The 144,179-nt window shown below is 35.9% G+C and overlaps 5 protein-coding genes and 2 long non-coding RNA genes across 11 annotated transcripts; 4 read left to right on the forward strand and 3 right to left on the reverse strand.

Moving 5' to 3' along the window:
* The first annotated feature begins 28,663 nt into the window (after positions 1–28,663).
* On the forward strand, positions 28,664–29,769 carry LOC308707090 (protein C19orf12 homolog). Of its 2 annotated transcripts, XM_081393208.1 has the most exons (3): positions 28,664–28,780; positions 29,011–29,179; positions 29,283–29,769. In XM_081393208.1, exons 2-3 carry the CDS (start codon positions 29,020–29,022, stop codon positions 29,546–29,548), a joined length of 426 nt encoding a protein of 141 aa, XP_081249334.1. In that variant the 5' UTR covers positions 28,664–28,780; positions 29,011–29,019; the 3' UTR covers positions 29,549–29,769. The 2 variants fall into 2 exon arrangements, with proteins under 2 accessions (XP_081249334.1, XP_081249335.1); XM_081393209.1 differs by having other exon boundaries at positions 28,742–29,179.
* A 1,342-nt stretch (positions 29,770–31,111) lies between these two features.
* LOC308707803 (protein C19orf12 homolog) lies at positions 31,112–32,955 on the forward strand. Its single transcript, XM_081394471.1, has 3 exons — positions 31,112–31,232; positions 31,513–31,695; positions 32,558–32,955. The coding sequence occupies exons 2-3, from the start codon at positions 31,536–31,538 to the stop codon at positions 32,824–32,826; spliced, it is 429 nt and encodes a 142-aa protein (XP_081250597.1). The 5' UTR covers positions 31,112–31,232; positions 31,513–31,535; the 3' UTR covers positions 32,827–32,955.
* A 5,938-nt stretch (positions 32,956–38,893) lies between these two features.
* On the forward strand, positions 38,894–41,054 carry LOC308682873. The gene is made up of 4 exons (XR_014029203.1): positions 38,894–38,950; positions 39,397–39,453; positions 39,971–40,045; positions 40,136–41,054. It is a non-coding gene; the product is annotated as an uncharacterized lncRNA (long non-coding RNA).
* A 1,790-nt stretch (positions 41,055–42,844) lies between these two features.
* Positions 42,845–44,971, reverse strand: LOC308682515. Its single transcript, XR_014029158.1, has 4 exons — positions 44,892–44,971; positions 44,369–44,425; positions 43,830–43,904; positions 42,845–43,739 (listed from the first exon to the last, which is right to left on the reverse strand). It is a non-coding gene; the product is annotated as an uncharacterized lncRNA (long non-coding RNA).
* A 10,278-nt stretch (positions 44,972–55,249) lies between these two features.
* Positions 55,250–56,764, reverse strand: plekhf1 (pleckstrin homology domain containing, family F (with FYVE domain) member 1). Of its 2 annotated transcripts, none has more exons than XM_081354837.1 (2): positions 56,587–56,764; positions 55,250–56,370 (listed from the first exon to the last, which is right to left on the reverse strand). In XM_081354837.1, exon 2 carries the CDS (start codon positions 56,359–56,361, stop codon positions 55,489–55,491), a length of 873 nt encoding a protein of 290 aa, XP_081210963.1. In that variant the 5' UTR covers positions 56,362–56,370; positions 56,587–56,764; the 3' UTR covers positions 55,250–55,488. The 2 variants fall into 2 exon arrangements, with proteins under 2 accessions (XP_081210963.1, XP_081210964.1); XM_081354838.1 differs by having other exon boundaries at positions 55,250–56,334; positions 56,587–56,715.
* A 694-nt stretch (positions 56,765–57,458) lies between these two features.
* On the reverse strand, positions 57,459–62,999 carry pop4 (POP4 homolog, ribonuclease P/MRP subunit). Of its 3 annotated transcripts, none has more exons than XM_081354860.1 (7): positions 62,857–62,999; positions 62,650–62,702; positions 62,189–62,409; positions 61,999–62,076; positions 61,835–61,896; positions 61,543–61,644; positions 57,459–59,899 (listed from the first exon to the last, which is right to left on the reverse strand). In XM_081354860.1, the coding sequence occupies exons 1-7, from the start codon at positions 62,861–62,863 to the stop codon at positions 59,763–59,765; spliced, it is 660 nt and encodes a 219-aa protein (XP_081210986.1). In that variant the 5' UTR covers positions 62,864–62,999; the 3' UTR covers positions 57,459–59,762. The 3 variants fall into 3 exon arrangements, with proteins under 3 accessions (XP_081210986.1, XP_081210988.1, XP_081210987.1); XM_081354862.1 differs by having other exon boundaries at positions 57,468–59,899; positions 62,846–62,863; XM_081354861.1 differs by having other exon boundaries at positions 57,468–59,899; positions 62,775–62,863.
* A 5,092-nt stretch (positions 63,000–68,091) lies between these two features.
* Positions 68,092–84,672, forward strand: shcbp1 (SHC SH2-domain binding protein 1). Its single transcript, XM_081349659.1, has 13 exons — positions 68,092–68,457; positions 68,666–68,851; positions 68,935–69,050; positions 69,181–69,389; positions 70,971–71,066; positions 71,563–71,793; positions 72,146–72,323; positions 73,180–73,300; positions 76,371–76,502; positions 77,549–77,667; positions 77,919–78,005; positions 78,690–78,831; positions 83,863–84,672. Exons 1-13 carry the CDS (start codon positions 68,262–68,264, stop codon positions 84,207–84,209), a joined length of 2,160 nt encoding a protein of 719 aa, XP_081205785.1. The 5' UTR covers positions 68,092–68,261; the 3' UTR covers positions 84,210–84,672.
* The last annotated feature ends 59,507 nt before the right edge of the window (positions 84,673–144,179 follow it).

A 144,179-nucleotide genomic window follows, 5' to 3' on the forward strand; every position in this document is an offset into this window, starting at 1 on the left:
AACACAATGTATTATTACATTGTAATAAATGTATAATTTCACAATGTATTATGGCACTGTAATAAAGGTATAATAACACAATGTATTATGGCACTGTAATAAAGGTATAATAACACAATGTATTATTACATTGTAATAAATTTATAATAACACAATGTATTATTACACTGTAATAAATGTATAATAAGACAATGTATCATTACACTGTAAAAAAGGTATAATAGCACAATGTATTATTATACTGTAATAAAGGTATAAGACAATGTATTATTACACTGTAATAAAGGTATAATTACACAATGTATTATTAAATTGTAATAATGTATAATAACCAATGTATTATTACACTGTAATAAAGGTATAATAGCACAATGTGTTATTACACTGTAATAAAGGTATTATAGCACAATGTGTTATTACACTGTAAAAAAGTAGAATCACACAATGTATTATGGGACTGTAATAAATGTATAATAAGAATGTATTATTACACTGTAATAAAGGTATAATAACACAATGTATTATTACACTTAATAAATGTATAATTTCACAATGTATTATGGCACTGTAATAAAGGTATAATAACACAATGTATTATTACATTGTAATAAATGTATAATAACACAATGTATTATTACATTGTAATAAATGTATAATTTCACAATGTATTATGGCACTGTAATAAAGGTATAATAACACAATGTATTATTACATTGTAATAAATTTATAATAACACAATGTATTATTACACTGTAATAAATGTATAATAAGACAATGTATCATTACACTGTAAAAAAGGTATAATAGCACAATGTATTATTATACTGTAATAAAGGTATAAGACAATGTATTATTATACTGTAATAAAGGTATAATTACACAATGTATTATTAAATTGTAACAATGTATAATAACCAATGTATTATTACACTGTAATAAAGTAGAATCACACAATGTATTATGGGACTGTAATAAATGTATAATAAGAATGTATTATTACATTGTAATAAATGTATAATAACACAATGTATTATTACATTGTAATAAATGTATAATAAGACAATGTATCATTACACTGTAATAAAGGTATAATAACACAATGTATTATTAAATTGTAATAAATGTATAATAACACAATGTATCATTACACTGTAATAAAGGTATAATACCAAAATATGTTATTACACTGTAATAAAGGTATAATTACACAATGTATTATGGCACTGTAAAAAAGTAGAATCACACAATGTATTTTGGGACTGTAATAAATGTATAATAAGAATGTATTATTACACTGTAATAAAAGTATAATAACACAATGTATTATTACATTGTGATAAATGTATAATAACACAATGTATTATTACATTTTAATAAATGTATAAAAACACAATGTATTTTTACACTGTAATAAAAGTATAATAACACAATGTATTATTACACTGTAATAAATGTATAATAACACAATGTATTATTACACTGTAATAAATGTATAATAACACAATGTATTATTACATTGTAATAAATGTATAATAACACAATGTATTATTACACTGTAATAAAGGTATTATAAGACAATGTATCATTACACTGTAATAAAGGTATAATAACACAGTGTATTATTACACTGTAATAAAGGTATAATAACACAATGTATTATTACATTGTAATAAATGTATAATAACACAACATATTATTACAGTGTTATAAATGTATAATAACAAAATGTATTATTACACTGAAATAAATGTATAATAACACAATGTATCATTACATTGTAATAAATATATAATAACACAATGTATTATTACACTGTAATGTATAATAACACAGTGTATTATTACACTGTAATAAAGGTATAATACCACAATGTGTTATTACACTGTAATAAAGGTATAATTACACAAGATATTATGGCACTGTAATGAAAATATAATTACACAATGTATTATTACACTGTGATAAATGTATAATAACACAATGTATTATTACACTGTAATAAAGGTATTATAAGACAATGTATTATTACACTGTAATAAAGGTATAATAAGACAATGTATCATTACACTGTAATAAAGGTATAATAACACAATGTATTATTACATTGTAATAAAGGTATAATTTCACAATGTATTATTATACTGTAATAAAGGTATAATAACAAAATGTATTATTACATTGTAATAAATGTATAATAACAGAATGTATTATTACACTGTAATAAAGGTATTATAAGACAATGAATTATTACACTGTAATAAAGGTATAATAACATCGTGTATTATTACACTGTAATAAAGGTATAATACCACAATGTATTATTACACTGTAATAAAGGTAGAATTTCACAATGTATTATGGGACTGTAATAAATGTATAATAAGAATGTATTATTACACTGTAATAAAGGTATAATAACATAGTGTATTATTACACTGTAATAAAGGTATAATTACACAATGTATTATTACACTGTGATAGTATTTCATTGTCATAAAGGTATAATAGCACAATGTATTATTACATTGTAATAAAGGTATAATAACACAGTTTATTGTTACACTGTAATAAAGGTATAATAAGACAATGTATCATTACACTGTAATAAAGGTATAAGACAATGTATCATTACACTGTAATAAAGGTATAATAACACAGTGTATTATTACACTGTAATAAAGGTATAATTACACAATGTATTATTACACTGTGATAGTATTTCATTGTCATAAAGGTATAATAGCACAATGTATTATTACATTGTCATAAAGGTATAATTTCACAATGTATTATTACATTGTAATAAAGGTATAATAACACAGTTTATTGTTACACTGTAATAAAGGTATAATAAGACAATGTATCATTACACTGTAATAAAGGTATAATACCACAATGTGTTATTACACTGTAATAAAGGTATAATAGCACAGTGTATTATTACACTGTAATAAAGGTATAATTTCACAATGTATTATGGCACTGTAATAAATGTATAATAAGAATGTATTACACTGTAATAAAGGTATAATAACACAATGTATTATTACATTGTAATAAATGTATAATAACACAATGTATTATTACACTGTAATAAAGGTATTATAAGACAATGTATTATTACACTGTAATAAAGGTATAATAACACAGTGTATTATTACACTGTAATAAAGGTATAATTACACAATGTATTTTTACACTCTGATAGTGTTTCATTGTCATAAAGGTATAATAGCACAATGTATTATTACATTGTAATAAATCTATAATTACACAATGTATTATTACACTGTAATAAAGGTATAATACCACAATGTGTTATTACACGGTAATAAAGGTATAATAGCACAGTGTATTATTACACTGTAATAAAGGTATAATTTCACAATGTATTATGGCACTGTAATAAATGTATAATAAGAATGTATTACACTGTAATAAAGGTATAATAACACAATGTATTATTACATTGTAATAAATGTATAATAACACAATGTATTATTACATTGTAATAAATGTATAACAACACAATGTATTATTACACTGTAATAAAGGTATAATAACACAATGTATTATTACACTGTAATAAAGGTATAATAACACAATGTATTATTACACTGTAATAAAGGTATAATAGCACAGTGTATTATTACACTGTAATAAAGGTATAATAGCACAGTGTATTATTACACTGTAATAAAGGTATAATTTCACAATGTATTATGGCACTGTAATAAATGTATAATAAGAATGTATTACACTGTAATAAAGGTATAATAACACAATGTATTATTACATTGTAATAAATGTATAATAACACAATGTATTATTACATTGTAATAAATGTATAACAACACAATGTATTATTACACTGTAATAAAGGTATAATTACACAATGTATTATTACATTGTAATAAAGGTATAATAACACAGTGTATTATTACACTGTAATAAAGGTATAATTACACAATGTATTATTACACTCTGATAGTGTTTCATTGTCATAAAGGTATAATAGCACAATGTATTATTACATTGTAATAAATGTATAATTACACAATGTATTATTATACTGTAATAAAGGTATAATAACACAGTTTATTGTTACACTGTAATAAAGGTATAATAACACAGTGTATTATTACACTGTAATAAAGGTATAATACCACAATGTGTTATTACACTGTAATAAAGGTATAATAGCACAGTGTATTATTACACTGTAATAAAGGTAGAATTTCACCATGTATTATGGGACTGTAATAAATGTATAATAAGAATGTATTATTACACTGTAATAAAGGTATAAGACAATGTATCATTACACTGTAATAAAGGTATAATAACACAGTGTATTATTACACTGTAATAAAGGTATAATTACACAATGTATTATTACACTGTGATAGTATTTCATTGTCATAAAGGTATAATAGCACAATGTATTATTAAATTGTCATAAAGGTATAATTTCACAATGTATTATTACATTGTAATAAAGGTATAATACCACAATGTGTTATTACACTGTAATAAAGGTATAATACCACAATGTGTTATTACACTGTAATAAAGGTACAATACCATAATGTATTGTTACATTGTAATAAAGGTATAATAAGACAATGTATCATTACACTGTAATAAATGTATAATACCACAATGTGTTATTACACTGTAATAAAGGTACAATACCACAATGTATTATTACATTGTAATAAAGGTATAATAAGACAATGTATCATTACACTGTAATAAATGTATAATACCACAATGTGTTATTACACTGTAATAAAGGTATAATAGCACAGTGTATTATTACACTGTAATAAAGGTATAATTTCACAATGTATTATGGCACTGTAATAAATGTATAATAAGAATGTATTATTACATTGTAATAAATGTATAATAACACAATGTATTATTACACTGTAATAAAGGTATAATAACACAATGTATTATTACATTGTAATAAATGTATAATAACACAATGTATTATTACACTGTAATAAAGGTATAATAACACAGTGTATTATTACACTGTAATAAAGGTATAATTACACAATGTATTATTACACTCTGATAGTGTTTCATTGTCATAAAGGTATAATAGCACAATGTATTATTACATTGTAATAAAGGTATAATTTCACAATGTATTATTATACTGTATTAAAGGTATAATACCACAATGTGTTATTACACTGTAATAAAGGTATAATAGCACAATGTATTATTGCACTGTAATAAAGGTATAATTTCACAATGTATTATGGCACTGTAATAAATGTATAATAAGAATGTATTACACTGTAATAAAGGTATAATAACACAATGTATTATTACATTGTAATAAATGTATAATAACACAATGTATTATTACATTGTAATAAATGTATAATAACACAATGTATTATTACACTGTAATAAAGGTATAATAACACAATGTATTATTACACTGTAATAAAGGTATAATAACACAATGTATTATTACACTGTAATAAAGGTATAATTTCACAATGTATTATGGCACTGTAAAAAAAGTAGAATCACACAATGTATTATGGGACTGTAATAAATGTATAATAAGAATGTATTACACTGTAATAAAGGTATAATAACACAATGTATTATTACATTGTAATAAATGTATAATAACACAATGTATTATTACACTGTAATAAAGGTATAATAACACAATGTATTATTACATTGTAATAAATGTATAATAACACAATGTATTATTACACTGTAATAAATGTATAATAAGACAATGTATCATTACACTGTAATAAAGGTATAATAACACAATGTATTATTACATTGTAATAAATGTATAATACCACAATGTATTATTACACTGTAAAAAAGGTATAATAACACAATGTATTATTACACTGTAATAAATGTATAATAAGAATGTATTACACTGTAATAAAGGTATAATAACACAATGTATTATTACATTGTAATAAAGGTATTATAAGACAATGTATTATTACACTGTAATAAAGGTATAATACCACAATGTGTTATTACACTATAATAAAGGTATAATAGCACAATGTATTATGGGACTGTAATAAATGTATAATAAGAATGTATTATTACACTGTAATAAGGTATAAGACAATGTATCATTACACTGTAATAAAGGTACAATAACACAGTGTATTATTACACTGTAATAAAGGTATAATTACACAATGTATTATTACACTGTGATAGTATTTCATTGTTATTAAGGTATAATAGCACAATGTATTATTACATTGTCATAAAGGTATAATTTCACAATGTATTATTACATTGTAATAAAGGTATAATAAGACAATGTATCATTACACTGTAATAAAGGTATAAAACCACAATGTGTTATTACACTGTAATAAAGGTACAATACCACAATGTATTATTACATTGTAATAAAGGTATAATAAGACAATGTATCATTACACTGTAATAAAGGTATAATTTCACAATGTATTATGGCATTGTAATAAATGTATAATAAGAATGTATTACACTGTAATAAAGGTATAATAACAGAATGTATTATTACATTGTAATAAATGTATAATAACACAATGTATTATTACACTGTAATAAAGGTATAATAACACAATGTATTATTACATTGTAATAAATGTATAATAACACAATGTATTATTACACTGTAATAAAGGTATAATAACACAGTGTATTATTACACTGTAATAAAGGTATAATTACACAATGTATTATTACACTCTGATAGTGTTTCATTGTCATAAAGGTATAATAGCACAATGTATTATTACATTGTAATAAATGTATAATTACACAATGTATTATTACATTGTCATAAAGGTATAATTTCACAATGTATTATTATACTGTAATAAAGGTATAATAGCACAGTGTATTATTACACTGTAATAAAGGTATGATTTCACAATGTATTATGGCACTGTAATAAATGTATAATAAGAATGTATTACACTGTAATAAAGGTATAATAACACAATGTATTATTACATTGTAATAAATGTATAATAACACAATGTATTATTACATTGTAATAAATGTATAATAACACAATGTATTATTACACTGTAATAAAGTTATAATAACACAATGTATTATTACACTGTAATAAAGGTATAATTACACAATATATTATTACATTGTAATAAATGTATAATTACACAATGTATTATTACATTGTCATAAAGGTATAATTTCACAATGTATTATTATACTGTAATAAAGGTATAATAACACAATGTATTATTACATTGTAATAAAGGTATAATAACACAGTTTATTGTTACACTGTAATAAAGGTACAATACCACAATGTATTATTACATTGTAATAAAGGTATAATAAGACAATGTATCATTACACTGTAATAAAGGTATAATAACACAGTTTATTGTTACATTGTAATAAAGGTAAAATAAGACAATGTAGCATTACACTGTAATAAAGGTATAATTACAGAATGTATTATTACATTGTAATAAAGGTATAATTTCACAATGTATTATTATACTGTAATAAAGGTATAATAACACAATGTATTTTTACATTGTAATAAATGTATAATAACACAATGTATTATTACATTGTAATAAAGGTATAATTTCACAATGTATTATTATACTGTAATAAAGGTATAATAACACAATGTATTATTACATTGTAATAAAGGTATAATAACACAGTTTATTGTTACACTGTAATAAAGGTACAATACCACAATGTATTATTACATTGTAATAAAGGTATAATAAGACAATGTATCATTACACTGTAATAAAGGTATAATAACACAGTTTATTGTTACATTGTAATAAAGGTAAAATAAGACAATGTAGCATTACACTGTAATAAAGGTATAATTTCACAATGTATTATTATACTGTAATAAAGGTATAATAACACAATGTATTTTTACACTGTAATAAAGGTACAATACCACAATGTATTATTACATTGTAATAAAGGTATAATAAGACAATGTATCATTACACTGTAATAAATGTATAATACCACAATGTGTTATTACACTGTAATAAAGGTATAATAGCACAGTGTATTATGGCACTGTAATAAATGTATAATAAGAATGTATTATTACATTGTAATAAATGTATAATAACACAATGTATTATTACACTGTAATAAAGGTATAATAACACAATGTATTATTACATTGTAATAAATGTATAATAACACAATGTATTATTACACTGTAATAAAGGTATAATAACACAGTGTATTATTACACTGTAATAAAGGTATAATTACACAATGTATTATTACACTCTGATAGTGTTTCATTGTCATAAAGGTATAATAGCACAATGTATTATTACATTGTAATAAATGTATAATTACACAATGTATTATTACATTGTCATAAAGGTATAATTTCACAATGTATTATTATACTGTATTAAAGGTATAATACCACAATGTGTTATTACACTGTAATAAAGGTATAATAGCACAATGTATTATTACACTGTAATAAAGGTATAATTTCACAATGTATTATGGCACTGTAATAAATGTATAATAAGAATGTATTACACTGTAATAAAGGTATAATAACACAATGTATTATTACATTGTAATAAAGGTATAATAAGACAATGTATCATTACACTGTAATAAAGGTATAATAACACAGTTTATTGTTACATTGTAATAAAGGTAAAATAAGACAATGTAGCATTACACTGTAATAAAGGTATAATTACAGAATGTATTATTACATTGTAATAAAGGTATAATTTCACAATGTATTATTATACTGTAATAAAGGTATAATAACACAATGTATTATTACACTGTAATAAAGGTATAATAACACAGTTTATTGTTACACTGTAATAAAGGTACAATACCACAATGTATTATTACATTGTAATAAAGGTATAATAAGACAATGTATCATTACACTGTAATAAAGGTATAATAACACAGTTTATTGTTACATTGTAATAAAGGTAAAATAAGACAATGTAGCATTACACTGTAATAAAGGTATAATTTCACAATGTATTATTATACTGTAATAAAGGTATAATAACACAATGTATTTTTACACTGTAATAAAGGTACAATACCACAATGTATTATTACATTGTAATAAAGGTATAATAAGACAATGTATCATTACACTGTAATAAATGTATAATACCACAATGTGTTATTACACTGTAATAAAGGTATAATAGCACAGTGTATTATGGCACTGTAATAAATGTATAATAAGAATGTATTATTACATTGTAATAAATGTATAATAACACAATGTATTATTACACTGTAATAAAGGTATAATAACACAATGTATTATTACATTGTAATAAATGTATAATAACACAATGTATTATTACACTGTAATAAAGGTATAATAACACAGTGTATTATTACACTGTAATAAAGGTATAATTACACAATGTATTATTACACTCTGATAGTGTTTCATTGTCATAAAGGTATAATAGCACAATGTATTATTACATTGTAATAAATGTATAATTACACAATGTATTATTACATTGTCATAAAGGTATAATTTCACAATGTATTATTATACTGTATTAAAGGTATAATACCACAATGTGTTATTACACTGTAATAAAGGTATAATAGCACAATGTATTATTACACTGTAATAAAGGTATAATTTCACAATGTATTATGGCACTGTAATAAATGTATAATAAGAATGTATTACACTGTAATAAAGGTATAATAACACAATGTATTATTACATTGTAATAAAGGTATAATAAGACAATGTATCATTACACTGTAATAAAGGTATAATAACACAGTTTATTGTTACATTGTAATAAAGGTAAAATAAGACAATGTAGCATTACACTGTAATAAAGGTATAATTACAGAATTGTAGCCACAACGACATCTGCTTTTCGCATTAAGTAGATCATGTGATGGCAAAACACATGGTCTTTGTGTTTGCTGGTTAATAATTGCCCCACGAGGACCAATTTGCCAGCGCCAGTTTGGCTGGTACACCCATGTGACTCGTATCCCCCGACTTTACAACCTCATGACCCACGCACACACACACACTCACCCCCACACACACAAAACCTCCTTGAGTACAATTTCAGGTAGAGATATGGCTCTTGAGTGTATACCTGCTGATATGTATTTGTGATTAACTTTGAGTAATAATAGAAGTGTGGTTTGCTAGAATATAGGTTGGAATCCTATAGACTTATGTTCCTTGAAAGGAATTCCTCAGTCATGTCCTGTTGTAATCCTCCCCCAGACCATAAAACTTTATGACCCAGAGCTGCATCTCATCCAGTTCCTGCAAGCCCACATTCCATACACTTCCACATAGTACATTACCAAAATGTTGATATGTATTCCTATGTTTCTCAAGTGTCTTCACATGCCGTAACGGAAACACTGACAATTTTATTGTATGTTTAATCGAGCTTTATTTGTGTGTAATGATGCATATGAACGTAACGTTATGTGTGTCCAAAGTCTACCTGTAATTCTTGGTATCTGTCTGACCGTCCTGTTTTAATTCAATCAGTCCCACCTAAGTTATATAAGTAACATCTTTAGTTCAGTATGTATAATCCTAAGATGAAATATGAATTATTTCGTTCAGGAGACATATGGTGAAAGTAGGCGTTTTCTCCTTCACACAAAGAGAATTCTCCCGCCTCAGAAAAGACAATCTGATTCGCTGTCGTTCCAAGAGAAGGCGTAAACAGATGTTTGCTTAAAAGGAAGAAACCCCCTCATCACACTCTCTTCCTGCCTCTTCCTGCCTCTTTCCGGATCTCTCTTCATCCTCTTCTCCACGGCTCCAAGAAACATCTGAAAGGCTCCGGCCTTCTCCTCGCTCGAACACATGTTCGAGCCATAGCAGCCGTTCTTTGCAACTAAGTTATATCTTGCCTCTTCCTTCACGGAAGACGAAGACGAACTTTCTCGGTAACGTTACATTTCAGTGAGCCTTTTCAAGCTTCGCGCGACACCGGAAGACGCAGCAGAACAGGACACGCGCGCCCCCTCTTCTTCAGCCAGACCAGAAAGAGCACAGAAACTTGCAAGTAGGCTACATTGTCTGATAAAAGCTGTTTTCCCGGTGTCTCGTGAACCTAGGTTTCTGTATGTAATAATTACTAGCTTTTCCCTTCTCTATATTTCTTTCTTGCTTTCTTTATTTCATTGCATTCTGATCACTTATGTTCTTGTTTGTTTAAATGTTTGTTTGTTTGTTTATTGTTTGCATTTTTACGTACGTTTTATATTCGTAGCTCATAATCTCTAGTTTTGCATTTATTAAAATTCATAAATACTTTTCACTGCCTCTGTGTTTGAAGAATCCACTTTTTATGAAGTCAATGAAATCAAAGATCTTATTTAAGCTACCAGCTCGATATTGGACTACATTCAGTAGTTTTAATTTATAAACTCAGAAAGTTGGGTGTCCGTGGCCAGGACATGAAACTCTCTTGAAGTTTGTGAATAAGTTACCTCTTCTTGACTGTAATGATTTTACATTTGTTTCGCTGGACGAATTAAATGTTGGTCAGATAGTTATAGAACAAGGTAAGCTCGATAATTGATAAAATAAATGTACATGCGACTTATGAATTATGACCATGAGTCATAAATATTAATATTCACAAGATTCCCCATATTCTTGAGCTAATTCATATTTACCCCGAGTCGTACGTTACATGTTTTGGTGGAGTTATTTTAGGCAGTTTCAAACTTTATTTGGTGGGAACAAATTCAGTTTCAGTGAATGTGTATTATTGGTATTAATAATTGTAACGTTACACGCGCGTTTTGAATTGTGAGGTAAAGTCTAAGCATTTTTAATCACTGTTAAGAGCTAAAACTGCAGTTCATGACATTACATTGTGTCTCTGTAAAGACGAAGCAAAACTCTTTACAGTTAGTACATGTAATATGATTTAAACCGACTAAATGAAGACGAAGGATCTCTTTTAGGACGAAGACGTAAATCTGATAGTTTTTCAGTCGTAATAGGCCTTATTATATATAATACGTTAACGATAAACTCCTGGTCAGAAATTGGCGTCGCGATCCAATTTCGTAAACCTACGCAAAAATCATAAAAGTGCTATTTTTGATTTAATGCTTATGGGAGAGGAGCAGATGCAATAATTCCTGTTCCTGTAATGAACAGAAGATAATACCTGTTCAGAGCTGTAGTAATAAAACAGAAGATAATGCCTGTTTGCTCACAGTTTCTAATTAATTAAAACAAGAAGTTTTAATACCTGTTTTTATTGTAAACCATTTCATATATAATGTGTAATTGGAGACCAGTTTTATGAATTAAAACAGATGATAATCCCTGTTATTATTCTAAACCGTCTCAATGTGTAATGTAAAATGTGTAATTTAATAGATGTGTAATTCCTATTAGTCACATGTTATGAAACTCGTGTAATTTTCCGCATGCAACAGAGCGCGAAATACTCGTGATCCCACAGAAAAAAATCTGCTGAATCACGCCACTGACCGACACTAGAGGGCAGCCTCTAGGTGTGTGGCAGTTCTCAAATCACGCGCCCCACACCGACGTCATCCTGCGTAAGCGTCGCTTCCCCCTGACGTCAGCCTGCACGAGCGCAACTACGCCATCTCGTGGCGTTCTAAGATAATACCTGCTTTCAATTTCTTTTTCTCTCTGCATTCATTTTCTCTCTCAAATACTTAACTGCATTCAAAGCTTAGCTTATGCTGATATTATTTGGAGTTAGACAATTCCTTTTTCTGTTTTTGACTGTCACACTTTAAGTGAAGTTCTAAAAAACTTTTTGAGTTAAAGCTTAGACAGTCTCAGTCTGCATTGGTGTCTCATTGCTACCCTCTTCGTTTGATTATTTTTATAAGCAATACTAATAACTTCAGTGTTATTGTAAGGATTATAGGAAGTCATTCTGAATTTCAGTTTTAATTATTTTAGTATTGATACATCACTGTATCATTCTAATTTTCTTTCCTTCCTTATTATTATTACTTTGGACATCTCCTTGCATGCTTAGTTGAATTTCAATCTAAACTAGTTTGAATTTGAATTTAAAATTTTGTTTACTCAACCAGGTAGACCACTGAGAGGACATACGCCCCTCACCTTTGTGGCACAAACCCACTGCCGGGGCCTATCCCTCTGCCTGCGTCTCAAGCCTGTGTTGTTTATTCAAAATTTATTTCATTGATAATTATTTTTTTTTTCTCTTCTCCAGTCTCTCCAAGGGGGGGTAGGTTATTCTGATAAATCACTATCAGTTATCATAATTTCCCTTTTTGTTGTATCACTATTTTATTTTTATTTTATTTTTTTTTTCTTTGTAAAGCCTTTACCTCTGACTCCTGCATACATAGTTACTCAATTTGATGAAACCAGAAAGCCTTAATTTACATTGAGTCTAACCTCGTAATCCCTTATTGTGTATCTATTGGCAGGACTCAGTCAGTGTTTATAGGCTTAGGCCTCTTTATTTTTATTTTATAACACTCCCCGTGTTATTGTTTGTGACATTTCATTGCAGACCAATTCACTTCCTTGTGTTGTGTTTCCCTTTTCTTCCCTACCTCTAACTTTGCCTTTCTCCATTCTGTTGTGATTTGTTTCTCTCATTTCACTCACAGACAGAACCTAAGAGAGACCCCAGGAAAGCGAATAGAGTAACGATCAGAGCCGGCGTCATTAGACGACCCCCAGGCTACCGCCTGTCAAAATCTCTATTGTGGGTTTATCCATACCCACAAAATTGGCTCCGCTAACTGTCGGCATCAGTTAGCCCCGAAATTCTCATAGACGGCATAGCCGTATGAGTATAGCTCATTTGACCCTAAAACAAACTTGCATTTTGTCTCTTTTTTTTTGTGTGCTGTGCTTCTCTCACCACAGTAAGCAGAGATGTCGAGCTCACCCAGTTCCACAGAAGACCTGGAGGACCGAGCACACACACAGAACCGTCTAGACCAGCTACTCTTCCTGACCGAGGAAGAGGACGAGACGGACACGACGCTGCAACAGGAAGTTGAAAGACTTCAAAATGCCCTAGATGATCTTCATCGGCACACAGAACAAAGGCAGCAGTCGGAGGAACTCACCCGGAAGGAACTCAACGAAAGGCTCCAACAGGCTGAAGCTCTCCTTGAGAGAGCAGAGACTAAAATCCATCAGCTCACTCAGCAGAGACACGAGCTCCAAGATGAACTTGACACTGTTCATGCAGAACTAAAACATGCTTACAGACTGCAGAGTGTCTGGAACGGAGAAACACACATCACAGAGTTTCTCCCGGTCAGCCAAACACCAAAAGCTGAGGGGGGCGGAGCTGTAAAGGGTCAGAATCCTCTCCAGACGGATTGGGCCCCCAGCAACAGCTCTCCTCCCAAAAGCCTTGATAAACTAGCCCGCAACATCCCTACGTTTGCCGGAGACCACAGTGTCAATTCGTACCTTCAAGACATTGACTTTCACCTGCAAACTGTCGCCAACCTGACAGCTTGGGACAAATTCTACCTGTTACGAATCACCGCAAGTAGAGATGTGCGTAGTTTTCTGGACCGCCAACCACAGGCGGTCAAAGCAGATTACAAGCAACTGCGACAAGCTTTGATCCGCAAATTCTCTGATCCAGAGGCAGACCAAGGGTTTATCGCGGCCTTTGACGTAAAGCAGGGCCGACTTGAGCCCCCACACTCCTATTATGACCGACTCCGACAAACGTTCTTCGGAGCAACCAACTCCCCAGGTATGGAAGAGGATGTGAATTTCAGAACATTGTTTCTGCGAAATCTACATAGCAGCGTGAGTGGACATCTTGACGTGCTTGTCTGCCCACGAACAATGTCCACTCGAAAACTCAGAGACTTAGTCCACAAGGCTTACACCAAGCAAAGGGCTATGGATGAAAAGACTGTAAAAACACACACAATCTACTCCGTCTCTGAACACTGCTCCGAGCCAGACAGCAGGTGGCAGCACGACTGTGACGGTACTCGTCCAAAGCGTCGGACCCAGCGCTCCGAAAGATTCTGGAACCAGCATCACCCGCCGTCCAGAACTCCAAGCCCTGACCGTCAAACCTGTAGCCACTCTCTCCAGAACCCTGATGAGCCTGAGTCGTCTTACACAACAGATGAAGACAGTGCAGCCACGTCTGACACCGACACAGAAAACGAACACTGACCCCTACTGCTTCGAGGTCATCTCTGACCTGCAGTGAGTAACCAGACTGATGTCTGCGCCACATACATACCACCATCACGATTGCAGTGATTACACAGCACGAACAAACTTTACCAACTACACTGCACGCCTCAGAGCCGCTTACGACACCTCAGCTGTGTACAAAGAAGGTCATGCGGGCCTCTGATGAACAGACCTTTCCTATGCCAACAATGATGCCCCAACGCCACTCGTGAGACATCGAAGCATGTGGCATACCAACCTCAGCGAAGCAACAAGACTGTCCTAGTCAACCAAGGACATCCATCGCTGAAATTTTTCCTCCCTTTCTCTCTCTCTCTCTTTTTCCTCCAACAGGATGCTGTGGTGGTTCGTGAGGAAGCAGCCACAATCGGACATCACCAGGCCCGGCATCCGGCATCGCATTAAGAGAGAACACCCCCGGCTCCTGATCCCCAAGGCAGGACTCACAGTCAGGAAGTCTAACACTGTGATGGGCATCTCCACGGTCATCGACCACCTCAACCTCACTTGAGCTGAGTCATCAGCCTAACAACCACCTGCTAGTTTTCCATCATGATCCACCTGCCATCCATTGTGCCTATTTGTTGTTCAACGAATTCCATCCTGAATTTCTTTTAACAAAAAGGGGGACTGTAGCCACAACGACATCTGCTTTTCGCATTAAGTAGATCATGTGATGGCAAAACACATGGTCTTTGTGTTTGCTGGTTAATAATTGCCCCACGAGGACCAATTTGCCAGCGCCAGTTTGGCTGGTACACCCATGTGACTCGTATCCCCCGACTTTACAACCTCATGACCCACGCACACACACACACTCACCCCCACACACACAAAACCTCCTTGAGTACAATTTCAGGTAGAGATATGGCTCTTGAGTGTATACCTGCTGATATGTATTTGTGATTAACTTTGAGTAATAATAGAAGTGTGGTTTGCTAGAATATAGGTTGGAATCCTATAGACTTATGTTCCTTGAAAGGAATTCCTCAGTCATGTCCTGTTGTAATCCTCCCCCAGACCATAAAACTTTATGACCCAGAGCTGCATCTCATCCAGTTCCTGCAAGCCCACATTCCATACACTTCCACATAGTACATTACCAAAATGTTGATATGTATTCCTATGTTTCTCAAGTGTCTTCACATGCCGTAACGGAAACACTGACAATTTTATTGTATGTTTAATCGAGCTTTATTTGTGTGTAATGATGCATATGAACGTAACGTTATGTGTGTCCAAAGTCTACCTGTAATTCTTGGTATCTGTCTGACCGTCCTGTTTTAATTCAATCAGTCCCACCTAAGTTATATAAGTAACATCTTTAGTTCAGTATGTATAATCCTAAGATGAAATATGAATTATTTCGTTCAGGAGACATATGGTGAAAGTAGGCGTTTTCTCCTTCACACAAAGAGAATTCTCCCGCCTCAGAAAAGACAATCTGATTCGCTGTCGTTCCAAGAGAAGGCGTAAACAGATGTTTGCTTAAAAGGAAGAAACCCCCTCATCACACTCTCTTCCTGCCTCTTCCTGCCTCTTCCTGCCTCTTTCCGGATCTCTCTTCATCCTCTTCTCCACGGCTCCAAGAAACATCTGAAAGGCTCCGGCCTTCTCCTCGCTCGAACACATGTTCGAGCCATAGCAGCCGTTCTTTGCAACTAAGTTATATCTTGCCTCTTCCTTCACGGAAGACGAAGACGAACTTTCTCGGTAACGTTACATTTCAGTGAGCCTTTTCAAGCTTCGCGCGACACCGGAAGACGCAGCAGAACAGGACACGCGCGCCCCCTCTTCTTCAGCCAGACCAGAAAGAGCACAGAAACTTGCAAGTAGGCTACATTGTCTGATAAAAGCTGTTTTCCCGGTGTCTCGTGAACCTAGGTTTCTGTATGTAATAATTACTAGCTTTTCCCTTCTCTATATTTCTTTCTTGCTTTCTTTATTTCATTGCATTCTGATCACTTATGTTCTTGTTTGTTTAAATGTTTGTTTGTTTGTTTATTGTTTGCATTTTTACGTACGTTTTATATTCGTAGCTCATAATCTCTAGTTTTGCATTTATTAAAATTCATAAATACTTTTCACTGCCTCTGTGTTTGAAGAATCCACTTTTTATGAAGTCAATGAAATCAAAGATCTTATTTAAGCTACCAGCTCGATATTGGACTACATTCAGTAGTTTTAATTTATAAACTCAGAAAGTTGGGTGTCCGTGGCCAGGACATGAAACTCTCTTGAAGTTTGTGAATAAGTTACCTCTTCTTGACTGTAATGATTTTACATTTGTTTCGCTGGACGAATTAAATGTTGGTCAGATAGTTATAGAACAAGGTAAGCTCGATAATTGATAAAATAAATGTACATGCGACTTATGAATTATGACCATGAGTCATAAATATTAATATTCACAAGATTCCCCATATTCTTGAGCTAATTCATATTTACCCCGAGTCGTACGTTACAGAATGTATTATTACATTGTAATAAAGGTATAATTTCACAATGTATTATTATACTGTAATAAAGGTATAATAACACAATGTATTTTTACATTGTAATAAATGTATAATAACACAATGTATTATTACACTGTAATAAAGGTATTATAAGACAATGTATTATTACACTGTAATAAAGGTATAATAACACAATGTATTATTATACTGTGATAAATGTATAATTTCACAATGTATTACATTGACATAAAGGTATAATTTCACAATGTATTATTACATTGTAAAAAGGTATAATAGCACAATGTATTATTACACTGTAATAAAGGTATAATTTCACAAAGAATTATATTTTAATAAAAGTATAATTTCACAATGTATTACATTGTCATAAAGGTATAATTTCACAATGTATTATTACATTGTAATAAATGTATAATACCACAATGTATTATTATTACACTGTAATGAAGGTATAATACCACAATGTGTTATTACACTGTAATAAAGTTATAATAGCACAGTGTATTATTACACTGTAATAGAGGTATAATTTCACAATGAATTATTATATTTTAATAAAAGTATAATAACACAGTGTATTATTACACTGTAATAAAGGTATAATAAGACAATGTATCATTACACTATAATAAAGGTAGAATTACACAATGTATTATGGGACTGTAATACATGTATAATAAAAATGTATTATTACACTGTAATAAAGGTATAATAACACAATGTATTATTACACTATATTAAAGGTATGATAAGACAATGTGTTATTACACTGTAATAAAGGTATAATTACACAATGTATTATTATACTGTCATAAAGTTATACTACACAATTTATTATTACATTGTAATAAATGTATAATAACACAATGTATTATTAAACTGTAATAAAGGTATTATAAAACAATGCATTACTACACTGTAATAAAGGTATAATAGCACAGTGTATTATTACACTGTAATGAAGGTATAATTACACAATGTATTATTACACTGTGATAAATGTATAATAGCACAATGTATTTCATTATCATAAAGGTATAATAGCACAATGTATTATTACATTGTCATAAAGGTAGAATTTGACAATGTATTATTACACTGTAATAAAGGTATAATACCAAAATGTGTTATTACACTGTAATAAAGGTATAATAGCACAGTGTATTATTACTCTTTAATAAAGGTATAATTTCACAATGTATTATGGCACTGTAAAAAAGTAGAATCACACAATGTATTAAGGGACTGTAATAAATGTATAATAAGAATGTATTATTACACTGTAATAAATGTATAATTACACAATGTATTATTACATTGTAATAAAGGTATAATTTCACAAAATTATTATTATACTGTAATAAAGGTATAATAACACAATGTATTATTACATTGTAATAAATGTATAATAACACAGTGTATTATTACACTGTAATAAAGGTACACTGTAAAAAGTCGTTCAGTGCTATCGTCCATATGACTTCATTTTAAAAACTATATTTATTCCAATAAATTAATTTATTTTTCTTTCTTTGTTTTTTTGAGTTATCAATAAGTAAAAAGTGTGAATATTTTCGTAACTTAATATTTTCTATAATAAAATTAATTTCATTGGACTTCACCATAAATTGATTTTACAAAACTCATTTTAAAAGTTTATACCAGACGTAAAAAGACACGACCCGCCCACCCGCAGCAACGGAAGAACAAGCCCGGGCAAATTGTTCACTCTCGTCTGTTCCAGGAGTTTATTCGACCAGGGTTTTTCCACGGAGCCGGATCATTTATAGCCTACTTCACGTACCCCATGTAAGTAACTCTTTGTATTGTTAAAAGTTTGATTTTACCCTAATTAACGTGTTTGTGTTGTGCAATCTGCAAAAGCATAACGTTACGTTAGCTCTGTTTCCTACAAACTTTTGCGACCCGCCAAATTTGAATGTGCTCTATCCATAGACTGTAAAAAATAGGCTCTATCTCAAACAGCTCGTTAACTTGAGCCACATACTGTATACATCTACATGTGTGTGCAATGTATAAGTTATGTTGTCTTTGAGTGATGGTTTAATGTTTCAGAGGTGTTTCTAACTTCAAAAACATTGTCGTTGCTTCGACATAGTTTAGGAGTGGACGTAAGTTACAGACACACACGAAGCCACAGCTAACTTAACGTTAGCTGAGTGATTATCAATTAGTCCAAAGCTGTTTAATTATGGTAAAGCATAGTTGAGGCAAATATACGGCAGTTCATCTTTCACAAATGTGTACGCTCACAATGTACTCTATGCATAGGCCTAACTCATTACCCAAATTTCATATTTCTATTGCTCTGTAATTATTGGGTGCAGATGTCTAACTCCTGCCTCTTGATATATTTATATTTTGCTGATGCATTTTAAAACCATTTGTTTAAGTGAAAATATTTTTTTTGACTAATTTATTTGTATTAACATCCCTCCTCCCAATATTGTAATTAGTTATGCCTGTAGGTGCTGTATGATGATATTATTACAAAAATTCAGTGGGGTTTTTACACGAGGTTTCAGATTATTTTCTAAGATAAGTTCTGCGATGAACTAAAGTTAATCATTCTTGTTTTGTTCAGCAGGATAATCTTCACTTGTATTTTAAGTGTATTTTTTAAAGGGCTTTCATCACACTTGTATTCAAAAGGCTAACTAACTTTTTTTTTCTCTCCCCAGATGGGATGGCCCTGTAAATTGTGCAGCACTGTGGTACAAGGAAAGAGTGACATTTTAAAGCATTGTATACTGCATCAGGGGACCTTTGGACACGGCCATGCCTTGCCTTGTATTCATATAGATTGCCCATGTTCTTTTAAATCCTGGAGTACCTTCCACTCTCGCCTCTCAAGATACCACCCAGAAGCTAAATCCCTTAATTCACCACAGGTAAGTCTTTCATTTACCTGCATTTTGTGTCAAAACCCTGGATTTTACAATGAAGAGGATTTTTTTGAACACATTTGTTTTCCATCAACAAATGAGATTGTTTGTCTTAAATACTTCATTTTTATCTCAAAGGGGGCTGCAGAGACCACTGTTCATGAGGACCTGAAAAAGAAAGATATGAGCATCTATGTCTGCCGTGAGCCAGATGCAGTAGGAATCATCATTGAGGGAATACCAGTCCTTACCAATCTTGGAAATCTGGCCAAAGCATGCTGCTTGGGTTGACATATGCACTTAATCTCGAGTATCCATCCAAGGTTTCAAAAACATTTGAGGTGTTTCAAAAACTTTTCATGGGACTTGACACACTGTGCCCAAAACCAAGCCCCAAGTTCATGACTCTGAAAAACAAGCTCCTTGCCTAGGCACTCAGACATGACAGACTGTCACTCTGCACTTGTGAACATCTGGTTTCTTTGTCTGTTCAACATCATTATACATTGGACATAACATTGAATTTTTCAGGATGTTATAATGGTTTGTCCTTGTCATGTTTTATACTATGCTGCAGGTCATACTTTCTGGTGTGAAAAAGTTTATATTTTATACACACAAAATAGCCCTGCTGTGAAGCTGCACTTTAAAAACTGGTCAGTTAGTGGGATCAGTGAGATGTTTAACTAAAGATGTTTAAAAATATTTACACACGCTGTAAAGGTATTATGCTAAGCTGTACATTTTAAGTTGAGGAGATGATCATGCTTGTGAACTGTAATGTAAGTGTTAAAATGTTTCAATATTATGTACACACTGTACTGTAAATGTATTTTACTAACCAGCAGTTTATAAGCTGCAATGATTTAATAAATGTTGGAAATTGACATAGTAGCACCTAATTATTTGAAGCCGTTCCAAAACAAAGAAAGGGCAAATTGGTCAAAATTAATAAATCAGAAGACATTAACTAGTATTTTTCCATTTAAATGTTACCTATTTTAATTAAGTCTAATGTGTATAATATGCTGATATTTTTTACATTGATTGTACTCAATTTATTGGCTTTTTCTGAAAATGCTACTTAATATTTTTGCATACATTGAAATGTACATTATTAAGTTGTCCTTACTCAAAATATCAGTTAGTTCACTAAACTTGCAAAAAGTAGTTGGAAAATGTTGCCTTAATATTTTTGAGTTGAATCTAAGTAACAGTTTTTACAGTGTATAATAAGACAATGTATTATTACACTGTAATAAAGGTATAAGACAATGTATCATTACACTGTAATAAAGGTATAATTAGACAATGTATTAATACACTGTGATAAATGTATAATAGCACAATGTATTTCATTGTCATAAAGGTATAATAGCACAATGTATTATTAAATTGTAATAAAGGTATAATAACACAATGTATTATTACATTGTAATAAAGGTATAATAACACAGTTTATTGTTACACTGTAATAAAAGTATAATAAGACAATGTACCATTACACTGTAATAAAGGTATAATACCACAATGTGTTATTACACTGTGATAAGTGTATAATAACACAATGTATTATTACACTGTAATAAAGGTATAATAACACAATGTATTATTACATTGTAATAAATGTATAATAAGACAATGTATTATTACACTGTAATAAATGTATAATAACACAATGTATTATTACACTGTAATAAAGGTATAATTACACAATGTATTATGGCACTGTAATGAAGGTATAATTACACAACGTATTATTACACTGTGATAAATGTATAATAGCACAATGTATTTCATTGTCATAAAGGTATAATAGCACAATGTATTATTACATTGTAATAAATGTATAATTACACATTGTATTATTACATTGTAATAAAGGTATAATTTCGCAATGTATTATTAAATTGTAATAAATGTATAATAACACAATGTATTATTACACTGTAATAAAGGTATTATAAGACAATGTATTATTACACTGTAATAAAGGTATAATAAGACAATGTATCATTACACTGTAATAAAGGTATAATAACACAATGTATTATTACATTGTAATAAATGTATAATAACACAATGTATTATTACACTGTAATAAAGGTATTATAAGACAATGTGTCATTACACTGTAATAAAGGTATAATACCCAAATGTGTTATGACACTGTAATAAAGGTATAATAACACAGTGTATTATTACACTGTAATAAAGGTATAATAAGACAATGTGTTATTACACTGTAATAAAGGTATAATACTACATTGTGTTATTACACTGTAATAAAGGTATAATAAAACAATGTATTATTACACTGTAATGAAGGTGTAATACAATGTATCATTACACTGTAATAAAGGTATAATACCACAATGTATTATTACACTGTAATAAAGGTATAATTACACAATGTATTATGGCACTGTAATGAAGGTATAATTACACAACGTATTATTACACTGTGATAAATGTATAATAGCACAATGTATTTCATTGTCATAAAGTTATAATAGCACAATGTATTATTACATTGTAATAAATGTATAATTACACATTGTATTATTACATTGTAATAAAGGTATAATTTCGCAATGTATTATTACATTGTAATAAATGTATAATAACACAATGTATTATTACACTGTAATAAAGGTATTATAAGACAATGTAATATTACACTGTAATAAAGGTGTAATAAGACAATGTATCATTACACTGGAATAAAGGTATAATAACACAATGTATTATTACATTGTAATAAATGTATAATAACACAATGTATTATTACACTGTAATAAAGTTATTATAAGACAATGTGTCATTACACTGTAATAAGGGCATAATACCCAAATGTGTTATGACACTGTAATAAAGGTATAATAACACAATGTGTTATTACACTGTAATAAAGGTATAATACTACATTGTGTTATTACACTGTAATAAAGGTATTAAAAGACAATGAATTATTACACTGTAATAAAGGTATAATACCACAATGTGTTATTACACTGTAATAAAGGTATAATACTACATTGTGTTATTACACTGTAATAAAGGTATTAAAAGACAATGAATTATTACACTGTAATAAAGGTATAATAGCACAATGTGTTATTACACTGTAATAAAGGTATAATACTACATTGTGCTATTACACTGTAATAAAGGTATTATAAAACAATGTATTATTACACTGTAATAAAGGTATAATTACACAATGTATTATGGCACTGTAATGAAGGTATAATTACACAACGTATTATTACACTGTGATAAATGTATAATAGCACAATGTATTTCATTGTCATAAAGGTATAATAGCACAATGTATTATTACATTGTAATAAATGTATAATTACACATTGTATTATTACATTGTAATAAAGGTATAATTTCGCAATGTATTATTACATTGTAATAAATGTATAATAACACAATGTATTATTACACTGTAATAAATGTATAATAACACAATGTATTATTACATAGTAATAAATGTATAATAACACAATGTGTTATTACACTGTAATAAAGGTATAATAACACAATGTATAATTACACTATATTAAAGGTATAATAACACAATGTATTATTACACTGTAATAAAGGTATAATAACACATTGTATAATTACACTATATTAAAGGTATAATAACACAATGTATCATTACACTGTAATAAAGGTATAATAACACAATGTATTATTACATTGTAATAAAGGTATAATTTCACAATGTATTATTATACTGTAATAAAGGTATAATGACACAATGTATTATTACATTGTATTAAAAGTATAATAACACAGTTTATTATTACACTCTAATAAAGGTATAATAAGACAATGTATTATGGCAATGTAAAAAAGTAGAATCACACAATGTATTATGGGACTGTAATAAATGTATAATAAGAATGTATTATTACACTGTAATAAAGGTATAATAACACAATGTGTTCTTACACTGTAATAATGGAATAATAGCACAGTGTATTATTACACTGTAATGAAAATATAATTACACAATGTATTATTACACTGTAATGAAAATATAATTACACAATGTATTATGGCACTGTAATTAAGGTATAATTACACAATGTATTATTACACTGTAATAAAGGTATAATACCACAATGTGTTATTACACTGTAATAAAGGTATAATAGCACAATGTATTATTACACTGTGATAAAGGTATTATAAGACAATGTATTATTACAACTCTAATAAAGGTATTTTAAGACAATGTGTTATTACACTGTAATAAAGGTATAATAACACAGTGTATTATTACACTGTAATAAAGGTATAATAGCACAGTGTATTATTACACTGTAATAAAGGTATAATAACACAATGTATTATTACACTGTAATAAAGGCATAATGACACTGTAATAAAGGCATAATGACACAATGTATTATTACTCTGTAATAAAGGTATAAATACACTCTAATCAGAGGTAAAATTAGGCCAGGTCCACATGTCCACAACACACCCTGCTGGAGCTCAGCTCCATCTCATTCAACACCAAATATTTTTATTCCACTTGAATTATTTTTCATCTCATGGCAACTACATGGCATGATATTGAATAATTAGCAAGACTACACAGAGACAGCCAGGCTACATGGAATTATCAGACGTATAATGCATAATGCATCAATCTCTGCGTTCCTTGGTTCAGCACCCCGCCCACAGTCATTAAGGGAAAACTGTCACAATTCTAAGCGTAACAGCGACGTTACGCAAACAGCTAGAGCGATCGAGTTGCTACCACTGAAGTCACTGTTTACTGTTCACTGTTTAAAGTCACTGAGTTGCTACCATGTTTACAGTCTTGAATCTTTGATTTTTTTTTTTTTGTTGCCAAATCAAATGTTTTATGGTCAAGATTCATCTCGTAGCTGGCTGCCTTGGTTTCAGACATAAAACTCTTTATATCAGCACTTTAATGAAACGTCAATGGAGATATTTAATGGGGAAAACACTTCGGAAAAAAGAGCCGTTAAAAAATGGTGATCTGTTGAAATCTAGGTCAAATGAAAGCGAAGCTCGTTCTTCTTTGAAGTCTGCATCTACTGGACAGATGGCGCCTCCCCATTGCTCCGGTAAGTGATAACAATAAAAGGAAACAATAAAGTCAAATAATAAAAATAGGTAAAAAAAGAAATGTTAGCTGTCTGTATGTTTAACCATTCAATTGAGCTAACGTTAATGTTAGCGAGCTCAGTAACATAAGCTAAGTTAGTTGACATTGCTCAGGCCCAATTTAAACTCTGATTACAGTTTATACCTTAATTACAGAGTAATAATACATTGTGTAATTATACATTTATTAAAATGTAACAATAAATGTTTAATTATAACTTTATTACAGCGTGATAATACATTGTGTAATTATACCTTTATTACAGTCTAATAATAAAGTTATTACAGTGTAATAATAAATGTGTAATTATAACTTTATTACAGTGTAATTATACATGTATTACATTCACTGATCTATATATTGACTGGATAGCTCAAGACGTTGTAATCTGCCACTAGGCAGTGAAGCCACCGGAAGTGTTCGAGCGGCCATCTTACGATTACCTACCAGCAGAGGGCTCCAATGCCCGTTATACAGAGATTGGCAGCTCCGACGGTACTTTTAAGATGACCTGCTGTGCAGCATACAAGTGTAAAACGACGTTCACAAAAGGATGTAAAAATTGCCCACAGGTTGTAATTCAAGCCCTATAAGTAGTAATTTATATGCAAAATTGTCGCTATGCCCGTGTTGTTTTCTCCGAGGCAAGAGCTGCCGCTTCTTAAAAAAAACTACGATAAAACAGTCGACAGTAGCCTATAAGAAACCTCAGAGCAGCAATAATCACAAGTGTCTAACAGCGAAACCATTTGACAGCTTCAAAAGAGCTTCGTAGAGAGTCCGTTTACCGTTACATTAACCCATACAATTTGTACTATGCATTTCTTGAACATGTTTGCTAATCAAACACTTTATACGAACAAACTACTAATCTATTAAACACAATCGGTCTACCAACCTTTTACTGTATTGTCAATTGATGTTGATATGCGCGAGGGAGAGAGAGCAATACAGCGCTCGTGTTGTTTGAAGGCGATGAGAGTGCGCGCGCGCGACCGGGGCTCTCGCTCTCTGCTTGTTCTTATGCGCCCTGTCCACTGATCTAAATAATTCGTTGTTGCGACAACTTGAACGATGAACTAATTCCCTCCCTCATTTTGATTTAACGAATTACAAAGTGGCTACAATATAATAAAACGAGGGAACAAATTAGTATAACGTGCTGAGGTAGGCTATTATTATTATTAATTCGTGGCTACGAAACAATATTCACCTGAATATTCACCAATTCACAAAAATATAGGTCTGTACCTTTCACTATTTAATTAATAGTATCAAACTGTTTTTCTTACCTGTGAAGATAGTTTTTCAGTGAAGGCCGACTAGTGTTCTCGTACAGCTTATTATTCCTTTTGCAAAAAAATTGCCATTTTTTAATAAGCAGGATGTTTGCATTGTTAAAATGTACAGGGATATTTTAGATTTAAAAACTGTGTATCTTTAGGCAATGTTTTTTCAGTCAAATCATAAAATTTCCTATTGATTCAATAGTGAGCTCACTAGGGAATACCAATATGGCGGCGCGGTGGCTTCACTGTTTATGACGTCATGAGCTATCCAGTCATTCTATATAGATCAGTGATTATTGCTATTATATCTTTATTACAGTGTAATAATACATTGTGTAACAATGCCTTTATTATGATGTAATAATGAATGTGTAATTATACCTTTATTACAATTTTATAATAAATGTCTAATTATACTTTTATTACAGTGTAATAATACATTGTGTAATTATACGTTTATTACAGTGTAATAATAAATGTGTAATTATACCTTTATTGCAATGTAATTATACATTGTTTAAATATACCTTTAATATGTCCTTCGGATGAGATGTTAAACCGAGGTCCTGACTCTCTGTGGTCATTAAAAATACCATGATGTCCTTCGAAAAAAAGTAGGGGTGTAACCCCGGCATCCTGGCCAAATTTGCCTCTTTGCCTCTGTCCATCATGGCCTCCTAATCATCCCCATACTGTATACTGATTGGCTTTATCACTGTCTCCTCTCTACCAGTAAGCTGGTGTGTGGTGGGCGTTCTGGCACAATATGCCTGCTGTCACATCATCCAGGTGGATGCTGCACATTGGTGGTGGTTGAGGAGATTCCCCCTTCCATGAAAAAGCACTTTTGAGTACCTAGAAAAGCGCTATACAAATGTAACAAATGATTATTATTATTATTATTATTATTATTATTATTATGAGCTTTTTATAAATGAGCTTTCATTTGACCCAGATATCAACAGTGACATCCATTTTTTAACGGCTCTGTTTCCGAAGTGATTTCCCCCGTTCAATATCTCTGTTGACGTTTCATTAAACCACTGATATAAAGAGTTTTAAGTCTGGAACCAAGGCAGCCGCTACGAGATGAATCGTAACCATAAAACATTTGATTCGGACAAAAAAAAAAAAAAAAAAACTTTTGATAACGGCAAAAAAAATAAATAATTCAAGACTGTAAACAGAGGACTTCAGTGATAGCTGCTCGGCCGCTCTAGCTGTTTGCGGGTTTCAATGGTAATGTCGCTGTTACGTGACAGTTTTCATTTGATGGCTGTGGGCGGGGTGCTGAACCAGAGAACGCAGAGATTAATGCATTATGATGTCTGATAATTCCATGTAGCCTGGTTGTCTCTGTGTAGTCTTGCTAATTATGCAGTCTCATATATACCATGTATTTGCCAGGAGATGAAAAATAATTCAAGTGGAAAAACTATTTGGTGCTGAAGGAGACGGAGCTGAGCTCTGTCAGGGTGTGTTGTGGACCTGACGAGGCGGAGCTGCGCTCCGGTGCGCTCCTGCCCAATTTAACCTCTGACTACAACTACAGTCAAATGTAAAGCGCCGAGACTATAGCTCTACTATATAAGCTGAGCAGAGCGCGGAAGTGCACGTATGAATGTGATAGCGAAAGTAACTTTACCATTAAAACCTGCTCGAGTTGAAAGAAAGACACAAAGGTAGGCTAAGAATTGCAAAGCCTTGTTAAGTAAAAACAGAGATGTAGTTTATCAAGTATCTAGAGAGTAGACTTTTTTTTTTAAAAATTGCTGTGCGTCGATCCTATTTTCTCAAACATGAAAAGTAGCGAGGCCTCAAAAATACCCGAAATGATTAAGGGTTGTGTGTCGTTTGCCATTTTTCCTCTTCCTTTATGCATGTGTGCATCGTTGTTTATTGATATTTTCAGCACGTCAAAATGGCAAATCGAAAAGATGATATTATGAAACTCTGCTGTGAAATCTCCGCAAATAAGAAGATAAAAGCAGCAGTTCAGAGCTCAGCGAAAGGAGCCGCAGTGGCTGGTGGAGGTGCTTTTGTAGGAGGTCTGATCGGAGGTCCAGCTGGTATAGCTGTTGGTAATGTCTATCCGTGATTTATTGCTGCCCTCAAACGTCTAGGTCACTTATTAACCACAAGATGGTGCTATAGATTGTTTTTATTTATGTATATTGCTTACAGGTGCTGCTTTGGGAGGTGCGCTGGGAGGATGGATGACCAGTGGCCAGTTCAAGCCACTTCCTGAGATCCTCATGGAGTTGGCTCCTACACAGCAGGATAAACTGTACTCTGATATCATGGCAGTAATGGGTACACTGAAATGGACTGACCTCCCTCAGTTAATAGCTCTAGTTAATGGGAATACCGCTCTACATGAGCAGGTTCTGTCTGCTATACTCAATTACACTAAAACTCAGCTCAAAGCTGATGTGAAGTTTGAAGATTGAACACTGAGGGTGAATGTCACATGCACAATTTTAACCCTCATCCTTCCCTCTGGTCATTTTGACCAAAAATTATTATATATAGCCTATATATTTTTTAATTAAACATTGAGTGTTCGTCGTAGTGGTCCATGACCTTAGGACCTTACTTGAACTTGGAATAGCCTAACATTTACTGGATTCAAGGAGTTTGTGTGATCTAAATAAAAAAATGAACAATTATCCTTCCTTTGTGGGTCAATTTGACCTCCATTAGAATTAATGGAATGTGAGGATTATTTTTTTTTATTTAGATTTTTTGATTTTTCAAAAGAAATATAAAGAATCTGGCAAAATCCAGAATAAACATACACACAAATTAAGGCATGACACACGCGCACACACACACACACACACACACACACACACACACACACACACACACACACACACACCTAGGAATTCTTCTAGGAATTTTTCTTCAATTTTTTCAAATATAAATCAATCAGTCACAATGCAGACTGCTCGATATGAAGTTGTTAGATTTAAAAGTAGAACTTGCAATAGGCCTATGTAGGCCTATCAGACAGTTTACATTTTTGACAAATGTCAAATGGGCAACTAAAACATGTAATAATACACAATCATGTAAATACACACATGCCCATGTAAATCATTTATTAAAGTTGTCACAATGCAAAATGTGTAATTTAGGTGTCACTGCTGAATGGACATACATGCATGAAATACACAATGTCGATTGTGTAAATGCGAGTATCTTTTTATCCTAAGCCAGACAGATGCAAAATATGGAAAAATAAAAAGGTAATATTCCATCAAAATAAAATAAAAAACCCTGATATTTGTTTCTTTTGGCTCAATCAGAGTCAGGTTGAGGGTTTGAATCTCAATACGGGCAGGGAGTGACTGAGGTGCCCTTGAGCAAGGCACCTAACCCCCAATTGCTCCCGGGCTGCCCAATGCTCTGGGTGTGTTTATTCACTAACTTGGATTAAATGCAGAGGACAAATTCCAAGTATGGAGTACCATACTTGGCCTTCAAATGTCACCTTCACTTTCGTAATATAGACTATAACCGTGGAAAACCAATGTATTCAAAATCAGGATCTCTTAGACTGATATTTGTAATAGGTGGATGTCCCTAACTATTTGTTAAAATGCCTACAAAACAACATAGAATCACCAGCCAAAGTGCCACAATATCTAAAATAATCTTGGGCAAAAATAATTCTAAACGAAAACAAAGGCTGTTATTTTTCGTTTGTTTATTTATTTTTTTAGATGAAGTCTAACATTTGGTCAATCTGTCATTTTTTATATAAATGCTAAATGTCTTTACCTGTGACCAAGCGGTTTGGGGAATGGATGGATTGATGGATGGATAGATGTCTTTCAATGGCTGACTAAACCTCTATGAACACACACACACACACACACACACACACACACACACACACACACACACACACACACACACACACACACACACCTTTTGTTCGCTGTAATTTCTACTATGTCCAACAGGTGGACCTATTGCTGGTTGTTTCAACAATTGCATATTGAGGTGATGCTCCTATCGATATCAAATTAAAAGTATAATGAAATAGCAGCTGAGCAAAGAGCGGAAGTGATGTCACTTCACTTTCACTTTTTCAATTTTAAAGTAACGTCAACAGAAGAAAAGGAGGTAGGCTAATACCAAAAGTTTTATGAAAGCTGTAATGTAGTTTACAAAACGTGCCTATAGTGTTAAATATTGTCAAAAGCAGATGTAGGCCATTTTATGTAACTTGTTTAGCTTTAATATTCTTTACTTTTTGTTTGTTTATCACGACAGTTGCAGTTAGGCTACGGTCTATTTGTTTGATAGAAACCGTTAAAGGCGTAGGCTACTACAATCTGCGCAGTGTTAAATCACCTTACATTTGAGAATAGACTGCTCTTTGGTTACATTTTCTCTTCCCCAGGCAGTGATTTTGAACACGACACAATGCAGCGTCAAATAGACGATGTCATGGGGCTCTGCTGTAAAATATCAGATAGCAGGCAGATTAAAGCAGCAGTGCAGAACTCAGCTAAAGGAGCTGCTACCGCGGGCGGAGGGGCGTTTTTAGGTGGGCTACTCGGAGGGCCACCCGGTATATTTATTGGTATGTATTGGCTTGTGTGTACTTTGGTTTCTTGCCATCCACAAACTTTGACTTACTGCAGTTCTTAACCACTAGGTGGTGTATAATATCTAACAACTGTTTATGGTTATCTGGTGCCAACTAAAACAAAATAAAATATAAACAAAACCTAAACGTATTTTACTTCAGCTATTGCCAAGTCAATGTCTTAATTTTTCATACAATCATTTTTTTTTTTTATTTAGGCTAGTTTAACTTTACGTAGGCTACTAAAATAAAACAATAAATAACACCCTTAGCTGTTCTACTTTCACTGTAAACCTCAGCTCCACTGGGCTTATTGCTTTTATAAAACGGTTAGTCCATAAGATATTTATTTTAATATTTCCTCAATGCACATTTGTAATTTATTTTTGTATACATAATAATAGTTGTTTTAAAACGTGGCTTAACCAATCAGAATCAAGGACTGGGAGTCCGGAACTATTTTATAATAGTTTTTAATATTTATAAATGTATAATTTCTAGTTTATAACATTTATAATATAAAAAAATTAACAATTATTCAAAATGAATTAAAAAATATGAATCAATGATACTAAAATAACTAAAATGTTGATCTTTTTGTAATAATATCTAAACACAATGTAGGCCTATTTGAAAAATTAATGAAGTTTGATTAAAGCATGTAGAAAAAGTTGGAGTTGCAAAAAAAAAAAAAAAAAAAAAAAAAAAAAAATATATATATATATATATATATATATATATATATATATATATATATATATATATATATATATATATATATATATATATATACAGTAAACGTTTAGACCGTTTAGTGAGACCAACTTAAAATTTGATCTTCTATTGTCTTATGTAGGTGGTGCTCTGGGAGGTGCTGTGGGATGGTGGATGACTAATGACAAATTCCAGCCTCTTCATAAGATCATAATAGAGATGCCTCCTCAACAAAAGAAGAAACTGTACTCTGACGTCATGGCAGTACTGGGCAATCTGCATTGGGTTGACCTGGCTCAACTCATTTTTCTAGTAATGGGTAATTCCTCTCTGCAGATGCGAGTGCTTACTACTTTAATCTCTTTTGCCACAAAAGAGCTTGGAGCCAAAGTGGAGTATGGACAAAAATAGTGGGTTAATGTTACCTGCTTAGTCTAAGCCAAATTTGACTGAAGCTTCTTTAGTTCAGGTTTTGTTGTTGTTTCTGAAATCTGTGTTTTTACTTTTATTTTCCCTTACAATAAAAAATTGTAGGTGTGAGCTCATTGTTCTTCAATCCAGTTTACCAAAGTAACAGTTGCACAGTGAACCTTAAAATGTTTAAAATAACTGAGAAATTGAGCAAATATTTTCCGAAATGTGAAATCAAAACCACCTGATGTACCATTTCAGTACAGTTAAACGAATAAACATCATTTGCTCACCCTCATGTTTTTGCAAACCCGTCTGACTTCCTTCTGTGAAACATAAAATAATATATTTTTGAAGAATGTTGGTAAGCAAACAGTTTTATTTATAATTGATTTGCATTGTATGGTTCGAAAGCACATTATATAAAATATCTTCTTTTGTGTTCTGAAGAAGAAAGAATGTCATACAGGTTTGAAATGACATTAGAGTGAGTAAATGATGACAGAGTTTTCATTCTTTGGTGAACAATCTTTTAGTAGGTTTAACTTTTAGATTTGCTATTAATATAAAAACATGGAATAGAGAAATTTGCAAAGTTATGACCTGCATCATAGTCAGCATTTTTTGTTATCATTAATGCTAAAATCAATTTGTTTGCTATGTATTAGCATTAGTATTGATACTTTGCACGTGACGTTAGTTGTACTGGCTGGCGGGCAAGAACGTCATTCTCTAGCAACGAAAACCAGTAAACTAATCAAGGATCTTGCCAGGACGTTGCCAGTTTTAATATACAAAAGTTGGTGTTTTGAGGTGTACACAGCATGCCAGATAGTTGTTGTGCGATTGGATGCACTAACCGCGTTTGTTGCCGGCCAGATATCACGTGACTGCAAAGTATCAATAGAGAATTTGGACGAACTGAGCAAGGTTTAGCTCTAATCACTATAACAGTGACTTAAATGACTCTTGTCTTTATCGATTTAATAATAACTATTTACACAAAAATTATGAAATAGTTCAATGTTATTCTGTGCAATATATAACGTGTGACATCAGGAGAGGGCGTGTTCTAGGGGGCAGATATACATTGCCCTCAGATGGCTGGAGCAAGATGGCCGCCTTTTAAGGACTACAAAACCCAGGCTGCTGGAGAGCAGCTGCAGCTAATAAGAATGGCAGCAGGCTCTAATAGTGTGTGTGGCTGGGGAAAGGACATGTACCTCTGTGAAACAAAGAAGATTAGGTTTATTGAGCTAAAGAGATTTAAGTTGTAAACCTTTTTGTTTGATTATTAAACACATCTGCATACTGAAGAGACTGTTGAAGCGGTGTTTACTGGGAACTTGCACAAACTAAAGATCCTGAACCTCTAATGCTGTCACATGTAACACTCATTGTAACATGATTAACACAGCGGTATTTCATGGCTGCAGGAATAACCCATTCTCACATGTACTCTTTTAAGATCTTTAATTTATTTTTCCATTTGTTTTTACCTAGCACGTCATATACAACCAATCAAGGTTTGGGGCGGCAAGATTTTTGAATGTGTTTTTTTTTTTTTACTCTTAAAAGGTAATATAAATATAGTAATATATTTTTACATGATCCTTCAGAAATCATCCTAATATGTTGATTTGCTGCTCAAGAACATTTCTTCTTGTTTTCAATGTTAAAAATAGTTATGCTGCTTAATATTTTTTTAGTGGAAAACATGATACTTTTTCAGGATTCAGAGTAGGAACAAAATCGTAAACCTTTAAAGGTCCCGTATTATGCCCCTTTTCACAAGTTGTAAAATAAGTCTCTGATGTCCCCAGAGTGTATATGTGAAGTTTCAGCACAAAATATCCAACAGATCATTTTTTACAGCATGTTTAAATTGTCATTTTTTGGGGCTCAGAAAAACGGCTGTTTTAGTGTGTCCCCTTTAAATGCAAATAAGCTGCTGCTGCACGACACAGGGGGCGGAGCTTCATGAGCTCGCGCTCAGTCTGTCAGGACAAATTCATCTCACGGAATGATGAAACTCTCAGTAACGGTGTTCAGTTCGAGTTGGACAACAATGCCTACAGAGTCAGAGTGCTGTATAGTACGGTGACCGGGAGGGGACATGTTCGGTTCACTTATTTTTGTCGTGGCCACAACATATAAACTCGTGGGAACGTGATATTAAGTCGTGGGAACGTCATAATATCTCGTGGGAACGTCATATTAAGTCGTGGCCACAAGATCATTATGTTGAGGTAACGACATCATTATGTCGTGGCCACGCGATGGAAAGTCGTGGCCTCAAGATCATATGTTGAGGGAACGATATATTTTTCTCGTGGCCACGAGATCATTTTGTTGAGGTAACGACATCATTATGTCGTGGCCACGCGTTGAGGGAGCCACAGCGGCCAATACTGTAACCGTACCATAGACTGGGCTACAGCAGAGATGGAGATGACAGAAGAAATAACATTTTACTTTAAATTAGGAATGTCATATAAAGATATAGTGCGGTCTTTGGCATTAAGACATGGGTACGTTATAAAGATAAGCGCATTCTTAGACTTTTTTTGTCGCACGCATATTTAGGGACCGTCTCAAAATTACATGCGACATTGGCATAAACGTTTCTAACTTCAATAGCATTTGAAGACAATGACTTACAGTCATAAAACCAATTGTACATTGTTCACCCAGGTCTCATGTATGATGCACACCTTTTAGATTTTTGATATTTATGACAATAAACTGCTGAATCATATGCAAATATTGTAGGCCTATTTCACATCTCTACTATGGGAACATACACAAAATATGACAATATTTAAAGCTCAATATCATTTGAAGACAATGACTCATAAAACCAACTGTATATTGTTCATATAGGTCTCATGTATGATGCACACCTTTAATATTTTTGATATTTATGACATAAACTGCTAAATCATATGCAAATATTGCTATGTATTTCACTACTGTATGGGATCATATACAGAATATGACAATATTTAAAGCTCAATAGCATTTGAAGACAGTGACTTACAGTCATAAAACCAACTGTACATTGTTCATATAGGTCTCATGTATGATGCACACCTTTAATATTTTTTATATGTATGACAGTAAACTGCTAAATCATATGCAAATAATGCTATGTATTTCACTACTGTGTGGGATCATATACAGAATATGACCACATTTAAAGCTCAATAGCATTTGAAGACAATGACTTACAGTCATAAAACCAACTGTAGCCTACATTGTTCATCTAGGTGTCAGGTATGTGGCAGTAGTGAAATAGGCCTACAATATTTGCATATGATTTAGCAGTTTATTGTCATAAATATCAAAAATCTAAAAGGTGTGCATCATACATGAGACCTGGGTGAACAGTGTACAGTTGGTTTTATGACTGTAAGTCAATGTCTTCAAATGCTATTGAAGTTAGAAATGTTTATGCCAATGTCGCATGTAATTTTGAGACGGTCCCTAAATATGCGTGCGACAAAGTCTAAGAATGCGCTTCATGTGTCTTTCACTTATAACGTACGCATGTCTTAATGCCAAAGACCGCACTATATCTTTATATGACATTCCTAATTTAAAGTAAAATGTTATTTCTTCTGTCATCTCCATCTCTGCTGTAGCCCAGTCTATGGTACGGTTACAGTATTGGCCGCTGTGGCTCCCTCAACGCGTGGCCACGACATAATGATGTCGTTACCTCAACAAAATGATCTCGTGGCCACGAGAAAAATATATCGTTCCCTCAACATATGATCTCGAGGCCACGACTTTGCATCGCGTGGCCACGACATAATGATTTCGTTACCTCAACAAAATGATCTCGTGGCCACGACTTAATATGACGTTCCCACGAGATATTATGACGTTCCCACGACTTAATATCACGTTCCCACGAGTTTATATGTTGTGGCCACAACAAAAATAAGTGAACCGAACATGTCCCCTCCCGGTCACCGTAGTATAGAGATGAAACAGGTATAGTTTAGTAGTTTAATTACGGTTATTATAACGTATTTGTCATCTGCTTGTATGTATCCATTATTTATTAATAGCCTACAAGTCTGCTGTCTGAATGATGATCAAACATATACTGACAAGTTTAATAAAGTTTATTGTACATCACACAAAAGATGAAGCGTCAGTTTTACTTATGAAAATCACTGTAAGAGCTGAGTAACACAGTAAGTTATTAGAAGTGCGCAAGTACATAAACGAATTTCGGTAGAGTTGAGGGAGCATTCCTGTGGGCGGAGGTTAGTCAAAAAACGGTTTTAATGACGTCATTAAAGAAGGAAATAGAGGGATGTAGTCCAAACGGGCCATTCGATGTAGTCAACTTCTGTTAAATAAAATATCTAGCTTGGCATTGAACTTTGAGCTTTATAATTTTACAGATATTATTTATACTCTAACAACAACATTACACACTAACTAAAGTTTGAAACATGGGATCACGAAGAACGGGACCTTTAAATGGTTTAAATCACACTGACACCAAACCTTTGCATGGTATTAATGTACTTAATGAAGTAATTAACAAAAAATAAAGGAATGTAAACACAATGCATGTCATGTTTGATTTTATTGAGATTATGGGTCCTATCACATACCCGGCGCGACGCAAGTGTTTTTTTGCTAGTTTCAGCCTGGAACAGGAATCATTATCACGCGCAGCAGTACACAAACATGCCAAATATTAAAAGTAAAAGGATTACAATGTAAAAGATTATTATTGTGTACATAAATATATGGTGGAATCCGGCTTGTCCCGTATTTGGTATGCTTGCGCGCTTTAAAGGAACACGCTGACTTTTTGAGACTTTAGCTTATTCACCGTATCCCCAAGAGTTAGATAAGTCCATACCCTTTTCATCTCCGTGCGTGCCGTAACTCTGTCTGACACACCCACCGCTAGCCTAGCTTAGCACAAAGACTGGAGGTAAACGGCTCCAGCTAGCATACTGCTCCCAATAAGTGACAAAATAACGGCAACATTTTCCTATTTACATGTTGTGATTTGTATAGTCACAGCGTGTACAAATAACAAGGTCACATGAGACACAGCCATCTTATAACCGTATACTGGGAACTATATAAAAAAAGCGAAGCACTGCTACTTGGGCGGAGTGATTTGCTCGCTACTAGCTACTAGCTAGCTAGTCACGTTGGTTTTGTTGACGAAAGTAACAATGGTGCTTTTCAGCTGTTGCGCTAATCACGCTGCCCAAGTAGCAGTGCTTCGTCTTCTGAGAATATAGTTCTCAGTATGTATACACTGTAAAAACTAAAGGAGCCTCAAATATCCTGTCGGATACTCAAGGAACTTCAAAATGTAATTTAGGTGCCTCAAAGCTCTTTCTCCTATAGTAGGGTTACTGGAGGAGCATTGACAATATTTGAGGTTCTTGCTGGAACTTATGGGATCCTTTAAGCACTTTGTATTTAGTTCAGAGGTTCTGGAGTCACCTTTTCATTACCATGAGACCTCGAAGTGCTTTGGGGGAAAATAGAGGAACTTGAATGTGATAAAAGGGTTACTGGAATATCTTTTAACATTTAAGTGGTTCCTGGAAGATCTCTTATGTTAAAGCCAGCATCTGGAGGAACCCAATGGTTCAGTGAGGCCAGAATAAGATTATTATTATCCTATTATTATTATTATTATAGGCTACTTAAGTTTGATTCAGTATACATACCCAGGTGAAAAAGACGTACTATTAAATGCATTAAAAATGTACTTGAGTGTTTTTAGTAGACCTACAATACAAATATACTTTAATGCATTTTAATATATTTAACAGTAGCCTACGTCTTTTTCACTTGGGTAGCTTACATTTATTTAGTATAGGCCTATTTTATTAAGTAATTTAAACCTTAAACAACAACACTAAATAATAATAATATTAATAATATGAAGAAGAACCAGGAGGAGAGAAGTTTTATTCTGTCACGAAACTGCTGCTATTCCTCTGCTGTCGTCGCTTCAGTGATGCTCGCGCTGCTCGCGCGCAACAAAGCTCAGCTGATCGACGTCATCGGGTTTGAAGTAACGGCTCCTCTCATCAAAGCTTCCGCCATTTGTTCGGCTCTCCGTTACAAGGTTTGTAAACTCGCCAAATAAATATAAATACAGAGTCTACTTACTATATATTCAAACACACACATATATAAACTAAATGTATTATACATTACTACGTTTTTACAGTGTTTACCATTTGTTTATTGCACAGTATCTGGTATGAAGGTTTTAGCCGCGATGCTAACTACGTTGATCTAATGAACAAATGGAAATTATTGATTTAGTCATTCAATTCAACATATTCTGTACAACTGTGTCTTCAAATTGCTGATATAGCCTAACTAATTTATTTCGTCATTGGCGTTTGTTATGAATAACAAAAGCAGGTTAATATAGTTTGGTCTATTTTTATAGCCTAAATTTACTGCTACAGGTGCCCTCATTCTCTCAAATACCATTTTAAAGCCATTTACTGGTCAATAAATATTATGTTGTGAATAATCAGCTTTGTTCTTTTGTTTCCCCAGAACAACCATTACATTTCTAAAATGATCTGAACATATCAGTGGCAACATTGAATTACAGTAAGTTACCTGCACCACATGCAAGTACTTTATTACTATGAACTTTCTCTGTGTGAAATTGTATTGTTTGACTGTGTACTTGTGTTTTTTAATCAGTTATTCTCTGAAAATCTTCCCTCATGCTCTCAAATCTCAATCATGTTACTCAGAAAAATAATATCACAGGTTTGGTTCACAAATAATGCTATGCATTTTGTCTTATATCTTTATCATTTGCATTTGAATATAAGACATTTTAACTCTGAATTATAACTTCAAGTTTAGTATTTTTCGACAAAAAAAAAAAAAAAAAAAAAAAGGAAAAAGCTAGGATATTATATGGCTCCAGAAGACTTACAACACAACCCATAACACATGAGTTGTGAACTCATTGATTATTTTTAGGATCTTTTCTGGGACATTTTTGGAGCTTAACCATTTTTACATAAATTGTTGCATTGAATTGAACTAGACAAGTGTACATAAGAATGGTTTCATGAATGATTTACACAATTTTTTCTGCTTGTGTTTCATGCAGTGAAACTGAATGGTGACTGGGGTTGCATTATGCCTGAGATCTGCTTTTGGGTTCCACAGACAGAAAGTCAAACAGGTTTGGAACATCACAAAGCTGAGGAAATTATTTAAATTTCACAACTATCACTTTAATAACATTACTAACAGTAAATTTTGTACTTTGCAGGGATCTCGGTAAGCTGAAATACAAGTTTGAACAAGAATAAAAATCCTCCTGTAGACCTGAAAATCACTGAAGTGCCTGGACCATCCACCAGAAAAGAGGGAAACCAGACGGAAAACGAATCTGCTGTACCTTTTCACTTTTCTAACTCTTTAAGTAGGCTACCTCACACCAACTTGGTCCCATAGTGACATTTTTGACCACAAACGAAATTGCTGATCGTGTGGATTCTTATTGAAATGACTGGAATTCACCAGTGAACATTCACAGAACAACAGATAATTTTACTGCACCTTAATACTGTTTCCGGGTCGAAGCCTCTACTTCCTCTATCTTGTTTCATGAGAATACTCAACAACCATTTATGAACACTGTTGATTCAAGTCACACATTTAAGCTTTTCAAAAGCTATAGTGAACATTACAGTCTCCAGTCTAACGGCATCCCAGACTTCACATTTTATGATTCAAAATAGCTGAATAACTAACCATCTGAGATTTCGGTATAGAGATAAAGGTTAGGATCATAATTTTCAGGAATATTACAGCACAATGAGCACTTGCATATTAGCACTGTTTGTTGTTTGTTTTTGGCATCTGATAGAGTTTTGGACTTGGACCATCGGACTGAAACACAAATCTTTTTAAAGTTAAGTAAAGATGGACATTTTTAATTAGTCAAAATGTAATTTTTTTACATTGATTTATTTCGTGGAACATATGTGTTTCCATGCATTTTGTTGATATGTCTTTTCTTGTTTATCTATTGTATATACATGGTTGATTATTCATGTTGCTTATGTATTATACTATTTTTTTGTGTATTCATTGATATTAATCTATAGTTATCTTTTTTTCCCATGTGCATGGAAGTGTATGTATAAAAATGAATATCAAATATGTAATAAACAATTCTTATTTTGTATTTGGTTCAATTTGTTTATTATAATAGAAGTCAAAGGTAACCATAGTAACACCATGAAATTAAATATTAAAAAAAATGAAATTTGGTTCCTGGAGGCACCCAAAGTGGTTCCACACAGTGCCTTATATAAGAGTTCCTCAGGAAACCTGTGTGGTTCCTCAGAGAACCGGCCCTTTTTAAAGGGTGCCTAGAGGATCTACAGACGGTTCCGCCGGTGTGGCAAAGTGAAGAACCCCAAAAGGTTCCTCCAGGCACCTTTTATTTTTACAGTGTACGGTTAGAAGATGGCTGTCTCATGTGACCTAGTTATTTGTATACGCTGTGACTATACAAATCACAACATGTAAATAGGAAAATGTTGGCGTTATTTTGTCACTTACTGGGAGCAGTATGCTAGCTGGAGCAGTTTACCTCCTGTATTTGTGCTAAGTTAGGCTAGCGGTGGGTGCGTCAGACAGAGATACGGCTCGCATGGAGATATGTATGGACTTATCTAACTCTGGGGGATGCGGTGAATAAGCTAAAGTCCCAAAAAGTCGGCTTGTTCCTTTAACCTTGCGCACAAGCAGATCCGTTAGCGCTCTGGAGAGACGTTCAGTCTTTCCATTTGCAAATTCCGTCATGTAAATAGCGAATCCGCCATGGGCGAGTGCAACTAGCATTTAAAGGGAATGGGAGATGAGACTCTGATTGGTTTATTGCATTTTACACCCAAAACACACCCATTACTCATTAAGAGAATAGGGACAACCCTTTTAGATCATGCGCTGGGCACGCCGACCATTTTTCCCGTCATTAAATTAGCAAAGTGGATTTGGTCCGAACGTCCTAAGTGCACTTCCGCCCTAGCGCTTATATAATGGGTGTATTTACACCTGTCTTGTTTGGTTCGATTGAATCGAACTCAAGTTCGTTTCCCCCCTTGGTGTGGATCTTTTGGGCAGGTGTGAATACACCAATCTCATTCGGGTGCGGACCAAACAACCATAACTGAGACCCAGCTGAAGAGGTCCCGAAAATCGCACACACAGAGAGAGAGAGAGAGAGAGAGAGGGGCGCGTTTCAGACAGCGCTCGGACACAGACTTTGTTACTTTGTTAATTAGTATTCATCTCTGCTTGTAATTTGTGTATTTGTTTTTATTTTATTACTGATTGTTCACTTGTTTTTAATAATGTTTGAACTTTATCAGTTAAGAGCATGCTCTCTCCGCGAGAACCGTCTTTCAGCACATCTTCGTCTTCGCAAAATCCTAATTACAACATCGTATAGATGACATTGTGTCATATGACGCTCATTAGTGTCTTAATGCGTTAGTTGCTGATAACACCAAGTCAGTAAAAGAATAAAAATTGCACTACGAAAGATCTCCATGATTAGCCTTTTTTTGCACTTGCTGCTTTTCCCTGCTTGAGAATTTCTGTCCAATGAGTGGATGACCTTAGCACACGTGTGGTTTTGTTTACAAATTTTGGTTCACTTGCAAAAAGGGCAGTGTGAAAGCAAACCACACTGTAAAAATAAAAGGTGCCTGGAGGAACCTTTTGGGGTTCTTCACTTTGCCACACCGGCGGAACCGTCTGTAGATCCTCTAGGCACCCTTTAAAAAGGGCCGGTTCTCTGAGGAACCACACAGGTTTCCTGAGGAACTCTTATATTAGGCACTGTGTGGAACCACTGTGGGTGCCTCCAGGAACCAAATTTCATTTTTTTTTTAAATATTTAATTTCATGTTATTACTATGGTTACCTTTGACTTCTATTATAATAAACAAATTGAACCAAATACAAAATAAGAATTGTTTATTACATATTTGATATTCATTTTTATACATACACTTCCATGCACATGGGGAAAAAAGCTAACTACAGATTAATATCAATGACTACACAAAAAAATAGTATAATACATAAGCAACATGAATAATCAACCATGTATATACAATAGATAAACAAGAAAAGACATCTCAACAAAATGCATGGAAACACATATGTTCCACTAAATAAATCAATGTAAAAAAATTACATTTGAACTAATTAAAAATGTCCATCTTTACTTAACTTTAAAACATTTGTGTTTCAGTCCGATGGTTAGTCTGACATCACTGTTTCCAAGTCCAAAAGCTCTATCAGATGCCAAAAACAAACAACAGTGCTAATATACACTCATTGTGCTGTAACCTTTATCTCTATACTGAAATCTCTGATGGTTAGTTATTCAGCTATTTTGAATCATAAAATGTTTAAGTCTGGGATGCCGTTAGACTGGAGACTGTAATACACTATGGCTTTTGAAAAGCTTAAATGTGTGACTTGAATCAACAGTATTCATAAATGGTTGTTGAGTATTCTCATGAAACAAGATAGAGGAAGTAGAGGCTTCGACCCGGAAACAGAGTTAAGGTGCAGTAAAATGATCTGTTGTTCTGTGAATGTTCACTGGTGAATTCAGTCATTTCAATATGAATTCACACGATCAGCAATTTCGTTTGTGGTCAAAAATGTCACTATGGGACCAAGTTGGTGTGAGGTACTTAACGAGTTAGAAAAGTGAAAAGGTACAGCATCGTTTTCCGTTTGTTTTTCCTCTTTTCTGGTGGATGGTCCAGGCACTTCGATGATTTTCAGGTCTACAGGAGGATTTTTATTCTTGATCAAACTTGTATTTCAGCTTACTGAGATCCCTGCAAAGTACAAAATGTACTGTTAGTAAGGTTATTAAACTGATAGTTGTGAAATTTTAATAATTTCCTCAGCCTTGTGACGTTCCAGACCTGTTTGACTTTCTGTCTGTGGAACCCAAAAGCAGATCTCAGGCATAATGCAACCCCAGTCACCGATCGCTGACACTGCATGAAACACAAGCAGAAAACAATTGTGTAAATCATTCATGAAACCATTCTTATGCACACTTGTCTAGTTCAATTCAATGCAACAATTTATGTAAAAATGGTTAAGCTCCAAAAATGTCCCAGAAAAGATCCTAAAAATAATCAATGAGTTCACAACTCATGTGTTATGGGTTGTGTTGCAAGTCTTCTGAAGCCTAATAGCTTTTTCCTATTTATTTATTTTTTTGTCGAAAAAGACTAAACTTGAAGTTATAATTCAGAGTTAAAATGTCTATAGCATTTTTTGTGAATCAAACCTGTGATATTATTTTTCTGAGTAACATGAATGAGATTTGAGATCATGAGAAAAGATTTTCAGAGAGTAACTGATTAAAAAACACAAGTACACAGTCAAACAATACAATTTCACACAGAGAAAGTTCATAGTAATAAAGTACTTGCATGTGGTGCAGGTAACTTACTGTAATTCAATGTTGCCACTGAAATGTTCAGATTATTTTAGAAATGTAATGGTTGTTCTGGGGAAACAAAAGAACAAAGCTGATTATTCACAACATAATATTTATTGACCAGTAAATGGCTTTAAAATGGTATTTGAGAGAATGAGGGCACCTGTAGTAAAGTTAGGCTAAACAAAAACAGACCAAACTATAACCTGTATTTGTTATTCATAACAAACGCCAAGAATCAGAGAATTTTCTAAATTAGTTAGGCTATATCAGCAATTTGAAGACACAGTTGTACAAAATATGTTGAATTGAATGACTAAATCAATGTAAGACAATAAGTCAATAATTTCCATTTGTTCATTAGATCAACGTAGTTAGCATCGCGGCTAAAACCTTCATACCAGATACTGTGCAATAAACGAGTGGTAAACACTGTAAAAACGTAGTAATGTATAATAAATTTAGTTTAGATATATGTGTGTGTTTGAATAGTGAGTAGACTCTGTATTTATATTTATTTGGCGAGTTTACAAACCTTGTAATGGAGAGCCGAACAAACGGCGGAAGCTTTGATGAGAGGAGCCGTTACTTTCTGATGACGATCAGCTGAGCTCTGTTGCGCGCGAGCAGCGCGAGGATCACTGAAGCGACGACAGCAGAGGAATAGCAGCAGTTTCGTGACAGAATAATACTTTTCTCCTCCTGCTTCTTCTTCTTCATATAATATTATTATTATTTAGTGTTGTTGTTTAAGGTTTAAATGACTTAATAAAATAGGCCTATACTAAATATATGTAAGCTACCCAAGTGAAAAAGACTATAGTTACTGTTAAATGTATTAAAAATGCATTAAAGTATATTTGTATTGTAGGTCTACTAAAAACACACTCAAGTACATTTTTAATACATTTAATAGTACATCTTTTCCACCTGGGTATGTATACTGAATCAAACTTGCCTATAATAATAATAATAATAATAAAAATGCATTAAAGTAGGCTATATTTGTATTGTAGGTCTACTAAAAACACACTCAAGTACATTATTAATACATTTAATAGTACGTCTTTTTCACCTGGGTATGTATTCTGAATCAAACTTAAGTAGCCTATAATAATAATAATAATAATAATAGAATAATAATCTAATTCGGGCCTCACTGAACCATTGGGTTCCTCCAGATGCTGGCTTTAACATAAGAGATCTTCCAGGAACCACTTGAATGTTAAAAGATCTTCCAATAACCCTTCTATCGCATTCAAGTTCCTCTATTTTCCCCCAAAGCACTTCGAGGTCTCATAGTAATGAAAAGGTGACTCCAGAACCTCTGAAGTAAATACAAAGTGCTTAAAGGATCCCATAAGTTCCAGCAAGAACCTCAAAGATTGTCAATGGTCCTCCAGTAACCCTACTATAGGAAAAAGAGCTTTGAGGCACCAAAATTACATTTTGAAGTTCCTTGAGTATCCGACAGGATACTTGAGGCTCCTTTAGTTTTTACAGTGCACACCAAACAAAAACAAAAAATCAATTAACAGTATTTGGTCCGGACCAAAGCAAGTGAACTAGCAGACTTTCCTGGTGTGAATAATACCCTTAAATAGGGCCCTACTATAGTGGGTGTTGTATTGACTGAGTTTTTCATGTTAAGAGGTATGTGGACTGCCAAGAAATTGGGGATGTTTTCATGTTTAGAAAATGCTATTCATTTTTCTCATTACAAAATTTCTTTTAAACTGAAAAGAGGTTGGCCACTGAACAACAGTGTCTCTTTTTGTACTGTGCTCTGTAGTTTGTGGTACAGTTCATATGGTTTGCTGGAAAGGAGCAGGTCTTTGCTTTTCTTAGAATAGCCTATCTGATGTCATAAGCTACAGACCACACTCACACACTGTGAGAAGTAACAAGACTTAAGAGGTGAAAACCACACTGCAAATATAAGTGCAAACAAATTATACAGAAGAATGCAGTGAAACCCTCGGTGCTGACATGTCATTTATTTGGCCGCACATTTGTGTTTTATTTTTAGTACAAAAGGGTTGTGAAGGTGGTTGTATAACATCGGTTGTTGTTAGCCAAGAAAAATGCAGCTACTTCCTCATATTAAGGTGTGTATGCATTCGCTGTCTGTCGTCTAAATGGGACACATTGCATGTTTTCAGGCAAAACATGAAAAGACACATTAAACCCTTTTAGATCTGCATGCACTCAATGAAGACCTTACTTTAAAGGAGTAGTTCACCTAAAAATAAATAAATAAAAAGAAAATTCAGTCATGTTTGCTCACCCTGTGTTCCATAGAACAACAAACATCATAGGTTTGGAACAACATAGCCTAAGGGTGAGCAAATGAAGACAGGATTATCCGGTTTGGGTAAACTAACAAAACATTCCAAATCTATTTTTTTTTTTCACTGTTTGATTTTTTCTTTCTTCGAGTTTTGACTAGTGTCCCACACACATGACAATATCCAAAGTGGGTGCATTCTGTGATTTTGTATGTCACTCTTTTTTAATGTCTGTGTTAATTGTTTTGACAGTATTCAATTATGGGGGTTTGCCTATTACAGCTACAATTTACTATCCCATCTTGGGCATTAGTCACATACTCACATTTATTATGTATTTGTCCTACTGCCCTTTATCAAGTCAAATCACTTTCATTTAGCACTTTATGCAATCGGTGATAAACAGGAAAATAATGATCAATGATGCAAATAATTAAATTCTGTTGTAAAGCATAATGTCATTATTCTGCTGAAGTCAGTTCAGTGTTGACTTTAAAGTTAATCAATTACGAAATGAGTTCAGTTCAGTTATAAGCAGCTCTATTTTTCTCATTTTTCCACACAGTGTGCCAAAAAGTCTGTCATGGAAATTATGCAAAAGAAAAAAAAGTGTTTTTTTTTTAAGAATTGTTTCCTCCCTTATGAGAGCAGAAAACTTGCTCAGCTTGTATGTGCACGTCACAACTCAACTATTGCATGACTCTTCAGCTCTCATCAAATTATGCTGAATTGATGCTATCTCTGATCACTTTCAGAGTAATTGCCTATTCAAGATGGCTGTTTTTGTTTTGTAATACACACACTTTGTTTGATACATGATTCTGTAGAGCTTCTTTACTCATATAAAACTTCTATTTACAACTCCCGAAGAACCCTTTTATGCTGAAATGTTTCTTTGCATTGAAGATTATGCTCCTTGGGAAACTTATGAAACATCACACATTTAAGTAAGTAACAGGTTACACTTTATTTTTGGGTGTCCTTGTTACAGTATAATGCATTTAAGTACTGAGTAATGTTAATTAACTACACATGAAGAGATGCAAAAGCCTCTAAGTGCCATCTGAATTTTTCTTCTTGAATGACAATTTTTATCAAGCTCGTATATATTTATGTTCAATAATTTCACTTAAATGACAATTAATAGGTAGCCTAATGTTCATTGCCATTTAAGTGAAATTACTGAACTTAAATATAAAAGCTTGATAAAAATTATCATTCAAGAAGAAAATTTCAGATGGCACTTAGAGGCTTTTGCATCTGAACTCTTCACATACTTTGGATTCAAAATAATGAAAAATATTTATTTTGATCACCTATAACGTTACATGTAATCACAACTAAAAATGAAGCAAACTGTGTAAGTGGAGTGATTAACACCATTAACTATAGACTTCCTTGCTTGCTTGCAATCTTTACACAATGTTCACGCGGCGGGTTAATAAATACCTTCTGAAGTGAAGCGATGCATTCGTGTAAGAAAAATATCCACTTTTAAAACTTAATCGACGAAAATAATAGCTTCCGGTTGACGGACGTATGCAAGTCGACTTGCGCCAAAAGAGTAACACTTGACGATGTATGACGTAGAATGTAGGATTAGTGTAAGCAATAGGCTTGTTCGACTTCATGCAGCTCTGCGCAGACCGATCGGCGGCTGACTTGAAGCAGTGCATGCCGGTTAGAAATTTTGTCCGACTTGATACAGCGCCGACGCCACGTGACTGTGACGTATGCCATCAAAGTACCGCGAGAGCAATTCGAGAGTAGCCGGAGAACTCAGCCAGCGCAGCTTCTCAAGAGCGGCTGCACTGGGCTGCACGTGGGCTGATGACGACACAGCTGTTCCACGATTGGCCGGATTCACCGCATGACAACGATCACGTGTGTTTCGTGTTTATTTTACACAAATATTACACAAATTTACACAAATATTTACACAAATATTTACACAAATATTGCATTTATTTCACTGCAGCTGTGGTAAAGTATGCAAACACCACGTGAGCGGTCACTACGGGAACCAGAAAGTGTCCGACTTCACGTCTCCGTTTGCAGCTCCTCCCCGCCTGCATGTGGCTACTCTCGCAGATCGGGTGCATCCAGCCGCAGCCGATGTCGAACACACCTTTTGACAACAAACAAACAGGGCTGGGCAACTGCATTCGTCGTTTCGTTGTGCGTCAAGTTCAAGGGAGTCTTTCGCCGTAAATCGATGTGTACGGCCGTCTGCCAGAAGAGCTCAGTCAGAGCTCATTTCCAAGTACATTCAGCATCTGACCCAGATAGCAAGGTGACATTGATTAAATGTTGAAATTCCATCAGAATCATCATTTTGGTTGAGGTTGAAAATTCAATGCTAAATAATAAGACAAACGTTGAATCAATGTTGATTTTTGGTCAGCTTAAATTTCTCCACTGGTTGCCTAGAGACAATCCTAACATTGGTTGCCAACCAATCAGATCAAAGCGCTGCATAACGGTCAACAGATTTCAAGCGCGGCATAACAGATTTCAAGCGCGAAACAGACAGACAGACGAATATGGAAGTAAAATAATGTCAAATGTTTTTGAAACAAAAAGCCTGTTGAATTGCACTACTTGAAAAAAAATAGGCATTGCATTAACCATGCTTGCATTTTAATGCATTGTATTTTTAGGGCTTGCATTTTTATGGGCTGAAATTCAACATGGTTGAATATTTAAGCTGTGAATATTTCAATTAAAAACATTTCAAACACATTTTCATTATTAAAAATTCAATAATCCATATTCACCTTTCATATTTCACTTCCAAAATATTCAAACTGTTTAAAAATACAACCTATAATATTCAACAGGCAATTTTCGGTCCATTTTATTTCGCTTTGCAAAATTCGCTTCCACAAATTCAGTGGTTCAAATTCGACAGTAAATTCAACGGAACTGCAGGAAAAGTAATAGATTACCGAGATACTCTCCATCTGCTGTTATTCAACCTCACCAGCAGGTGGTGCAAAAGCGCTTGTTGTTGACGAAGACCAGCAACAGTTAGAGCAAGCCATTCATTCATAAAACTCATTTAACAGCAATGCAATGTATTTGTGATTATTATGACGGCGGTTTTATGTTAAATTCAGTGTCTTCACGGTTACTCTCCCTGTGTAGCCTACAAGCATCTTTCTCTACCGTGAACAAGATTATAATGTTATTCCCCGATGCGGATATACAGATCCAATATTACATTTTTGAGGTTGACATATATTTCTCTTGGTTGTTTAGTTGCCTTAACTTTATATTGTGGCGATGTGCTGCATGCAAGCTATTAGGGTTTCCCTTAATACTTAAGGATTCCCCAGCTGGACATATAAAACACTTAACGTATAGCTTAATGGACTAATTACAGTGATATAAAAGACCAAACTCGCAGGCAAGCAGATTGACTCAGAATAACGCGCAAAGTTTAATGCTGAGCGTTTCCCCAGTGATAGACTGGCATTGACGTTGGACATTCGCACATTTAGGGACCGTCTCTAAAGTGTACTACTTTGGTATACACGTTTCTAACTTCAATAGCATTTGAATAGAACGATTTACAGTCATAAAACCAACTGTAAAGTGTTCATGTAGTGTCAGGCATAATGCGCACCCTTTGGATTTTTGATATTTATTCAAATAAATTAAAGTTTGCTATTGAAGTTAGAAACGTGTATGCCAATGTTTTATGCAACTTTTGAGACGGTCCCTAAATGTGCGAATGTCCAATGTCAAGCCAATTTTACATTTATTAGGCTACATTTAGTCATTTATTTAGCAGACGCTTTTATCCAAAGCGATTTACAGTTAAACTAACAATAGGAGGACAACAATATGCAAGTGCTATGACTCTTCCCAGTTTAAGCTAGCCTAATGCAATACACGTAGGCATAGCCTATACTATATATATATATAATATATATATATATATATATATATATATATATATATATATATATATATATATATATATATACTGCAGAGAGAGAGAGAGAGAGAGAGAAGAGAAAGTGTTAGTATTGATCAAGTGTTGATTTTATGCCAGTATCACGAAACGCTCAGCATGAAACTTTGCGGGTTACGTTCATATTCTTAGTCCATCTGCTTGCCTGTATCCTATATAGTAGCCTACAGCCTACATCCCCAATAAGGTGTGGGTTTGGTCTTTTATATCACTGTATTAGTCCATAAACTACGTTAAGCGTTTTGTCCCGACAGAAGGGGAATCCTCGAGTGTGAGGTATTGAGGGAAACCGATTATAATCCTGTTCATGAAGAGAAAGCTGATGACATGCTACACAGGGAAAGTAACAATGAAATTATTGAATGAAACATAAACACAGCTTTTGTGTCTTTATCATCTTTTCCGCATATATACTGACACAGCTCATTTTCATTTTATGAATGAATGTCTTGCTCTAACTGTTGCTCTGTCTTCGTCAACAACACGAGCTTTTGCACCTCCTGCTGGTGAGTTTGACTAACAGCAGATGGAGAGTATCTCGGTAATCTATTGCTTTTCCTGCAGTTCCGTTGAATTTACTGTCGAATTTGAACCACTGAATTTGTGGAAGCGAATTTTGCAAAGCGAAATAAAATGGACCGAAAATTGCCTGTTGAATATTATAAGTTGTATTTTTAAACAGTTTGAATATTTTGGAGGTGAAATATGAAAGGTGAATATGGATTATTGAATTTTTAATAATGAAAATGTGTTTGAAATGTTTTTAATTGAAATATTCACAGCTTAAATATTCAACCATGTTGAATTTCAGCCCATAAAAATGCAAGCCCTAAAAATACAATGCATTAAAATGCAAGCATGGTTAATGCAATGCCTATTTTTTTTTCAAGTAGTGCAATTCAACAGGCTTTTTGTTTCAAAAACATTTGACATTATTTTACTTCCATAGACGAAGCATTCGGGCAACGACAAAGTGATTTTTAGAGGTAAGTTAATCTTAAATCTCTAATCTTTCATTTCTCAATTTTATTTATCTATATTTCTTACAACTTGTTTGCTTTTCCTGTGTGAGTCGGAATTAACTGCTATGTTAAATGTAGGCCTAACATGAACACAAACCAACGGCCGGGATTTTCCCTAATAATATATTGAATTTCAATTTGTCTTTTACCAAACGCCGTGGGTAAATTGCTAATTTTCATTCTAGGGCGAACTAACCCTGGCCTGAAGTTAAAAAAGGTGCAAAGAAGCGGGAGTTCTTTGGGCACGCAAATGGAAGACGACGTGTACGATGGGTAATATATTTTTTGTATTCAAATAATAGCAAGCTATTTATTTTTTTATTAATTTATATCTGAGTTCTGATTTCTGTTTTGGTTCTTTTGTTTTATGGTTACTCAGCTATGCTGCTCTTGTTTTTGTTTTATTTTATAATGTATGTTATATCTTTTTTTATTTTATAATGCATGTTATATCTTGTTTTATTTTTTTAATGCATGCTATCGTTTAATGTTGTTCTTCTGTAAAGCATTTTGGTCTGTTCTAAATGTGCTAAATAAAATTGAATTTGAAAAATTTATCAGAGTAATGTTTCATTCTTTCTTACCGTAGTACTGTGCTGTTTTTGTCTTTGTCACCACGAAATGCAATTTTTTTTTCTGAATGTGATATTTCATGTTCAGTTTTGGGGGCATAAATAATACATTTACTTGTAAACTGAAGGATGTAGTTTACTTTGAATGACATTTTGATTAAAAACATATTTAATTGCAACCGTACATGGTCTCTGTCTGAAATGAGTAATTTAAAAATTCAAGCACAGTACAAGCATGATAAACTAGCATAGAATCTTGCTGTACATAAAGCAAGATTGATTTTATATTGTTTCTATGTTGATTCAATGTTAAATAAGTGATTTAATTATGGTTGAAATAATATTGATTTTATGACCATATTGATTGATTTTTCATCGTTGAAATAACATTATTTCAGGGTGCAAACCTGATGAAAAATCAATGTTAAATTTCAACATTGATTCAATGATCTTTTGGTTAATACATTAACATTGATTCAATGTAGATTCAATGTTGGTCTGCTATCTGGGGACTCTTATTCGCAATCTTATATTATCAAAATAGGGCTGGGAAAAAAATCGATTTGATTTAAAAATCGAGTTGGTAGGTCAAATCGATTCATATTTTCAAAAAATCGATTTTTTTGATTTTTTTTCTCCCCCTTTTCAGTATAGCGTACAATACATACATTTTGGATTCGCCAAATCTTCCTTCAGGGTTTCCGTAGCACGCTCCCTGCGGCGCAGCCCTCGATGCTTCACGACATCACAACAAATGTTTCATTTTTTAACGGTCCTCCATGACCACGGCGCGAGTGAGTGAGGGAGAGTGAGTGAGAGTGTGTGTTCGCGAATCGCGAGTGAGTGAGTGAACGAGAGAGTGTGTGTGTGTGTGTGTGCACAGTGACTTTTCAGTTAGAGAAAGGGTTTGCCGTTGCAATTTTGTTTATGTTGATGCACTTAAATTAAATACAATAAATATATATATTTAAAATATATTTACAGTTCGCAGTTATTTTGTTTTAAATGGGGGGGGGGGGATCAAATCGAATTGTAAATCAAGTTTTTTATTAAAAAAATCGCCCAGCTCTATATCAAAACTATAATTTTCAACATCTTCAAAATCAGTATTTTGTTGACAGCTTCTTCACCTGATCCACCGTCAAGGGACAGTACTTGCTCTGCAGTAAATCGCTGAGCCAATTCAAGTTTTGCTGATGATACTTCCTATTCTTTTGTTTTCTGCCTGTGGTAAGTAACTATGAGTGAAACATCACTTCATCATTATCAGACATTGTCAAATGTGGAATAAAGGTGAATTGCACTTATTCAGTCATCAAAGATTCAATTATTGTTGTGCAGAAACAATATACTTACACTGTTCCACAACTTTTTTTTTTTTTTTTTTTTTTTTTATTAAACAGAATGCACAAAATTTACAACAATGACTGGCTTAGTCAGAATGCACAAAAATACAATTTCTAATAGGAAACGGAGCACGTAGAATAATGTACAACTTAGGAAGAGGAAATTAAAAAAAGAAGGAAAGAAAAACAAAACAAAAAACAGAGAATAAAATGACAAGGGAAAGTAAAATAAAACAATAGTTTAAGGGGTTTCAATTAATTTTAAGGCATCGATAAGATTAAGAAGTTTTTTTGCTGTTTTCTTCTTCATGAACAACAGGGACTTGTAGTACAATGCAAATTCTCTTTTGAAGACATAAAAAAGAGGCTGTGTTTTTATCCATTTACATTTGTGGATGAAAAATTTACCTGAGATAATTAAAGTGTTTAGAAGCAGTTCATAGTTTTTGTCCTTCAATATAATTCCAAATGTGATATTATCTCTGGTGAAACCGGAGAGATCCTGGAGATAAGACTCGGGTCATTAGCGACCCTATTTTACTTCAAAATTAATGGGAAAACAGGTAATTATTTTATTAAAAAAATAAAATAATTCTTGTTATATTGTTCATAATGAATTGATTTAGGGATACTAAGAAGGTTGATGTCAAACATAAAAAAAATAATGAGGATTAGTAGATTAGGAGTAGTAAACAAATAAAATGTCACTAAAGACCTGAGGTATGCATTTAAGGGTTAATGTGTAAAGCTCTGCTCATTCAACTGCATATGCACTTACTAAATACACACATTTATTTATGTTTTTATCCATGTTCATTATTCAATTATAAAAATGTATCATTTGTGTTCAGTTAACAATTGCTGCTAGAGCATTGACATTTTTGCTACAATTGCCCAATGTAAAAAGAGTGAAACTTTTGATTTATAAAATTGTATTTATACTCTAATTCATATTATGTGCTATTAAGTTGATGACCTCATTTCATGATTGTCTGTTGTGCTTTAGCAAATAAATTGGCAGATGTTTATTTCCACTAATAATAATTTGGATGATGTCTCACTATCATTCTGTACATTCTTGTCTTTAAAAATGTTCTTAAGGGCGGCATCTCACTCTATCTTACCTTGTAGCATTGTATGTGTGAGTATGTTTTGTAATTTAATGCCAGGGTAATATAACGCATTGCAGAGTATATGGTACATTATTTGTTTTAAATGAAAATATTAAAAACCTCAATAAATTAATGAAGTTAGTTATTTGAGAAATGCGTCTGTGAAAAGGGTCCATTAGAAGGTACAGTCATGTGACCTAGCCTACAATACGGAAATCATGTCCCAAAAAAGGATTGCAATGTTTTTATGTTTATTGCAATTGTATCCATCTGAGAAGCAGTATGCTAAGTCACTGTCCACTCTGATAACACTATATCTTCCGCCCTTAAATGTTAAATAGGTCTGCAGTAAGAAGCTGTCTTTAGTGAGGATGCTTCTATTGAAAATATTGAATTTAATATGATCCACACTGTCAGAATATCGGAATGTTGTAATCATTTCTTCGGTTTATAAACAAACATTTACAAAACACTGGTGTGTGTGTGTGTGTGTGTGTGTGTGTGTGTGTGTGTGTGTGTGTGTGTGTGTGTGTGTTTCCCACCAAGTATTTAATACAATACCAAAATATTTATTAAAAAATGCTTTTTTATTATATTGATTACAAAAGTCACACAGTTCCCTTTATACATATGCTATAGAGTATACATTCAAATATACATAAATAGAAGTGCAAAACAGAAGTCGTAGAAGTGACTCATACTTTAGTGCAAAATACTTAATAACTGCTGGTATTCGTCTCTGTGCATCCGTGGTCAACTGCAAAATATGTTCAATTTCAGCATAGTTCATAATAGTAGTTGGTCACATCACGTTCAGAGTTCAGTGTGGGGAGGATTCATGTGCCCGGGCTTTATGTAGCAGTATTGGGAGTAATCCTCCTTTTCCAACTGGTTGTTAAACCACTTGGTGGGCACCTGGTACCCGTTCTCGTCTTCGAGATCCTCATCGCTGGATGTCTCAAACTCAGGTAGCGTTGGTGATTCCTCTACAGAGTTCTTCTTCCAGTGCTTTACCTTTTGTCTCTTCTGTCCCTGCACCTTTCCCTCTTGTGTGCTGCTCACACAGTTCCGGCAAACTCTCACGGGCTTAGAGGAGATGTTTGGTATCAAGGCCCGGCTCTTCGAGCAAGCTCGACATACCACATAGCCGCATTTCCGGCAGTGGTGCCTCCGAGTGGCGACACTGAAGTTCTTTGCGCAGCGCATGCAGATGGCTGAAGCCTTGTCAGGGATCCAGGTGGTAGCAAACCTCTCTGCATCATTGTCAATGGGGAGGCCCTTAGTTTGCATCCAGAGGGTCTTGCACTTCTCAATGTGCCCCATCCAAGCAATTTTTTCCTCAGGCGAGGCTGCCGACACGTAGAAAGACTTGTGTGGCATGCGGATGAGCCATTGGTTGGCCATGGCCATTCCGTCTTCCATATCTTCCAGCTGCACCTCCTCCAAAGGAACGATCTTCTTCTTATTGTTCCAGCGACCGGGCACCATGACGCTACCATAGACCAAGATGTCGTTGAAGAGGAAGAACACTTTGGGTTTGGGTCCACGCCTGCACAGCTTCAACAAGCTGCCCTCTCCCACAAGAATACGCCCGGGTTTTAGAAGCATCTTCCCAGAGCGGCCAAAGGAGCTCGCCACCGCCCTGATTCGCTCACGGTTCTGATGAGAAAAGATCAGATCTTCCATTGTTGCTGCCTGTAAAATATCAAAGTATTTACAAGGTCAAATCGATTTTAATGTACCGTTGTTGTTGGTTTAAAAATGTTTTTTTTTTTTTACAGTACTTTCAAATCAACACTTCAAGTCAAGGTTTCACCCCTGATTACGCTAATAAATTAAATTATACAATATAGACAGAAAATAAATGTTTGAACATCTTAAACATTCATTCACCAAGGAGCTACCAAATACCTGATTGGCGTGGAAAGCAGTGAATTGTTGGGTAAACAGACTTTGTATCTGTTCGCAGTTCCCTCGTTCCAAAAAAACTTGATGAAAATACTCCTCTGTGTTCAGCACAACAAATCACTTCTTTCTCTTTGCAGGTTGATTGAGACAGACCTTTTATAGTGTCAGAAGCTTGTCTTTCCTGTTTGAAAAGGGGAAATTCCAGAACTGCTCAGAACTGCTACTATTTTAGAAGCGTTACCTTCCTTGTTCTTGACTGGAACAATGTCAGATTCAAGTCACTAGACTGAGTGTAAAGATAATTAATATTTATACTGTCATAACATTTCTTAGGCATCATGTTCATCAAATAGAATGGAACATTTATGATAATACTGGTATTATTGGTGCTTTATTATTTATTATTAAAAAATGATTGGTAATTTATTTCACAGTGCATGTGATTGAAAAAATGTGTTGATATTGTTCCTTAAAACGAAAACTATTAAAATCTGTTTTATGAACTCACACTGTTCCATATTATCATGCAAGTGACACATCAAATCTCAGCACACTAAATATTCCTATTTTATTTTATTTTATTTCACATATCTTTTTTAGATATCTGGTCTCAATTCCAGACAGGTTTGTAAAATATTTTTCCATGTCTTCCTAGGTAAATGGAAAGAGGTTGTTACACATTATTACGCAAGTCAGAGTTCTAATGCAATATTGGGAGGAAGAAAGCTCTTTCTGAAGAAGAAAAGCATGAAATAGTGCAATATCTTGCAAAAGGCATTATAACTAATATTTAGCAAAAACTGAATAGAGGTGATCGAATTATTAAAAGATTTGTGAGTGATTTAGAGCACAGAAGAGCTCGGTCAAAGACTTAAGGATAGTTTCTGTCAAACAAATGAATTGTATTAAAAGGGCAGCTAAGAAGCAAACAGGTATTTGAAGTATTAAAATAACACTGATGCATAACTCACGTCCTAGAATAGTCAATGACATATTTCATAGCCAATAAAAAACTAAACAAAAACAAAAAAAACAGATGTTCCTCATATCCCGTCAAAGGGAAATAATACATAACTGAGGCTTTTGCACATAAACAGTTAAAAAAGGGGAAAATATTTGCTTGAATAGGTGTAAATTATAGGCAAATGAGAGGAAAATATCAAGTTAATGTAAGAAACATAATATGAGATACCTAACTACAGGCTGAAAAAGACAAGGTATTAAAAAGATGCAGATTTAGGTACATTAGCATTAGCATATTTTTTAGCATGACGTAGTAAAAAGTCCCGTAGTATTTACAGAACAATAATGACATGAAACTCAAGTACAATCAACAAGTCAAATAAACACTAAAACTAAGAAAAGATAAATATTCTACACGAGGCTGCCATAGGTATACTTGTAGATATAGAAGCATCTCTGTATATTTAAAAATACACATTAAAATTCTAAATAATAGTACCTGTACATGTGTGCTGCTTATGGCCAAGCTGTTTCATCTAAATTCCACATCAATGTCATTCTGTTGCGTACAAACAAACCATGCACACTAAGAACACATTTATACACATTTGTAAAGCATTAATATAGTGTAGTGGGTAATCATGTTTACAACATGTAACAAAATAAAAAACCTACAAAAGCATGATTTTCCTAGGCCAAACATCACTTTTGGCCACTGTGTGTGAAGAGGAGTGAAACACATGAGAGTAAAAACACATGTTGTTCATCTGATTAACAGCATGGGCTCAGATAGCAGAGAACTCCTTATCTGATTCTTTACACAATCGCGTCAAAACAACAACAGAACTTTGGCCCTTAAACCAATCGGGTGGCAAAGCCAGTCTAACAAGTTTTTCTTGCTTTCTTTTAACAGAAAAATATGCAAAGTTACTGCAAAGAACAGGCTTGTTACATGAGGACGGCACAGCCATTTAATACATATAACATGAAATTGTATTTGTGACAATTAATAGGCTACATATTATTTCCTTGTAAAAATGTAAAATGTGGTTTAAAGGAAGTGCACACCCTTATGATACAACACTATATACACAATGACTAAAGAGGAGACATTAAGTGTAAAGAACCTCTTTTCTCATAAAATACATTGCACATCAGAATGATGAAAGGACTTCATGTGTATTTGCAAGAATGGTGACATCGTTGTCGTTTTTTGGAACATAAGCAGTCGATGTTGTTTCAGCTTCCTTTAACTCAAACACTGTTGCCAAAATCTGTACAAAGTTCTAAACACTAAATGCCAAATAATCTAGATTTTTTTTTTATCTAAGCCAATATAGTTAGTGACAAACACTTACATACTTATTTGCAAAACCAGTTCAGTGTCTAGGAATGTGGAGTTTCCCTGGCATTACCAGAAGAGGCATTGACGGGAAAAAAAAAACATGACCAAGTCTCCAAGAATCAGGCCTTGTTTTGAGGAGGGGAAAACAAGTTCCTTGTTTTGTGTGCAGGCAAAGACTACAAAAAATACACCACTGAAACAGAACCAAATAACTTCAAAATCATGCCAATTCACCTCAGTATACACTTTGAACTGGAGATCCTGCTCAATCAACTAACAATACTTTACTTATTTTACACAACTTTAACATTTTAGAACTTACTTATATACTTCCATGGGAAATAATTGTGCAAATTAAACATACTTGTGGATCTATTGTCATACCATGTTATAACAGAAGTAATGGGACATTTTGCATTCGCAGTGCTGACTACCCTTTTTGACTAAATGAGGTCATAACCAAAGCATTTTATATAATAAAAGGAAGTGGCATATAATAAAAGGAAGTACCAGAGATCGAGAGAGTGAGAGAGAGAGAGACAGAGACAGAGACAGAGACAGAGACAGAGAGAGAGAGAGAGAGAGAGAGAGAGAGAGAGAGAGAGAGAGAGAGAGAGAGAGAGAGAGAGAGAGAGAGATGACAAAGTCCAGATTTATAACTCCTATCTTCTCCCCCCCCCAAAAAAAAAAAAAGGTCTCCCTCTGGTGGACAGTCAAATGCATTTTTCATTTTTCAACAGATTTTCCTACATCCCCCAATATAGTTTCATGCTTGGCCAGATCCATAATGATTGAGCATCTGCTCTTCATAGTCTCACAGGCTCCAGTAACAGCTCACATTTAAAACTGACACGATGTTTAAGACTTTCCATTACAAGTCAATAGTTCCTTTTACTTTGAATTTCTTTGCCGACCGCTCACTAGAGCGCAGTTCAAACTTGCTGCCATAGATGTGAGTTACGAAATCACCAATCTCCATACTGAACACACTGTTCCTCTTCGGTATTACTGTAGAGAGAGAAAGAGAGAGGAGGGAAAAAATGTCAGTAATCCAGAGGGAATTACTGAAGAGCATATTTCTATAATGAATAATCTAAACTATTTGAAAGGTTAATGTGGCCTCTGTAAAGCAACTGTCAAAAAAAATGGACTTTGTTCTCAGGTTCATTTGGAAAAGAGGGTTCTGAGAGGTGGCTAATGACTGTTGTGAGGAAGAAGTGAGAAGTGCGTTCATGACACAGTAAAAAGATTTGACTTAAATCTAGACTAGGGCTGTCTTATCAGATTTTCACAACACTATTATTGTGGCCAACATAATTCACAATAACAATATTATAGCAATATCAACAGAAATGTTGCAAAAAAAATTATGATGCTACCAGACAAATACATCTTTAACTTTGTTTATTTTGTGTTTTCTCTTTTTTAGCCAATGAATCACTCAAAACATGCCTGTAGGGAAGAGAGAATTTGTCACCATAACTGTACAAAAAACAAACCAACAAAAACTTAGTTGATCAGCTTTTTTTTGGCAGACTAGGTTGTCTAAGACTACGTAATTTTACCAAATACCCCCCCACCGCCCCAAAAAAACTCCCACACTAACCATACTATGTTGGACCCCACCGGTGTCGGTGTCAGTGTCAGTGTCAAAAAGGTCATTACTGGCGCTGGATTATTTACAATATTAAGTGCAGCGTAACATGATATCAATATTACATTTTTAAACATCACACATTATGTTTCTATTTAAAGTTGTGCATTAAATGCAAAATTGGATTATTGCGTAAAGCATTTGCAAATAAACAAGAAAACAAAATCGTCAGATCCTGGGAATATCTCTAATAAAAATGTAAGTTGCTACAATCAGGGATTCCACTGTGGATCTTTTTTGTTACATCATAAGAGCATGCAGACGAAATGCAATACACACTGTCTGTCGCATTATCTTGTGTTTACATACCTGGTGTTTGGAAATGAAAATGTGAGAGACAGTTCTGGGTGGGCATTATAAACCATTTTGATGATAGATTAAATGTTTGTTTAGTTATTCTGTATTTGAGATGCAGTTTAATGAAATTGGTCTGCAGCTTTTTCCAACTATCCAATCACAAAGTCACACGAGTTCTTTGTTGCGCACTGAGGGATTTATTCCTTATAAATGTGTTTCTATCATAGTTCTTGTGCTTGTCTTCTTATCAGATAAAAAAAACATATACACCTCAATACATTTTTACGCACATTTTTAGAATTTAAGTGCATTTTAGCGTTTCCATACAGCATTTTTGCAATGCGATATCCAAAAGTTTGCGTAAAATTAGATGGATGGAAACGTAGCAACAGTTGTCAGTACCGGTATATTGTGCCACACAGTCTGGACAATGATAAAATAGCCCGACAGCTGCATGCAAGACAAAAGACTGGCAATTGATGAGCATAGCAGACTTTTACATAATGTTATTTTGACTTGATTACCACAATGCATAAAGGCACAGGGGGAAAAATAGCTGCTAATTTCTCTTATTTGACTTTTTTTGCACTCAAAAGCTCCTCCTTCCTTTATCTAGTGGACAGAAAGCTTGGCATCTTTGACACACTCACTCATATTCATGAAATGCTGTGAAACCTATAGTTTATATTTTCGCATATACCTTTTAGTTTGTCCTCTTTTGTAATGATTTTGAAGATGTGCTTCATCTCCTGTACCAAGATGCCAGTTAGACCCACATACGAAGGGCACTTAGATCTGACAACTATGGGGGAACAAATGAGAGAGAGAGAGAGAGAGAGAGAGAGAGAGAGAGAGAGAGAGAGAGAGAGAACATAAGGTTCCACTTTACGCTCAAAATATCAACAATAAATCGGAAATCTGGATATACCGACACTAAACCAAAAATGTGTGCCTTTGTGTGCAGACATTTTCAAATATGCATGACGTTGTACCTGTTAAGACAGCACCATGGAAATCAGCTTTCAAGAGCTTCTGCTGGATCATCTGTGGGTTGCTGTTCAAAAGAAACAGGCAGCACATTCATGGAGCGTTAGCAAGACATGAAATTATACCCATGAGCCAGAAATTCTGAAGAGCATCTTCCTAAAATTATGACCTTTCTGGTTTCAATCCATTGCACAGATCCTCAATGTACTGTTTCCATAGCTCATGCAGAGGCAAGAAGAGTTCATATCTACAATGATATCCATAGACAAAGACATATGATTTTAGTGATAAGCTGAAGTTTCGCTGATATAATGTAGTGCATGATACAAGGTGAAAGAGTAAACATAATGAATACAGACTTTTGATGTTCAGGTTTGAGCTGGAATATTTTCAGCTGTCTTCTTTCTTTGGCATTCAGTCCCTTGGCCTTGCTTTTCTTTCCCTTCTTTTTCGGTCTTTTAAATTCCAGTACCACCGCCTTGCGCAACATCATATCCTCAATGGCTGCATCTTTCATTTGGGGAAGGCTATTTTTCAGGAAGGCTTTGGTGAAAGCCTCTGCTTTCGTTGTAGTTGAAGACTGTGAAAAGTGAAAATTCAGAATCTCATTTACTAGTTTGTAAAGTTTATGTAAGTTACCCAGCTCACCCAGAGACCCTCCAAAAGTAACAGTTTACACATTAGCAGAATTAACAGAATTATTAATATCCTACATTATGAAATGCTTAACTGATCATTAATTAGAACGTCGAAAACCCTAGCTCTAAACCACGGAACAGCTTGAATTAAGAAACTGATGTTAATGACAGTGAACAGTCACCTCAACTCCCAAAAGAGCGCTTTCCTTTGACGGTATCGAGGACTGCACCACATCTGTGAACGTGAAAACAGATCAAATATAACATATTACGCTTGTCCTTCATTTTGTTTTCGTTGATAAATTACCTTAACTGTATGTATGTTTAACACAGAAACAGGAAAATATAAGATTAATAGGATCTTGATCAATATAATACCACAAACTTACGTTCCATAGTTCAAAACACAGTAACACAGGCTCCAAAAAATGCTGCGGCTAGAATCACATGTGACAGGAAGACGAGCTGATCACCGATTCAGACCGAAGAAATCGAGCACGGCATCATTCACCACATAATTACAGTGAAAAATAACAATAACAAAACATGGTAGGACCTTTATTATTAGCCAATTTGCAGACGACACTCTTTTATTTCTTAAAAATAAAGAGGTGCTTCCATTAGTTATTGATAACATTTCTATCTTTTCGGCATCAGGCCTTACCCGAAACTTTAAAAAGTGTGAATTAATGACAATACATAATTGTGATTTAGATTCAAGATATAGAGGGCATTCAAGTGGAAAATTAGGTTAAGTAAATATAGGGGTTATGATTACCAAAAATGCTGTTAATAGAGAACTTTCAAATTTTTACTCTAAAATAGAAAGTATGACCAAATCCTTAAATCACTGGTTATCTCAAGACTTATCTATGGGCCTATTGGGTAGAATCCTCTTTATTAAAATTGAGGGAATATCTAAACCTATCTATCTATCCCATGCTTTGTATACTGCCCCAAAAGTAATTTAATCAGTTAATTTTATTTTATTTAAATTTATATGGAAAAATAAAAACACATTATTTACGTAAATTCCATATGGTTAAAGAGTATGAGGCTTTTTGAGTATGAGGGAAAATTAAGTGTCTGAAAGAGTGTTTAACCAAGTCACACTCAATATGGTACCATATTCCAAATAACTTGAATTTGCGGCCTTGAATTTGTGTTCCTGAACCTTTGAAGTTATCCAATTTTCATAAACAAGTACTGCTTTTTTGGAAAATGATATTTACCCATAACTTCTCCCCTCACAACTCGACTCTTTGGAACAATAGGGCTGTAGTTATTAATAGTAAATCTCTGTTCAAAAGTGATTGATAGTAAAGGCATTTTTTTTTATTCATGATTTATTAGATGATAATGGGTATTTCTTATGACATAATGATTTTATTAACAAATATAGAGTTAGAATTACAATTAAAGGTTATGATGAGGTATGCAATGCTATACACTTGATTGTTAAGAATAATCCAAAGCAGTTTTTCTGATCCTTTATCTAGACCTGTTGTTTCTCTTTCCTCTTTAAAAATATGTAATGTAGACCGACAGTAAGTGCAACAAACTTATTTACAAAGAACTTAAACGTATTATCACTGGTAATTATCAGTGCTATTTTCTGGGAGATGTTGAAACCTCAGTAATAGATCAAGCTTACCTGTTATATATGGCATACCCAGTTGCTCCAAAGTTTCAAATGTTTCAAAAGACATAAAAGTCTGAAACTCTATGTTTCTCTCTGTCCAAATATTTACTATTTTAGTATATTTTTCTTTGATGTCTATATCGGCTACCTGTTTGTCTTCACCCTTGCTCCTCTTTCTTTCTTTTTTTTCTTCTTCTCAAATTCAAACTCTGTGTTGGTGTCTTAGTTTATTGATTGTTCCCTGTCTTATGTACATTCTGCAATAAAAATAAGGTCCCACTTTATATTAAGTGGCGTTAAGTACTATGTACTTATATCAAAAAATAAGTACAATGTACTTATTGTGTTCATGTTGAATTGTAAAACACTTTTGCTGCTATTGAGGTGTGATACAGGTAGGGACAGGTGTGGTGGATTGGGTAGGTTTAAGGTGTAAGGGAAGGGTCAACTGCGCAATTACAAATGTAATTACATAAATTAATTACAGCTGTAATTACATGCAGGAATTTTTAAAATGTAAGTACAATGTCAAAACATGTAGTTACACAATAAGTACATTGTATCAAATTATTAATTTCAATGTAAGTACATGTAAGTACATAGTAGGCTACTTAAAGCCACTTAATATAAAGTGGGACCAAAAATAAAATAAAAAATAAATAAATAAATAAACAAATACAATACAACAAACAATGATAACACTGTGAAAATGAGGATTTATAAGGGTTATAAAATATGATTTATGAACATTTTATTTAGAAAAAAATGGCAATCTAAAAAATGAATTAGCTAACAACCAAAGATAACGTTAAGAAGCTAAAGCTCAGCCAGAGCCCGTCTACGGAGAGCCTGCCCACTCCCTATTAAGCCCTATTGTACCGAATTTTGGTTGTAGTACCACCAGAGTTCCACTGGGGGCGCTCGCCATGAGTGCAAAATGAATGGGAGTCAATGGGGCTAGACGGCTAAATTTGTCTCTTTCACCCGATTGCCGTTGAGAAATCTCAGATCTGATTGTAGATTTTGCAAGTTCAACATGGGTTTTAGGTCGAAAGTTGAATGAACGAGTACTTATGTCGTTTTGATTTCTTACAGGTTGAGTTGTTGTTGCCCATAACACGCTAGCATTATGCTAATGACGTCAGCATTCTGACGTCATTGACATTATGAAAGACTTTTTAAAGCAAATAAGTGACTCTAAAAAATCTAACACCCAGCAATGTGTAATTTCTTTGCATCTCCTTTCGAATACAACATTCAAATTACTAGACAAAAAATTATATCCTGAGAAAAGTGGATTTTGAGGGTTTTTCGCCATAGACCTCCATTCATTCTGCACTCGTCCTGTGAGCGCCCTCATATGGAATCAGAGTGGAACTGCAACCAGTTCAGAACCCGGAAGTGTAGTGAGAGTGAAACTTCTCGCCATATTAGACATTCTCTGGCTCAGCTATGTTTCACTGGTCCGCTCATAGACATAATATACATAGACGCCCTATTGGCCGCTGGATCGTACGTCAACGGCGCCGCCATACTGCGGAGGGCAACTTTCCCATACCTCTCATAACGAGAATTGAGAAAAATGCCTATTTCTTGTGCTGCTTGGGGCTTTACAAATCGCCACACAATTGAAAACAGGTCTCAGGGAATTACCTTTCTCAAGCAAAACTGAAAATTTGTTTCTGGTTGCATTTCATTTACTATTTTTATTTTCAGAGGAGAAAGGCCACGAAATTTAAAAATACTACTGTTATTGTGTCACGAAATGTAGTTTTAAGAGTTTTTCAGTCGACAATGTAGTTGTTTAAAGCTCAAATCTGTGGTTTATTTATAAAGATAGCGCCTTTTTAAAAAATGTTATCTGACGGTTTCGGAGTTGTGAGATCCAGCGATCCCTGCGGGCGCTCAGCGCTCATGTACCCCGCCGAGAACAGCCTTGCCTCGGCTATAGTGCCTGTCGTACACCGCTTCTGAGTTCTGACGTTAGTCGCTGTCAGTCTAGTGAGAATAATTCGTCTTGTGTTTATCTAACAGGCGATCTTTGGTTTCATTAATCTATAATTTGTTCCTTGGCAGATTGTTTTGGCTGAGGGCAAAGTGAAGTTTCATAACTTAATATATTTAGGCTATTATAACAGTGTAGCCTGCTGTATGTTTGACTGGATCGTTTACTTTATTTCTTGATTTGTATAGCTTCTTATACCTTTTAAAAACTGAAATTTAACAAAAAGAGACAGGGTTGCGTCATTTTTTATTTTATATAGCCTATGTAATAATATTTTAAAATGTATAAATTTGCATTATTTATTATTGTTATTATAATAATATACCACTTACAATTATCAATCTATTATAGTTATGCTGTCAAATTATTTTACTATTCATAGTAACTATTTAACCTATTATTTTTTATTGTCTATATTCTGTAATTGATATTTCATATTCTACTGCTATTATTAAAGTATACATAAACTATATGCTATTATCAATATATTATTATTATTATTATTATATTAGTACTTATGATATTATATAATTATACTTTTCATTACTATTTTATTTACTGTATACTGTTTGTTTATTTTATTGACTAAACTATTTACTATTAGCCTACCTCTCACTTTATCTTATATTTACTATTTGCATTGCACTGTAGTTGTACCATATCATATTACCATAAAGGATCCATCAGTTATCTTTGTTATTGCTAAAATCGGGTCAATGACAGAATATGCTTTTCCCACAATAAGAAAACTTTATTTAATTTAATGTGAAAATTAAATTATATCTCAGTATGGGGGTGTTCACAATTCTTATCCAAGAATGAAAAGCTAAATACATGACAAGCCAGAGCTTTGGCCATTCCTTATTAAAAAAAAAATAATAATATATAAGTCTAACTATCGAGAGTTTAACTAACTACAGATGGAACTTTTTTTGTACACCACATACAAACCACTGAAATCGGTTGATAAATGTAATTTTTTTTGGTTTTTATACAGAAAAACCGCAGCTCAGCAGTTTACTTGCATTTGATTACAGCGCAGTCTTGCCCTCCACAAAATGGCGGACGCGTTGACGTATCGCAGCAACGTTCCAAAGCGGCCAATAGGGCGTCTATGTATATTATGTCTATGGGTCCGCTATATTCTTCTTCTTCTTCTTCTATAATTTTATTGGCAGTTTGCAGTCAAAGTGCATTACCGCCATCTACTGGGCTGAGGTGTGATCACATAGGGATGTCAAAAAAAAAAAAAAAAAAAAAAAAAAAAAAAGTAACTAAATAAACAATAAATAAAGCTTCAGCTGGCGCTGCGTGTTCAGCTCCTCCAGCTTCCACTCTTATAGCTCCTCAAACTTGTAATAATATTATTAAATAAATAAATAAATAAATAAATAAATAACTAAATTCTTCTTGCTAGTTGGCTTTCTTTAAGATAATTAATAACTGCCCTAACTGTGGACTGTGTGCTGGTTACACTCAATAAATTTCCCATGGTTAACTCTCTGTCTATTGCTCTCTTCATATTCTCCCTTTCTCTGGTGTATTGTGTACAATCTATAAGTATATGTTTTACATTTTCTACTACTCCACAATTTATGCATAGTCCAGTCTGATGTTTCCCTATTATGTGTAATCCACTATTTAAACTTGTATGTCCCATCCTTAGTCTGGAAAACCATGTTTCCGGTCCGCTATATTAAAATGCATTTAAATGTAGTGTACAAATACGTGTATATTTATGTAGTAGCATGTCTTTATCCACCAAGAGGTCCTCGGCCTTAAAGTTGCGATGAATAACTTAAGTTTATGTTAATCATAAACATTATGAGGGCACATGAATGAAAAAAAAAATAAAAAAATATTCCATGCAATATTCCATGAAAAATAAGTATTGTCAATTTTAATTTCATGGTGATTTTAAAAAGGTTTTAACTATGCACTGTCCCTTTAAGAATGTTTCGGATGGCCCCGCCCTGTGAGTTTATTGGGCTCTTTGCTCAGCCCGGGTAGCTAACGTTAGCATTTGAAAATACAAGTGAAGGGTGGAGATCGGCCGTCAGTTGGCTGCTAACCTAGTTAACAAAATACATTTTATTGATATCTGTACCTCTTTTATTGTAGCTAGATTAAAGTTGTAAGCTTTAGTGATGTCGGAGGAGCTTGTGTGTTCAAAGCCGGAGGAGGCGAGAGACGCTGAGACTGAAAACAGCGTTGAAATCATCATCAAACTGACCAGTGAAAATCCACTAAACGATCATGATCATAATGTCAACGAAGAGACGGAAAGAGACACAGAGACTCTCTGTACTGAGATCAGACCAAACCATAATCGAGTTTCTAAAGGTTTGTGATGTTTATACGTTAAGTTATATGATTATGACTGTGAGGTTTGTTGTCATTTGCATTTGCATTTCCTCCATTATGTCAAGTTACCATGTGCCACTCACACACCCCTAAAATTGTCACGCGTTTGACGTTGACATTGATATTTTATATATTAAATATGATATATTTGATCAAATTGCTGAACTGCCAGTGCTGATGTTTTCAGAGTTATTTCAGACAGAAGAAGATGACGACGACGACAGCGGCACCCATTATCTGAGTGGTGATGAAAGACCCTGCACTCATTTAAGGCGAGCAGAGAGACCCGGACATGGAAAACTGCTGGACACCTTCCAGACAGATCATCTTTTGTACTATGAGAGATTCAAGGCATATCAAGATTACATGCTTGGTAACCATTCAAACACTTTTGAAAGTCATCCACAACAATACACGAGTCAGTAAGTGCATTTAAAAACCTGAAATGTTTGACAGGTGACTGTAAAACGTCTGAAGTAAAAGCCTTCACCGCTGAGTACCTGGAGAAGATAGTGGAGCCATGTGATTGGCAGGCCATATGGCACACTGATGTGTTTGACGTGCTGGTTGAAGTAAGTTCATTGAAGCATGTGGTGGCAAGTGCTTTTTGGGTATTTACTGTCAAGAAACAAAAAGGTCAATGTGTATGATTGAAGCTTTCACACAAAAGGACGTTTAAAAGGCTGAGGATTGTTGTTGTAGGTTGTTGACGTTGATTGTAAGGAGCTAAAGGCAAAGGTGGAGCTGGTTCTACCAATGGAGTGTGAGACCAGAAGCTGTGATCTTACTGAAGAGTCCATGAAGTCCCTGCTGGAAGCTACACTTCATAAAGTTCCTCTTCTGGAGCTCTTGGTTGTCTACGATGAGTCTGGGGACTTTGATCAGACTGCTCTGGCCCTGGAACACCTCAGGTTAGTTAACCCATTAAATGTACTTTTTTTTCTCTTCTTTTCCTTTTCAGCGCTCTTCAATAAAGACTGCCAGATTGGGCCTGTGCTGCGCTGTCTCGAAAGTTGATCTTTCATTTGCATGTGTTTTTCCCACCCACATTTTTTCCCCATGTGCGAATGAGTGCAGAAAACAGCTTGCGAAAACTGGATTGAGTTCTCTTTCGCATCTGCTTGTGCTTAAATGTGAATACTGAAAACTTAAAAAAAGATTACAAATATTTGTTTACCTCAATGTCATGTGACCATTAAAGGGATAGTTCACCCAAAAAATAATTTACTCACCCTCATGTTGTTCCAAACCTGTATAATTTATTTATTCTGTTGAACACAAAGGAAGATATTTAGAAGAATGTTTCTGGGGCATCAACAGTATTGTTTTTTTTCCCTCCTTACTATGGAAGTCAATGGTGCCCCATGCGAGCTGATTACACACTATCTTCAAAATATCTTCTTTTGTGTTCAGCAGAACAAACAAAGAAATGTATACAGGTTTGGAACACTTTGAAGGTCAGTAAATGATGAAATTTTCCTTTTTTGGGTGAACTATCCCTTTAACCGACACCAGAGAACCGTGAACTTTATTTTATTATAATTTATTATTATTATTGACTTATTTTATTATTGACCTAACTTATTAACTTGCAATCTAAGGTCTTGCTTCAAGTAAATATTTAAGGTCAAAGAGGTTCAGCAGACAAAAAAAGTTGGATGTAAATGGCATGTAAATATGAAATTATATGAATTTGTATTTGAATGCCTTCCAAAGACAGTAATACATGGTTAAATGGCTCACTGAGTGATAATTCAAATAATAATTAGTGTGTCAGGAGTTGATTAGATATGCAATGTTGAGAAAACACTTCTTAAAAGTGAAATGATTTCTGTAAATCAGGTCTCAGTTTTCAGTGATAGGCACATCACTATTATCCTGTCTGTGTGTGCAATTCCACAAACCTAGAAGACCTTCTGAAGATATAAACAGTAGGCTTTTTTAGAAAGGAAATTTTAAAATATAACAAAGAATTATGAATAATTTATTGCCATTTTGAGAATAACATCTAATCAGTAGAAAAGTAACTAGTCTGATTACGAGTATTTTAAAATGAATTATAATCTAATAAAGTACTTATTTTTTGGAATCTGATTACGTAATCCATTACATGTAGGCTAATCAGTTCCTACCCAGCACTGTTCTTAATCCATTAACTAATGTTAATTATACAGCTTTAAATATTCCAAACATGTGTGGTTTAGTGACCATGAGTGGGTGAGGTACTGTAGGCAAAAGTGGCGTTTAAATATTTAATGGAATGTGCCATTTGATATTCAAAAATGCCATATTGTGTGCATCCGAACATTGATGCAGTTGTATACGAGTTTGGTTTGTGATTCTGATGAGGTTCCTTTTGTTATACCGAACTGACTGGTTAAGCAGGTTTTCCTGTCGTTGTTACTCACATCTCCCCCCACACTGTCTCTCTCCCCCTCCCCTCCCCTCCCCTCCCATCATTCACTCTTGCTGTTTCTGTCTAATCCCCACAGGTTTTTCTATAAGCATATCTGGAGGAAGTGGGATGAGGAAGATGAGGATGATGACTTTGATTACTTTGTTCGGTGTGTGGAGCCTCGTCTTAGGCTGTAAGTGTCCTCTGTGTGTCCTGTCTCTTCCCCCGAATCATGAACAAACACAGAGTTCATCAATGTCTGTCTAGTAATATCCTAAGCACTGGTTTAGTTATGAAAGAGCTGTGACCACCAGGTGGCAGTGTGTACTCAGTAATGAACAGTTCATTACAAGACAACACTTTAAATTGCTTTGAGTTATCCACATCTATTTACTCTTGGATTTTTTTTAAAGTCATTATAAAATAAGATGGTAATGTAAGCATGGGATATCTAGTTTTAAACTCACATTGGCATAAACAATAGTGGAGATGATGTCAGACAAATTATGAGTCTAATGGCACACCTGAGACTTATTTTACTGAACTTCTTAAGTTTGAATGCAATTCTTATGGTGCCCCTAGTAATGGAGAAATTCGTCATCACCCTTAACAAGATCATGGTTTTCTGTCTCTCACATCCCCCCCTCCCCCCCCACACACACATCTGTCCCTTCATGTATTTTCCACAGTTACTATGATATCTTGGAGGATCGTGTTCCAGCTGGTCTTGTCGCTGAGTATCACTCGGTGCTGGCGCTCTGCTCGGGGAAGTTTCAGGAGTTCTCCAGCCTGAGAAGTGACCTGAACAGTGACTCCGAGTCTGAACAAGACAACGTGTCCATGGTGGAAGGGCTGCGCATGTACGAGCAGCTGGAAGCACTTAAGCGCAAGCTGCGTATTATTGAAAACCCACTGCTCAGGTTATTATTACTGCTTTGTGTGTGTGTGTTTGAGATTGAGAGGTGCCATGTATATTCGTGCCCACATTTGCTCTTCAACCCCCAAGTTAAGCAGGAGAGAAACATAATGAGTATAAATGTGATTAATATTGCTATCAGGCATTCATGTTTTTTTTAAGTATTGACTTCTTTACGTTTTCCAAACGTCTGGATCAATACACGCTGCTCCATAATTAATCATCAGTCTTTCCTAGTTACCAGATTTCAGATCCACTGGGATCAAAGATGTGTTAATCTGAACAGCTGTGTTTGAGCATGTGTGCCTGTTAGTTCTTTGGTTTGCTTACCCGCGCCACCTGCTTACCAATTGCAGGTATGTTCTGGGCTACAAGGTGAACTCTGGTCAGCAGTCATGCAGGGCAAAGGGGCCCCGTCCTGCCGGCGGCCATGTGGTCCACTTGGTCTCTGCCTCAGCCACAGTTCACCAGCTTCAAAGCTTGATAACTGACAAACTGATGCCCCACTATTCGAGTGAAGAGTTTGAAGTGCAGGTGTGTATAACCCTTTCTCTTTTTCATGGTGCAGTTATCATGCTGGTCAGAAGGTCTTGTAGTACTCAGCTTTTCAGGATAAGGGTATTGTTTTCAGCTGTACTGGCTTTGTAAATGGGGATTTTAGGAGGGGTTTATGACATCTGGACTGTGAAAGAATGGGAGAAGCTCTTTGTTTTAAGCCATGACAGGACATTTGGCTGGGAAATATGGTATTTGAATTGGAAAAGGTCACTTCCCCTATCCAAGAGCTGAATCCTGATGGGGGAGGGTCTGATCGTTTTAAATAAAGTGGTTTCAGACAAGGCAGGTTGAGCACAAATCCTGCACAAATGCTGATATTAATCCCCCTCTCTCCCATCACTGTCTTTTAATTTCCTGGGTTTACCTCCTAAAGGTTAATATCTGGGTGAGAGCGCTCTGGCCGCCTCGTAGCTCTTAAAAAAAAAAGAAAAATCGTATCATTGATTTCACTTGTGCTAGTATAATTCTATGCCTGCTAGGTCTCAGTGAATAGTTTGGCCAATAAAATCGTACATGTGCTCGCTTCTCCATCTTCTGCTCGAGTAGTGCGATTAAAGAGCGGTTTGTGCGTAAAGCAGTTGTTAGGACGATATGATCACTGATGTGTCAAGGTGCTGTAATGTAGGATTTGTAAAGCGCAGTGTTCATGTACTAGCTCATGTTTGATCTCTCTTGTTCTGTGAGCCAGTTTATCCCTCTAGAACTGGTGCAAATGTGTGTGCTCGCATGCCTCTGTGTGTGTCAGACTGTTTTTACTCAGTGTGATTCTGTTTTATTGCTTTCTCTTCAGGATAAAGATGAGTTGGACTAATGTGGTGTCTTTTGATCCCAGTTTCACAGTGACCCGGTGCTTGCGGTCAGTGCGTGCTATGAGGGCGATGTGGTCATCATATGCCCAGGCCTTTACATCATCACCAGCTCCATCAGTCTCGTCGACTCTATTGAGGTTGAAGGTAATCGCATGACTCACCATGTTATAGATCTTTTTGAAACGTGTTCACAGATGAATTGTTCAAATTTTTGAACAATTCATTTTGACCTAGTAATGACCTAGTAATGTTTTATCAAAATGTCATAACTGGTAAAAACTACTGACATCTCTGGTGATGTGTGCAAGACTTCTCTAGTCATCTGATAAGCCACAATAGACGTTTTCAGTTGTACATGTTTCTTTTTCATAGTGTTGATTTTTGGAAAATTTCATGGAAACTAAAAGGGGTTCTTTTGAAAATCAATTCAAAGAAATTCCAAAAGTTCCAAAATGATTTAAAAAAAGAAAAGTCAAGTAATTCTTAAGACTTGTGTCAAATTTCAAGCATTCTGAATCTATATGATAGTTTTGTGTGAGGACAGTTACAAAAAAGTTATAATAATAATTTATGGATGAACCATCACTTTAAAATGTAGTGACATTAGTGATGTCTAAATCAATGGTTTGGCCAGTTTTAGCTGCAGTGATGTAGAGACATTTACCATTGATTGGAAGTTGGTACTTTACTTTTTTTGCATCTTCCTCCATCTAAAACTCAGAGGAAACCACCTGTGTTTTGTACTATTCTTTTCCCTTTAATAAAGCTTTGTGAAACAGCATGCTTCATAACAGTAAGTCAGTAGTCTGGCACCATGCCTTGTTTGTCAAAATGGTTCCCTGGACATGTATAAAATGAACACCGCAATCGGTGCGTGATATTAGGAAGCCTTCCGAGGTAATTGAGCTTGATGGAACAATAACCATCTTCCAATGATGGGGGGTGGAAATTAATTCATGAGGAATGTGGAGGCAAGCAAGCAGAGAGAGCACAGGGTCAGGGTCGAGTCTCTTTATGCAAATGGGTGACCTGCAAAGTCAGATAGTGAAGAAGGAGAAAGAGGAAAGTTGGCCTGGGGGCCGTTGTTTAAATATGGAGGTTTTGTGTGCTTGGCATTCCCTCCCTGTGTGTCAGGGAAGCCCTGGAAGAGGAGATAACACACAGCCGGTTGCAGGCTCTACTATAGGAGAAGAGCAACTCAATTAGACCACTGCCAGATTACCATAAAAGAACTCTTTGGTATTTAGCGAGAATGTCACATGTGCCTCTGTCTCAGGCTACGGCTTTATCGCCGAGATTATTTGAAGGAGCAGTAAATTGTTTTGCATGTTTTATGAGTATAAAAGACCATTTTCACAAACTGTGTGTAACCAATTTCGGTACCACAGCAAAATCTGTTGGAACTATTTTTCTATTTTATTTAACTATTTGAAAAAAATATTAAGTTCAATTCAATGACTTTATTCATGACGGTAATTATAAGTAAATAATACATATAAGCATTAAAGGCTGCATGCTGTTTAAACGTAAATATTGCTTATAAAAAAAAAAAAACCCATGGAGACGTAGCTAAATCTACCCTAGAGTGGCCTAATATAATTATTTCTGTCAATTTCTTAAAGACTTAAAGCAGCTGCCTATTAGTGGGCACCGAATATACTCGTCATATTTTCAGTACTGACTTGGTACCGAAGTACCGGTACTTTGAAAACACATATATATATATATATATATATATATATATATATATATATATATATATATATATATATATATATATATATATATATATATATATATAGGTGTGTGTGTGTGTGTATAAAAAAAAAAAATATATATATATATATATATATATATATATATATATATATATATATATATATATATATATATTATTATTATTTATTTTTATTTTTTTATAATATTTTTAGAAATATTAATGTACATTTATAACACTATCACTTTTTTATTTCTGTAAATGACAGAAAACAAGTTAACGCTGCCGCGTGAGTGTATCTAATACAACGGCTGATGGAGTGACAGCAAATTTAACATCTTTCTCTTTTCTGGCCAACATAATCAATCTCTTGGCATTTTTTTTTTTTCCTCTTTTAGAAAGTTATAGAATAGATTTTCTTTTGCTATTGGAGCAAATATGAATGCAGAGATTATGTTTGTTGTAGTTTCCACTCACCACTATAGAATTTGACACTACTATGACTACTTCCGCTTCTTAGAATTCTGGAAATGTGAAAAAGATCCATTGAGACCTGCAACGGACGGTGTTGCGTTGTGTAGAGCAGGAAGTAGGATTCTGTCTTTTCCCCCATTCAAAGCATCCCACTGCTGTCAATTACAGTGAGATCTTCCACCAAATCCACTCTTGTTACCTGCAGGCATAGAAGTGAGGATGGTGCTGTGACCTTATTGGTCTATATTCAGCCTTTGGCATTTGAAAGAAGTGTGTGAGAGCTGACCAGGGTGCTGAAGTTCATCTGAGCATTGTTAGAAAACTCTGGAAGAAACCTGCTTCAGGACCATCTGTCAAAGAGCAGTGTGTAATGAAGCCGGGCTGTCAAACTCTGCGGCTTTGAACCGCTGCTCTCGCTGACCTGCCACCACTATCTCAAACTGACATGGTGCTAAGCTGACCTCTCAGTCATCAGTCTGCTATAGACTCAACACGATAGTTGATGGTCATTTAGGCACATTGTTACTTGGAAACCATGTGTCTAGACTGAGAGACGGTCTAATTTCCATAGAAAATTAGGTCCTTTATGGAGAGGCTTTGCTATAATGAGATGTTCTTTGCTGGATGGTTGGCATAGTGGTAAATGACAGTGATCCATCAGGGTTAAGGGCCTGTCAATTTCCCTTCTGCGTTTTTGTCATGCAGGTTCAGAAAATGTTTTATTCAAAGAGTGCAATTTTAACAGGTTCTTGTTACTATCGAAAATATGCCATCACTGGCTTGTTTTATAATAAGGGTATTTCAGAGTTATTTTATTTAAAGAGACATAAACAACATTAAAATCTCGCTGCTGTGTTTGTTTGTTTTTTTACTTCATTTCTTCATCTTGTTTGGTTCTATTTTATTTTGTAAAATACTTTTCTTTTTGTAAGTTGCTTTGGATAAAAGTGTCTGCCAAATATCGAAGGGTTTGGTCTTAAAAGCACTTTTTCCAAAGGCATTTCTCTCCCTGTCTTCCCTCAGGATACGGTCTGCCGGACGAGGTGGTGATCGAGAAGCGTAACAAGGGTGACTCTTTTGTGGAGTCAACTGGGGCAAACGTCAAACTCTCAAATCTAAAGTTCATACAGCGCGACGCCATTGAAGGCATCTTGTGTGAGTCTTAAAGGAAATTGGCCTGTCCCTTTCCCCTCTTTCCAGCTGTTTGTCAAAGAGTCTTGAGGGACTGCTGCTGTTGAATGGGCAGCAGTATATCCACCCGAGACCTGATGTGCATTCATTTGACCAGTGACAAGTCATCTTATGTTTTCCTTGTCATTTCATTGGTGAGCCATTCTGGCATGTCTAGCCTAGGGAGCTTTTAAATCTGTATCCCCGTGTGCAGCTACACTAAAGGTTTGTTCCTGTGGGATTTCTGATCTGGTCAGATAAATAGCTATGTGTATGATCTACTAGATATACTGCTTGCTTCCAAAACAATGTTTCCTACAGTATTAAGGCTGGGCGATAGCTAAAAAACTATCACTATTTTTCAGACTTTTATGTATAAATGTTTAATATGTATCCTGTTTATGTATTTGGTCTGCAGTGGCTTAAATTGGCTTTTAAATATAATTTTGATCAAACAGGCATTGTTGCCTAATTGGATATTTAAACATTTTAATGCAAGAACTAAAAAATGAAATAAAAATCTAGTTGAAAGTAATAAAGGCATGTTTTCTATACGTCTTTAACTGAAGGAACATTCGATTTATTCCTATATATACATACAGCACAGCAAATAAATTAATACACAGCAAGGATGCATTCAATTTGTTCAAAAGTGACAGTAAATACTTTTACATTGCATAGAAATTCTATAAATGCTGATTTAAATAAATGCTGATGTTTTAACCTTTTTCTATTTTATCAAAAAACTAAACTGATTCCCATATATGAATAAAACTTGCCATTCTTGCAGCTAAAGTGTAAATAAAAGATGCAATTTAACACTTTCATACTCACAAGTCAAGATCATGGATCTAATCTAACGTCTTAAAAATCATTGTGATGTCAATTTTGTTTAATTTTATATTGTGTATATTCAGTATAGCCCAGCACTATTTTCAACCTTTATATGTGACCGGAAACCGTTCCTCCTTGCATGTCCTGCCACCATCCTCCAATGTCTTTTCAATTTGTCACCCTTTATCTTTCATCAGGTGTTCGCCAGGGGAAGCTGGAAATGGAAAATTGTGTGATGCAGTGTGAGACCACAGGTGTGATAGTGCGATCGGCGGCCCAGCTCTCAATGAACATGTGTGACCTGTACGGCTCCAAGGTAAGCTGCACTGGCACACGATACCTCACATAAATTCTAAAATGACTTTTGAAATGGGTATTACCATTTGAATGTATAGCTCCATCATCTATCCTTTATGATGGTTAATACAGTATGAGATACAGGTGTGAAAGATCACGTCAGCAGCATTCTTTGATTGATTTACCTCCAACCATGTTACTAAAGAGCCACTTCTTAATTTACTAATACCGTTATCGTTTGTTCTGATGGTCGCTGTGCGCTTGCTTCAGGGGGCCGGTGTGGAGATCTATCCTGGGAGTGTATGCAGTCTGGTGGGCAACGGCATCCATCACTGCAAGGAGGGGATCCTGATTAAGGTGAGCAAGATGGATGAGCTTCTACTCTTCTAAATGCCTATAGATTAGCCCGTCTAGCTCCTGGTTACTGCTAATCGTTGCCCAGGCAACAGCAAGTATTTTACCTGGGCGAACTGTAGAGCTGTCTTGGTATCGTATTAATGTCCTTAGTGGATTAATGCATTTAGAAGACCTCCAGAGAATTTAGCCCCTTAATGCGTTAGTGGAGTGGGACTTCACTGGCTGCCATGGGGCGTCTTTGATGGTAATAGCTCTAAGCTGTGTCACCAGAGGTCAGTACGCTCACACAGTTCAGAGGAAAGCTCAGAAAAGCCAGTGAACACCCTGCAGTTGTCGACACGTCTTTGTGGAAAATTTTGCAGGTCGGCTTCAAAAGTGTTTCATGAGCTAAAGTATTATGTGATGGCTTACTCAAGTCAGTGTTTCACCTGAGAGCAAATTAGATTCACACACAGGTAGCAGCATCCCAAAAAGATTTTTCTGTAATTAACTCTAGCGGAATAATTGGATTTTACCTACCTTCCTAATGCTTTTGTGCATTTGTGTGCATGCTGCGCCTTCCCAACCTCAGTCTTTCATTCTTCCTCACGTTGCTTAGGCCAAAAAGAGATGCAAGTGTGTGCGTGCATGATCATTTGTGTAGGCATGCTGCGTGTTTACCACCCTCTGCTTCCCCTTTGGCAGGATTTTGCAGATGAGTTGGATGCCATGCCTAAGATCACCATGGTGAACAACGTGATCCACAACAATCAAGGCTACGGCGTTATCTTGGTCAAGCCAGGTGACGCCACCATGGAGGATCTGCCCCCAGAGCCCAGTGCCGCAGGTGCCTCTCTCTTTTTCTGTCTGCTCCCGCTGCCTCAGTTCAAAAGAAGCAGGGCATATTCTCAAATTAACACCAGCTAGTTCATTAAGAGCGGTTATCTTGAAGTACCTAGCAACTAACACTAACATCTGCTCCAGGTTTTGTGCAGACAAATTGCTGCAAGCATTAAATTAAGATGACCCCTTTTTTTGGTTCTAAACTAGTGTTACTTTTCTTTCTTAGAGCAAAAAAGTACAATTCTGAAGATTCTTCTCACAGCTCTTTTTATACAACTACTGTTGATAGTGTCCAGCTTTTTAAGCTTAAAAAATTTAAGCACTGAATGAAGCTTGATAAATAGATTACATTTTAATTATTAGCTGATATTAGAGATTTGTGTTGGTCAATACTGCATATTTAATAGTACACATGCTCATTTCCCCTATTTTTACATTTAGTTACTTTTGCCATTATCAAAAGCTCACTTAAAGTTAATCTTTAAAGTTTTCAAACTCCACATCAGTAATTTCCAAACTTTTTATTTTGTCAGCTGTAACACCTTTGACCTAAACTATTGACTTAAAGTACCCCCTGAGATTTTAAGGGTGTATTTACACCCGTTTTGTTTGGTTCGATTGAATTGAACTCAAGTTTGCCCCCCCCCCCCCCCCCCCCTTTGTGCGGATCTTTAGAGCAGGTGTGAATACAGCAATCGCACTCGGGTGTGGACCAAACAACTCTTGGTACGGTTTGTTTAAGTTGTGAACATGACCCAACCCAATCGCCTTTTTTGACTGGGTCAGATTTTTACTATGTAATTTGGGGTGATGAAATGCCTATACATTAGGGGTGCAACGGATCGCAGTTGATCTGTGATCCGTACGGGCCAGCTGCCCCACGGTTCGGTACGCATGTGATTTGCGGATTAACTGCTTAATTTAACCATCATAGAGTGAAAGTTTATAATTTGGATGTTTGCCAGTTTACACATTCAAACAATTTTAAACGCAGAAGAAGAGGCGAAAGTCGGGACTCGCGCATTATCTGTGCGTACAGCCGCACACACCCAAAGCACGTGCACGCAGAGAGAGAGAGGCGCGTTTCAGATAGCGCTCAAAACCGAATTGATTCCTCTTTTGCATTTCCTTGCTCTTGAACAGACACATGCACACAAAATTATGTTAAAAAAATTAAATACCTGTCTCGGCTTGTATTCTCTCGGTTATGTCATAAGTGAACAGTTGAGAAAGAAACCAGAAGTTTGTTTTTTCGGTCCGTGCATTCAGTCTTAAAGTGACAGCAGGCACCTAACATTCCTACTGTTGTCTGTCTCATTAATGTTAATAAAACAACAAAATACAGCTTTAACAAAGATGAAACTATAATTAATTTCTACAGTGAACAAATAGTGTTTTTACATTTAGACTTTATTATAGATTTCTGTACCTGAATACTACTGTTAGACTTTGTAATTTTTGTTATTTAGTATTTATCTCTGCTTGTAATTTTTGTATTTGTTCTTATTTTATTACTGACTGTTCACTTGTTTTTAATAATGTTTGAACTTTATCAAGGCTATATATAGGCTAGTAGTTATTTTTTATGTGGTACAACACATAAAAAAACAACAAATTTTTTTGTTATGCTGGTTGAAAGTCTCCTCATATCCTGATAGCAATTGCTCTAAGTGGTCTAAATGTATTTTTATAAATATGTCGTCTGTGGAAGAAGTAGGACCATTAAATATTCGTTCAATCGTTGCGTTCGTTCCGAGCGGTCCTATAGCATGAGTTCCCTGTCGGTAAATGTGTTTGGATACACACTGCGCATCCAGTTCACGCAGACATAATGAGTCATCAGCACGTTCACTCTCATCGTGGAAACCCTGTCATGCAAGAAATATTATTACACGCTGACAAGTTTTGCTAGCTAAAACAAACCGAAAACTTGCTGCATCTATTTCTGTTTTTAAGAATTTGTTTACGTTTGGTATTGTAGTGTTACTCACTGTACTGTACAGTTTTCTCACCGGTGAATGACACGTGATGTATTGCAGTAGCATTACAAGTAGTGTCCGGTCTTCTTGGCTGTGCGCGTTCATGCTTTCAGGAGGCGTGGCTTTGGACGGCGTTGTGCAGGGAGGGTGGGACATACGCTTTTACTGCTATCAGGCTAAAGTTAGCATTTTCCCAGATGTTTTACAGCAACTTTAAGTAATAAATGAAAAGCAAAGTTACGGAACCGCCAGAACCGTCTTGCAGCACATCTTCGTCTTTGCAAAATCCTACAACATTGTGTAAATTGCAACATTGTGTATATGACATTGTATCATATGATGCTCATAAGTTTCTTCATATTGCGTTAGTTGCTGAACATCAAATCACTAAAAGAATAAAAATTGCACTACGAAAGATCTCCATGATTAGCCTTTTTTTGCACTTGCTGCTTTTCCCTACTTGAGAATTTCTGTCCAATGAATGGATGACCTTAGCACACGTGTGGTTTTGTTTACAAATTTTGGTTCACTTGCAAAAAGGGCAGTGTGAAAGCAAACCACACCAAACAAAAAAAATCAAAATTGTATTTGGTCCGGACCAAAGCAAGTGAACAATATTTGCAGATCACTGCAACTGGTCATTGGGTCCAGTCCAATTCGTGAACCAGATCAACTGCATGGCTTCAGAAATGACTCGTATGACTTGTATGGACTACTTTTATAATGCTGGTACTTTTTGGATTTTCATAGAAGTGGTCATTGTATAGATGATTTTTCTTGTTTGGTTCCACAAAACAAAATATAACCGTATTTGATTTTGAAACAACATGAGGTGACATTAGTGTTAAAGGCTCAGGGAAGGAGGAGGCGGGAACCAGAGAACGTTAAACATAAACTTTAATCCAAAAATAAACAAACAACAAAACGAAAGTAAAGCTGCAGACCCTCATGGACGACTGCATATAAACATAATAAAACGCAACATAAATGTCCCAGACCTGGTCCTGCTCTGTTGAGACCGGTGTGGTGCGCAGGTTACGCCCATTATCACTCATGCCACCGACTTGCTCCATTCCCACAGCTCTCGGCCCTGCTCTATGTAGGTTTGTAACAAATATGCATAATGCCATTCTATGGTCTTCATCGGCTGCCTGCAAACAATGCCTACTTTGACCCGCCATCAGACGCTGTAGTTGTAGCTGAGGCCTGGAAGAGTTTGGTTTGTTTACATGTTGAGAAGACGCTGATTCCTGCTCTGTGAAAGCAAATCCACTTTGCATGCGCTTCTAAAGGATGAGGACTCGGGCTTGAATTGACACGGAAAAACCAATGCTATCGTTACTGTTCTAAGCCTCCAGAGTTAAAATTCAGATTTGGTAATGAGCGTTTCGTTTCCAGCATGCACTGCAAGCGGTCGATCTGAGCAATGTAGGCTCTCGGAAAAGAGAGGTTTCTCCTTTATCGAACCGTTTCAGACACTGTGAGAAAAGAGCTGATGGTGCAAAGTATTATGAGAAAATTAAAGTGTTTTCTTTTACCTTGGATGCATGTTAACCTGTTGTCCTCCCCAACAAAATTAGGATTTTTTAAAATATCTTAATAGGGGCACGATTCATTCATTCACATGTTTTGTATGCTGAATTTTGAAATACAGTAATTATTGTAATTTATTGGGAAATATATGAAAATGTGCTTCAACTAATAATACAGTACATAAATAATACATTCATGTGTCCAGGGCCAGTTTTTTGGATATGGGCAATACTGTAACCTTGATGTTTTTTTTTGCTTTCACACATCTCATCATCTTTGCCACAAATTAAATAGGCCACGACCACTCGCCCCATTAATGTAAATGGTTCTGTGTGTGCCTGCATACGCCACAAGCCTTTTTAGCTCATGAAGGAACCCGCAGGAATCAGTCCGACTATGTGAAAAGTGCTCTACTTTTTCCTGCGGTAATATCTGTGAAAATATATTCGCTTGCATAAAATTTTTGTTAAAAATGCCCCCCTGGGGCTGTTGGAAGGCCTGTCCGTAATGACTGCCATCCCCACGGTACTTTTCTTCAGCAAGATTGACTTTTTTTTCCCTCTCTCAGCCTGCTCCGTTTTGAGAAAAGGAAAGAACAGAAATACGCTTGACATTCAGTGAAGGGCAGCTGTGAACGCAGTGTGCTTAATTTCTGAAATATGCTTCGCAGAAGGCGTCTCTGCTTCAAATTACAAGTAGACCATACTTCTCCCTCTGGCTCCTTTATGTTTCTGCCTCTAACCATCTGCCTTTGACTAATAGGCGCTTTGGCATACTGACTTTCTGTTCTGCATTGTTTAAATAGCACTTTCAGTCGACACGTGTTTTTTTTTTTTTTTTGAGAGTTGGAATTCAGAACTAATAGATTTATCTTATTCAGTCCAGCTGAAATAAAACATATTGCAAGGAAAAGGTAGGTTATGTTATAGTTGTTTGTATATAGCTTGCCTCTATCAGCAAGTCTTATAGCAATGCGTGAAGAAAAGCTTTTACACTGCCTGTAGTGTAACAGCTGGCTTTCCTAAAGACGCTTTCTTTTTTCTCCTAGAATATATGAAATTAAAGTCTCTCTGTCTAGTATTACACTACAATTGTCCCTTGCGTCATTTGTTTTTCCAGGAACAGCAGGGTTCAGTTTTAGCGCAAAAGCCCTCCATTTAGAGGAGAGTCGTAGATGTATCTAACACATCCTTTTATTGTACCCTATCATTTTCGGGCTGACTATAACCATTCATATTGCTTTCCGCTGTAAAGTTGAATGAGAGCATGTTGTGTTGATGCATCATTCTGAGCTGCCTGCTTTTTGGTCAGGAATTAAAGGAATAATTTGCCCAAAAAGTAATATTCTATCATTCACTCTCACTTATGTTGTTTCAAACCTACATACTTCACACTTTTTTCCAATTATAGCTAGTTATGAATCACATTTTCTTTAAAGTTTAAGGTTTTAGATTAAAAATGCTATCCCCAAAAACAATCTAAAACCAGATCTATTCTGAAGCCTGTCTCTTCTGTTTTGTCAGATGAGAGAGATGAAGAATCTGAGGACACAGGAGTAAAACCAGAGGCAGATTTGGATGAGGAGGATGATGATGATTGTGTTGTGCCCATCATTGTGGTGGAGGAAGAGTGTCCAGCCATCAAACATAGCCACTCCATCCCTCCAGACTTCACTGAGGGAAATTATGCCATCAAGCAAGAGTTGGTTGCCACGTCGGCCAAAAAACATGGGCTTCAGAAGAGCCGGATAAAAGCATTAGGGGCCATGCAGACTGATGAGAATCTACTCTCACAGGAAATGTTTATTTCCATTCATGGGAATCAATTCAAGCTCAATGGCAAGGGCAGCTTTGGTACCTTCCTGTATTGAAGGCTTCTCTATGGCAGACATGCACAGACACACTTTACTGTTGAACTATTTATTCTGTGATTTCTTCAATTTTGCTACAAGTTTACTTTGAGAGATTTTTATTAATTTCATTGTGTGAGTGAAATGCAAAATGAATTAAATGCGTGCTTAAATGTGTAGGCTTTTAACAATGTCTCTTTTTAACCTGTGCATTTTTTAGGGATTTAATTTGTTTATCATACATTGAAACACTTGTACATATAATAACACAAAAAGAGCAGCACCTTGGTAATTTTCTGTTCACACTATCACATGTTTTAGAACAAACATGTTCACAGACAAAATAATTGTTGTTGTTTTTCTTGAGAGTTCACACAGTTCATGTTTTGTCCACACTCTAGTTTAATGGTTACTATTGTTACTAATAAGCGCTAAAAAGCATTTGGTCTCTGAAAAGTGAAGTGTTTTTTTTTTTTTTTTTTTTGTCTCTTAATTATTTTGTAGAAATAAAGTGTTATTGTTCCAAATGGCAAAAATCTGCCATATATATATATATATATATATATATATATATATATATATATATATATATATATATATATATATATATATATATATATATATATATATATATATATATATATATATATATATATATATATATATATATATATATATATATATATATATATATATATATATATATATATATATATATATATATATATATATATATATATATATATATATATATATATATATATATATATATATATATATATATATATATATAGCATAGAAGACTTAATTACTGGTTTTGCTGGTGTATTAATTTAATGGGAATACCATTTTTAATCACAAATACAGACAATTCTAATATTAATAACATTTTTAATAATTCTCAGAAATGAAAGGTAAACCTTATCACGTTTTAAGTCTGATTTAAGGAGCTGGTTTGACCTGCATTAGCCAAACTTGTTCTCTAAAACCAGCAGTGAGGCTAATTTATTTTAAATGGGGAAATAAATGAATCGCAAAATAATCATTATGATATCTTTGAAGTGCATTAATGTGAAATATAACAATACAAATTAACTGAATAAAATGAGATGGAGAACAATTAAAGAATGTTAATGGTTTGTCTGTTCAGTTATCCATCCTTATACCCTCCTCCATGTCAATTTCAGTATTACACCAAATTTATTTATGAATCTTAATTAACTGTCGCTTTAAACTGCAACATAGAAGCGTGTGTAGTTAAGTCCTATTCTATTTAAGGAGACTTATGGGAATTAAGGAATTCTCTTCCTGTTTATAACCCATTCATACGTTTTTCTTAGTTTCACAAGATATCTGTGTTTGTTGTATAGGTCAAAGTATTTGAGCGAAATCGATGAGATGCACACAACCACACACACACACCTTTCTTTTTGAAGGAGAAAAAAGACCTGGGGGTTATTGATTTCTTTTTTTCCTTCTGGCATATTTTAGATGCAACAGAAATGGAGGGGAAAAGAAAAGAAGTGACAGGCTTCTTTTGTGGCGATCGTTTTAACTTCAAGTGAAGTGTCACATTCTGGACAGACTAAAGCAAGAGCTTGCAGCCATGGAGGTCTCTAAAAAGTGTCCCATTTTGAAGTCGTGTCCTTCAGAGCGGTCCAGGGAACAATGGCAACATCCATTGTTCAGGGTAAGGGTGACTGTCAAAGCCACTGAAGGTGCAGTTAGTTTGAGCGTCCCCTATGACTGTAAACCACCACCTTCTCTTTGTTTTTCTCCCTTGTCTTCTGCCTCAGTACTAAGGTGACCTACAATATCTACCAGTAGCTCATTAATTTATGACAATGAGCGTTTCACCTTCCAAAGTTTGTGATGCTGCATTAGAATGCTCGAGTAACAAGCTGCCTGTGTAGACTTTAAATGCAAGATAGTGGTGAATACAGCCTTGTTAATTAGCAGTGCTGTCCGTTTATTAAACATCAAGGAGCATCGTCCTTCTCTTGAGGTTGGAGTTTTAGGATACACTGTTAAAACACTCAGAGAGGCTGTGTTATATAAAGTTTTGACCGATATAAAGGTTCGTTGATCTCATCTCGACTACCTCTGTGTTGAACTCTTTTGACACTGGACATAAGTATTTAACAGGAGCTAGAGCGATTCAAGAATTGTGGATATGAGTGACAGATCTGAAAAAGTCAGAAATAAAATTCTGTCAGGTGTCTTTTGTCTTGTGTGTTTTTGCTTGACCTAAGTGGTGCAGGTATGACGTCTTTGTAGGCCAATCGGCAGTTAGCATCACCCTGGTTCCCTCAACAAAAACAAAAAAACAATAGGATTTAGGAACAATAGGATCAACATAAGTTTATGATCCATCAAGATAATTTTGAAACCTAAATGCAGTCGCCATAAGTAAAAAGCTAAATGTAGGCCATAAACAAACTACACCAAGGTTCCACGACATCAACGTCACCATTACTAAGCTTCAGTTTTTATTTTAAAACAGTTTCCCAGAAAGTTTGAATTAGAATAGTTTATAAGAGCACAATTAAATGCATGATGAGGCTGTAAAGGTGGACTGTTAGCAACCACCTTTTTCAAGACACATATAAGCTTAAAAAAATCAAGTGTAAGGTAATATTGATGTATTTTCTGTCTTAGAATAAAACATGAAAGTGTCTTGAGCTTGTCTTCACCACAGACATTTCAGCCATCAAAAATCCCATTCAAATAACCCATTGACTTCGGAATGGAACCGGAAGTGCTAAAATGCTAAGTCTGTCCGTGTTTTGGCCTGCAAATTGATGTCATACCGGCACCACTCTATTGTAGTTTGTCAGACAAATGAATATTCTCACTCTTTTTAATTATTAGTAGCCTATTATATGAAGGATGCTAACTGTAAGTAGTTCAAATCATTTTATACAACAGTTAGTTCTAGTCCTCAAATGTGAACTGAGGCATGCATCTCACCAGATGTTTTCACTGTCTATATTTGAGTGTTCCAGTCAGTCTGTATTTGTAGCTATTTTTCTGAGTCTTTCTGCTGATTACATTGATTATTATGTTGCACCAATAGGTGGCGAAAAGTGACACTCATATGATTCAAATATTCAGATTCATATAAAAACACAATGCCACTACTGCTGCAGGGAGGACATCTTCGTGGACTGTGTTCGTATGTTACTCAGCATCAACATTGTTTATTGAACGGTTTTATAACTTATCACACTGCTGTTTGTCTGAATATCTGCACCACTTTGATAACCTGGCCTTGCACTTGGCCAAATCATAGGCTAACGTTATGAAACAGTAATTCAGTGTGCCATACAAAGATGTAACTTGTTTTTACACTTGTCACTTCATGTGTTTTTACTGATCGTATTGCAATCTTATTTGTTAAAACTGTTCCATTTAACGTTATACTTGTCCACTGACTGTATCAAAACGAATATAACTTAATTCTGATCTTCAATACACGCGCTATGCAAATTTAACGGAGTTCACGTCAACGAAGGCTGCATTTTATTTATAATTAGCTCATTTCAATATCAAAGACCGCATCAGGAGGGCAAATTGGTCAAATCTAGGTATAACATGTCATAGGACTATCCTATTACATTTGTATTTTTTGTCCATTTTGGCAGTAACATTTACATATGTGGTTTCATCAACCAGATGCATCACACATGTCCAGTTTCGTTTGGAATGTGTTCTTCTGAAGTGGTTTGAGTGATTGAATTTAAATTTTGAAAGCGCTTCGGAGGGCATTTACATGTGGTCTTTTCACGGATAGCTATCCTATCAGAGAAAATGCATGAAGTGACCAGGTGGGAAAGCTAACAGATTTTATTGAAGTGAGAATTAAAAAAAAAAAAAAACGTGTATAGCAGAAAAAAGTACCACTGTACCACTCTGATCCTGGATGACAAAATAACCTTAAACATAATACATACAGTGTATATAGTGTATAGTACGTCATGTGTGAGACAGCATGTATTTAGAGGTAGGCTACTGCTCTTTTAACATACGGTTGTAGAAGGGAAGTATGCATATTCAGACACAGGGACTGCATACGAAAGCAGCTGACTTATCAGGCAATGAATTTGCAGGCAGCGTTTGTGCATAAAGGTATACTTCACTGATTTCCGACAGACTCGTGAGGCAACATGACGCTTTAATGATCTACAACATAATAGCTTTGGTGAAAACTAAGCAAATATTTAATTACTACAATATAGCCTAATTTCTCACAAGAAATGACATCAAACATGGGAAAAGTGGGTAAAAAATGTACATTCACACACACAAAATGACCACCAACCGCATTTTTCAGATGCCATATCTTTTTAGCTCAACCGTCACAAAATAGAATGTACCGGATTGTGGGATATCAAAGGATACATCCATGCTGCCTTCAAAAATTCATCAGATGAAGGTTTCTAAGGAGACAGGATGTGACAGGGTCATTGGATTCGTTGTTGCCTTTCTACCTCCGCATTCTGCCTGTGGAGGCAGTATTTTTCAGCTTTTGGATGCAGCCAGGGTGTTTCTACAATAGGCACTGCAACAGCCTGAGGCTGTTTACACTGGTCATAGCAAAAGTTCCAAATCCATTTGTCCTGTTGTTTGAAGTGGCACAAGCATGTGGAATATGCCTGAAATAAAATGGGGCATCAGTTCCTCATTTAATGTTTGGTGCGATCAGCTTTGAGCTCTGAGAAAACCTGTCACAGATGGTGGCCCATTATCTCCAGGCCAAAGTGGATGAGTGGTTTGAGTCCTCTATGGACTCCTTCATTTAAATCTCCATATTGGCTCAAGCGTCCAGTCAGCAGACTGTTATTGCCAAATCTGTAAAGGAGCTGGCCACTCAAGATAAGTGACTTCACACCATTATATTAATGAGTCAGAGTATTTTCAGAGTACAAGAGAAAGCAATAACACCTTTGAAGGTCTTAAAAGAAAACATTTCTCAGCCACCCTAATCCGCCAGACATTTGAATATCTTTTCTGAATATAATACATTTCCAGCTAGAGAAATGTGAACAGCAAGATATAATAATAAATTAATGTCTTCATGAGAAGCTCAAGTTGTTCTTCTCTCATGCCCTCCATAACCGGGGGGGGGTCAGGTGTAAGGTGTCGAGGATGAGCTTGTCGCACGTGCTCCGATCAATAAAGTCTGCGCGCTCTTCAAGAATCGCTTTGCCAGAGTTTCCGAGCTTTAATGACTGCAATATCTCAAACCATCTGTCACTCTGCACGGGACAAGGTGGGAGGTCTGATTCTGTTGTTCAGGATTAAAGGCTGTAATTGTCAGCTCATAGTCTGCCTTTCCTGCCAGTGTGTTTTGGATGCTATCGACATGCCCATCAACACCACCGCCCTGACCATTCTCTCCATCAGCCCTCTCTTCATCATCTCCGAGGAGGGACAGCAGCCAGGGATGGCGGAAAAATGTGTATACTTCCATTACTGCTCACGCTGTGAGTTCAATGAGTTTGGCTCTGGAATCTAGAGAGCCCATCCTGCCACAAATTACTTTGGCTCTGGAATCTAGAGAGCCCATCCTGCCACAAATTACTGTTTTTTTTTCCCTTCAAAGGCTGTCTTGAGTGATATAAAGTTCTCAGTTTCTGAGCTGACCCCTTTTAAAGTTTTTTTAATTTTATTTAGATGACTTTTTAAGTCTGTCAAATTCTGGGTCCTAATATTTTTTTAACAAAGAGTTCTTTTATAACTAATCTTTTACCAATTTTCTGTCAAGTCAGTGTCAGCTTAGTCAGCGTCAGGTGTAAATTTAACAAAAACATTGATGGGCTCCTGAGAGATCTGATGCCTGTGCTCACATATTTGTAATTAAAGCTGTGACTTTTTGTGAGAGGTGCTGCAAATGTGATCTAATAATATAATATTTGAAAGAAAATGTGAGTTAGGAGACCAGGACTGGTTTAAGAACCCCCGGAAATTGTGATTTAGCAAGTAAAAACATGACTGCATATCCACAGATCTCTGTATCCAGGCATTTTTTACATGCCAACCAATGTTGCACTTACATTGTTGTCAGTGTTTCAAAAATATGTTAGACTGATTAATCAATTCAGCATAAGAATATGAGAATAATCGTGTATAACAGGTGAGAGAGATCTTTTTACTGGATTTTGGATGTTGTACACCTAACCAAACTGAATCACTTGCCCTTTATCTTCATTCGTCTCATATCTTTACAAAATTCTTTCATTCTCTTCCTTGCCTTGCTGTCTGAAGAACCCAAATATAATTTTTGACATATCAAACAGCAGAAATCGAGGTTGTGTTTCATGCTCTTTGAAGATCTAGCCTCTCACTGTTGCACCATTTTAACAGGTTTATTCTGTAGTCCCTGTTTGTTTTGAAAGAATAGAGTTAAAGTACACTGTGCAGATTTAATGTAGTAATGGTCTTAGATTTTGTCTAGCTTTGTCTTTACATAATGGTGCCAAAAATACTGGCGCATTTAACACATCTAGGACATCGAGTAGTACAAAAAGCAAAATTTTGTCCCAATAGGCTAACTGTCCAAGTTATATGGCATTGTGTAAGACATGCGTCGCCAATATTAATTTACACTCTTTCAGGATTGCAGGATTTAAGCTCATTAATAATTAATAGCCTTTGCCTGAGTTGTGTGAGAAGTAATGATTCTTCTTTTACTAAATGTTTGGCTGCATAGAAACAGGCCAGCACAGACCTAAATGTCTAGACATGAGTACTGAGAGGTATTTATTCCATGTAGTGTAATTTGTGACAATCAGACAGGACCGGCCCGTTTTATTGGTGGTCACCTAGGGCTTCCAACTTTCTGGGGACCTTTGTAAGATGATCTATTTTTATTTATTCAGTCACTTGACCTTTTCCTCACAGCTACAATGACTTTCAGTGAAAGGAAGCAATGGCAGATGATTCAACATCAGAATCAGAATGCACTTTATTTACACAACCAGACAAGGAATTTCAGAAGAAAAAAATCAAGAAAAAAGACATTTACATTAGGCCTATTTTTATTCCACAATCTATTTCTTTACATAGGTTTTGGGCTGTCAGAAAATCAGCTTACAGTTATCATGGCCAAAGGAATTAACGAAAAAGATATCACAATATCTATAAAAAAAAAAAAAAAAATAAAAAAAAAAATGGGAAAAAAATTATGTTATATCGAAATGAAAAAGAAATAATATTATTTTATATTACTATATACAGTGATAAAGGTTATGTCGACTGGCATTGCATTATACAGTAAATATTATCCTTATAAAAATGCCCGAGATGTCTTGAAGAATTCACAATTCACACCCAGCGGTAATTCAGGAAACAATATCCGAATGCTCCCCGTGAAACTTCGGTCTTCCGATCTTTTACCATCGTGTCAATTCTCAATTGATTTTGATTGATATGCGCGAGGGAGCGCGAGAGAGCAAGACAGTTTGAAGACGCGCGCCTATCAAGTAAGCCAGTTTTTAAATAAAGCTTTGGCGAGACAAAAAAATCGCTTGTGAGAGAGACAGAAAGACGGAGGGAGAGCAGGGAAAGGAAATGCAGCTGAATGAATACACTACGTGTTTTAAATAGTTTTTTTTTTTTATAACGAAACACAATAATTATGTGGCGGCCGCTGGAAGTTAAAGGTACAATATGCAAGATTATTTTTTTTTTGCTGCTAGAGGGCGCTACATTCCAAACAACAACAACGGCGTAGCTTGATGACGATGTGAAGGAGCATGGAATGATGGGAACTGTCATTTTAAACTCCACCGTGGATGTGAATCTATTTTTTACAGTCTATGATGTATATCAGTCAGACGGGAATCGAAAAATCATGCTCATGGATGAGGCTAAGTTCTATTTTTATAATGACATGCTTTTTGTGGCGAGGGGGGCGTGGTTCAGCGCGGTCTGTAATGGGAGAGAGAAGAGACGAGCGGGACGCAAGTAGGTCAAGTGCAAATGATGAACACCTGTGTCTTATTGCTGTGATCCGCGTGGAGAGACTGCTTAAGCCGCGCGCTGGAACGAGAGAGAGACTGAAGAGAAAATTGGACGCAGAGAAAGAAAACCGGTGGATCCGAGCTCTCATTTTTTAACTGTTTTGTGCCGTCGCGGTTGCCACGGTGAATGTGCGTTGTGCACGACTTTTGTTTGTTTTGCTGGTAACACTTTAAAATACGGATCCTTCGTTAATGAATAACTACACAGGAACAAATGAGTAACACAATGTTAACAATCTAGTAACTACAGTTAACTAACAAGTAACTCTGATTAACGAATTAGTAAGTAATAGCACACAGATTTAAGTGGTAGTTCACTATTAACTAATCAATAACTACTATTTTTTTAATACTTCCCAGAGAACTACTGAATTTTTTACAGATTTAAGTGGTAGTTCACTAATAACTAGGGCTGACTTCTAATAGTCGAGGATTCGACGATTCGATTCGGAGAGGTCTGATTCGACTATGAACCTCATAGTCGAATACATGGGCGTCAGTTTGGTTTGAAATGTGCTGGGGACAGAGACGCATTCGCATTTTCAGAAGGGCTGGGTACCATTTTTATTTTATTTTTTCGCTTTCACGCAGGTCATGTTTTGAAAGACGATGTCCTGTAGCTTACTAATGTAAATAAATAAAAATGTATTCAAAAATCTGCTTCACATTTTCAGCAGGGCTGCGGAGCGGCTGTGAGTTGACTCCACACGGTTCTCATGTGCGTTAAAAAGCTTTACGTGGTTTAATGTACCTAAACAATGATTACCAAATTCCCCTCTCATGTTGCTCCTCATAACCACTTAAAATGGTAAAAAAAATCGAACCCAGAGTCCAATTATTATGGACGTTAACAGATATTAAGCGTTTCTGCTTCACATTTTCAGCAGGGCTGCGGAGCGGCTGTGAGTTGACTCCACACGGTTCTCATGTGCGTTAAAAAGCTGACTCCACACGGTTCTCATGTGCGTTAAAAAGCTTTACGTGGTTTAATGTACCTAAACAACGATTACCAAATTTCCCTCTCATATTGCTCCTCATAACCACTGAAAATGGTCAAAAAATCGAACCCAGAGTCCAATTATTATGGACGTTATCTGATATTAAGCGTTTCTGCTTCACATTTTCAGCAGGGCAGCGGAGCGGCTGTGAGTTGACTCCACACGGTTCTCATGGGCGTGAAAAAGCTTTACGTGGTTTAATGTACCTAAACAACCATCACCAAATTTCTCTCTCATATTGCTCCTCATGTTTATGAAATGTTATGATATATGTGTGATATATATGTGTTTTTTAGCTCTTTTGTTTGAAATGGAAAAAATCTAGCTGCTATCTAAAAAAAAAAAAAAAAAAAAAAGGTTCGACTATCAGTCGACTACGGCAAAATCTAACGAATCAGATTCGACTATGAAAATCCTTAGTCGAAAACAGCCCTACTAATAACTAATCAATAACTACAATTTTTTAATAACTGGTATTTGGATGGCTGATGACTCAGTATGTTCCAGTACTCACCATGATGAGTCTAGTTATTCAAAGCCAGTCCAGAGGAATGCCGGAAAATCGGCCACAGGGTAAGTGTTCCAGACAAGTGCATTTATAAAAACAATTCTTTAGTTTATGAATAGTTCTCTAAAAGACAGCAGTGCATAGGCTAATTATTGACAGCTTTCCCAAATCATAAGTCTGCTACGCTATTACATATTTATAATTAGTGTACAGTATCTAGCAGTAATGTTAATCTAGTGCTAGTAATTTGTCCTGCATTCGTTATTAATTAGTTTTGCATGAATTGTGATTTTTTTTCATTATTTCTCTGGGAAGTATTGAAAAATAGTAGTTATTGATTAGTTATTAGTGAACTACCACTTAAATCTGTAAAAAAATTCAGTAGTTCTCTGTGAAGTATTAAAAAATAGTAGTTATTGATTAGTTAATAGTGAACTACCACTTAAATCTGTGTGCTATTACTTACTAATTCGTTAATCAGAGTTACTTGTTAGTTAATTGTAGTTACTAGATTGTTAATATTGTGTTACTCATTTGTTCCTGTGTAGTTATTCATTAACGAAGGATCCGTATTTTAAAGTGTTACCGGACCCCTGTCTTCACTTTTATTTCATTAAAATGAATTAACCGCAAGAAAAGTAAGGTTTAAAGGAGAACTTGGTAACTTTTTTAACTTAATAAAACTGTCTAGAAATCATTTAGATGGTTAAACAACCTGTTCTGGTGATATTGGTGACTTTCCCCGCTCCCCCCAGCGTTCCCAGGCGGAAAACCAACCTTGCAACTTGGGCCTACCGTCCCGGCAAAATAGAAATTGGAAGTCTCGTGAGAAGCGAGAACGAGCGCGAAACACGAATCGCTTTACGGCAATTCAACATAAACACACACGCATGTATGATGTATTACCAGATTACCCACCTCGGTAGACAAAGCTCCACACGATTCAGTTGGCTTGCTCCGATCAAAACAAACGCACATGAGCAGCGGTAGAGAGGGGGAGGAGGCCGTCGCAAGTGATTTTTTTACGACCGTGTTGTGACATATACGCCCCCCCACAGCTGTAGGGGGAGCTCGTGGGGAAAACATGCGACAACAAAAGGGAAAATCAGCGAAGAAGTGACTAGAGTTCGCTAGAGTTGCCGAGTTCTCCTTTAATACTAAATTGGTTATCATAGATGTTACTGTATGTCGAATTCATTGTTGTGATAACGCGGCGCAGTTTTACGTGTTCTAAACAATTGTTGTAAAAGTACATTCGAACATACCCACATCATTTGCCAAAATACTGATTAATCTTTATGTATAACACATGCTATATTTATTAACATGGCCATAAACACCAGACGTGATAAACAATGTCAATAAACTGAACACAAACCTAAAGCAATAATACCTCCCTACATAAACATAACTATTACCGAATGCTACATTTGGAAAATATAAAATTAAGCATGCTTTGTCGACAGAACCAGCTGCAATCGGTAAAGAATAATTGTGTTCCATAACGACTGCAAGAAACAAGCTAACGTGTGTTACTTGATAGACGCTACAACTACAACTTCCGCATTTGTCCAGGACTCCACGCAGTACGAGCGGAAACCGAGGGTAACGCGGATATGACGCAATTGACTGGCGACTCCCAGCTCCCCCCTGCTCTAACCATAGACTGTAAAAAAATATGGACGTAGTGTCCGTGACGTCACCCGTAGGTTTCTGAAGAGCATTTTTGAAGCCTAAAGTGGGCGGAGCCGGCCGTCGCCATCTTGGCCTTGCGTCACTCCCGGATAACAGAAAATGGACAAACAGGCGGGGGGGCGTGAGTTGGAGCTGAGGAGCCTGGCCTGGCTATCTGAAATCTCCTAGCTCGACGTGATCGAGTTAGCTGATGATGTAAAGCCAATTAAACGTTCCTATTTTTGCCCTTCGAAATATTATAATAGTTAAAAGACATGGCTACAAGTGAGACTGTGTATTACTTCGAGAGTGTTTGTGTGTGACAGTGATTTATGTGCATACATGTCCGTCACTCTTTCATGGTCCGTCAGCGCGGCATCGCTCAAGTTCGTAGAGAGCTTATTCAGTCCATTTTAAATTCTGATGTTGGCCGTCTCTCAAATGGGTTATGGTTTAACCGTTAAACCATAGATATATTGCCTTTGAAGTGCAAGTAAATGCGCTAGAAAATCCGCGCTCATTCACGGACGGAGAAAGCGCCGACGCCCGCATGATTTCATCTGACGGTAACCTACATAAGCATATTATAATCCATCTGTTCCATGGGAGCAGAACGAACGAGCATTTATTGACGTTTTAAATTTGAAAACCCCAAAAAGCAACGAAATTGTCAGACATCCATTAGTGCATGTTCACAGAGGAAAACAACTGAAATACAGCGCTGGTTGTTCTCTCGAACGATAACGACGGAATCCAAAGACGTGAGCTTTGTAAGGTTACCCAAGTATTAAAATTGTATGAAATGATAATCCCGAAAAAAAGCACAAACACTGCAGAGATGGCAAGTTCAGCAGCTAACATTGCTGAGGTGAAGTGACGGCTAGTAACAGCAGACAAACGGCTAGCACTGACAGCGGCAATCCATCTGTCACTCAAGTGGCTTGGCCACAGCCTTAAATTTAAATATTAATCAACTAAACGGACGAGTTATAAAATAATTCACCCCCCTCACAGTTGTTATGAAGGGCAAAATTAGCTGTATAGACCAAATCCACATACAGACACCAGGCTTTAAACACGTTTTTTTCTGCTGTAAAGTTGGTCATTTTAACATGGGGGAGATACAAATTTGACTCACTTCTGACAACAGCCTCAAGCGGCCAGTCAACGAATTACAGTTTAACTCACTTCCGTGTTGGTTTCAAGGGAGAGACGGGGAGGTTGCCGCTTGGCTCTAACGCCCCGTTTCCTTGGTTAAAATCGCAATTTTCTCACGATTTAAAAATAGTTGGAAACATTTGGGATATTGTAATTAATCAACTTAACAAAATATATAACACTGGCCTTGAGATTATGGGATATTTTAATGTAAAATTCTTACATATTGTACCTTTAACCATTAATACATTTTACATTGCTGATAGTGTATGAGGTGACCCTCTTAAGGGTTTACAATAATTTAAAAATATCTTTAGCTTAAAAACTTGTCTGTTTTACTTGCTGTGTGTTTGCATGTTTTCTTTAGAGGTCATATCAAACCCAACAGAATGGCTTTGACACATTTCACACATAACCCACAATATTAGTCACAACCAGAGAACACATTAGCCTAGTTGAATATAAAGTGAGCGCAAATATAATAACAGCATAAATAATAGCAGCAAACTGAAACAATAATAGTAACACAGCAACCTGTATTATTCATTCATTCTACACCTTGCTCAAAAATATTCAGTGTTCACATTCAACAGAAATGCAGAAAAAAAAATGGAAACACTTTGTGGTTATTTTAGTCATCGTTGCTGTTCTTTTTTTAATGGTACATTAATGGCACTTTTGCATGAAAAAATTGAAGAGGTTAAAACTTTTCTAAAGAATAATATAGAGGAAATAATAAAACACTTTTGATGTAGAGATGCAAAGTCACACAGAATTGAAAATATTAGCAATTAACTTTTCTGCAAAGATCTGCTCATTAAGGGGTCTTTGTATAGTTTTTTGTATTTTGTCATTTTACCTGATTTAACTGCTCACTTCTGTTTACTTGGACAAAATCGTTTTTCATTGAGGCCTTTATTCTCTTTTGTGCACATTCCTCAATTATTGTTTGTTTACAGTGAATTTGTTGCGCTAAATAAACCTTTATGCACAGTTATGTATAGCTATCTACCAGTGGGCCCCATTTTCATGATCTCGCCTATAGGGTCTTACATATCCACGGCCCATAATAGTAAAACATTTGCTTTACCACTAATAAGGACATTGAATATCTCTAGGCCTGCAGAGCTGCTGATAAAAATCCAAGTTTGCTGGGTTGGTGTTTGTGTGTTTGGACTTTGTCCACAACACATGCAGTGTGGGGAAGCTGTGAGCCATGGGATTCTTCTTATGTGCAACCTATTGCAGGCCTCTTTGTCTCCGGTGGTATTCAGCATTTATATACAATAACCTCAGGATTGTGTTCCTTTTTCACAGTGTTATTGCATTACTGTTATTTAAACCTCTCTAATCAATCTAAAACAACATGTAAACACATACATTCTTGATGCCAGTCTTTAATGGTAACATTTCTTTGTTTCTATTTCTCGAATAAGCAATGCACAATTCTTTTAAACTTTAGCTAATGGTTTTTTTTTTTCTACAAATTGGCCTCAAGCAAGGACCACTGTGGCACAAACACTCTATTCCAGGCTGTTTCGGTTCTGATTGTTGCAGATTGTCTCCTGGCAGGGTTTTTTGTTCCCACTGATATTTTCCTCCATTTGCCCTCATTAAGGTGTCAACACCCCGAGTCCGTCACCATCTGCTGGATCTAGACTCAAAGGCCTGAGGTGGAGGACAGCCACAGTCCCCTTCTGAGGTAAGAAAACCATCACCTTCTGTTTGGACATGCCCTCAGACACAACAGTGAAATATGAGCCTTGAGAAAAATTAAAAATGCTACCAACATGAGTACAACTTCTTGGTTTTTAACTTCAACGCGCTCATGCTTTTGTTCCATCCTGACACATTTTGTGCTCCTTAAAGATAAGGCGTTTATCACACAGTATGAGAAAGCAGAGCATGTTTATTTTGGTACACATATTAACGAACACATAGCAGGTCCAAGCAGAGTTTCAGGACTGAGCCATAGTGCACTGAACTCAGCAGAAAATATGGTGGAAAAAGCACTATTGATCTATTTATCCACACACTCTTTAGCAAATTAGGCTTATTATTATAAAGTAACAGAAAGAACTGGAGTTTTTTGTTGAAAGAAGACAATTTCAGTATGCTCACAGGCATGTAAACACTTCAAGTCATTTCTATTCAAGTCATTAACTTTGATGTTCGCTACTGTCCAAACATTTGGAGTCAGTAAGATCTTTTTTTGAAAGAAAATAGTACTTTTATTCAGCAAGGATGCTAGCCTGGCTAACGGCAGACCAAGTCTCATTTGAGACTTGGTCTGGGAACCACGTGTTCATTTTCTCGTATTTGAGGCGTGGTTTACGAATGCCCAGAGCCGTTTATTGGCCGCTATGAATGTCTATCAAATGCGCCTGTATGTAGCTCATAGCCAATCGCTTCAATTATACCAGATGACGCATGTAGAGTGACAGAAATTCGACGAGGAAAAAGACGATGGGTCAAAGATTTATTTGTACACGATGGCGTTTAGCGAATATTACCGTTTGTGCAAGATAAACATGAGGGTAGAAGGTAACGTCGAGTCTGATGCCATGTTGGATCCATAGATATAAACAAACTGCTTCGGTGTCGTTATCGTCTTGCTGCTCCCTCCCCGTTCTGTGATTGGTTCCCTTTTTCAGGGGAAGATTTGGTCCATGGTGTCCAGGCTGCCTAGCAGCGTGAATAAAATCCTGCTGCGAGCAAGGCAGTATGGGGAAACCCAGGCTACAAGGATGCATTCAATTGATTATAATGTAACACATTTTTTTTCCAATCTTAGTATCTGTTAGTTTCAGTGCATATGACAGACTGACCTTAAAAAATCCCTCAGTGTCTTATTAATGTCGACTATGAGCTTGGACGTTTGTTTGCCGGGCATAGAACAGTGTGGAAACACAACCAACTCTGCCAACTTCTGTGTAGTAGTGCTCCACACACAGCATCCAGAATGAAGAGAAGCATGTAGAAGTGATGCAAGCAGTAACACATAACATTCAGTTTGGCAGATTATTTTTCTGAAAGAAAGTAAACAAAATGTATATTCTATACAATCTAGTAGTCTATTTCATGAACTCAATCTAAAATAGCCAGTAAAAAATGTGAACAAATTTCTCACCAAAAACCATGGCCAAGTGAAATAGAGCCAAATCAACAACAACGATATACTTTATAATTCATCTATCATTTTAAGATGGAATATTTTTGTGATGCTTTTGAGCATTGTATATATTTTTTTAAATTAATGTTATTGATCTTATTGTGAACAAGTCTTTAAAACTTTTTTTTTACTATTCTACTTGTCTCTTGTTGTCCCACTGAATCCAGGGAAGATATCCTTCTTCTTTCAGAGCTTATTAACACTGGGTGGGCAAACATCATGTTGAGCAGTGAGTGCTTATACCTTCATTAATTAGCCATATTGTTTGGCTCCGGCCCTCAGCTAACCTTCATGCTGGTCTTACACCAGTTTACTCTATTCTTACCTTGAGGCAGTGTAAGTGGGAAGAACATAGCTCTGACACTTAGAAAAGAAGACATGTGGCACAGTGAAAGGGGCAATTATCATTATGAGCTTGTGGTTTCTTCTTCTGACACGTATATCTGCCAATAAAGAGACCTCTTTGACACGTGCAGTGCTGTTGGATGTCAGGAATCAGGCGGCAGGCTTCACAATGCAGCTCCATCTTTTCAAGATGAGTTTTTGATGCTGCTGGCTAATTACACCAGCGTTTTCAGGTCAGAAGTGTAAAACACACAGGGTGGTTTGCTCTGCCAGCTATATTGTCTGTGTATGACAAACTTCTTTTGGCAGGTCTAATAATAACCAGAAATGTCAGGCGTATCTTTGTAGAAGTAGTTTCTCCAGTTGACATGAGATAACAAAGCCAAAATTGATGTAGCACATCATTTGTAATACACTCTGTCATTTAGAAGAAATGCGATAAGCAAACAGTTATTTTTTTTAACAGAACAAAGTGTCAGCTTTCAGATTGTCACTTTTCACACATTCACATACAAAAAAAATTAATTTTGACATTATTTAATGTGGTTAAAAATATTGTATTATAAATGCATTGCAATTTTACTTTAGTTTTTGCTGTCTTGATAAAAAAATAGCATTTAAAAAAAAATTATATATTGATAATGAAAAACTTTAAATATCTGAATATGAGTTTAACTTGAATTTAGAAAGCTACATGCTCCAGTTACACTTTACTTTCAAGTTTGCACAATTTCCAGCATTTTTATGGACATGTGATTACATAATTTTACTTGAATTTCTAATGCGAAATTTTAATTAAAAAAATAAGGATTCCCTGCAGTTTTCCGCTTTTAAAAAAACCCTGAATGGGTTTGTTAGGGGTCAAGGCATAGATATGTATATGTAGATCCACATTCACGCTGTTTATCACTCACACTAACAAATTAATGAATTTTCAATGAAAATGCCACAGCACAACGCAGCCTATGGCTGTAAAAAACCACCGAGCTATAAATTCCAGATGGATAGAGGATAACCTTTTCAGAGGTGAGAATGCTGGTTTGTGTGTTTGTGTAACTTTATATGCAATATCCATATGCATAATTGTCATATTAATGATAAACTAAATGTGAAAATCATCTGCTAAAGACTATTGCAGATATAGATATTCATACACGTGAATAAGTAGGTTGCAAATGCACAGTTGACTTGCTCTCAAGTGGTCATGGACCGAATTTGTCCATTCCAATATGGCGGATGGCTTATGTATAGACCCCTTTTGCGCCGACGTCACAGTTACGTCACGGCGCTAGCTGGAGGCAAAACAAACGGAAAACTGGAGGCGGCCAATACAAACCAGCACAGATTCAGCTACATAATAAGGAGCTTAAATTATTATTTTTATTATTAAATGTCATCTTGTTGTGTTGTTGGGTGCAATAATCGATGAAAAATGAGTATGCTGTATCTGGAATTTTTATTTCTAGAAAATATCCACATCTTTAAAATTGCACCGTAATATGTCACTCTTTACATTGTCGTCTTCTTGGCGCTGACTAGGCAGAACTGCGGATCGTCCCACACAAGTCTTTACATGACCATTCAGCACATAGTTATAGACATCTAAAGATTTATATGTCCTCAGTTTCTCTTTAGGTGTAGAAGTCAGGCCACTCAACCGTTGGTAGCGTTAACGTTAATCCTGTCAGATCGTCAATCCATTGACTGAGCGTGTATGGGTCAGCCAATCTGGTTCCGTCCGTTAAAATTAACTTTTGCAAATAACAATCGCGGTCCTGGACAGTGAGTGACCTTGCACATTAAGATAAAATTGGATTTTCTCCAGTCATTGTTAAAAAAACAAGCTAACAAACTGTCAAACTAACGTTAGTGAAGCGGCCAGAGGGATCTTTCTGTCTCCAGCTAAGCCCCGCCCACACAAATACGTCACCATGTTTACCAACTGTAAAAGGGTCTATAGCAGCCAATAGAAACAGACACAAATGAAGAATCTATGTATATATCTATGGGTCTAAACACCAAAGGTACTGGAAACCCTATTGTGTTGATCATCATCTTCCTCTTCTTCTCCATTTCCATTTCCATTTCCATTTCCTTTCTCATTCTCATTCTCCTCCTTATCATTGTCCTTCTTCTGATGACCTATAAAGGGAATGGTCGCCAGAGACCGTAAATCGTAGTGACCCCATACTAGACTGGATGGCCCCAATCATGCACCACTTTTTTGGATCAATTAGCCCTAAAGGCTAGGAACAAAATCATTTTCTTTTTTTCCCCCTAAATCATTGAATTAAGGCCTACAAATATATTCCACCATTTACAATGTTCTTAAAATCCTAAGTTTTTAAAGGTGCTCTAACATGCCAAAACATTTTTTGTCACATACAGCAAACATCTCTTCACTATCCGCTAGCTGCCTGTCCCCTGAACACACTGTAAAAAAACGTGGTCTCTGTAGACAGCCCAGGCTCCACAAACGGTAACAAAAACAAACTGATCCCAGCCTGGATCACGCAACATAACAAACAGTGTTCCAGCCAATAACCGACAAGTATGATTTGGGAGTGGGGTTGGGGGGGTTAGTGCACATGCACATGAAGGGGGGTGTGGGGAGTGGAGGAGAGAGAAGTATGAAGAGGGAAGTTAGCTAGAGGAGAGATGTCCTAACAACGACTAACTTTAAGATGTAAATTCTGTATGTAGGGATGAAGAGGAGGGAGGGTCGAGCTAGCCTCCATTTTGTTTGACAATACTTCGAACGTCAACAAGAAGTGACGTCACCCAGCATTGCTTAGAGCACCTTTAACTTCTCCTATAAGCCATTAGTCCAATCTTCACCAAATTATGCACACAGCATCTAGGGATGGTTCTAGCATATATATATATATATATATATATATATATATATATATATATATATATATATATATATATATATATGTGTGTTTAAAATATAACAAGTGTTGGTTTTAGATTCATTCTACAAAAATTTAGACCTTAGAGTTTAAGCACAGCAGTTCTCATAAATACACAATTTAAAAGGTCAGAAGGCCACACATGAATAAATAAAAATATCTTCTATAATAAATTCTTTAGATAAATAAAGTTTCGAGCTGAAAATATCTTCACATTCGCATCAGTGTAAATTGTCCTATCATGACATACGATTCATTTAAATTTAGTACACACACATTACACCACATATATTACTGTATGATCACATATCTTTCTTTTACTCTTTTAATTGAGAGAGAGCAAAAACACTCTATTAAAGGATAATAACTATAAATTACTAATTTAATTACACATTTTGGAAATCAGATGCACCTTTCGATGTGTGTTGCTTTAACCCGTTTCATCACACTATCAGTGAAGATTCAAGTTGGACTTTGCTAAAAAAACATGTGAATAAGATGCATTTCAATTGTATCATGTAATCATCCACATGGGCCATTGGTGCTTGGACCCCAATTGCTTCTTGTGGCTATATTTATTAAGAGCCAAGCCAAGTCAAGACAATTTGACCCTATGTTAACCTACTTTTTCAAACTCCTCCTAGAAGACAATGCCAACAAAAAGTTATGGAACTCAAGCTGATTCGTCAAACTGTTCTCGAATAACACACAAACGAATTCATCAAAGAGCATGCCAAAATGGGCGTATATCTCCGCAATGCTTTAGCGTATTCTGACCAAACTTGGTTTGTTTTATGATAAACATGACCTGAGTCTACCTGCTCTGTATCAATGCAGTGCCATCTAGTGGTCAGGAGATATGAAAAATGGCTCTTTTTACTTATAACATCTGAACAGTGTGGCCAAAAATCACAAAACTGGTCTCTTTAGATTCGGTGCAGAATGCCAAATTGAACGATGCCAAAATTTTCCCATATCGGCCATTTTGAATTTTGTCATAAAATTCTATATTTTTTACAAACGCATTGGCATATCGTTACAAAATTGGTTTGTGTCTTCGGGACCATGCCCTGAAGTTACTCAAAACGTTTTGGGGCAGCGCCACCTTGTGGTCAAATGTTATAATGGAATTTCCAAAAGTGCTAATAGCTTTTGATTAAATTAGCCTATTGTAAAGAAACTGGTCTTAATAGATTCCTTGTTAATGCCGAAAACATAGATACCAATTTTTGGCATAGTCGGCCAAACTTCCTGTCTGCCATTTAGATTTAAAAAAAAAAAAATACTTTTTCAAGCTCGTCCTAGTCCGTTTGTCTGATTTTCACCAAAATTGAACCGCATCATCTTCAGACCATGCTGGCAAAAAGTAATGGTTTTTGTGTTGATAGACAATACTGTTTTCGTATACCGCATCAACAAAATTAATGGCATGAAGCCAAAACAACTCTTAGGCCGTATCTCTGCAATGCTTTGGCATATTGACACCAAACTATGTATGTGTCATTGTCGCCTTACTCTGACCGCACCACATGAATTTGGTCACCACGCCATCTATTGGTTGAAAGTGATAAACCATTAAATTAAATTACTAGTGACTGTATGTATGGTTTTTCAGCCATTCTGTCTGAAATGAACTTAACTGGTCTGTAATTGCTCATTGCTGCAGTTGGTCTGATGCTACTAGCCATGATGGCATGGCTTATCGTGCCTTCTTTGTGCTTGGGCCCTTAGTGGCTTAATTTTTCCTGATAGAATTGTAAAAAAAAAAAAAAATGTTTCAAGGTATTGTATCAAAGTTAGAAATTCCAATATCATGACAATACTAGTCTTGGTTATTTCATGTTTGATTTAAAAAATAATAATCTAATTCTCTCAACAAAAACAAAAGTCTGAAAATGTTTGTGATCTTTAGATTTTAAATGCTGTCTTGATTATTACATTTTTGTTTGCATAAATCTAATTCTGTTAGAAATATATAAAAATTATTTGGAATCTTTAGATTTAAATGGTACTATTTCAAAAACATCTTGGAGAAACAATTAGAAAGCATAGACTATTCAGTGCATAAAACTCAAATGTGTTTCTGGGTCTCAAAATGGTGGAGCAGGTCACACTCTTCTTGTGCTAAACCATGTGCATCTATTTTCACATCTCTCTATAGTGCACAGACACAAGTTAGCAGAAACAAGATGGCGCTGGGGCACAGTTTATTACAACAACATGCTTCTTTCTCTCTCTATCTCACCATCTCTCTCTTTTTACTGCTCTCTATCTCTCTCTCTCTGAAGCTAAGGCAATCTGTGGTGGTGTTTGCCATTTGATCTGGCTCCTCTGTTGAGGCGACAGAAAGGAGAATTCTCCTTCCCTGCAGGAGCATCAGACTCTGTATGCGTGGAGGAAAGCTCCAGCTGAGATGCCGGCTCTTTTTAAAGAAAGCTGGGAAAGGAACACATGCAGGAGGAAAGAGAGGTTTGCATCTCAGAGATGCAAATGTAGATAGTGTGTTAAGGTTGCAGAGTGGGGAAAATATTTAGAAACTACTTTTAAAGGCAGTAGAAAAGGTGTCTTTGTTTTAGTCAAAATGGAAGCCATTCTGTTGAGTGGACCAGAGGTTGGGGACATAATAGTGTGAGGACACAAGAGGATGTTGTGATGGATTTTTTAATTAATAACTAACATTTGTTTTTCTTGCAGAAACAACAATCATATGTTTTTGAATGATGTATGTTTCCCCTTTCAGAAAATTTCCCTTGTGACTCTGAATGTGTGTGTGTGTGTGTGTGTGTGTGTGTGTATAAATAACAAATAGGGGAAATTAAACTAGACAGATGACTAGGTTTGAAACCCTGTGATTATGAAGGAATCATTACCTAGCTACAGAAGGGCTTGTCTAAAAATAACCAATCAAATTGTGGGAAATTATGTAAAGTTTCATATCATTTTGCCATACCCCTTATTCTATAAAAACTGTTGACGTCGATTGTAGAAGAGACCCAGGTACGTAGTTAGGTTCAATGTGGAATGCAAAATAGTGATTTGAATGATGATTCGAAAAATGCAAAACTCTCAGTTTGTAACTTTACAGAATTTGGCAAATTGGTGGCTTAAATCTCATTTGTATGTTTTTTAATGATCTGCTTACACCCCACTGACAGTTGTCTTTAGTTTAGGGATTACGGGTGGACCTTCATGCTTACTTTTTTCCTAAAAAATTCATGGTATATATTAAAAAAGTAGCATTAAATTTTAAAGGGAAATAAAGGCAAGTAAGCCATTACTGAAATTGCGTTGCGTTCTCTCATTATTTGTATGCAGTTAAGTTCAGGAAGCCTAGACTTAATTAAAATACATAGACAAGAAAACAGCACAAAACACATTTTAATTATGCAATGTGTGTTTCCACAGTTCAACTAATAGAGTATGGTGTTGGCAGTGCCAAGGTCATGGGTTTGCAGGGAACACGCATACTGATAAATGTATACCTTGAAAGCCCTGCATTGGATGAAAGTGTGTGCGTCAAGATCATGAGTCTTTATCGTCACTACACATCCTGTGACAAACTCTGCGTAAGTGGACAAAATATATTTAGAAATGACCAATGCTCCAAAACAGTAGGATAGTGGAAGCATAAAAGTAAAATCCATTATCCAAGCATTCTCAAAAACCTTTTTTGCCTGTTGAAAAATAGCGCAAGGCTAAGAGCAAGCTGATTTAAAATGAAAGCTGCCCTTTCTCTGTCCCTCCGTTTCCTTTTTTACCTAAAATAGATTTTATAGCCTCATGTCAGCAGGAGGCAAAAAGGCTTGAATTCAGATCAGCTCCTCAAATCATGGTCAAATAACAGTGTAATATTATTGACAGCTGAAATGGTGAGAGATTGGTCTGCCATATCGATTTTTAGATTCTTGCATCTGCAAAGTACTGTTAATAACAGTTATTTCCATCTATCCGTTTTCTTTTGTGAGTAAATTGTTTGAAGTGCACAGATCCCCGTATGCATAGAGTTTTACATGCACAGTCCTAACTCCTTAATGAATTCATTAGATACTGCCGGCCAAGCAATCCTTCAGAAGGTTCGACAAGACACTGTCCGGTCACCAGGTCCCAGATGATTCCAGGGCAAGTCCATTCAGAAACGAGCGAGAGACCATTTGCCAATATCTCCCGTCTGCGTGTGCGACCGCACAACCGTACATGGGCTTATTTGTTTTCTTGTCATTGCTGAAGATAACATATCACTGTACTGCTCAGATAATTACTCTTCTGTGAGTGTGAGGGGGGATAAAGATGTTTAATCTTCTAAGACTCATTACTCACTGCAATGTTAATGGGAATAACAGAGAAGAAGCGAATCAAGGCTGGGGATTTCAAAGACCAGGCACTGCATGTCGAGTGCTGGATTTGATTTTGTGTGAGGCGAGGCTGGTGAAGATGCACACGATTTTGCCCCTTTTTTTGTCTGATCCAATACAGCTTAAATTTCCTTTGAATTTTTTGCATTTTAAAATCCACAATCATTCTGGACCCCATTTTGTGTGTATGTGTGTGTGTGTTTTAAGTATCCATATACTTTGTACATATAGTAGGCTATACTGTCTGCTGTTAGTCCAGAAGGCTGCAGCTAAATTTGATATTTTTCCCCTTTTAAAAAGCAAGTGTAATGCATTAAGTTCAGGAATGCTTTTGTCAGCTTCAGCAACCAGCAGCATCACAAGGAATATTCAAACTGAAGCCTTTAGTCTCCTAGTAACCTGAAGCAAGTAAATAATGAGACATATTTCTGAGTCAGCAGGAAAAAGGACTTTGGCCACTTCTGATATGTTTGAGGCCTAGCAGCTGGAAGTGAGACAAATCGTCCCGGTGAATAGACAGTGACTAAGGTGGCTGTTGTTTCATTGTAGTTTCAGATTGTTATTTCTCGAGCGGTCTATTTTTAGCAAAGTCACTTATTCACACTCGACGGGGGGATATGGGCAGAGATGGATGGGACTCTGGCATGATGAATATGCCATACACATTATGTGTCACTCTCTATCTCTTCTCCTATCAGTCTGCGTGTCTCCGTAGGCCCACAGCGGTATTTGAACACGGTTGAGCGACAATGGAGCCTGTGAGATGACCGAAAGCCACATTCCGAGCCGCTGTTTGTTTTTGACGCCCACTGGCTCTCAACCATCAGTCTGACATTCTTTAGATTGTCAAGGACATTTGAATAAATCTTAACAATCGGTTCTCACTTGAGGTGCTGTTATTTAAAGGGATGGTTTGTCAATCAACCTGTGGTCCTTTGCACCATGACCTTGAGCCAAACACCACCCCACAGAAGCCTTTTTTCCCTTGGTCGAACATTATTAAAGTTAGAGCTTCTTTAGAGATATCAGCTGAATGGCTTAGTGCAGGCATAGTGTATCTCATAAATTACCACCCCCACCCCAGCAGTATTCCAAGTCGACTAGCAGCAGCAGTATTGTTTAGTCGACTAATCGGTTAGTCTTGCACATCCCTAGTCTCTGCTTGTGCATATTTCAGTGTCCAGTCTTCAGTAGACCCACAGAGTAAGCATTGACAGCTGTTTACTGCCTCCATTGGTTCTCTCCCTCTCTCACTACATGGGGAAAACCATATTTAGCATACAATAACAAGACTATAACTTATTGTGCTATGACACACTCACCCATCTGTGTGACTGTTCAACTCAGAGAATAGGACACCAGTTAATTCTTCCATTGAAGGGTTGTGTCCCTTCTCAGTCTGTTGACTGACCAGGTTGTATTTGCATGGCAGAAGCCTACAAGGATCCCTGAGGTCTTGTGTGTTAATGAATGTGATTTACAGCTGGTTAACCAGTCAATCAAGCTTCTTAGTGTCAGCCGTTCTTCTGCCTCTTTAAGGACTCACGTTAATTCCTGTTGTCATACGGCATATTGGGTTTGTTTTCCACAAATGCTCTTTTCTTCCTTCCCTCACCTCTGCCCGTTTATAACAAATGCATCCCTGGTGTGTCACTGACCAGAGACCAGGGTTGTGAGAAATCTGTAACAAAGTTTTGTCAAGCCAACATTCAAAATCTGTTTTGACAAAAATATTATCAAATGGATTTCTTTTCATTTTAAAGGATTTTATTTATTTTCTTTTTCTTTGCTTTACCATTCAAAAGGCTTTTTTTGTTTTTGAAAAAAGAAAGTCTCTTATGCTCACCGAAGCTGCACTTATTTGATCAAAAATACAGTGAAAAGAGTAGGGGTGGGACAATACAGGTACCTCACGATTCAATTCTGTGGCGATATGTGGTCCACGATATGATAATATCACGATTCGCGATATCTACGATATTCAATATATTGGAAGAAATTTCATCAACGATATATCACGATATATGTGACTGAAAAGAAAAAGAAGGAATAAGGAAATAAGGAAATTTTATGCATTTATTAATGCCAACATTTCCAACATTGTGCAAAGAAATATGCATTTGCATAATAACTCACTGCCTCCTGGTCTTAAATGTAAACACTGTACATCTAGACAGATAAAAGTGCATGAACATTACAAAACAACATGAACATTAACATGTGTAAACCATAATACTGAAACGTCAGTAGCGAACGAGGTGCATTTGCAGATTCGTAGTGTTGTTGTTATATTTTATCTTTGCAAAGCAGTTCTTGCAGATTGCATAGTCTTTATCCAGTGCCTTTCCGTCGACTGTCTCGTAAAACCCTTTAGAGTGGAAACTAGCGGGTGGGTCTTTGATTAGTTTTTAGCGCAATTTTCCACCGGACAAAATTGCGATTGTTAACTCATGATTTCTGTTCTGTCTGTGCTCACCAATCTTGTACTTCTATCTACTCCTCAACCAGACCACCTAGAGACTTCAGGTTTTCGGCATTATGTTAAGGAAGGTCTAATCTCGGGAACGCACAAAAAAAATCCAGGAAAAGATTTACTATCTCTTAGTGTTGTGATCCCATGAGGAAAATTGCGCTAAAACACTCACCGAGTTTTTATTACTTGTTTATTGTTTTCCGCCATTCTTCTTGCTTCTCTTTTTTTCTGCAATAGGCTTTATGATCAGCTCCACTACTTCCTGAACTTCAGCCAGCTCCTTTGTTTCCTGTCTGCCATTATTGGACAAACTGATTAATCCAGGTGTGTCTGATTATTGTTACTGAGGTCAGGCACACCTGGATTAATCAGTTTGTCCAATAATGGCAGACAGGAAACAAAGGAGCTGGCTGAAGTTCAGGAAGTAGTGGAGCTGGGCATAAAGCCTATTCTCTGTTGTTGTTAGTTAACTTGTGTTCTTCACCGGCTGCTGTTTGCGCCACTTTACCCCTATTTACTCGAACAGTGCCCCCCGCAAACAGAATGGTAGATATTGGGTAGTGACAGTGACACTGACAACGGGTAAATTAATCATTTTGTGTTGTAATAAAATATCGATATTGGGCGTTAGTGTATCGATTATTTATTGCGACAGAGAGCACAACAATATATTGCAATATCGATTTTTTTTTCCACCCCTAGAAAAGAGTAATATTGTAAAATATTACTACAATAAAAAAAGTGACTTATTCCTGTGATGGCAAGGCTGTTTTTTTTTCAGCAGCCACCATTACTCCAGTCTTCAGTGTCACTTGATCCTTCAGAAATCATTCTGATATATTGATTTGGTGTTTAAGAAACATTATTATCAGTGTTGAAAAAGTTTGTACTGCTTAATATTTTTGTGGAAATCATACTAATTTTATTTTTCAGGATTCTTTGATGAATAGGAATTCTCAATTCAATTCTGAATGATGCAAAACCCTGTTAGAAAAATTAACTAAAACTGAACTGATCCCCCCCACCCCCACCCCCACCCACACCCACACCTGAGTCACTTAATCTAGACGCCATCTGTAGAACACATTTTGGTGAATGGGCAGGAATAGTGGGCCTTCTGAGATACCACAGATGATGTTTCCTTATTATTATGTTTCTCTAGACAAATTCTGTGTGTGGAACCGGATGCTTTCCACATGAACGGGCCTTACTGACAGGACAGAAGTGGCTGGAGTAGCTTTCTTTTTCTTTTGTCCTCTATGTCATTGCCATTGATTCAGAGTTGCTCATAGTTCCTGCTGAAACCTTTGTAATTTTTTAAAGACCAAGGCTGAAGCATTTATCTCTGACACTTCATCTTCGAAAATATAACACATAAAGGTCATTCATGCTCTTTTCCTGTCTTTTGTTCTTAATAACTGTACTGCTAGATAGTTCTTCGGAGGGAGAAAATATGATATGACCAGCTTTTTATTGTTTATGTGATGACAAAAGGGTTATAAAGCATGCACCAAAACTTTAACTTTACTAGGTTCATTTCGTATGGAGGGACACTTTGAGGTATTTCTGTACAAACAATGTTTGTGGAAAGTGTTAATTTAGCATAGACCACAGTGACCTGTCTTTTATAATGCTTCTGACTTCCTGGCATATGCCTTGATGAACCTCATCATCACAGTATGAAATGAGTGCCATAAGACATGCCCACATCACTGATGCTATCATAAAAATCCATCCTTGCAATACAGGCACGGAAATAAGCTTTCTCCTCTCCATTAAAATGGATAAGTCAGCGGCCCACCTGGCCTCATTGCAGGAGAGATAACATTTTAGAGAGTCTGAAAGAGAAGAGGGAATATGCTAAAGCTGCAGTGCATAGTATGCTTTCTAATGATCCACGTTCATTGTGCCGCTGTCAGCTGTCAGTGGGAGTCGAGCTGAAGGGATGGATGTAAACACACAATGTGTTAAGCGAGGGCATTTTACACGGTGTTATGGAGAGTTGTCATATCAGCGCTGTGGTGAGCCAGCACAGATCCAACTCCCAGTTCGTTTTGTGTGTCTAATTGACAAAGAATTTAAGATGCTTTTTCTTTTCTCTGTGAACAACCTCTTTCATTCAGCCTTCAATGGGAACGTGGGACATGAAAAAGCAGCCACCGACCCAGCATTGTTTTATGCTTATTTGGAAAACATTATCGGCAGAATGTTCTGTACATAATATGAATCAATTTTATCAAAGGCGGCATGACATATAGGACAAGCAGCGGTTGGAGAACAACTTCAGCTAAATTGATATTAACAGTGTGCTCCTTAATGTCATTGTAACAGACATTGCGAACGCACATACCACAATAGTCAGTTTGAGTGGGTTGAATTGTCCTTATCTGTTCTTGGAAAACCTAGCGAAGTATTTGAGAAGAGGACTGGATTTGAAGGAGCATTTTCTTATCATCGACTACAGCTGTCAACACACCTGTCAAATCAGTATTGAAACTATTATAGCAGAAAAAAAGACCATTGCACTGACATGAATTTGACCTTTTTTTATTGTTGTATTTTTCTATTTCACAGTTGTGAACTTGTTCCTTTGAAGAAAAAAAATATTTTTCTCACATAATCCTGCAGTAAGCCTCTTGCTGATACCCATTTTAATAGTGTAGCACAGGCTTTGATTACTCTGTGACATCTTTTTGCCACAATCCTTGAAAACACAAGAAACACATGGCATGGTACAGTTTGATTCTGCAGCGGTGCATTCAAAATAAAAGAGAACTAGAGCAAAACAACAGAAAAGTAAGCAAAGTCCCTCAGCACAGTGCATTGGAGCATACTACAACTATACTAAATGTTCAGAGGCACTTTTATGCAGTTCCACATCAAACCGTTACATCTGCCTTTAAGATTTAATCCGAAGTATATCTTGTTTGGTTATTTAACATTCAACCAGGCTTCCTTTTCATTTTGAACATGCATCCCATGTGTCCCTCGCAAAGTCTGAAATGGATGTTGCAACAAATTTGTCTCTGGGTGGTTGTTATATCTATTTACGGCCCTAGACTTCAGGGCATGACTTTCTAGTCCATACGCAGTGGTCTAAAATGCTTCAGTTTGATTTTATTCTGTCCAGTTTGTCTGCTCATTGTATCTTTACAGTACATGGATCTGTAATACCTGAAGAATGTCTTGTATGCCTTTTCTTTCTCTTCTGTTTTTTCTCAACACAAAGTATTATCATGAAATCTTGTTTTTCTTCACCACCAAGCCATTCAAATGGCAACAAGCCTGGATTAATACATATCTCTTGACTTGAGATGTTGTTTCAAATTATTAAAAGCATATGTGCCTTTATTAACAATTTTTTATCACACGGCTCTCTGGAATTCATTTCTGATTGGTCAAACGCAATGTTCAGTGGTCACAATTTTTGCTGTTGTCCACTGCAACACTACATATCAGACTGCTCATCACATAAGGGGCTGTCCAAAAATTACTTATTTTTGCATTAAAATTGACAAAAAAGGTTAGTTGAATGAAAAAAAAAAACGTTGTGATTGTAGTAAAAGACATCTGAGGACTTTTTTTGTATATGTTCTACAGCTAAAGCTATAGAATTAAAATGATTACAAATCAATTCAAAGTATTTATTTATTTAGACAGTTGTGTAATAAGTGTGATAATATACAGTCATCTGCTCCACGTCAGATCTTGATCACCCTGTCAGGGTTTATTTTGCTATAGTGACTTTAATCTTTTCAGAAGAACTGTACCATGAAGGGTTTAAAAAAAATCCAGATGGAAATGTAGCCTCCCATCTCCCTCAACAAGTATCTCTCTATTTTCATTGGAACCCATTTTCAACGGCATGAAGCTGTATTAATCAAAGCAATAGCAACAAATAAAATAAAAAATGCATGACATAAATTAAAGTAAATGAGCAGAAGCGTCATGTAAAGTAAGCAGTTAAGGAGGGGAGATTAGACACATTTGAACAGCAGTGGAACCTCGGGGCTCCATTCTTGCAGCAGGGGGTAGGCGGCAGCCTTGTTCATTTAACAAGTGTTAATCTGTCTCTGTAGAGGTGTTAAAAAAGCCTCAGCACTTAAATTAATGCTCCTCCTGCATCCCACAACATTTTGCTATGTGATCTCTGTGAATAGTAATAACAAAGTCTTTTAAATACCCATAGGTGAGAACAGGGCTAGTAATTATTTCTCTGTCATGCGATAGGCAAAGTGAATTAGCAATGTTGGACGTGGTATTTTTTTATACTGTCTTTCATGGTAGCATTTGTGTGTTGAAATGACTTTAATTGCACTGTTAGGTGGGTCAGACACAATTATGTGCAGGTCATGTTTGGCGAATATTGTGCTTGTAAAAGCTATTATGCCAGGGTGGCAGGGCATGTGGGATGTGAGGTGAATATCTGCTGCTGCACACATGCCTGTTGAACCCATAATAGCAGGGAATTTTGTTCCATCTGATTGGTTGATTGGTCACTGCTGCCTTTGTCTTTTTACAATGAAGATATACATAGGCCTATTATTAGCCCTTGTATATTGAACATGGATGTAGTATTCATGCTACCTTACAAAATACAAAATAAATGTGTGTGTGTGTGTGTGTGTGTGTGTGTGTGTGTGTGTGTGTGTGTGTGTGTGTGTGTGTGTGTGTGTGTGTGTGTGTGTGTGTGTATACTAAAAGTTTTACTAAAATAAAGTGAAAAATCATCATTGATGCTAAAACAACACTGCCCTGTGTAAAGCCAAGTTATATATTTCCATGTGCTACATAATTACAATACAGAACAAGCATGCTTGGTACATTAAAATCATGCAAATTAGTACTAGTTTTTCTTCATTATTACTTGATTGGTTTTGCTTGAGTTGTGTGCCTCATGCATATTGTTCATAACAGTGGATCTTCAAAATACATTTTTAACCATTCAGGGTGTGATGTTACAGCCAAACCATCATAGATGATTACTTTACACTCATTCTCATGATTCTATATGACTATATATGTATACGTCATTGTTTTTATTTTTGACAACATTAATTTAGCATGATTTTCATTACCTAATGTCACAATCCTCAGTCACCTCGCACTACATCTACTACTCCACTCCATTTAAGGTGTCAGCCTCCACATCAAAGTGTCTGGTCTCGTCGTTCATCTTTGAAAACTTACCCAGCGTGTGAACCTGTTACATCAACCTGTGAATACTTTCCTGTGCGATCGTGGCTCGAATGTCACGTCGTCTTCAGTCTTCTGTGTTCATCTCGTCTTCAAGCCAGCCAGCCTTCCAGTCACCTGTTATCTCCGCCTACAAACAGATAAGAACATTCATTACCCTGCATCATCATCTCAACAATCTACTTTCCAGTAGTGACGGGAAACCGAGACTTTCTGAAATGTTTGAGGCTTTCATCAAATTATGGCAAAAAAACACTGAAATGTTTTCTAGCTGTTGTATAACATCTAACATGTGTAACACTTTTAAAATGCATTATTTTTATTTAAGAATACATTTATATAAAAATAACACTAATATTCTTTTTTTCATTTGATTTAATAATTCATTCACAGAAGGTTCAACAGACATGTATTAGTGTTGTTAAAAAAAAAGGCTGTGAGAAATGAGGACTGTCTGTATGACTGCATTTTCCTTGAGACTCCGTGCCTTTGCATCGAGTGTAATTTCTGTGCACACATCTTAGATAAGTGCACTTGTTCTCTGTGCTTATACATCTGTCTCTTTGATTGCCTCCTTGTCATTGTGGGTGAATTACAGGCACAGTGAAGTTGTCATTGGGTCAACTGGTTTCAAGCTGTCCATTTTGCATTTGAAATCGATCTAGGGAGAAGATGAACTGTTTAAAGATTAAACCTTAAAGAATGATAAGGTTAGTGTAATCAAAGAATCCTGTTGTCCTTAACCGTTAGAGAGAAAAAGGAAAGGAGAATGAAAGACAAGCAGCAAAAAAAAAAAAAAAAAAAAAAAAATTCTATCAGACAGACGGTGATAAGCATGTGGCTGATCTGATTGCGGTGAAGAGGCAAGGTGATAAAGTGCCTCCCATTTCTATATTTGGGTTAAAGATTAAATGGAAGGAAATTGAACCTTTTTGTCAAGCACTGTAGAATAGCTTCCTCCACTTATGCCTGGCAAACTGTCTCCTTCAACCCTCCTTCTATGGATTAATATGTGTATGCGTATGTGTCAGAGAGATCGAGAGGAGAGCAATTTGGTGTGTATTTATGTCTTTGGGTGTGTATAACTGTCTGCTTCAGCGTGTGTCTGTAGAGGCTTAAAGCTGTTGAGCATAAGCGTTTATATGAAAGTGCAGTCAGCTTTCATTAGAGACTCGTTGCTCTGGAGGATAGTGTGTGCTATAGAACCAGCGGTAGCATCCGCAGCGGCTACGCACAGACGCTCTCTCCCCTGGTTTGTGTCTGGGGGCAGGACCCGCATACTAATGGCCCTGTTTCAAGCTTGATCAATGAGCACAGATCAGACACTGGCTACCAATCTCTCTCAGTGCAGAAAGAGGGAGACGATCCAAATACCTTTAAATGTAGGTACAGTGATGCTACTGATCTGGCAGCAAGGGACATTTCAAAATCTTCTTTGGGGCTCACACATAAAACCATGTGGGACTTTTACAACATTAATAAGTTCATGTTCAATTATCTTTTTGATTTGTGTCAGTACTTACATTACAGTAGCACAAATAGTACATATCTGAAATTACCAATAAAAATAATTACTTTTTTGCAAACAAGTCAATGTCAAGTCAATTTTATTTGTATACTTTGCACAGTAGGAATTGTTTTAAAGCAGATTTACAGAAAATCATGATGTTAATTTTTATAATATCTTAATACTTTTTATGCATTAAGGTGTGGTCACATTTACTTAAGCAGTTGAGATTTTGCTAAATGTTGTTAAATTTTGATGTTAAATCCACTATTGTTTTTTATAAAACTGTTGTATTTCTATACAGTATTTAATGCAACACACTATGCGAGTGAAATTTGGTCACATATGCGAGTTTACACTAAATGTCTTTAATTTCAGTTGCCTGTGATTGAGTTAGAGGTGAAAAATAAGTATAGCACAGATATAATTTCATTGCCTGCTGAGCTTTATGCACCGTTGCTTGGCTGAGAGCGCAATCTGTCGCTTTCTTGCGCCTGTGAGAAAGAGAAAGGCTTTAAACATTGTCTTAAAGTGACAGCAGCCTAATATACCTGCTGTTGTGTCTATGTTTTTAATGTTAATCAAACACCAGAATGATTAATCTATAGTTCATTTATACAGTGAAGAGTGTTATTTTACATTTGATTACTTTATTCAATCGCTGTACCTAACCTAATCTTTAGCTAACTACTGTTACATCTACCTGGAAAACCTGAAAAGCACTGTTTATTTATTTTATATCTTTGTTCTATTGTGTTTATTTGTACTATTGCTTGTCATTTAATTAGTTGTTCTTATTTTATTACAGTCTGTTTACTTGTCTTTAATAGTGTTTTATACTTTATATTTATGTAAAATTTGTTCATTTGCATTGTTCTTGCACTCCATGTAAAAATGTCTGGTGAGTAAAATAAAAAAGATTCCTAGCCAATAGCGAATCGAGCTTCAGTGTGTCCGTAGAGGGTTTTAATGCAATTACATCAGAAGTAACTGTAATTAAATTACAGAACAATTAAGAGTCATCCCTTTACTTTTTCAAGGGGAAAGTAATTAAAATACAGTAATTACTTAGTAATTAGTTACCCAACAATATAGTATATATTGCTTTAGGTGAGTAAACTGTGTGTAAGTGGGTAAAGTTGGATATACTTATAGGTTGGAGTTATTAATTTGTTACATGGTTATATTGAGGATTACGAAACCTGTAATTGTTTTTTATTCAGTTTATAAAAATTAATAATTAATTATCTTTTTTTATAATTTATATATGTTATTTAATAATTAGATTTATAAAACTAGGCCTATATTTTGTATTAAATTACAAAAAGAAAAAAAAATGAAAAAAGTTATTTTTAGATACAGCTAAAGAGTGACCGTATATTTTACATTTCTCATCTTCTGACTGCTGTAGTCCATCTCTCTATATATTTTATTTTCCTATTTCAGAAAGTTGCACAAATGCAATAGTGGTTTTTATTTAATTTTTTTTGCAAATGGGAATTCAAAAATATATATATTTCTTTATCTCTTACACTTTCCAATCCTTAAAATGTGAATAAAGTCCATATTCAATATTTGAATGTAAGAAACAAGGAAGGTCTTCAAACAAGAGATACTCCAGTTTAAAAAAAAAAAATCACCATTGGCAATCTATTTAATTGAAAGAGATATTTCTGACAGGAACAGCATGTTCCCAAAATTAAAGGGGAACTAAAACCCTGGTCAGAGCCTGACTCCACCCACTGGCAATATTTGAAAAATGCTGGAGAAGTGGGCAGAGCCCAGCGGAGGTGAGGTGTGCATCTGAAATCCGTCTCTCTGTAGGCAAGGGCGTGGTTGGTACCCTCTGACGTCACAGGGTACCACAACTTCCAGTAGGAAAATTCAACTGCAGTAGCCACCGTTCAACCTTAAGGGGGCAGCACTCAGATGTTTTTACACCATATGTTGTAGAATTAAAACACTTTAAACCCAAATGTCAAAAAAAAATGACTTGAATCAATGAACAGCATTAATAAAGCCCCATTCTTACAGCTCATTAACTAAAACAAGTTGTTTTAGGGTTTAGTTACCCTTTAAAGACAGAATAAAGGAGCAGCACTGGCTGTCTGAGTCACCGCAGTTACAGCTTTTGCCTATAACAAATTTAAGCTATTGCAATGAGGATGCAATAATGTTTGCTGTCTCTCTACTCTTAGTCCTTCTCTCTTAGCTCCCATTTTCCATGAAGTTTCTTTTTTGTGTGTTACTGTCTTCCCCTCCCAAGTTTCTCGCCCAGTCATCATGTGTCTCGCTGTTTGAACACTACTGTCTCTGTTCCACCTCACTAGCTTATGGTAAAGTGTGCTGAAGGCTCCTCACAACTCAGTGCTTTACTTTTCTTAAAGGGATTGTTCACCCAAAAATGAAAATTCTGTATTTATCCTCATTCCAGATCTGATGATTTTTCTTGTTTTTTATTTTTTTATTTTATTTTTATTGGGCCCCTATGTTTTTTATATATGGACCAAAACAAACAAACAAAAAAATATATTATTCAAAATATTTTCTTTTGTGTTCCACAGAACAAAAAGTCATTGGTTTGAAACGACATGAGCATGGGCAAATAATGACAGAATTTAAATTTACAAGTGAACTATCCTTCAAGATGTTTCAAAGTACAGTACCTATACTTTATCATATGCACTCAAATATTCTTCCGATCTTGTCTCCTGGGGTTTACAGGGCAGTCGGTGTTGAGCACCAAGCTTTAAATCGAATAAAATTTTCAATAAATTGCCATTGGCGTTATTATCCGTGCAGGTAAGAAGCGTGTGCAGGAGCTCAAGGACAGCCATTGATGTGTGAGAACAACAGGATAGGTGGCAATTTTCCCTTCACCACCACCAGGGGCAGTAAAGTACCTCTTTTCAGTTGAGACTAGGTGTTGTCACTGTATCACAGGAGGAATTTTAGAAGTAATTGAGATAAAGTTCTGGCCGCTTGCATGCAAATTATTGTATACAACACACATTATTATAGGCATATTGTGCGCACCATTAGCACTGAGTATTGTTGATCCACTGTCACACGATGCATTATGTTACGCACTGAATATTTTGGCACACACAATCCTCGTCTCTGGTCTCAGAGTGTTTCTTTTTCTGAGAGAGGGACATGTTTTCCTAACCCTGCTGCATTACTCATGGCTTATTCATGAGCTTGCGTTCTGCTGCTGGTTAGCTGTGTGGGTTCAGAGCCATCCATGCTCCCGTCACACTAAACAATGGCAGAGATCTAACCATGTTTATTTATCAGAGTCAGAGTGCCCGGTGCTACGGGTCTCACATCATTTATCCCTGCTATTAGTTCAGTCTCTCTCTGCAATGGAGCCTGCTTAGCCTGTCCTCAGAGAGACAGCTCCACAGCGGACCCTTCAAAGGCACCTTGTGGCGACTTAATTGGCCTCTGGGTAGTTCTGCTTTGGTTCTTAATTGGCACGTCCATGCGGCTTGCGGTTGTTGGACCCTCGTTCTGGGACAAAAATCTGGACGCTGTGATATAGTAAGACAACATGTGTAATCCCAGCTGGAGATGTATTCTGAAACGGTATGCTGTGTACACAACACAAAAAAGGAGGTGTATCGGACAGCACCTGTAACTGTTATGAGACTGTTACATTATGTTAAGAATTGTTTATCTAGAATAAATTTATTCTGAATAATCTTTTGATGTGAGTCGGTATTGTATTTACACATCTATCAAAATCACTGGAAAATGTAAGTTGGTTGATTCCCGTGCAAAGCAGAATGTATACATGATGCATGCTGACTGACATGGAGTGGCAGTATAAAGGAACGGACCCCCTCCTCCTGTTTTTCAGCTCCTGTTTACAAACAAGCAGGGAATAAAGATCCTAAAATCTCTGCTTACACTTCCGATTGCAAATCATAACGTTATTTTTGTAGAGAGCAAACTGATGGTGCTTTGAATGGTTCATAAGGTGATTTCAGGGAGTTCCAGCCCTGTTGGTAAAGGAAACTGTGGCTTGTGTCACTTTAGATGAGGACTGAGATATGTGGTAAGAAAGACAGGGCCTATCAGGGGGACTCAGCTTTAATCTGTCCTTGTGGAGGAGCGGCTCTTCTCACTGCCACAAGAGAGCGACCACTCAGTCTGTCTGAGTTTTGTCATTTTTTTCAGTCTCCACTGCGCTGCCTCTGGGAGAGTGGCTAGGACAATGTCTGAAAGGAGAGAGACATGTAAATGTTTCCAAGCTCCGCTGAGACCCCATCTTCCTCTTCAAACCAGCTTACACAGCGATCTTTTGGCCCAGAGCTTTATGGAAAAATATGAATGTTGCATGTCAACCATCATAAGTGCTGTGCTGTATGGCTTTCTTGACTCTAGTCACACAGACAAACATTATGTACACTGTACACTGAACAAAATTATAAAACCAGGCAGTATCTGGTGTGACCACCATTTGCCTCACGCTAGGGATGGGCAAATGAAGCATCATGAAGCACTGAGGCTTTCCCTTGATTGTTCCGGGAAAAGATTTGAAGCATCATGAGTGTCGAAAACAGCGCCATCTTGTGGCAGGTCAAATTCAAGGCAGCCATGACTATTAAGCACAAATTAGAGCCTGACAACGCTAAATGTTTAGTTAGCTAGATACACTTCCTGCTCAGCTACTGTTCGGACGCTCTTGCTTACTGCTCCACAACACAACAGAACTTCGTCATGGACACCCTCAGCATACCGGTGAGTCCCATGAAACTAGTGCTCCTCGACAGATAGAGAAACAAGCCGATCGACTTACTAATCAATGGCACAAACAGGGAGCTAGACCCAAAGGCACTCGAGACACCAGATTGTCACGAGCATCACATATTGCCGCAGTAGCATCCTCTACCCCAGATACAGCTCTGACAAGGATTGCAAACATTGGTCTTCTACCACCGCCTATACATCTTGAGAACAGATTTGAAGTACTAATGAATGTAAATGAGGAATCCCCAAATATGATGAATGTGATCGAACACAGACTGAATGGGCCAGTAGCTAACACTGATGCTAACTGGCGCTCAAGGTCGATCAGTCAGCGGCACTCAGCTCAGAGCGCAGCCGAGCCCAGGACTCTGATAGTGGGGGACTCCATAATCAGAAACATTAGCGGCAGGGATACAACTACATGCTGCCTTCCACAAGCAACAACTTCTGATATAAACAGGGAACTTCAGAACATTCTGATGAAACATAAGACTGCAAATCGACTCATCATACATGTGGGGAAGAATGATATTCATAAAGAGCAGTCAGAACTCCTTAAGAAGGATTTCAATGAACTTTTTGAAACACTTAAAAGACTGAAAGTTCAAACATTCATCAGTGGACCTCTCCCAGCAAGAGGAACAAACAGGTTTTCACGGTTGCTTGGGCTAAATACATGGCTGCAAAAAACCTGCAATATAAAAGGAGTAAACTTCATTGACAATTTCAATCTTTTCTGGAGTCAGAGACAACTTTTTCATCGGGATGGCCATCACCCAAGCAAACTTGGTTCAAGAGTGTTAAAGGACAATATCTACTTCTCCCTCAATCATCCTTCTGCAGTTTGTGCCAATCCACTCAATCTGAACGGCACACACACACATGGACACAGTATGAATGACCACGGGACTTCACTTCAGCAGCAAAATGGACATGCGGTTGACATATCACACAAGGACACTCCGCCACAACAACCTCTGCTCACGGACACAATCTCAGCTGAGCCCTGCCCACAGAGAAACATATCAGAACTGCTTGAAGATTCAACACCCAAGGACGACTTCCTGGAAAACAGCCAGGGAAGCCAGGACAGCATATCACAACCTCCTATAACACCAGAGCAACAGCCCCTTTCACCAGACACGCTATCCCTCTCTCCAGCATCGCCACTACTGTGTTTCTCACAGAAAATGGAAGAACTGGTGTATGCTGGAACCAGACTATCCCACTCTTTTGCAAGTCCCCAGATACCAACCAAAAAACGACAGGCACCATTACCACCCGCACCAAAGCCTGCAGGCCCAGCTCGCCCTCCCCCTCCTATGAGAGCTCTTCGGCCTCTGCCACAACGCCAGGGCCCACACCCTCCTCCATCTGCTCGAGGTGAACCAAAAACAACTGATACCAGCTCTCAGTGATGTGTTTTGGGTCCCCGCTCTGATAACAGTAACTTTCTCAAATGTTTACAGAACAAGCGGGAACCCAGTGTGCCTGTATCTTTCTCTATTGCTGTTCTATTACAAGATAGAAAATCTAAGGCCTTCAATAGCCGTGCAGCAAACCTAACTAATCTGGTGCCTATTACACGTCAAAGTAAGATTGATGTGGGGACAAAAAGTAAGACTGTTAAGTTAGCACTTTTAAACATTCGTTCACTTAAAAATAAATCACTTCTAGTCAACGATTTAATAACCACAAACAACCTGGATTTTATGCTTCTAAATGAAACCTGGCTAGAAGACAGCTACAGTGCAACAATCCTCAATGAAGCAGCCCCTCCGAACTTTACTTTTATGAGTGTCTGCAGAGCTGTTAAGAGAGGTGGGGGTCTAGCTGCTCTTTTTAAAGATATCTATCAATGTAAGCAAATATCATTTGGGAATTACCCTTCTTTCGAATATCTGGGTATTGTGTTGAAAGGTGCTCCACGCATTTTACTTATCATTATTTACAGGCCTCCAAAATACTCTCCAGCCTTCGCTGAGGACTTTACAGAACTGTTATCAACAATTACCTCAGAGTTTGACTGTTTTGCCATTGCAGGAGATTTTAACATTCACATAGATAATGCAGAAAACAATATGGCAAAAGAAATCAAAACTGTTTTAAAAACTTTTGATCTGACTCAGCATGTACATGGACCCACACACAATCGTGGACACACTCTAGATTTACTTATCAGTAAGGGTCTAAACATTTCATTAATTGTTATTAAGGATGTAGCACTGTCTGATCATTTCTGTATTTTCTTTGATATATTGATCTCTCCTGCCACTGAAGCTAGATCTGTGTCTGTCAAGAAGAGATGCTTAAATGAGAACACTAGTGTACTATTTATGAAGGCTATATCCTTAACACCAAGCATATCTGCAGACTCTGTTGATTTTCTCCTTGATTCTTTTAACTCATAAGTTAACAGTGTAATTGATGATATTGCTCCTGTTAAAGTCAGGAAGAAGAGTGGCAGACAAAAAGCACCTTGGAGAAACTCAACAACAGTGCAAAATATGAAAAGACAATGCAAAAAAGCAGAGCGCATGTGGCGGAAGACAAAACTTGTAGTCCATTATAACATCTACAAAGACAGCCTTCATGCTTTCAATATGGAACTAGGCAAAGCTAGACAGACTTTCTTCTCAAATATTATAAACAGCAATTTAAACAACACACACACTCTTTTTGCTACTGTAGAGAGACTGACAAACCCTCCAAGCCAGATTCCCAGTGAAATGCTCTCAGAGAACAAGTGCAGTGAGTTTGCTTCTTTCTTCTCTGAGAAATGTCATTTTGTCTGATCAATAATATCAGAAAGGTGATCAGCACATCCTTGAGTTGCACTGAGGTCAGACAGATCAAACCACCTGAGAAAGTAGTTACTATGTCTGATTTCAAAGAAATTGATGGCAAAATTTTGGAAGAAACTGTACAGCACCTTAAAACATCAACATGCGCTCTTGACACACTTCCCACATCATTTTTCAAAAGTGTGTTAAACAGTTTAGAAGCAGATCTCCTAGAAGTGGTAAATGTCTCACTTCTCTCTGGGAGTTTTCCATACTCCCTGAAAACTGCAGTTGTCAAGCCCCTCCTGAAAAAGAGCAATCTGGATAAGACCATATTAAGCAACTATAGACCGATCTCAAATCTTCCTTTCATAGGCAAGATCATTGAAAAAGTTGTCTTCAGTCAGCTGAACAAATTCTTGAGCTTGAATGGATCCTTTGACAATTTTCAGTCTGGTTTCCGACCACACCACAGCACAGAGACAGCGCTCATAAAGATAATAAACGATATTCGCTTAAATACTGATTCAGGCAAATTATCAGTGCCGGTACTACTCGATCTCACTGCTGCATTTGACACTGTCGATCATAACATACTTCTTGACAGGCTGGAAAACTGAGTGGGGCTTTCTGGGATAGTCCTAAAATGGTTCAGGTCATACTTAGATGGAAGAGGTTATTATGTGAGTATAGGTGACCATAAGTCTGAGTGGACATCCATGACATGCGGAGTCCCTCAAGGCTCAATTCTTGCACCACTCCTGTTCAACCTGTATATGCTCCCAATGAGCCAAATAATGAGAAAGAACCAAATTGCTTACCACAGCTATGCAGACGACACACAGATCTACTTAGCCCTATCGCCTAACGACTACAGCCCAATTGAATCCCTGTGCCAATGCATTGACGAAGTCAACAGTTGGATGTGTCAAAACTTTATTCAGTTAAACAAAGACAAAACTGAAGTCATTGCATTCGGAAACAAAGATGAAGTTCTCAAGGTGAACGCATACCTTCACTCTAGGGGTCAAACAACTAAAAATCAAGTCAGGAATCTCGGTGTGTCCCTAGAGTCAGACCTTAGTTTCAGTAGTCATGTCAAAGCAATAACTAAATCAGCATACTATCATCTGAAAAATATTGCAAGAATTAGATGCTTTGTTTCCAGACAAGACTTAGATAAACTTGTTCATGCTTTCATCACCAGCAGGGTGGATTACTGTAATGGACTCCTCACTGGCCTTCCCAAAAAGACCATAAGACAGTTGCAGCTCATACAGAACGCTGCCGCCAGGATTCTGAGCAGAACCAGAAAATATGAACACATCACACCAGTCCTCAGGTCTTTACACTGGCTCCCAGTTAAATTTAGGATTGATTTTAAAGTATTATTACTGGTGTATAAATCATTCAATGGCCTAGGACCTCAATACATTGCAGATATGCTCACTGAATATAAACCCAACAGATCGCTCAGATCACTAGGATCATATCAGCTAGAAATACCAAGGGTTCACTCTAAGCATGGCGAGTCCGCTTTTAGCTATGATGCCAGCCGCAGCTGGAACCAGCTTCCAGAAGAGATCAGATGTGCTCCTACAGTAGTCACATTCAAATCCAGACTCAAAACACTTCTGTTTAGCTATGCATTTACTGAATGAGCACTGTGCCACTGTTCGTCCGACTGTTTGTACTGTATTTTATTTTATTTTTCTAAACTGTTTTAATTATTCTTATTTCTTTTATTATTTTAATTTCTTCTATGTAAAGCACTTTGAATTGCCATTGTGTATGAAATGTGCTATATAAATAAACTTGCCTTGCCTAGTTTTCTGATAATATAATTCACATATTAAAGTGAGGCAATAAATTAAATGTAACTGTTATATTAAAGGGGTGGTATAATGCCCTTTTCACAAGATGTAAAATAAATCTCTGATGTCCCCAGAGTGTGTGTGTGAAGTTTCAGCTCAAAATACCCCGCAGATATTTTATTTTATATAGCATGTTAAAGTTGTCATTTTTTGAGGGTTAGCAAAAATACACCGTTTTGTGTCTGGCCCTTTAAATGCAAATATGCTGCTGCTCCTGGCACAGAGGGCGGGGTTTCAAGAGCTAGTGTGTTAGCAGCTCCGATTACCTCACGGAGACACACACTAAAATGACAGAAACTGTTCTGCCTTTTATGTTTAAAAGGAGTCAGAAAAAGATAGACTCAAGAAGAAGTGACAACACGCTGAATGCAACAGGACGTCTCTGAATGGTTAGTTGATGAATTTATGTTGCTGATGTGGAGTTATCTATCTTCAATTAGCATATTCTGTCATGCTAATCTATAAATCGCTCATATAGGAACTGTTGTGAGATGCACACAGAGTGACTTTCTATTGCATGTGAAAAACGGATGCTACATTTTGAGCTGACTCACAAATGTACTTGACTACAACAACTCTTCCTCTTCTCAACATGGACTGCAGGTTCCCGGGGGCGGGGTTTATGTAAATTTTAGGGTTGGTGATGTCACTAACCCTGGAGGAATGTTGTGTAGTCCCTACCAGCCGTTTGTTGTAGTCCTTAAAAAACGATTTCTTTAAAAGCAAATATCTCCCTTTGCTTTGAACTTTGATTGTTGTAACTTTGCAGATGTTGTTTATGCTCAAAAAGCAACATTACACACTAACTAAAGTTAGAAAAATGAAATCATACTCAATCACCCCTTTAATATTAATTATAAAAATACTAAAATAGTTGCTCGGTGCAAGTAAATGGTGGTCTAATTATTTTATGGTTTCTATGCTGTCTATATGGCAGAATATATGAGCATGTAACATAGGGTATAGGTTTATTTATAAAAAAAAAAAAAAAGTTGGACTTAAACTTCCAAAAACCTGTAGAGTAGTGGTCTGGGTTCAAACATTCCAACACGCAAAGTGAAACATTCACGTGACTGGAAAGAAAGTGAGGCTTCGTTTTTCGTTGATCACGTGTTCCCCTGAAAACAACACGCACTCCGGCATGGAGCTTCGTGAGAAATTCAATACGCGCATTGAAGCTTCAGTGTCATATGTAACATCACTACCTCACGCAGTGCAACACATCTCCTTCACCTTGGAGGTGAAGATGCTGGATGTGGAGGTCCTGGGCTGGTGTGGTTACACGTGGTCTGTGGTTGTGAGGCCGGTTGGATGTACTGCCAAATTCTCTGAAACGCCTTTGGAGACGGCTTATGGTAGAGAAATTAACATTCAATTCACGGGCAACAGCTCTGGTGGACATTCCTGCAGTCAGCATGCCAATTGCGCGCTCCCTCAAAACATTTGTGGCATTGTGCTGTGTGATAAAACCGCACATTTTAGAGTGGCCTTTTATTGTGGCCAGCCTAAGGCATACCTGTGCAATAATCATGCTGTCTAATCAGCGTCTTGATATGCCACACCTGTGAGGTGGATGGATTATATTGGCAAAGGAGAAGTGCTTAGTAACACAGATTTAGACAGATTTGTGAATAATATTTGAGAGAAACAGGCCTTTTGTGTACATATAAAAAGTCTTAGATCTTTGAGTTCAGCTCATGAAAAATGGGGGCAAAAACAAAAGTATTGCGTTTATAATTTTGTAGTAATTATTTTGAGCTTTTGTAAAAGCTCTAGGCAGTGTTTACCCCAACATTTAAATTCTGGCCTTATTTACTCACATTGTTCCAAACCTGTGACTTTCTTCTGTGGAACACATAAGATATTTTAAAGAAAACAGTTTGTTCACACTATGCAGTCATTACTGTATGGACAAAAAAAAAAAAAAAAATTCCACTGAAGCAACAGATGAGGACGACACAAGTATCAGTGAAATACAAAGGTACGTTTATTTGCAGGAGTGGAGAATAGCAGCTGGCGAGGATAACAGGTAAAAGGTGAAGCAGGCAGATAGTTTCCATAGACTTAGCTGAATCGTAACAGTTCTTTCTTGTGATGTAGGTGGTGGGGATCATAAGAGTCACTGGATATGGGAAGTCGATGACTGAAGACGGATGACTGGTGAAGGAAATCTAGCATCAGGCTGTGGATAGTCCAACAGATAAGTGGTCAGGTAAGTTGAAGCATGTATACAACAATGAGACTATAAAACTGTGAGGAGATTTACTGCTTAAATGGAGTGGAGCTGATGAGGATGAATGATGGCAGGCGTGGATGATTATGAAGTGTGAGCCAGGAGGGATTATGGGAAATGTAGTGCGAAGGTGACTGTGATGGTGAAGTGACTGGAGATTGTGACAAAGGGTGAGAAAATAATGACATCATTTTTATTTTTGGAGTGAACTATCCTTTTAATATAACTCTCTGAGCAGCACACACTCCCATCCTGCATTATTCTCTCTCACCCTCTCCTCTCCTCTCATTTTTATGACTCAGCTATTTTGTTAGGCCATTAGGTACATAGTTTCTCATTGCCTTTGCTCTGTGCTCTGGTTACTCATAGTTCCTTTGATAAATTGAGATGTGAGACTGAGAGGCGAACTAGCCGGAGCAAGTGACACTCCTGCCACAATACATTCTTCCGTCTCTGCTCCAGCATGAATAAATGGCATCACTTCCGCCGACGCAATGTGGCTAAATGCTCTAAAAGAGATTGGCTTTTCTGTTGCTGAGGAGTCATTTCCAGTGGCTCACAGAAAGGCTCTGCTGCATCAGTCCACTCTATTACCTGAGAAAGTGTGACTTACAATCCTCAACTACCACTACCTCATGCTATTATTTGTCTGCCCCCACTCTCTGAAGGTGACAGGGGCTAACAGTTTTAAAGCAAGACATGTAATGCCTGTGCCTTTGCTAAATAACTCTTTTGTTGTGGAGCTTGATTACTCCTGCTGAAAATACTCATGTCATGTGCTGTTTTTATTGACTTTAGGGCACATTCTAAACTAACAATTTGATTTTAGTTCTGAGCTCTACTTGCCCTTGACATAATTTTCACTGGCCCCAGCAAAAAAAGAAAGATCAATTTCTATTTTTAATAATGATTTTGTATGGTTATATTTTATAATTAAAAATTAACTTTAAAAACATACTGATTGGTTCTTAGTTTTTTTTTTTTTTTTGGTGTTTTGAGCACCATCACTAAGCCATTCATCCCTATTCAGGCTTTTTTTGCTCACCAAGGCTGTGTTTATTTGATAAATTAATGCAGTAAAAACACTAACATTAAACATTAAAATAACTGTTTTCCATTTAAATATGTTTTAAATGTAATTACTCCACTCTTCGGTGTCACACGATCCTTCAGAAATCATTCTAACATCCTGATGGTGCTCAAGAAAAGAAAATCTTATTATTATCAATGTTAAACAGTTGTGCTGATTAATATTATAGTGTAAACCTAGTGGAAGCATTCATTTGAAAATTTTCTTTTGCAAAATCATAAATCTCTTTGCTGTCACTTTTGATCAATTTGGTGCATCCTTGCTGAATACAAGTATTAATTTATAAACAAGTAGCTTATACATCACAGAAAAACATGTTAACATTTGCAAGGCATAAAAATGGATGTACAAGATCAATAAATGTAACATTTTCAGTGACAGCTTCATCCGCTGCCCAAAATCCCTCTCACACTGGCCTCGGGCCAGCAGGCAATCATTATTGTTGAACCCTTCAGTTAGTTATTTATTAGATTATCTTAAACATGCACAATGTTCCAATGGTGCTTTTGATGTGTTAAATTCAGTGCTACCACTAAGCGGCTGTGCTGAAACTCAGAATGGATTTACACTTTGTTTAGATGCAAATAGTTACAAAAAGAATACTTGGAGACAGAGCCAAGTAAATAAAGGGAAAATGAGTGAGTAGAGGAGAGTGGGATGTGGAAGAGAATATTATCCCTCAGGTTGTTGGCTTATAGATAAGGGCTCTTGGCTGATTGGAATTTACTGTTACATACAATGCAGGCAGTACTTGCAGCCTCTTAATATGCAGGAAGATGTTCTGAGTCACAATCTGAAATAGAGCAAATAATGAAAATTGAGAGTGAGCAAGAAATATGTGGCATGCTTTGAATAAATGTCCCACTCATGGACGAAAAGAAATTGTGACAGCGGTAGGAAAGCTCTCTTCTCATTTGACTCTATAAAGGAAAACTGGATAAAAGGAATTTGCATGACATTTTGGAATAATGTGCCTCATCTAGTCAAGGTGACAGACGCAATATATAACTTTCTTAAATATGCATGGATGCGAGTTCTTCCTTATTACTTGCACGGGCCATTTACTAGTGTACCTCTGAGAATTGGCCTCAAACTGCTTTGTGGGAATAGCATGAAAGTAAGAATTATATATGGGGCGCAGGCACATAATCGAGGTGTGGAAGTCAGTTGCCCAAATCGGAGTTGTTCAACTCAGTATTTAGTAATCCAACACTGAATTATTCTGTCAAAGACACAATGTCCTTTATTTATTTATTATTATTTTTTTGCTGTTTTTAAGCATTAGTTAGTTGTGTTCCTGACTAGGATAACTTGGAGTGGTCGTTCATCATTATAGTTGGTATCATCATGTTCACACAGAATGTGTCTTTGCGTTTTAAAATGCCCAGGGTAGATAGTCTTTATTTTCTTGAGTAAACAAGCATTTGTGACCTGTTTGAGTGAAAATGCAATACCCAATGTTACATTATTTGCAGTGTTGAATTAGCCTTGGCAGATGTTTTCTTAACAAATTGAATTGCTGTCAAACACACATAGTATGTTACTGCGACAATTACTTCAGCTGGAAGTTTTAAGAGGCAAATCGATTTTAAGTTTGCCTGACACAACGAGCACACCAACATGTGTACTCAGAAGCTAATTCTAATGCTTCCTAATAGTAATGGGTAATATTTCTGAGGGTGAAATTGGCAATGTGGTGCAAATGGCTGCCAGGTAACTTCTTAATTCACCTTTTTATTTCCTCTAAAACTAGTCTGTCCTCTTCAAATTACACTGCCCAACCGCTCACTTAAAAATCCAGAGTAGCACTGAATAATGACCACCCTCTATCACAGCCTCTCCAGACAGGAAAGGCTCATATGATTTTGAAGCTTGACTGCTCTTAAGAGCGCCACATTCTCATGCAGGACGCCCCCTGAATTGAGTAACACTCTCTGCTTTGGGGGTTTAGAGGGTGATTAATCCAGAATATCTGTCATTGTGTCTTTGCACTTCAGAGTCAATACGAAGTACTGGTTTTTAACACAAAGCAAGTTAATAGTGATTTGCATGCATCCCTATTCAGGTCTTTTTTTATTTTTATTTCACACACTTGTTTGTTTTCTGAAACAGATAATGTCTATTGCATTTCATTGGAATGCAGTTGGAGCTTAGTGTGAGTGTTTATATCATTCTAATTTATTTTGGGCTGGAGAAACAACACATTATTTGCTGTTTAACAATTTCCAATGACATAAACCAATTATTAGGGGCATATTCTGTTTTCTTTAGCAGGCAAATTGTGGTCAGGCATCAGTATCTCATCAGCAATCATAGGTATTTGAGTGTGGTTCTAGCATACACACAATTTCACTAAGGCTGCATTAAAATTGATCAAAAGTGACATCAAAAGACATTTACAATGTTGCAAAAGATTTCTATTTCAAATAAATGCTTCCACTATAATATCAAGCATTGATAATAATAATAATTTATTCATGAGCTATTTGTGAAGGATCACGTGCAACTTAAGACCTGATGGCTGCCGAAAATTCAGCTTTTGCTATTACAGGAAAATTTTGGATTTTTTTTTTTTCCTGTAGACCAACTATCATAGGCATATTTTGTTTGCTTTAGGAGGGTCATGATCCTTCAGAAATAATTCTAATATGTGCTTAAACTTTTTATTATTATTATCAATGTTGAAAACAGCTGGGCTGCTTCATATTTTTGTTGAAATTGATGAATAGAAGGTTATAAAGAACAGCATTGTAAAATCTCCTGTAAAATTAAAAATATATACATACTGTCACTTTTAATCAGTTTAATGAATTTTCTTAGTTTTAGTTTAGTTTACTAACCCCAAACTTTTAAACTGGAGTATTTGATTTGATTTCAACTTCTGTCTAATCTTTATGTTAAAATAAATACTGTAATACATATCGTTTTGACAATGATGTCGTCTGTGCGCGGAAAACTCAAAGAAAAAAACGTCTCCATTTTAAGCATATTGTTGTTGTGTAAATGTGCCCATAGGTGTGTGCTTAAATACTGTGATGATCAGCGTGCTGATCAGGTGCAGATGATGGCGGAGTATGTGCAGGTGATTAGCAGAAGGAATGCTGGGAATTGTAGTTTTGAGTTTAAGTGAGGGAGTGCCGCAGTGAGGGAGGGACTTGTGAAAATATAAATATAATACATTTTTTTTTACATTTGCACAGCTTTTAGAAAATGTAAAAATCTTAACAAATACTTTATATTTTAGGTGCTGTGAATCTGTTCATGTTGTATGTTTCATCATATAAAAACACACTTTTTTTTTTAAATTATGTACCAATAGCTATGAAAACTAATGAGATCAGGCTAGTTTATGTGACATGTTCCTTGCCCTCAAATCAGTGTGCCAGTGGCACTATTCTGTCTGTATTTAACTTAATATACATGTTTCATATCTCTTATTACATATATTATCAGACAAACAAACACAGAGAGATGTTAGTTCTCTGTGATCTCTATGATATTGGGAATTGAATGATCTCTGTGTTACACTAAAACATTAATTTGAGCTTTTTATGTGCCAAATGCATCAGAATGTTTGAGGATCTGACTGAGCTGTTTTCGTCCCTTAGAGCAAGATATTTAGAGTCCATCCTCTGAGCAGTGGCAGGCTGTTTAAATTGCAGCACAAACAGAACACAGAAGAGACCATGACCACATGGGTCATTTAGAAATGGAGGAAAGCTGTCACCATTTTTGTATTATTTATAACAGCAATAGCTACTAAAGTCAGATCCTATTCCACTGTGTTCAGTTGAACAGGCTTGAGCCAGATCTTTAGGAGAAGCCAGGTTTGTATGTGTCTGCTTGTCTGTATCAAAGTGGCATTTCAACACACATACACTGTTCATAAACCCGCATTTAACAGAAAACAGGCTTGTGTGTGTGCTGAGAAAGTAAGAAGTGTTTCCACTTACTCATCCTCTGACCTGTGCGCCATCTGACCGACCTATCCACCGGTGTTCTGCTTCTGAACATCATAAATCAGCATGAGAGTGCCGTCTCCTGTCTTCTCGCTCGGCTCAGAGCCGCTGCCTGCGCTGCTCGCCGGACCGTCGATGCGGTTCATGCCGCTGCCGCCGATGAATCACATTAGGAGAATAATGAACCATTTAATGACCTGTGTTGATTTATCAGATGCTCTGGGGAGGGCAATTTAAAAATATAACGCCATAAGTCACAGAATCATCGGCCGACACGTCTTGCTAAGCCTTTCATGGCCTCCACGGCCTTGATTGTCCGAGCGTTAATCAGCGTGTGTTTAGGGGATGCGGAGCAGCGGCCCACTTCTCATGCAGGGAAGTGGTCAGTTTTACACCCCCTGCTCAGGCTCTGTTCTCCTTTCGGCGGTGACACATTGAGCCGTGGCAGGGTGAGGCAGGGATATTTCTAGCTTCTGCTCAGAGCACTCCTCAATGGACTGCTCATCATTAGGATGAGAGATCTGACACAGTGTGCGGCTGCACTGGGAGATTTCATATGCTCCTCAGGGCTAAGCTTACTAAATTGCCTCTGCCTGTTGTGCTTGTGGAATAAATACAGCTCTGCGAGACATATTTTTCCAAACCTAAAAGACTGTTCTGCAAGTACCATTTTGTCAGGACCAAAATAAGAGCATGTTGCATTTACATACACATTTATATTTTCTGCAGATGTTTTTTTTTACAGCAGGTGTTCAGATTATAATGGAGTACTGAAACTGAACCTCCAGTAAGAACCAATGCAAAAGCATTGCAGTGATTTTACAACAGGAGGTGAGGGGTTTCTAAATGTTATTATTTGTGGTTTTGACAGTTTTATCAATATAAATCTTTATTCAATATATACACACTGACTTTTATTCTTTGAATACAGTTGGTAACACTTTCTTTGGATGGTCCCTTTTGAACATTCTACTGACTGTAAGTAACTTTGCAACTACATGTCAACTAACTCTCATTAGAGTATTAGTAGACTGTCTGCCTAATATCTGTTAACACTTTATTGTGATGGTCCTCCAACAGACATTCTACTGACTATAAGCAACTTTGCAACTACATGTCAACTTGTTCTAACCCTAACACTACCAGTCTACTAATATAGTCAACCATCAAAAAGTGAAACCAAAACTTTCTTCAAAATGTCTTATTTTATGTTCCACAGAAGAAAGTCATACAGGTTTGAAAAGACAAAGCTTTTTTTGTTGTTGTTTGTTGTTAGAGTTTGTATAGAAATGTACTTTAACTATATATCTGATTGTGATTGAGTGCTCATTTAGCCACTAAGGGATGAGGAGACATGGACACCTTTCATGTGAAGAGCATGGGTAACCTGGATGACTGGATCCTGCAGTCTGCAGTGGACTGGATGCGGTATAGCCTTTGGTTCGACCATGTCTGGCAAGTAACAGGTCCACCTAAGATCACAAAGCATATTTCAAATTTGATTCTGGCAGCTACAGGAAACAAGAGCAGAGGCTTCCATTACTCATTAGCTTTCTTATATTTTAGTTAAAGAAAAGAAATACTGTTTTATTTAACGATGATAAATGAATAATACACTTTACAAAGGATCTAAATTATGATTTAAATCGATTATGGTCATCACATAAAGCCCTTCAACTGATTTAAAAGATACAAACATTCCAATTAAACATCCTACCTTAATTAAAATTCAAATTTGAGTTAATTATAATGTATAATTTAAGTTTATTATTTTTTTCTTCAGTTTTGCTCTGTTTGCATTACAATTTTATTGTTTAGGTACACACCACAAATATCTAAACAGATCAACTCTCTACTCCCTCAATACATATTTGATATTGTCTTGATTTATCCTCAGGTGAAGTTGAAAGACTATGATTTTAAGTGCAAAGATTGATCTATAAAATACATTAACGTCTGCTAATTCTCAAAAGCAATTTATTTTGTATTTTACAAAAACATATCTATTAGGTTTTGTTTCTGCCTTACATAGTAATTGCATCATTAGCGCACTGGCAATGTGTCGTTGTCTTTTAATAATCAGTGGGCTCAATGCTATGATTCATTTTCAGGTTCAGAGCCAGGTCATGATGTCCTATCAGAATGAACTATCTAGAGAAGGATTTGCTTATAATCCACAGAGTGTCACACGTACAGAAAGCTAGTCATACATACTCTGAACCAACAACAAATGTGCTTTTCAGATTTGCTTGTAAATCCATTAGGGAAATAGAAGAGCATTCAATCTGAAGATAACACTCTTACACCTTTGTCCTCATGTTCTAGGGTTCAGTTTCAGTGTCCACCCTTAAAATCTGATCTGAGTTCAAATGAGGCAAGCACTCTTCTCCATAATGCACATTCCCAACTCAGCACTCAGAGAATCAAATGTAATGCGTTTTGTTCTCCATGAGAGATACTTTTATGATATGGGGCGTGTCTATTATGGGGAAAATGAGGTGATTTTTCACATTTTTCTTTTTGTCAGTGTCCCGCTGAGAATTCCATCTTGTGCAGGAGGACAGACTATCATTCCGGCAAATAGCGTCACAAAGGCCAAACTGTAAAAGGACGTGGCTTACTGGTAGAGGAAGGGAATGAAATTAATTTAATAAGAAAATGTGACCTAAAGTTTGTGCCTACTCTGTCCCTTGCAGCTATGGCAATTAAGTAAATATTTGCATCATGCACGATATATGATGAATCATTCATATTAATCAGCTGAAAGTGACTCAGCCAATTAGTCTATAGAAGTATTCAGTGCTTGAAGTGAAAGAAAAAAAAAAAGAAGGCATACTCTCCTGGTTAGGACTGAACTCTGTTTTTTAAATAAATAAATAGTCTTTTCATTTGTTCACAACATATGTTTATTTAAAAATAACAAAGCCAGGGGTTTATGATTAAAGGTCCACAGGTAATGAAGCAGGGTTTGGTCACTCACTGCATGTTCCTAATGGACTACCTTTACATTGATGTCAAAGAGGATGGAGTTTAAGTGCTTCCACTGGAGCTCGCTCTGTTTGTCGTGATTTACATGTGAACAAAATGTTTTTGATTTAGTGCACAGTGGGTAATGAAGTTCAGAGCATTCAACAGTTCTCCACCTCCTACACTTAACATTCTTGGTGTATCTACATTACCTGGTGTCCAGGTTGTAGTTAATGGGTACATTCATACATTCAACTCATCCATGAGACATTTCTTAAAGGACAAATCAAGTGAAAAATGAACCTAGGGGTAATTAACACATGGTTACCGAGTCGATCATTCCCTGCGATGCGTTTTCATGAAAATCGAATGTAAAGAGTTTTATTTATAAAAACAGATTAGCTCATAACACTAGTATATGGGGCAGAGAGTAAGTAAAAGTAAATCGCTAGTTAATACCACTAACAAGGCTCAAAATAGCCTCACACTAACACGGGAGCATAATGAGGGTCCCTGCATGCAAAACGAAGCATTGAGAACTTTGTAAGTGTACAGACAGTTTAATAAGAAGATACTTTATAAAGACAGTACATTACGTGTTTACAGGCAGGATCCATCTTGGAAAACAGTCTCGACTAGTCGAGCCACGAACGCCGTGCGATGTGAGCTGGTCGATAGGAATAGGCTCTATGCACGAACGCTGCTGACGTATTTCCGGTAGGATCTCAGCCGGCGTCTTTACTTCCGCATAGCGCGTTCTATAGGACAATTCACTTTAATAAAATTCATTTTCTCAGAAACGGAGACAACGATTTTAGAAACTGATTCGCTAGTCGGATTCACGTGATATGAGAGAATACTCAACCTCAAAGTTGTCGATGTAGCTCGAAATTTATAATTTAAAGAACTTCTCTTTCTTACTCATATGTGTGACAGTTAACTGCCTCACAATATTGTAAACATAATTCACGTTAACCGCAGGAAGTTTTTGTAAACAGAGAGTGTAATTTGCCATTATCTCCACCTAATGCAAAAACGGCTTCTGACGCAGCACCGGATGTAACTGGGCGGGCTGAGACAAAACGCGGAAGCGATCGTGCATAGAGCCTATTCCGTTTGTGAAATCTAATGTAGCACGGCGTTCGTGGCTCGACTAGTCGAGACTGTTTTCCAAGATGGATCCTGCCTGTAAATGCGTAATGTACTGTCTTTATAAAGTATCTTCTTATTAAACTGTCTGTACACTTACAAAGTTCTCAATGCTTCGGTTTGTATGTAGGGACCCTCATTATGCTCCCGTGTTAGTGTGAGGCTATTTTGAGCCTTGTTAGTGGTATTAACTAGCGATTTACTTTTACTTACTCTCTGCCATATATACTAGTGTTATGAGCTAATCTGTTTTTATAAATAAAACTCTTTACATTCGATTTTCATGAAAACGCATCGCAGGGAACGATCGACTCGGTAACCATGTGCTAATTACCCCTAGGTTCATTTTTCACTTGATTTGTCCTTTAAGACTCCAAGGACATGGAAATGTGCTGTTATGTTGACATTTAGAACAGCACAATTGTATGATATTGCTTTTATAAAACATTTCAATAAGAAATAAATTAATGTTGAGATAATTATATTTTAGACACAATATTGCCAGTTATTGTGTCTATTTTGCCAAACAAACAAATAAAACCACATCAGAATTCCTTTCTGGGGAACGGTAGTTGTCAGTGACATATTCAAAAAGATGACCATGGTTATTATCATTCACTAAAACGAACACCATAAACAAATAAATAAACATTTTTGTTACTTGAAAGAAAATAAATGTTAAATTTAAAATAAATAAAAGTCTTGCATTTTATTTCAGTTAGTTGCCAAGGCAAAAATTCTCATTTTCATTTAGTTTAACTTGAAGTACTACAATAAGTAAAGCTAAATAAATAAAAGTAATTAATAAAATGGATCAAAACAATATATAGCCAGATTTAAAAAAAATAATAATAAAAATGACTTACTGATAAAATGACAGTGTTAATTCAAATATACATTTAAATAATCATATAATTATGAATATATTACAATTTAATCAATATAATTATCAATTGATTATATAGCAAAAACTATAATAGTGTATCAATAATACTAAAATAAACACTTATTGTCACCAGCTGGAGTAACAATAGCCTATAACCTACAGAGACACTCGATGAAAAATTTCTACCACTGGAATTATTAAACAGACAAGCGGAATAATACAAACAGTGAAATATAAAAACAAATAATATCAGGAACGGCGCTCCTCCAATCAACCTGAGGACTTGAACTAATGGTTATATGCTGTCTTTTTTTATAAGCTTCAACAGCTAGTATGTTTGTCTTCACATCCCTCACCATCTGCAGGGACACAGAATGCAGCCCACTCTGCCTGGATCAATGTCCTGAAACATCACCTGAAAATCGATGAGCTTTCTCTGAGTGTTTCTGTCCGTGTTAATGTGCCCCAGGCCATTGACCCGAGAGGTGACAGAAACAGCATACTCCAGAGATGTCTGCTTCGCTGACATTAGAAAATTCCACCTTCACAAATTGCTTCTCTTGTGGACTTTTAGATTATCACACTTCTAATAACATCCCAGTTTTGAAGAACATTTATTTTCAGCAGACCTCTTCCACAAGAACACAGCCGAGTATGAAATTGGTAGTGTGTATTGTTTAATAGCACACACTGTATACCATGCTCGAAGTGAAAATTCAACATTGTGGATCTGAGTGGGGTGACATGTGACGCTATACGCTGTTCTCTACATTTACGAATGGATGCAAAGACGCAGATAGTCATTAACATGTCATTTGATGATGTAGGCTGGAGTTCAGAAGGTGCTCTTCTGAATCCCCTAACTACTGTCTCCAGGGGGAGGAGAATGACTGAATTTTATAGACACGAGGATCGCAAAGGGCTGTAATCACATCTGTGTTGGGGCGTGGAGGTGGGAAAAGTATAGGAGGCGGCGGGCTCCTTTGACATGAGGTATTAGCACCCTGCTCTATAAGAGCCACTGCAGCTAAACAATGCTGCACTATGTTAAAGCAGCCCAAAAAGTGTAAGGTCCTCTCACTTCCAACGTGCTAAAAAGCTAAATTAATCATGATGAAATGAACAATGAATGTTGTTCATTTCATATATATATATATATATATATATATATATATATATATATATATATATATATATATATATATATATATGCATTTATAGCCATATTTTTGTACATAATATTTCATATTTAGGTTTTTTGGTATTTTTTTCTTTTGTACATTTTGTACATGTTAAAGGTACACTTACTTTTTTTAGTTAAACATTAACAAAATGTAAATAATAAGTAGCTAAATACATCATCAATCCTTCTTCCAAAATGTGTTTTTGTCTTACCTTGATTCACTATGGTAAGCCTATTATAAGTGTTTATATTTAAGAACCTAGCGGGTGGTTTTCACTGAAAATTGCGTACGTCACTCACCCGTGCCTGTCTCATCATATAAGCAAAAAGTTTCTCCGGATGCATGTATAGTGTGGGAGTGGCATTGGTTAGTTGAGTGAGAAAGAAGGACATGGAGCACGCTAAATCTCGAACCTCCAGGGAATTACCCATTAAAAAAAAAAACTGCGAACAGAGGATAGTCTGCTGGCAAAAAGGGACTGCATCAGAGCTCGTAATAAAACAAGAATCAACATTGGCTTTGCTCTTTGGAGATGGCGAGAACTAAGTGATTTGAAATGTTGTAAAAGTGACACTGAGATGGAGTTTTAATTATTCAACAGGTGAGTAAGGCATTTTAGAATTATGCAGCTCTCTAACAGAGTTCATAGTTAAGCATTATCTATTGTAAAGGGTCGTTAGTAGTCTCTTAGTAGTTCTATGTGCGATATGGACATTTTTTTTTAGTTACTGATTAGAAAATAGTGAACTACCTCATTCAACTGAACACCATTACTTACTAATTCGTTAATCAGAGTTTCTTGTTAGTTAATAGAAGAATGTTAATAGTGTGTTACTCATTTGTTCCCATGTAGATATTTATTAATAATGGAACAGTGTTTGGTTACACTTTATTTTAAGGTATCATTGTTACAGTGCAATTATATATTTATGTACTAAGTAATATTAAGCAATTACATGTACTTACTATATGTTAGGTTAGGATTAGGATTTGGTTGAGGGTTAGTTGCATGTAATTATGCTTAATTTACTGTTATTACTATGGTAGGTACATGTAACATATGTAACAAAGACACTGTAAAATAAAGTGTTACCTATCTATCACTTAACTTAACTTTATCACTAACTATCACTTAAAGTAATGTGGACAAGGGGCAATGTACAGTACATTTTGGGCTTGTTTGTATAAGCTTGTTAAAAAGCCTTTATTTCTTGAAAGACCCATGCTTTTTTTACCTTTTTAAAAGAACAAAACACCTATATTTTTTAAATGAACAAATAGCAGCAGGAATAGGCAGCTTCTTAATGTTTCAAAGCCCTTGATCTCATTATTCAAAAGGTTAATTCCTGTCTCATCCACATACTGGAGTCGCACTCTAAAGCAGTCCCTTGTTTTTTTTTTTTTTTCCTGGCTGCCTCAGTATCCGTTGAGCCGTTGCTTACAGAAGAGATTTCATTTTGTCTTGTTTCTCTGTTTATCTCGCCGTCTCCCTGTTTACCTTTTTAGGCACGGACGTGACTATGAATTACCTTAAGGAGCAACAGAGAGAAATAAACAGCCATTTTTATGTTGTGACATGAGATGTGAGCATTATGTGCGCTCTAGAAGCACTGGCATTGCTCCAAACCCTCACGCTCCCCAAACACATGCAAAACTAACACCCGTGAGGATAATTTCTGTGCTGAGACAAAGCAAAATACTGGCTCACATGCCACACAGCTGCACTGCAGTCGAAGGTATAAAACATATGGCAATAAAATGTTGGTGTCTTTTGCATGCTGATACTATAACTGGCATGCATAAATCACAGAATGGCTTTCATTTTTCCACGTTAGGATTAATGGGATGGAAAGAATGACTGAACTGGAGTTCTAATTCACAGACCATATGGTTTGTTGGGCCCAAAATTCTCTCTTAGACGTTTTGTTATCATATCACAATCAAGATTGACTGTGGTTAGGATGCTAATTGTTTCACACTATCACAGTTTTTTTCCAGACAACCTTTTATCTCACTAAAAGGAATGTTTTGTGGTTTCAAGAGGCATCAGACCTAGGTGACATACTGTAGTAAGTGCAGTAGGTGGAAGGAAGGATGGTTTAGACCCTTTTCAAAATAAGGTTTCAAAATGAATGTGAATAATGCATAATGTATAATAATTTCTAAAGTGAAGATCATGGTAACCTAGTAATAATAACTCAAGTGTTACCAAATCCATCGGAAGGAATTACTATCCAAAACCTTACAAAAACCTCAAAAGATAACAATGACTTCAGGCATTACTAGGTAGTTATGCTTTTAACTTTAGAATACTAATCCAAATAATTAGTAATTCCTTTAAAAGGATGTAGAAACACTTGAATCATTACTATCCAATTCCCTACATAAAACTCAAAAGGTTACAATGACTTCAGTCGTTACTTGAAACTTATGTTTTTCCACTTCAGAATACTGATCCAAATAATTAGTAATTCCTTCTGAAGGATATGGAAACATGTGAGTCATTACTGGTAGGTTACCATGACCATCTTTTTAGAAATAATTATACATATTCATGTTAATTATTAACCTGTTTATAGTAGTTCTTAGTAGTCCTCTGGGGGGTATGACTTTTTTTAGTTATTGAGCTAATAGTTAACTACAACATTCAACTAAGCACTTTTACTTAATAATTCATTAATCAGAGTTTCTTGTTAGTGAATAGTAGTTACTAGAGATAATATTGTGTTACTTATTTGTTCCTGTGTAGTTATTCAGTAATGACGGAACAGTATTCTAAAGTGTTACCAAAAATTGTCATTTACTCACCTTAATGTTGTTCAAAAGTATACACTTTCATAATTCACTAGCCCCTCCAAACTTCTAAACAACCCAGGCTCACTGAAAAAACAAATGTGCCTGTGGTGACATGTTCAGTGTCACTTTCAAAGTGAAATGGCAAAAAGTGCAAAATAGATGTGTGAATGTTTTATTACATTGGCTGTTGTATGTTAATGGCAATTCGGAAAGGAAAAGTCATGAGTGGCACTAAAAGGTTAATGCTCTATTAGCATTGCCACATACAATAAACGTACCACCTACAATAAACCTAACCGATAGTGTGAACAAAAGCAAAAGCTCTTTTGTGGAGTGTCGTGACTTCACAGGAATCGTACATAAGCAAGTGCAGTGTTGTACCAGGTGAGGTACCGAGTAAGTTTGCTACATCAGAAAAGCCATGTGCTGATGATGTGATATATGTGTCTCAATATAATAATTCAAATCATGCACTATGATAAAAGTGTTTCGATGTCATAACATGGTATTGTGCAAGGAATCATTCGAAAATAAGTCTTTATAAATCATAATCTGCCCCTGTAATTATAATTTGTATGAACAAGAAGAAAAGTTGTTTTGAGTGTTACTGCCACTATTCATGTTATCACAGAGTTCATTTAAAATGAAAACTGCAGTATACATAGGAAGGGTTTTTTTTTTTTTTTTTGGTGTGGAATTTTGCAAGATATAAAGGCACACATTTTTCCAATAAGCCTATGTTTCCTAGAAATCTATGTGTGCTAAATGCAGCCCCTCATGGTAACTGACATATGTTCAACTGTTAGATTATAAATATTGTGTGGTGTGTGTAAACATCTAGTTAGTGTGTTTAGCTTTTCCGTTTTCATTCTGACAGATGGCCGAGAGTAACACACAATAAAGATTCAACAACAGTCCCGGAAGAATACTGTCTTTTAATCTCTCCACAGCACCTCACAAATAAACGTATGGATTATGCATACTAACAAGAACATTGCTTAAAGCAGGTGATTTGATTTCCAAAGTCGTATTGTCTTGAAATGTATTATTGAAGGCAGTGAATCTGTACAGAAACTCTGCTTTGATGCATGTAGTGCTGGTGCTTAACAAGAGATGAAACTTATTGGACATAGTTTTAACAGGCTCTTAGTACAGAATGCAATCAGAACACCAACACTTTCCAGGAAATCTGCATCTCAGTTGTTTGATTAATGTTTTTTATTTATTTTTATAAACACATACGAAATTCACTAGCTGTAATGTTTCTGGTGGCTTTAATGAGCAAACGAGGAGTGTAAACACAGCAGTCTTTAATAATTGATTCAAAAGCAAACACGCAAGAGAATAAGGGATATAGTATACACAACCACGCAAACATAAACAAAACAACAAGAAAAATGAACAAATGAAACTAAGGGAGTGTTGACCTTTTATTCGTGCTGTCTGTTCATTTACACGACAATTGAGTTTTGGGGGCCTGAAAACGCAAACTTTTGAAAACTGGTTTCAAAGTGGAAGGTTTTGAAAAAGATGCCTTTACCGTCTCTATGTAAACAACAAAAACATGAATTTGTGAAAACGGTGAGGTCATGCGCATGCATATTATGTGTTTGCGGGGTGTTTCTTGACAAAGTGACATCGCCAAGTACTGGTCTGGAATGGATAATACAGCCTTTTTAGTCATTTTCGCAGATCCGTGTGAATGGGGATTGTTTTGACAACATTGTCATCTGTTTTTAATACATCGTTGCCATGTAAACTAAGGCCACATTTACACATAGCCGGGTATTTAGAGAAACAAATATTTCTCCCCCTCCGTTTTCAAAAATAACATCGTGCACACAACATCGTTTTCAAAAAAAGTTGTCGTTTACATCAACCCGCATAAATACAATGGGCGGCAGTAGGGAGAAGGATAAAGCCATGCAAGCCAATCAGAATCCTCAAAATCGACAACAACGAATAGCACGAGCGACTTCCTGTTCCTTTCAAA

The sequence above is a fragment of the Scardinius erythrophthalmus genome, assembly GCF_964197995.2.
Source record: "Scardinius erythrophthalmus genome assembly, chromosome: 2".
NCBI lineage: Eukaryota > Metazoa > Chordata > Actinopteri > Cypriniformes > Leuciscidae > Scardinius > Scardinius erythrophthalmus.

Excerpts from the sequence above, each read along its gene's own strand:
- LOC308707090 (XM_081393208.1), top strand. The coding sequence starts at position 29,020 with ATGGCAAATCGAAAAGATGATATTATGAAACTCTGCTGTGAAATCTCC. Across the intron at positions 29,180-29,282 it reads TCCAGCTGGTATAGCTGTTG|GTGCTGCTTTGGGAGGTGCG; the intron begins GTAATGTCTATC and ends TATTGCTTACAG.
- LOC308707803 (XM_081394471.1), top strand. The coding sequence starts at position 31,536 with ATGCAGCGTCAAATAGACGATGTCATGGGGCTCTGCTGTAAAATATCA. Across the intron at positions 31,696-32,557 it reads GCCACCCGGTATATTTATTG|GTGGTGCTCTGGGAGGTGCT; the intron begins GTATGTATTGGC and ends TGTCTTATGTAG.
- plekhf1 (XM_081354837.1), bottom strand. The coding sequence starts at position 56,361 with ATGGAAGATCTGATCTTTTCTCATCAGAACCGTGAGCGAATCAGGGCG.
- pop4 (XM_081354860.1), bottom strand. Across the intron at positions 62,077-62,188 it reads CTCAAACCTGAACATCAAAA|ATATGAACTCTTCTTGCCTC; the intron begins GTCTGTATTCAT and ends ATATCATTGTAG. Across the intron at positions 61,645-61,834 it reads CCATGGTGCTGTCTTAACAG|TTGTCAGATCTAAGTGCCCT; the intron begins GTACAACGTCAT and ends GTTCCCCCATAG.
- shcbp1 (XM_081349659.1), top strand. The coding sequence starts at position 68,262 with ATGTCGGAGGAGCTTGTGTGTTCAAAGCCGGAGGAGGCGAGAGACGCT. Across the intron at positions 68,458-68,665 it reads CCATAATCGAGTTTCTAAAG|AGTTATTTCAGACAGAAGAA; the intron begins GTTTGTGATGTT and ends TGATGTTTTCAG. Across the intron at positions 71,794-72,145 it reads ATTGAAAACCCACTGCTCAG|GTATGTTCTGGGCTACAAGG; the intron begins GTTATTATTACT and ends TACCAATTGCAG.